The sequence below is a fragment of the Diadema setosum genome, chromosome 18 (assembly GCF_964275005.1).
Source record: "Diadema setosum chromosome 18, eeDiaSeto1, whole genome shotgun sequence".
Classification (NCBI taxonomy): domain Eukaryota; kingdom Metazoa; phylum Echinodermata; class Echinoidea; order Diadematoida; family Diadematidae; genus Diadema; species Diadema setosum.
This window is the reverse complement of record NC_092702.1, coordinates 3,637,462-3,781,640: the sequence shown is the minus strand read 5'-3', so window position 1 is coordinate 3,781,640 and position 144,179 is coordinate 3,637,462. Positions and strand designations below refer to the sequence as shown.

The 144,179-nt window shown below is 38.7% G+C and overlaps 5 protein-coding genes across 8 annotated transcripts; 3 read left to right on the top strand and 2 right to left on the bottom strand.

The window, feature by feature from the left end:
- The first annotated feature begins 30,171 nt into the window (after positions 1–30,171).
- LOC140242030 (uncharacterized) lies at positions 30,172–47,015 on the top strand. Of its 4 annotated transcripts, none has more exons than XM_072321779.1 (9): positions 30,172–30,257; positions 32,806–32,947; positions 34,387–34,558; positions 36,802–36,971; positions 40,943–41,112; positions 42,137–42,202; positions 44,662–44,774; positions 45,239–45,462; positions 46,813–47,015. In XM_072321779.1, the coding sequence occupies exons 2-9, from the start codon at positions 32,836–32,838 to the stop codon at positions 46,941–46,943; spliced, it is 1,158 nt and encodes a 385-aa protein (XP_072177880.1). In that variant the 5' UTR covers positions 30,172–30,257; positions 32,806–32,835; the 3' UTR covers positions 46,944–47,015. The 4 variants fall into 4 exon arrangements, with proteins under 4 accessions (XP_072177880.1, XP_072177876.1, XP_072177877.1 ...); XM_072321775.1 differs by having other exon boundaries at positions 40,940–41,112; XM_072321776.1 differs by lacking the exon at positions 30,172–30,257 and adding an exon at positions 30,540–30,556 and having other exon boundaries at positions 32,782–32,947; positions 40,940–41,112.
- A 563-nt stretch (positions 47,016–47,578) lies between these two features.
- On the bottom strand, positions 47,579–63,718 carry LOC140241567 (cilia- and flagella-associated protein 58-like). The gene is made up of 17 exons (XM_072321303.1): positions 63,539–63,718; positions 61,947–62,249; positions 61,129–61,277; positions 60,441–60,597; positions 59,550–59,744; positions 58,588–58,725; positions 57,808–57,967; positions 57,224–57,318; positions 56,342–56,521; positions 55,307–55,468; positions 54,531–54,649; positions 53,384–53,552; positions 52,579–52,802; positions 51,793–52,009; positions 51,011–51,130; positions 50,108–50,241; positions 47,579–49,399 (listed from the first exon to the last, which is right to left on the bottom strand). Exons 1-17 carry the CDS (start codon positions 63,545–63,547, stop codon positions 49,276–49,278), a joined length of 2,655 nt encoding a protein of 884 aa, XP_072177404.1. The 5' UTR covers positions 63,548–63,718; the 3' UTR covers positions 47,579–49,275.
- A 424-nt stretch (positions 63,719–64,142) lies between these two features.
- On the top strand, positions 64,143–72,120 carry LOC140241578 (grpE protein homolog 1, mitochondrial-like). Its single transcript, XM_072321312.1, has 4 exons — positions 64,143–64,243; positions 67,603–67,741; positions 68,964–69,203; positions 69,864–72,120. Exons 1-4 carry the CDS (start codon positions 64,143–64,145, stop codon positions 70,059–70,061), a joined length of 678 nt encoding a protein of 225 aa, XP_072177413.1. The 3' UTR covers positions 70,062–72,120.
- Positions 72,121–73,157: 1,037 nt separating this feature from the next.
- Positions 73,158–97,318, bottom strand: LOC140242114 (eukaryotic translation initiation factor 3 subunit A-like). The gene is made up of 20 exons (XM_072321876.1): positions 97,153–97,318; positions 95,464–95,654; positions 94,853–94,989; positions 93,738–93,901; positions 93,469–93,527; positions 91,756–91,896; positions 90,658–90,866; positions 89,734–89,905; positions 89,175–89,372; positions 88,292–88,408; positions 86,259–86,447; positions 85,501–85,638; positions 84,734–84,943; positions 83,792–83,896; positions 82,724–82,837; positions 81,563–81,685; positions 80,916–81,069; positions 80,289–80,376; positions 78,751–78,834; positions 73,158–75,956 (listed from the first exon to the last, which is right to left on the bottom strand). The coding sequence occupies exons 1-20, from the start codon at positions 97,199–97,201 to the stop codon at positions 74,681–74,683; spliced, it is 3,918 nt and encodes a 1,305-aa protein (XP_072177977.1). The 5' UTR covers positions 97,202–97,318; the 3' UTR covers positions 73,158–74,680.
- Positions 97,319–108,859: 11,541 nt separating this feature from the next.
- LOC140242127 (cholecystokinin receptor type A-like) lies at positions 108,860–143,855 on the top strand. The gene is made up of 2 exons (XM_072321894.1): positions 108,860–109,040; positions 142,546–143,855. Exons 1-2 carry the CDS (start codon positions 108,908–108,910, stop codon positions 143,853–143,855), a joined length of 1,443 nt encoding a protein of 480 aa, XP_072177995.1. The 5' UTR covers positions 108,860–108,907.
- Positions 143,856–144,179: the final 324 nt, after the last annotated feature.

Genomic DNA, 144,179 nt, shown 5'->3' with positions numbered 1-144,179 from the left:
AATCAATAAGTTAATCTTGTAAAATTTGACCATTTCATGTGTTATATCTGTGGCAGTCAATGTTTTTTTTTTTCTTTATGTCAATCGATATGCCTTTGTTTTATAGGCAATAGCTTGATCAATCTTCTCTAAGCTGTTGATATGTTGTAGCTGGGGCTGTAGCTGATGTGCGCTTTAGACTTTGTGTAATGTACGTATCTTGCCAAACGTGATATAGCGCTGGCACTGTTGTTCTTTTGCTTAACAATTTTTTCTGATAAATCAAAATTGCATGACAATTCTGTTCTTTCACGAACTTTCCAACAATTATTTGGTCATTTGCTGCCAATCACACATTGAACGGATCACCTATTTTGTCTAAACAAGGTCCAGTTATACCCATTATAGAAGTAGTTCAAGTAGCAGTAGTAGTTGTGCTGGAATAAAGTAGAAACAGAAAAGCAGTAGAAGACGTAGAGAACTTGTAGGAATGTAGTAGTATTTTTATGATTCTCAATTCGCACGAAATGGAAGGCGGGGGGAATTTCAGACGATTTTCATAATTTCACATCATGAAGCACATAAATCAACAACTCCGAGTATAGATCTTGAGAATAATTGTGGTCCTTGAGCAGAGAAACTAAAACTCTGAAAAACCTTATTAAACAAATTTTACTGAACAATTATGATGACATAGGAGGCTCGAATATAATTTTATCAGAAATATTACGTAATTCCATTAAAATACCACTTGGTCAAGGTCACCTGTGTAGAATTTATGCTTTCTTATGCTCTCTTCTTTTTCTTCTTCTTCTTCTTTTTTTTTTGTTGTTGTTATGATTCCTTGAGGCCCAACTCATATGGTGAGGCTGTAATGTCATCATCCTTGTTCATTGCAGTTTGTTATAAATTTTGAAAACATTCTCATTCCCCATCCAAATCACTATAAATGCTGAAATTCTGTACTCGATATAACTAAGTATAGTTGTTCAGATGTAAAAGTCTGAAAATCATCCGGATGTCTCCAATAATTACAATAATGATGGCTGGACAAGGCTAACAGTATCAGCTGTGCGATCATGACACGGATGAGAGTACTCTAATGCGTGCGCGGATGTACTTATGATATACCTACAATATAATTTATGATTACATGAATTCATACAAAATTACTTTTTAGATAGAAATCTCAACAGAAACCCTATAGTAACCTGCTCGCCGAAGATGGGGCTGGGAGGGGTTGTTGAGATTCATTCGCACCCAGCCTGCTACCCCCAATTAGCTACGGGCCTGGGCAAGGGTTAGAACGCTCTACAGTACAGGTTGACTTACTGGCAGGGGTAAACTGAGTGCCGTCGACGCATTCGAAGACGTTATCGGTGACCTCGTCGTTGCAGCCTATCCAGGCAGACCAGACTTGAATATCAGTACTGTTGGGTCGTGGGAATGGTTCATGATTGTTAATGAACTCCTTGACAGCTTGAAATTCCTCGTCGGACGAGGGAACGAAGAGCTGCGAGCCGCCACAGAGGGCGGCAGCATCGTCTCGAGTGCGGGAGAACCCAGAAGCAAACCGATAGCACCGTTTTTTATGTTTCCACCAGCCAACGGGACAGATGTAATCTTCATATTTGACAAAACAGACAAAGAAAGAAATGCCAAATACAAACGAGTACGAATACTAATCATACAGACACACATGTCAAAAGCACTGTATGTAAGGTATGTGACAATTTACACATTTTTTTTATGATGATGGTGATCATCCTTTCTACGACAGTTTAAGAAACGAACGTTTCTAGCTCTTCAGGAGCACTCTTGTTTTATAGCCACAATTATTTGATATTGAAGGAAGGGAGAGCAAGCAAACTTAGGTTGATGTCATCATACCGAAGACGTGGGGATAATTTGTACTGTACTTTACGGCTGCTTCCTTCACCTTCGAATTACATGCGGCAAAACAAAGAAAACTTCTTTCTTTGACGACATTTTTCTCTGTCTCCAAAAAATTTCCCAGACAAAACAGGAAAGCCGACACACATACACGCAATCTCTACTTTGACTAATAACGTCGAAAGTGCAGAGATATTTTCGTACTTCGAGACCCTTCGAAAGGCAAACTGCATTAGAATGCTCCTGAAAGCATTTGTACCCTAAATCGGTGTAATTTTACGGCGGATCTTGAAACATCCTCAATACAATTTGCATTCCATTAAAAAAAATGCTAATCTCAGTCATTCGGAAAAAGAATCAAGCATATTAATTTTTTTTTTTCATAAAAAAGGCAACTTGAACTCTGGTAATACAAATAGAAATCGCAACACGACCTTTGAGACGACACCGCACTGATGATGTGTTAATGATGTTCTCGACTTACCATTTCCAAACGTCGGTATGATGAATCCAGTCAAAATATTGAAAAAGAATATTATCCACCACATTTTCTCCACCTCTCTCAGACTTGCTGCCTCAGGTAACGATTCGTGAGCAGTACTGCACCTCACGGGGACGACGGCATTTTCAGATTATGGGAGAAGTCCTCGTGGTTTCGAAGATGCCCGTACAGAGAGAGCATTCCCGAGAATCGGATTTCCGCTGTTGTGCGTCCGCTGATCAGGATGACAAGGTGAAGGTGATTTGCGGACTCGTGGGCTGGACCGCGGGATATTTCACTTCGCTCAGTCCTCTTACCTTGACGCCGTTGCACCGTAAGATAAATAATTGATTTATCAATTTGGATGGCATTAGTTTGCTTGGATGAGCTGAATATCTTTGTCAACTGAAGGACATTCATCATAATAGTGTCTTCAGATTAAATGGTTAATTAATTGTAAATACATTTAGTATATGAACCTCTTCGAGTGCCTTTTTTTTAAAGAAGGCAAATAAGAATCGACTGTAAATTTAATGGTATGTTCAATTGTAATACATTCAATAACCTTACCCCAAGACCTTGATCACCGAAAGGTTTCTTTGGTAAGCTCTTTGAATATTGATGTAATACCACGTCCAATGCTAGTTGCCATTGGGGCGCTTTTTAATTATTCAAAGCCGTCTGACAGTTCGCGCAGTGAGGATCATCTTTCTCTCTTGCAATTCATTAAAGTCTGCTCCATCACTGTAAAAAACATCGATGTTGTGATGGTGTTGAAAAGTGTTCATCTGGCACTTCATGGTGTTAATTTGACACTGTAGCTGGTGTATTTTTGACACTGCACTGGTGTTGATTTGATATTGCTGGTGTTAATATCAATGGTATAACACCCGTCCAGCTTCAATAGGAGACCACACCGACTGGTGTTACTGTGGTGTAAATGTGTTCACACCTTTTTTGTCTTCAAAAATCAAGTACTTTATCGGAAAATTTTAGATCGTCATTTTCAAGTTCAAAATCAACAAGAAGAAGAGTAACTAAGAAAGTATTAATATATATATATTGAAATGACACCCGGAGGTTTTAATCTAACACCATAAATGAGCACCGGAAATTTAACACCATCTCGGTGTTTCATATTTGCAGTGATATTTCTGCTTCTTCTGGCATCATAGTATACCATGCACTTAGAGATCTGCCAGCTTACCATCTTCTCTCGTAATGTTGCCATTCCGTTAAAAATATTTCATTAAAATATTTCTCATGCACTTTTATGTATCAAGCATCTCCAAGTTTCCTACGATTTAAGGTCATCTTTTTCTGAGGCAAATTTTACATTTTTACAATGATTTAAATTACATAGTTCGTGTGTCTGACTAATTAGTTATCATTTTTGGGTTCGACGAGCCAATTTTGCCTCGAGACACCAATATTGTCAGTCTATTGTGGAAAATCTGAGTTAGAAAATCTTCTTGATAACTCAAAAGTACCGAAATAATTTTGTACTATATTTTGATGCGTGAGCACAATGCGAGTAGACAAGGGCAACACGCTTTATCTAATGAGCGCGATGAGAATGGGACAGATAAACAGCCAACCTCCTCCTAGCAAACAAACTACTAAAGAAAAAAAAACACATGAAGGGAAGCTGAAATTACATTTACATTCTAAATGCTAACATATAAGAGAAGAAAAACAACCGGAAAGAGCAACAACTAGGACACAGGGATATAATTTTGTATTATTGACAACTCAAATCGACAATTTATTATGACATATCGCTACTTTCAAATCCGTATCTCCAATGAGTGTAACTTTTCAAACAAACCGTTGTTCAAACCATGAGTCAATCTAGCAGAATCTTCCTAAAAAGAAATAAAAACGGATGACTTTATATTTGACGACAGATAATAATAATTATCAATCCACTGGCGAAAGCATTTCGCTGATGAAATATAAACTTGGGCGGAGTTTTACGCAAAGTTTTACGCAAAGATGGTATTCAGTTGTGCTGTGGCAACCCGATTTCAACCGATGCATTTTGTAAGGTATGGTTTGCCTCATTAAAATTACATAACGCACAAGGACCGGGTGTTGTTCACTCTACTGAACGAAATGACGCAGCGCGTCACAAAGGGACGCAAAATCAACCTTTTGTTATACTGCATGCGCGTCCCCGATTTCTGGAAAAGGTAAGGGGGGGATCACAAAAAAATCGTTGAAATATGGGGGTTTTTCAGTATCTTTCCAGAATTATTTTTCTTTGGAAGCAATTTTCAAATCTTTCCCAAACAATCCTGATATAGGGCCCCAAATAGAGCTTGTTTCAACCCCCTGAAAAACTTCTGAAATAGAGCTAGTAGGGCTAGATGGTGTTTGCCCCAATTTTCCCGAATGTGCTTACAATTGCTAAACATACTACTAGTATGTGGGGGGGGGGGGGGGTACGCCCCCACTTTTTTGCATAATACATAGGAATACATTGGGCAGTCAGCCGATTAACCCCAGAAGTTGCACAAAAAATACATTATCCTAAATCTCTCCCCCCCCCCCCGCAAAAAAAAAGGAAAATGAATCGAAAATGTAGCCATGTATGGGTAGACAGAAATACAAATATAAAGTGACAAAAAAACACATCGAACACTTACAACAGAACTAAAACCTTACAAAGCCCTTCACAAGGTCGCCTCCTTGCAGCAAAGAATGGGGTTGGGAAGGAATCATGAGTTGACTTTGAAACAGATCATTTTGGACTACAGGATAAGAAATGGCAGATGAGTTTCGGCCAATATCTAGCAAGCAAACTTTGTATTTGAAAGAATCAGCTAGGAACAGCCGAATGAAGAGATGAACTGAATATAGACGCTATAAGATAATTATTTCGACCATTTTCGACACACCATACACTTTTTGTTTGTTTTGTGACGTTTAGAACATGGCACATGTGTAAGCTTGGGTCAAGAGCCATCTTTACATAAAATTTGGCCAACTCGGTTTCAGCACATCACAGCGAAGCTTGCAATAATTAGTAACATGCTCGCCTGCAAAGCATCATACCGCCATAGTGCTTCCCACTGGAGTAGGGTTGGTAATGGCCAGTCCCTATATATAGTGGGCATCAAATAGTAATAATAATAATAATAATAAAATAATAATAATAATAATAATAATAATAATGATGATAATAATAATAATAATAATGATAATAATAATAATAATAATAATAATAATAATATTAATAATAATAATAATAATAATAATAATAATAATAATAATAATAATAATAATAATAATAACAATAACAATGATAATAACAACAATCCAACTTTGGAGGACCATTTCATACTTGTCAGCTATGGACAGCAGAATTTTGGATGTTAGGAAAGAAGAAACCCTTCTTCTTTCCATTAATACTATATTAAATGTTCTATTATGTAAGTGTTAAATGTTAAAGGTGGAGACATGGGGACAGTTATCTACTTCCTCCTCAAACGAAATTGCTAAACAACATGTGATATGAATCTGTTAAAGACAAACCGGAACGCAAAAGTTTATTTCAGAATATTCATTGTATGCAAAAAATATAAAGGGAAACGGATCCGGGATTCAAGAGGGCGCTGTTACATGGCCCCACTCAGAGTTTTTTTTTTACACATACAGACTCAAGGGTTATTACCAACCCTACTCCAGTGGGAAGCACTATGGCGGCATGATGCTTTGTCACTACCATCAGGCGAGCATGTTACAAAGTAATGCAAGTTACGCTGTGACCAGCTGAAACCGTGTTGGTCAAATTCTATGTAAAGATGACTCTTGACCCACGCGTACGCATGTGCCATGTTCCAAACGTCACAAAGCAAACATCAAACAAACAAACAAACAAACAAACTAAATGTATAGTGTGTCGAAAATAGTCGAAATGTGGCGTCTATATTCAATTCACATCTTCATTTGGCTGTTCCTGGCTGATTCTGGCTGGATCTTTCAAAGACACAATTTACTTTGCTACACAGCCGAAACTTGCTTAAAATACGTGATGGACTTTGATTGACAATTTACATCGCCCATATTCGTAATAAAGATGGCGTTGATCATTATAAAAGAGCGCTCTCTTGAGTCACTGGTCTGTGTACCTTTAATTCAACAACCTTTCAACAGCACAAACCGTATAACGTAAGGCGCGTCAAAAAAAAAAAAAAAAAAAAAAAAAAAAAAGAATGACCCCTCTTCTCGACAAATCGGGAACGAGCTTTCATACAGATGACCGCCTGAGTTGGTGGGGAGGGGAGGTGGAGGCGGGAACAGTAGGCGTCATGCATGTGAATTCCTCTGCAAAGTAATGACCATCAATGAGCCCGCGTGGAGTTGGTAATTTCTTATCAAGGCAGGGGCTCTTCGATCAAGTTTATTCTAATCATTCGCCCAAAATAGTACGCCGATTTATCTGGATTCACCTAGACAAGGATTAAATCTGGCCGTAAATGCACTTTCAGGCGAACTCTGTCTTTTGGGGGTATATTCATTAGCAAATTAATGACATATTGGCCTTGAAATATTAATTTTGAACCCTGATCTGATTCATGTCTGTTTGTTCGGCACAGATAGTAGTCTTGAATTGATTAAGGTCACTGAGTTGAAATAGGCTAATTAAAGTGTTAATAACGCAAACATGTTTTGTCGATATCCTTTCGTGTGCTACCATGCTTTCTCATCGTGTGCCAACAAAGGTTGATTTTGCGTCCCTTTATGACGCTCTGCGTCATTTCGTTCAGTAGAGTGAACAAAACCCGGTCCTTGTGCGTTATGTGATCTGAGCTTTTAATCAGTATTCTATAATGAGGCAAACCATATATCTCACAAAATACGTGGGTTGAAATCGGGCTGTGCAAAACTGATTATCATCTCTGCGTAAAATTTTTGGTCCCAATTTACTGTGGTCTCCGCCGAAGTTTATGTTTCATCCGTGAAGTGCATTTCGCCAATGGAGTGATAATTGTTATATCTGTCATGAAATAAGTCATCCGATTTTGTTACTTTTAAGGAAAATTCCTCTGGATTGACCCATGGATTGAACGATGGTTTGTTTCAAAAGTTGCCGGCATTGGAAATATAGATTTGAAATGGCGATATATATCATGTAAAATTGTCAATTCGAGTCGTCAATTCAAGGTTATCTCAATGTCTCTGTTTTTGCTCTGCCGGTATTTTTTTTTTTTTTTTTTTGCTCTTGTCTTTTTTTTTTCTTTTGCTCTTGTCTCATTGTTATGTTTATACTTTAAAGATTGTGATTATGATACTATGAATGTAATATTTTGTTTTGCTATTCTGCTGTCAGACACACGTGTTGTTGATTATGATTTCCTTGAAAAAATGCAAAAATAAAATCGAACTGAACTAAACTGAACTGAAACATCTAGAATTGAAATATCGACTCACTTTCCCTTCATTTCGTCGTACATACCCTTTGTACTTTCGTTATCCTTCATTTTTATAAGTTCTGGAAGGTTTTGTTGCTGGGAGAAGATAAGGAGGGGGGGATATTCCTTTACGCCATCCTTATCGTACCCATTAGATAAACTGAATACTTCATTCGGCGCTTTTGATTTATCAAGAAGATACTATCTGATAGTTTCTACTTTTCTAATCTTATAAAATGTCCAACCAACATCGTGTTTGCATTTGTTTATTCTGTTGTGGCAAAGTAAGTTTATCGTACCTAGATTAGTCAGAAAAGTAAAACATGTCATTTGAAACAGAAAAATAACAACAAAAATAATCTCGCTAATTTGAAGGGGCTTGGAGTTGCTCTAAACGTTTAAAAGAAAGAAATAATTTGTTGAAATACAATATACAGAGACAGGAATAGTAAGCTGACACACCTCCTTGTGGTACGTACTTGAATAAAACAAAAAACAGGAAAAAAAAAGAGGAGAAGGGGTAATAAATCCATGAATCACAAAAGAGAAGGACGATCCTCATTGTGCGAGCCGTTAAACGACGTAGATTGATTAACAAAGCGTCCCATTGCCAATTAGCGTTTGACATGGCTTACCAATGAGACAGTTGAGTGATATATATATATATGCATAATTAATATACATATATATCTATATATATATATATATATATATATATATATATATATATATATATATTATATACATATATATATATATATATTATATGTATATCAAATCAGCCAAAAAATAATGGCATCGAAAATGACTGTCACAATAGTATACTGAGGTATTCCGATATGTCTCAAATGGAAATTTTAACACGCACTGGATAAAAAATGATATTGACATCATACTGAAACGTACAAACACAAAGATACAACTGAGCCTTTCTTTATGCATTGTTATGAAATAAAGCTTGTGGTCGCCAACGATATGGCTCCACAGATGTGAAGTTAATCCTTTTCGGCTACCAATAGAGAAAAAAATCAAATTATGGCATGCTTTTCATTAGAAAAGGTTGCATGGTGATCCATGACCACTATAGTAGATATCAATAAGGGTAATTTCAAAAGCACTCTGCGTGATTATGATATTCGTAAGTACTGAACTATCAACTATTACCTTACATGTTGTCGTTTGTTTGTTTTTTATTCAGTTTTTATTTTTTTACGGCGAGTTACCTGTGATTTTTTTCATCCCCTGTGTGTTTGTAATATATATATATATATATATATATATATATATATATATATATATATATATATATAGTGTATATATATATATATATATATAGACTACGAGAAGGGGTCTCAACCATTTACAGCACCAGTGTAGCTCCTTCATTATTTACATTCAGTGCGAGAAGAAGAGCAATCGTGGACGTAGCTAGTTACAGCCGTGATGAAGGTCCTAACGAGACCGAAAGGTCGGCAATAAACACGCACGTTGATCACTAGCTACGTCCACGATTGCTCTTCTTCTCGCACTGTATATATATATATATATATATATATATATATATATATATATATATATATATGTATATATATATATATATATATATATATATATATATATATATATATATTGTAAGGCTTTATTTAACCACTGAGACACTGAATCCAGGACGGATTCAGGAATTCCGCAAAGAGGGGCGCCTACAAAATCAAAGGAGGGCGCACGCATCCCTCCCCCATTTTTTTCCTTTTATTTATTTTGTTTTAACAAAAAATAAAGGGAGAGCCCGGTGCGCTCCCCCCCCCCCCCATCCGCCACTGCACTGAATCCAATAAGAATGTAACATACTTAGTTATGTATATAGTCGTCCCTTATTTGTCTTCATTCGGAAAAAAGAAAAACGTATTAGAAGGGGTTCATATCCTAAATGCATTTACAATTAATTAACCATTCAGTGTGAAGGCATTTAATAAACGTCATTCATATGACAAAGATATTCAGCTCATTCGGGCAAACTAATGCCATCCAAATTGATGAATCAATTTATCTTACGGTGCAACGGCGTCAAGGTACGAGGACTGCGCGATGTGAAATATCCCGCGGTCCAGCCCACGAGTCCGTTAATTTGATTTTATCTTCAGCGCGTCACCGATCGGCGAACGCACAACGGCGGAAATCCGATTTGCGGCAAGGCTCGCTCGACAGGCTGTGGACACTTTGAAGCAGGGGGACTTTTGCCGTCTGAAAATGCCGCCGTACCTGTGAGAAGCAGTACTACCAAAGAGGTACTTGGCGATCGAGCTCTTGGTACTACACATATCACGAATTGTTACTGTAGGCAGCACGTCTGAGAGAGACGGAGAAAATGTGGTGGATATTCTTTTTCAATCTTTTGACTGGATTCATCATACCGACGTTTGGAAATGGTGAGTCGAGAACATCGCAACGCATCATCAGTTGGATTTCTTCCGGGAGGCTGTGTTGCGATTTTGGTAGATTATCAGAATTTATGTTATCCTTATATGATTCGTTCTTGATTGATCGAAACTTTTTAAGCGGTTATCAGTTTGTGTCAAGGATAGGTCAAAATCGGCCGTGAAATAACATCATTCTTGGATACAAATCCTTTCAATGACATTTCAATTCGTTGTTGTCTTTCGGATGGGAAATTGGTTTATTCGTCGCACTTTCGACATTGTCAGTAGAGAAAGAGTGTTGTATTTTTGTGTTGTGGATTGGTTTTGAATGGTTTTGATCTGCTGTTTCCCTGTTAAATTTGTTGCAGACAGAGAAAAATAACAACACACAACAATAGAAGAAATAACGATACAAAATCGGTATATATTCTATATTCTAATTTCGGCATGTGTATGTATATAATTATATATAAATATATATGTATATATTATATATATATATACATATATATATATATATATATATATATATATATATATGTATGTATATTCAGTCTAGGTTCAAACATGTTGAGAATTCAGGAATTGGCTCCACGAATAAATGCAGAAATAAACTGGTAATGCATTTTTTGCCACTAAAGAATAAGTTTATTCAACTCAAATTTTCAGCGGCCTCCGCCTTCTTCACGAGTCTTCACGAGGCCGCTGAAAATTTGCGTCGAATAAACTCATTCTTTAGTGGCCAAAAAAAAAAAATATGCATTACCAGTTTATTTTTTCATATATATATATATATATATATATATATATATATATATATAATATGTGATTTGAAGATGACGGAAGTAGCCACGAAGTACAGCACCACTTTTTCAAGTCTTCTATGAACATCAGGTAAGCTAAGATTGGTTGCTCATTCCTGGTTATGTCAAATACTTGTGGCGATGAAACAAGAGTTTTGCAAGGAACGTTCGTTTTGTCACATACCGTATACTGTGCTTTTGGTTAGTGTGCGTACATGATTTGTATTCTTACTTGTTTGTATTTCGTATTTCTTTCTTTGTCTGTCTCGTCAAAGATGAAGACTACATCTGTCCCGTTGGCTGGTGGAAACGAGAAAACCGTTGCTATCGGTTTGCTTCCGCATACGCTTTCACTCGAGATGCTGCTGCCGCCCAGTGTGGCGGCTCGCAGCTCTTCGTTCCCTCGTCCAACGAGGAATTTCAAGCTGTCAAGGAGTTCATGAGAAATCATGAACCATTCCCACGACCAAACAGTACTGATATTCCAGTCTGGTCTGCCTGGATAGGTTGCAACGACGAGGTCACCGATAACGTCTTCGAATGCGACGACGGCACTCAGTTAATTCCTTCCAGTAAGTCAACCTGTATTGGGACGTTGTAACACAGACCCGTGTCCAAGCCCGTATCATATAAGGTGGCCACAGGGTGCGAATGAATCCCAACCCCCCTCCCCCGCCCCTTTGCTGGCGAACAGGTACCTACAGGATTTCTATTTAAATAGAAAATGTTTCCAAAATATTCCAGCCAAATGACCACGATCTATTAATGTTGGTCGGTAAAAAAAAAATAAATAAATAAAAATCCCTTGTCCGATTATGATTTCATAATAATAGATATTGTTTTATTTCATCAAGACATTTCATCATCTGTTAACTCTCCATGTGCCATGGTGGAAACCCCCTGTGTGCCATAATATTCTGAGACAAGAACGTGGTCATACTTTGTGGAAACATTCTGTTGTTTTTTTTCAAATCTATGTATCCTTTATAGATTTCTGTTAAGCTAGGCATGCAATGAGCAAAGTTCAGATAAAATGCCGAGTTTTGCTTTGATGTAAATTGTATGTCAAATATGAAATTGTTTTACTTCCAAATGAGTAGTAGCTACATTACTGCAAAGGCATTACTTTTACACACAAAACAGTGACAAATCCAGGAGGGAACACCTCTTGCTAGTCAATTTCCACATAAAATGCAAGCTGAACATGAGAGGAACGGAATCGCTAGAAACGCTTTCATTCTGCTGTGGCATTCGGCGATTTATCGATTGTTTATGGCGGGTTTGTGCTTTTGAGCAGAATATGCGAAGTTGGCACGCCATCGACCGAGTCAAAAATGCGAACGTGGCACATAAAGAGTTTTTAATGATCGGTATGTGCGTGAAAGAAGTGTGTCTTTTAGTGGGAATAGTGAATAAACGTTTTGTCCGTATACAAGATGAGTGAAAAGGTAAAAACTCCGATCTGGTGCTCTCCTCTGGACCTAAGAAACCTTATGTGAAGACCAGGGCCCCGTTTCATGAAAAATGTTATGATGTCAACTCTTGTTGGAATGACAACTTCCCATAGCAACAGCCAATCAGGGAGCTGCATTCTTGTCGTTACCATGACAATTGTCATTCCAGCAAGAGTTGCTATCATATCAACTTTTTATGAAATGGGACCCAGGTCTAGTTGTTACTTGGGTAAGTTGTCACGTGATTATTTTCTCAAAATCTAAACAATAGACGGCGTCAAAGCTATATCATATTAAGACATCATTTCCTTAAACGATCTCTACATGAGAAAGTAATCATACCTGAACACCCTATATATGGAGAAGTTAGGTGAAAAAAAAGCTTTTCCCATCTCCGAGTATAACTTCAGAATAATCGATATCATTTTATTTCATCAAAACCTGTCATCTTCTGTTGATAATGGGTATGTGGGTGAAAGAAATGTGTCTTTCAGTGGTAGTAGCACCGTCAGATATTTGAGTGTTTATCGAGCACACTAGATTTGTTTATCCGGTTATTGAAACACGCACAGGGTCAAGTTGCTACATTTTAACTCGTCCAATCTGCAGAACATTATTCAGGTGTTACAACTTATCCCAAACAATATTAAGTTTGATTGTGTTTTGTTACTTACAGAAAGTCTGATTTGAAATGCAATGTGGTTTTTGTACCTTATGCTTGAGATATAAGATATGCTAGATACAATTAATCAAATCAATGACTTGTATTTGAGCATTTACGAGGAAATACAGTGCGTATCAAAAAAAGTAATCCAATTTTGGAGGGCTGCCATTGGTCAGCTGAGTACAATATGTTAGTTGTGAGGAAAGAAGAACTCTTCCTCTTTCCATTGATACTTAATTATGTTGACAAATGTCATGCATCACTGAGCACATAAACTTTTAAGACAACAATGACAAATTGCACTTTTTTTTCAAAGTTTCTGTCACATGAAGGAACAATGAATGTCTCACTGAATGAATGGGATCTGTCAATGAAAGTGGTCAAATTAACAGGCCAGCCTTAGTTAAGAGCATATTCTGAAAGAACAGACTTTAAGCTTTAAAATGATGAATAAATCAAATCAAATGGACTCTCCTAACCTATTTAAAATTGGAAAGAAATCACACACTCCTGAAAAGTGTGAACTGAGAAAAGAGGCTCTGAAGCACAGGGTGTACGCCGTGCTTACCTGTGCAATGAGTGGGACCAAAAAAAAAAACAGGATGAAAACCACCGGTTAACCACAATGAAGGGATTACCAGATTAAGCTGAAATTGAGCATGTTCTATTAACACATTATGTCTATGATAAATGCCAACTTTCACAGCAGTAGCATCATCCTTTCTAAAGTTATTTGAGTTGAAAGTGAAGAGTGTGTACAGAGTTGTTTTTTTAAGAAATGAAAGGGGGACTCCAAAGACGCACCTAATCACACTATTCTTTAAAAAAAGTCTTCGAGATAAATTGCTAAAAATCACACTTTCCTGTTCATTATATGATACCAAATTTTAGCATAATGTAGAAGAAGACTTGCTCTTTCAGAAAATATAGAAAGTCAAGATTAACCAAATTGACCCTTTTTACCTATTTTCAGACCTCACACAAAATCAGTGCGTGCGACTTTTTGTTCGTTTTAGACTGCAGGTCTCAGTGTTCAGGGTTTTTTTCTAAAACCTTCTATATGGTCCATAACCTTCAACATGGCCGCTGTTGTTGATAACTTGGTCACTCCCAAGAGACTAAACCATTATCCATTTTCTCTCTTCATATGTAAGACATGGTTTGTCGCTGCGAGCTACGTGTCGAATACGAACAGAGAAAATGGACTGTGTGAACTGGTTTTATAGTGGGAGTGACCGCATTATCAGACAGGCGGCCATGTTAAACGTTATGGACCATAAAGTGGACAAGAAGAAACTCTAAACACAAACCCTAAACACAAACCTGCGTTCGTACAGGCTGGCCTGTTTATTTGACCACTTTCATTGACAGATCCCATCCATTCAGTGAGACATTCATTGTTCCTTCATGTGACACTCAAATTTGGAAAAAGTGCAGTTTGTCATTGTTGTCTTTAAAGTTCATGTGCTAAGTCATACATGGTATTTGTCAACATAATTAGGTATCAATGGAAAGAGGAAGAGTTCTTCTTTCCTCACAACCAACATTGTGCTTTACATAGCTGAGAATTATGAAATAGTGAGCCCTCCAAAGTTGGATTACCTTTTTTTTTTGATACGCACTGTATAACAGGCATAAGCGCGCACGCACATTCACAGGCAGGCGGGTAGACGGACAGACAAACACACACACACACACACACACACACACACACACACACACACACACACACATGTACATACGCATACGCATACGCATGTACGAACCTGCACACACAGACAGGTACAGAATATCCATTAACTATTATGTGCTGTGGTGTAAACCCCCTGTCTGCCGCATTCAGAGACAGCAACGTAGTCATGAGAAAACATTTTGTTTTTTAATCAACGTACCTATTTTATAGGTTCTTGTTACCCTGAACATGTAATAAGCAAAGTTGTAGAAAAACTGCCAGGCTTTCCTTTGATGGAAATTGTATGACAAACCTCTGATTATTTTTCTTTCAAATGTCTAGTAGCTACCCTATATTATTGTAGAGGCATGAGTTTCACACATGAAACAATGACAGAACCTTAGAATCTACTCACAGATCCAGCAGGAACTTCGCTTACACCAGCAGCGGGGAAAGTTTTTTTTTTTTCCATTTTTTATGTTAATTACTTCCGTAATTTGTTATTCAAATTTACTTAACTGTCAAACGTTTTTACTGTTTTAAATCAATAGAGGGTCTAAGGTATTCTTACAGAGAAAATGGAATGAATTTCTGGGTTTTTTTTTTTTTTACTCAATAGACCACAAAAGGTAAAATTGGTAACAACTGCACTAGAACTCCTACTGCAGGTATATCATACGCGCATGCGCGCACACATTATAGGACACTCTTGCCAGTAGTGCCATGGTCATACAGTGATGCACAGGATAGAGTGCGTTAGTTGCACCATTGTCAATACTCGAGAGTGCGCCGCACCTTCACTAACGCAACGAAATAATCCTGTGCATCGTTTGTTTTATAAAATGGGTCGAAAACTAACAGCATTTTTCACGTACCTTTGTGGGTCAATACCAGTCAGCTACATGTAGCACTCGCTCAAAAGTCAAAATGTCCGAAGATGTTCGTCCCAAACATTTACGCACGTCGCACTCGGAAATCCCGCACATAAGTACTGTATGTATAAGAGTATACGTACGCCACATGTAGGTTATGCACAAGAAAGGCCGGCTGGCAGCCCGAACTAGAAGTTGTTTACAGGATTGACAGCGCGTTTAGTAGCGCGTGACGCGCACTTGTAACAACTGATTGAGTGCGCACTGCTAGTGTAAACATTGTGACGTCAGGCCGTGCATGATCGTAAGAAATAATGCACTCGCACGCGACTCATTTCAGCGCTTCCAATTGGCTACATTCTTGAACCCATTTTATAATGAACATTATTATATTCTTCGTGATATAATGCACTCTTTGAATTCTATGGGTATCAGCAGGGCTGCACACTGGCGCCGGTCCGACGGTCAAAGACCGGTAAAAGTCACTGTCGGACCGGTAACTTTTCAGGAAATCCACAAGTTACCGGTCCGACATGACCAGTAAAAAAAAACAAACAAACATTGGTGGGGTCAGTAGAAAGAAAAAGAGCAGCCCCGATCAGGGAGAAACAGAATGCAAGATATCGCACTGTTCAACAAGTTTTACACAAGTTTTCTTTTATGTCTACCGGTGCAATTTGTACAGTAAACGGGATTAGTTTTGATCACTAGCAGTCGACCAGTTATCGGAGTCGCGCTAGCTTGTGCATTTGGCGCTGCTCACGCACTGCATGCAATGCAATACATGCAAAGCATGTACACCATGTATACAGTGTTTACACTGCTTTTCGATTGCTTGCGATCGGCGGTCATGCCAGACAAGAAGCATTGATAGAAGCGCACGCATTTCTGGGTCATTTTACTCATGATTTTTAACGCAAGATCGATCCGATCCCGGCTTCGCTGCAGCGTGGCAGTTATGTTAGAACTAATATACTAGTGTCGATTTTTAGAAAAAGTAAAAACACATTCGATATTCAGCGATACAGTATATGGATCTGATTGAGTTTATTTTCATTTTACACAGTCATTTCACAAATGAATATTTTCATTCGCTCAGAATGGTCTCATAATGAAGATAGGCGCAAAAAAGGATCACGAAATCGGCCCTTCCGTGAACTTTTTAAGAACGCATGCACAAAATGTGAAGAGATAATACTAGGGAGAAAAAAAAAATCATGAAATCATGGCAGTCCCGCTTACATATTTGAGGTAGAAATCGTCCCAAAAAGGATCATGAATTCGACCGGCCGCGTCGTATCTTTCAAAAGCTTGTGATGTACGAAATGCGAAAAGATTATAGAGGAGAAAAAAAAAATAAAGGAAACAGTTTGGTGAGTGCATCATAAAAGATTACAGCCGAATAACAATTCATGAAATCAACGCAATCCCGTTGAAATTTGAGGAAATAATAGGCGCAAAAAGGATCTTGAATTCAGTCCTGCATGCCGTGTTGTTCATCAAACACGCATGCACAAATGCGACGAGATTGTCGGGAGAAAAATAAAAAACACATTTTTACCCTTCTGGTGCGTGCATTACAAAAGATTACATCCGAAGTAATTCATGAAATCGCCACAATCCCGTTGATATTTGCAGGTAGAAATAGGCGCAAAAAGGATCGTGAATTCGGCCGTGTCGTATACCTTTTAAGAACGCATGTACGAAATGGGAAAAGATTAGCGGGAGAAAAATAAAGGACACATTTTCACCCCTTTTGGCGATTGCATCATATAGATTACAGCCGAATGGTAATTCATGAAAATTTGGCAATCCCGTTGGAATTTGAGTAAACAATAATAGGCGCAAAAAGAATATCGAATTCGGCCCTGCATGCAATGTATAATTTTGAAAACGCATGCACAAATGCGAAGAAATTATCGGGAGAAAAATAAAGAACGTGTTTTCAACCCTTCTGGTGAATGTATCACAAAAGATAACAGCCGAAATAATTAATGACATATCGCAATCCCGCTGATATTTGATGTAGAAATAGGCGCTAAAAGGATCGTGAATTCGGCCGTGACGTATAGGCATGTAGCAATGCGAAGTGATTATTGGGTGAAAAATACAGGACACATTTTCAACCCCTTTTGGCCCGTGCATCATAAAGATTAGAACCGAATAATAATTCATAAAATCATCGCGATCCCGTTGAAGTTTGAGGAAACGATACGCGCAAAAGAATCATGATTTTTGGCCGTGTCGTGTATCTTTTAAGAACGCATTTACGAAATGCGAAGGGTTTATCGGGGAAAAATAAAGGACACATTTTCAACCCATTTTGGCGCGTGTATCATAAAAGATTGCATCCGAAGTTATACATGTAATCATCGCAATCCCGCTGATATTTGAGGTAGAAATAGGCGCAAAAAGGATCGTGAATTCGGCCGTGTCGTATACCTTTCAAGAGCGCATGTACGGAATGCGAAGAGATTATGGGGAGAAAAATAAAGAACGCATTTTCAACCATTCTATCCCAGTTGGTGCGCGCATCACAAAAGATTACATCTGAAGTAATTCATGAAATTGCCACAATTCGGTTGATATTCAATGTAGAAATAGGCGATAAAAGGATCGTGAATTCGGCCGTGTCGTATACGCAAGTACGAAATGCGAAGAGATTATAGGGAGAAAAAAAAAGGACACATTTTCAACCCCTTTTGGCCCGTGCATCATAAAGATTACAGCCGAATAATAATTCATGAAATCATCGCAATCCCGTTGAAGTTTGAGGAAACAATAGGCGCAAAAAGAATCATGATTTTTGGCCGTGTCGTATAATCTTTTAAGAACGCATTTACGAAATGCGAAGAGTTTATCCGGGAAAAATAAAGGACACATTTTCAACCCATTTTGGCGCGTTATCATACAAGATTACAGCCGAAGTTATTCATAAAATCATCGCAATCCCGCTGATATTTGAGGTAGAAATAGGCGCAAAAAGGATCGTGAATTCCGCCGTGTCGTATACCTTTCAAGAACGCATGTACGGAATGCGAAGAGATTATGGGGAGAAAAATAAAGATCGCATTTTCAACCATTCTAGCCGGTGCGTGCATCACAAAAAGTAACATCCGAAGTAATTCATGAAATCGCCACAATTCCGCTGATATTTGAGGTAGAAATAGGCGCAAAAGTATCATGAATTCGGCTGTGTGGAACATCTTTAAGAACGCACTTACGAAATTCGAAGAGTCTACCGGGAAAAAGTAAAGGACACATTTTCAACCCATTTTGGCGCGTGCATCATAAAAGATTACAGCCGAAGTAATTTATGAAATCGTCACAATCCCGCTGATTATTTGAGGTAGAAATAGGCGCAAAAAGTATCATGAATTCGGCCATGTGGTGCATCAAAGAACGGACTTACGAAATTCGAAGAGTTTATCGGGAAAAAATAAAGGACACATTTTCAACCTCTTTTGGCACTTGCATCAGAAAATATTACAGCCGAAGTTATTAATGAAATCGTCACAATCCCGCTAATATGAGGTGGAAATAGGCGCAAAAAGTATCATGAATTCGGCCATGCGGTGCATCTTTTTAAGAACGCACTTACGAAATTCGAAGAGTTTATCGGGAAAAAATAAAGGACACATCTTCAACCAATTTTGGCCCGTTATCATAAAAGATTACAGCCGAAGTTATTTATGAAATCGTCACAATCCCGCTGATTATATGAGGTAGAAATAGGCGCAAAAAGTATCATGAATTCGGCCATGTGGTGCATCTTTTTAAGAACGCACTTACGAAATTCGAAGAGTTTATCGGGAAAATATAAAGGACACATTTTCAACCTCTTTTGGCGCTTGCATCAGAAAATATTACAGCCGAAGTAATTTATGAAATCGTCGCAATCCCGCTGATTATTTGAGGTAGAAATAGGCGCAAAAAGTATCATGAATTCGGCCATGTGGTGCATCTTTTTAAGAACGCACTTACGAAATTCGAAGAGTTTATCGGGAAAAAATAAAGGACACATTTTCAACCTCTTTTGGCGCTTGCATCAGAAAATATTACAGCCGAAGTAATTTATGAAATCGTCGCAATCCCGCTGATTATTTGAGGTAGAAATAGGCGCAAAAAGTATCATGAATTCGGCTATGTGGTGCATCTTTTTAAGAACGCACTTACGAAATTCGAAGAGTTTATCGGGAAAAAATAAAGGACACATTTGCAACCTCTTTTGGCGCTTGCATCAGAAAATATTACAGCCGAAGTAATTTATGAAATCGTCACAATCCCGCTAATATTTGAGGTGGAAATAGGCGCAAAAAGTATCATGAATTCGGCCATGTGGTGCATCTTTTTAAGAACGCACTTACGAAATTCGAAGAGTTTATCGGGAAAAAATAAAGGACACATTTTCAACCTCTTTTGGCGCTTGCATCAGAAAATATTACAGCCGAAGTAATTTATGAAATCGTCACAATCCCGCTAATATTTGAGGTGGAAATAGGCGCAAAAAGTATCATGAATTCGGCCATGTGGTGAATCTTTTTAAGAACGCACTTACGAAATTCGAAGAGTTTATCGGGAAAAAAATAAAGGACACATCTTCAACCTCTTTTGGCGCTTGCATCAGAAAATATTACAGCCGAAGTAATTTATGAAATCGTCACAATCCCGCTAATATTTGATGTGGAAATAGGCGCAAAAAGTATCATGAATTCGGCCATGTGGTGAATCTTTTTAAGAACGCACTTACGAAATTCGAAGAGTTTATCGGGAAAAAAATAAAGGACACATCTTCAACCCATTTTGGCCCGTTATCATAATAGATTACAGCCGAAGTAATTTATGAAATTGTCACAATCCCGCTAATATTTGAGGTGGAAATGGGCGCAAAAAGGATTGCAAATTCGGCCCTGCATGTCGTGTGCCTTTCAAGAACGCATGCACAAATGCGAATAGATTATCGGGAGAAAAATAAAGAACTCCTTGGAGCGCGTACATCAGAAAATTTCACAGCTAAAATAATTCATTAAATCGTCGCAATCCAACTGACCACCAAGAGCAGGTTACGCAGCAAGTTCGTGCGCCGATGTTTAGAAAAAAGTCACAAACGCATTTGATACAATCTAATTTTGTTCATTATCATTTTACACTGTAATTCACAAACATATATTCTAGTTTTTCCTATCTTTTTTTTTTATCTCTTGTGCAATAGATAATGCAAGTTAAAAAAAAAATTAATCTGTAAAATGTACATGGGTATGGGGGGGGGGGAGTTACGTCCATAAAAAACAAGAAAATAAGTTTATTTTTTAGGTTGTCGTTGACCGGTAAATTTTCTGTTCAGACCGGTAAAAAATTTTAAAACGGGGCATTTACCGGTCCGACAGAGACAGGTTGGACCGGCAGAAAAAATGGGTTAGTGTGCAGCCCTGGTATCAGTATTATTTTTACTTTATCTACGCGCTTATAAGTGCAAGTGACGCACGTGAGGACGTGCGCGCTGGCAAAATTTTAAAATTTTCAAATGGTCTGAAAAGTAGGCCTATATATGCAAAATCGTTTACAGATCATTGAAGACATTCAAGATTTTGATGCACTAGCAGGGCATTTTTTTTTTATTCAACCATAAATCATGACATGAATACAAGTTTCATTACAAAACAATATTTAGTCATGAAATTATTAAGGCAATGTGATCTTGGGAAATAATGCCACGCTGACGTCATGGTTGACTGATCATGTTGACAAACAAGATTTTCCATCCTTGAGACATAGTCATCGATGTCTGCCAGGTCTTTGTCATTGTACTTTAGAGAAAACGTTTACACAAGATTTGACAGAAAGTAAGAAAGAAAGGGGGAAAAGGAATCCGTACCAAAAAAACAAACAAACAAACAAACAAATAAATAATGATAGATGAACCGTGATCGCACACGGATCACCTAACTACTTGAATCCTCGAATAAAATTTTGTTTTTCCTAATGTCAGGCACGACGTCATGGTGGGATTTTGGCGAGCCTGATAACTATGACTTACCTGGTTCGGGTCCCGTGAACTGTGTCCGATACAGCGTAACATCAAAAAAACTTTACGATCAAGGTTGTGATAGCATGTTTCAACCTCTATGCGAAGGTAAGCAAGCCTACAACAGTTCTCACATCCACTCGTTATGTTCGACGCTCTATACACTGCGATGTTAAATTGGTGTGATGTTTGTTATTGCGAAGGTATTTCTCCCCGAACGTCTCATTGGGTTGACATTTCGATCGAAAGACCCGATTCTTCTCTACTGGAGACTATACAAAGAGGAAGGATGGAGGAAAAACTGCTTTTCTTTTATTTACAGAAAAATCAGTTTGACAGTGTGATTTTCTGCAGTTTTCCATGCTTTTTTTAATAATATGGATATATTCTTAGTATTTACGTAATCTTATTTATAAAGTGTTCTTTCTAGCAAAATGCTAATGAATTTTGACATCAATAACAGTCAAATATCACATAGGGCCCATTATATAACCAGAAGAAAAGCGCATCTAAATACCACTGATTCAGTGGAAATTTAGATGAAGGATTTTTTAAAATCATAAAATAAACGTAATTGATAAGCCGTTAGATCCACACTTTGATCATTGTTCTTGTTTTGTGAAAATCTCTTCCTTTTTTCTTCTTACAGCCCCTGCCGTAAATCGTAAGCGGTCGAAGGTGTACACCTTAACCCGGTCTCCCGGCGGTAGGTTTGTCACGGGCTGGTGTCTCGCCAATCACACCCATCGCACCATATCAAGTGATAGCAAAATCCACTGCGCGTCAGCCTGTATGACCGATGAGGCCTGCAGCTCTTTCAACCACCATGATTTAGTCTGCGAGTTGAACAACAGCACCCGTGGAGCGGTGGATGAGCGGTACTTTCAGAGGAGGGAGGGGTGTAATTATTACGAGTGACAATTCCCTCCTTTCCGTCACGGCTTTAAAGGGATGATATGGTTTTGGTTTTAAATAGATGGGGATTCAGCTTTCAATCTTTTTTTTTTTTTTGAGATACATTGTAATTAGAAATCATTTATGAAATATTAAAGAGCATACAATAGGAATTCAAAGATTATTTGACAAAAATCGGTTTCGAAATGGGTGAGATATCCAAATACAGAGTAAAATAAAGATGAAATAATGAAAATGGGTCCCACCTTTTATCAGTATAGCACTGTTTTGGGAGTCTCAACCATTTCAAAGCCAATTTTCATCAAAACTTTGAATTCCTCTAAGAATTGCATACTCTTTCATATTTCATAACAGGTTTCTCATCTATCTGGCAAAAAAAAGTTTTAAACTTGAAGCCCCCATCTTAACAAAAACTATAATAATAAATCATCCCTTTGTCTACAGACATGAATCTTGGTTTTAAGAGTGGCTGGTCGCTCGTTTCCGTCCCTTCCTCGTTTCCATTGCAGCTTGATTTGAATGAAGTAAGACTAAAACAATGATGAAACATAGAGAATATCCGGAGTTTTTGTCTACTCACTAAGATTAATTGTGCCCACCTGGCCACCTCGCAGTCACCAAATGAACAATAAGTGTACATTACCGTAGTTACGCAGAGGATTATCGCTTCAGATTAGCAACGTCTTGCCCGTCCAAGCAGCACCGTTTTGTAGAACAACGTCTACACAAGGCAAAAAAATAGTATGAATAAAAAAAGTCACAGTTCATCACGACTCAACTGAACCAGACACATCCACGAAACGGTGGAAACCCCGCAATTGCATACGTCTCCCTTCTCCCCCTACCCCACACGACCACGATGCCTTATTCCTATCCTCTGATACCTATATCATGATGTCGTTTTGCCAATCACGTTGATCCTTGCACTGATGATTAGAAACAAGAATTGATTTGAACAGAGACATTGTAGAACTCCATCGAATATCAGACCTTAGAGATAAGCTCGCGTCGATTTTCGTTATTCATGGACAATGCTGCTCTACTATAAAGAATGCCAAGGGACTTTGTAAGGCTTGCCCGACATGACAATTATGAATAACAATCCTAATCAATCAATAATCACAGCATAATTAATGAATAGTATAGACACACTCGTCGCAGTGCATACCAGTGACTCAATTAAGAAATGAACGGTAAATATTATTATTATAGGCCTACTCTACTTATAACAACTGAACACTCATCGATACGGAGAGGTTATACTACAAAAATAGATCGTTCTTCATATCTGCCGTATGTACGTAATATGTTTGTTATAATCAGTATGCGAATTTGCTGCTACCGTCATGTGTTTTGCATTATATACACATGATCTACTTTTATATATCTATATATATCTATATGAGATATATATATGTATATATATATATATATATATATATATATATATATTGATCAAAATATGAAAGTTAGACTCCTAAGTTAGTTTGACTCTTGAGTTTTTAGTCTTGATATAATATATATATATATATATATATATATATATATATATATATATATATATATGCTTCACAAAAAAAAAAAAAATTGTATTGCAACCTAAATGTGCATGGATGTGAATGACTTAGTACGGTCTTTTGAACAATGTCCCCTATCATGAAGGAATGCATCACCACACACGGTCTGTTTTCTTCTTTTGAGAAATCTTACATTACTTGTAATGACGTTATCACTCAATATCGCAATATAGCAATATTTGAATCAAGGCCTCCTCTCTCGTATAGTAGTTATTATCATACGTTTGACATTTCACACTATACTTACAACATCTGGAATTTCGGTGTACACCATAGAAGCGGAGAGTTGATAATTATGATTCATGTCATCAGTTTTGTGGTATAGTGGTGTTAAACCGCTGGACTGCATATAGGATGGTTCTGAATTCGAACCCTGTCTGGTGGCTACAATATTCTCTGGAATTCTCTCTGCGAACGATGAAAAATGTTACATGGGCTTAGATCATTATGATTATCTTTATTATTATTTTAATGATAATTTTATCTCTTGAGTTCATTTGTCACATATTTTAAAGACTTTAGGGACAATCTTCAATGTGAGTTGTTCATGTATCTGGAAAAAAAAAGCAAAAAAAAAAAAAGAAGAGAGAAGCATTCCTCTATGATGGCAAAGCGCATGAGGCTGCTGTGTAAAAGGAAGGTTTTTATATGCACTATAATATATGTATACTTCTTCAAGGATAAGGAAAAATGATGAATCTTGTTGCACTGACATGTGTTGTCTACTATCTATGATAATGTAATCGGTTTTATTTTGCTGCAGCATTCATAGAATGCCTTAACGCTGACGAATTCAATCTTATTAGTGATTATGTCCAATCGCGATTTTTTTTTCCTATCATAACATAGCGACTTCATATCCGAAAGTGTCATATGTCTGTATTATCATTGTCTCCGGCAAGTACTTAGTACGCTGGAATCGGATTTATTCGTTTCCAAATGAGTCGGCTCTAAATCATTGTGTATACGACATTACAATAATAATTGTGTAAAAATATATTTGAATATATACTTGTGTAAGTAGGTTGGGAGCTGATGTATGTTTAGGATTGAATTCAATACCTCTAGTGTGTGTCTACCATAAGAAAAGTTGCTTGTACTCTTAACAGAATATTCCACATCCGTATTTCAATTTAGTTTTCCCCTCCGTTGATACCGCAAATATACACGTAAACTTATATTTAATCAGTGTCAATACAGTCCTTTTACACCATGAAATGTATATTCATTTTAGACTGTGCGTGATTTACGGCCAATAGTTAACGCTTGCGTCTGTTAGCACATGGATGTACAGAAATTACTGTCATAATTTTATTCGCTCTCACACTCGCAAGTGCGTCCCGGTGTACTAATGGCTGCGGGTTTCCATGGAAACGTTTAATCTGAGATTCATCGTTGACATGACGCAGCGCACAGAGATTATCGAGCTCAATGACATGGACCTGCAGAATCTACAAAATAATCCCTGTCATAAATGACTGTATAAGTTCGTCGATATACCAGTAAGTAACTACAGTATGTGATTTGTACGAGTGGAATGGGCAAACGTGTACAAAATGTGTACCTAATAACGATATCGATATCTTATAATTCAATGAACTGAACATGATGAAGCACTGGACAGGGTGCATTACAACATCAATCTTGTGGAAGCGAGTTAAGACTTACACACAGATATCAGATATCTCTTATATCAAATTTATGGATACAATATATTGCATCCACCTATTGTATAGATGTTGAAGGAGTACAAAAATCTTCACATCTTAATGTTGTATTTTGTGGAAAAATCGACCGATCTCGTCGAATGTTGTACAAAGTTCCCACTTGAAAAAAAAAAGTAGGAATGTATCACAATCTTTGCTTGCAAAGAGGGTCTTCAGCAATATCTTAATGGATATCTCCCTACACTTGTGTTCTATATATATATATATATATATATTTATATATAATATTGCCGCATGTCTAACTGAAATATAATAAACCAACAACTTGTAATTCATACAAGTGATTTAGGTCCAATGTACGACGATGATTTTACTATATTCTTGTAGGTTTTCCACATAAACTAATTACTCCTTTATCTGGTACGGCATTACTTGATTTTTTTTTCTATTTCAGCTCGTGATGTCTCAGTGTGTACTTGTTCTTTTAAAATACACTTGACTGGATACCGTATCACGAATACAACACTCTTTCCCGTTACGCTGTCGTACCAATAGGGAAAAAATGAATAGATTCTTTTTACAGCTATAATTTACAAAAAGGTTGTTTATATACAGCTTATGGTTATAGCATTCATCCTAAATACTCAGACACACCAACGTTATTTACTGATACACACAATATTGCCATGAATATAATTATCACAATTATGCATAATTGTATAAATATATAAATAAACATATAAATTAATTCATTTATACAAATATACAATAGGCATACACATACATACACACACACACACACACACACACACACACATATATATATATGTGTATGTATATATATATATATATATATAGAGAGAGAGAGAGAGAGAGAGAGAGAGAGAGAGAGAGATGATATTTGATATACATGTATATCACAATACAAACATATATATATATATATATATATATATATATATATATATATATATATATATATATATGTATACCGTCCTTCTATCCATTCACTGTTTGTATGATTTGCACAAGTGATGTCCCATGATACTAGTAATGCACTTGTATATTGTAATATCGAGGTTAATTAATTCTTTCTTTGTCTAGTTGTCTTTTGCTGATATGAACATTTACGCTGCAAATGTGATTATCTCGTACCAGTACAAAGGCAGGTTTACGGCACTGGGTAGATTAATGGGCACTTTTCAGCATTATTTACTGGAGGCGATGCTTGGTAATGAAATACGCTGGGCGGATCACCGGAATGTAATCTTCGCAGGTAGAGTGGATAAACCCGTCATTCACATTATGCGCGATTACACCCGAGTTGGAGAATTACCGTCGCATGTAACTGGCTCTCAGGATCTGTGGTACAATTCTGAACGTCCCTGACCACTCCATACACACACACACACACACACACACAAGCAAACAAACAAACAAACAAACATGAATATAGATATGTGAATACCAATATCCTGTGTGAAAACAAGACTAACATAGAATGAATGAAAAAAAAAATCAAATGATTATTGTGTATAATTAACATGTACAAAGAGAGATAGAAAAAAAAAAAGAATCTCAAACCAAATATAAAAAGAATGAGCGAATACATCTCCTTAGAAAGTGATTTTAAAGTCCATCTTATTGATAGATTCAAAGAACAAACTGTAAGAGCTTATTGAAAATCTACCCTATAACGGAAGAGGCGTAACTTAACTTTACAATTTGCAATTTATATTCAAGTAGTGGCCCAGTGTTAGTAGCAATCATGATGCAAAATAAATCATGTGACAATGTCGTGGCCTCGAAGGTATCCAATTAACCTATGAGCAAATCTTTATCTACATTTCCCTTTTTAACCTGAAATTAAAAAACGTCAAAGTTTTGTTGTGTGCAAATAACTTGCAATAGACGTTGCTCTAGGAAAGGAATTGCAAGTGTTATATAGTCGAGAAAAACAGAAATCATGATACGAATAATATATTTGTGCATAAACCTTGATAGAACTGTGAATTTATGACGTCATTAGCTAATCTGCATATATGTGGTTGCAACCACTACTATAAAGTCAATGAAGACACATTGCTGCTACTAAAATTAGTCATGTAAACTGAGAAGTTAGTGGCGGATCCAGCGAGGGGAGCGCTGGGCGCGCTCCTCCCCCTCTATTTTTTTTTAAATAAAAGAAAGGAAAGAAAAAATGAGATGTTGATGTTTTTTTTAAAGAAAAGTATGTATGACTGATGACCAATATAAATATAAAGAAATCTCCCTACCGTGGGAGGGATAACTCCCTTGGCAGCTGACAGATCGTGTCATGTGTTGTTGAAGTGTTTGTTGTTGTCGTTGTTGTTATTATTTTGGGGTTTTTTTGTTGTTGTTGTTTTGTTTTGTTTTTGTTTGTTGTTTTTTTTTTGCTTCTTAGCCATTTAACCCCGGAAGTGGTTTATTTGTTTGTTTGTTTGTTTGTATGTTTGTTTGTTTTTTGCTTGTCAGCTGATTTAACCCGGAATTGGCACCAGAAATATAAACTGCTTTGCGCCTCCCCCCCCCCCCCCCTTTACAAAATTCCTGGATTCGCCCCTGGGAAAGGGTTTTGTGAGAATATCAATTCAGAGAGAGAGAGAGAGAGTGAGAGGGAGGGAGGGAGAGAGAGAGAGAGAGAGAGATGCAGGTCACGTGATAAAAGCCATGCTAGATGTACACTAATTCACTGTCCATCGATACTAATAATAATGCCATGCACTCGGGTCTTGTAATGGTAACGAGACATATGGAACACAATAGCTCAGTTTGATACGTTTTGAAATCTTGCATATTTCTGAGTTTTTCCCTCAATAGATAATCGGCGACAATCCAATATGACGTGGCTATAGAGGTCTGCTTGTCCTTGGAACAATAAACGAGTTTGATTAAAAAATATTCAAAATAATTATGCATACTTTTATTTCATATCGACGGTTATTCCTGACGGCGCGCCAGACGGCTTTCATCAGGTTTGACTGCATAACAATGGGAAAAAAAAGGCATGCAAGCTTTATGCCGAGTATATGGAAATAGATATTCAATAACAGGCATTAAGAGTCAAGTAAACAGGTTTACTAATATACACGCACAAAAAAAAAAAAAAAATGCGTGGATTTACCCCTCCCCTTGCAAGGAACGCCCTTTGTTATGAAGATATGGTATAAGATTTGAACATTTTAAGTGAGTAAACAGTCTATTGAACACCTTGGTGTAAGGTGCCAAGGAAACCATTATCAGTGGACGTGTATTCACTAGTAACTTGGATTATTAAATGGACCACAAAGCTATAAGCACCTGGTATATTGGAAGGAAACATCCATGAATTTATGTGATTACGTCATAAAACCGGCGTATCATTGTTTGATGTTAGAGGCACACGTTTGGACGGTAGTGAAAGCAGACAATATTAGGTGTTAAAGATTTTACTTAACAATGGATGTTCAAGAGCTGGAGAACCGCCTAGTTATTATTATTCAAACAGCTGTCAGTTTCTAGATATGCACCAAAAAAAAAATCCACAGCTGTATTTGTGGCATAGATTACCGGGATTTGATGATGCCGCCATCTTTCTGAGGAATATGGGAATTCATTTTGAACTCTGAAGTAATGCAGGGTGTATTAGGGTTGTCTATTCATTAAATGAAGTTCAATTTCTCTGAAATGATAAAACATATAAAACAAAAGTCATTTCCTTACAGAAATACGTGCAAAAGTATTAGTCAGAGCTGTAATCCTGGATAGTGCACAAACATGCGACCTTGTATAATTTCCATATGTATATCTAAGACCATTTTCACTGTTTCTAAGGAAAAACGAAGTGCTTCCCGGTATGGGAAATAAGACTGAACGTTTTACGATTCGCCGATAGCTTTCCGTCAACTTATAATTCATTACCATAATGCTTATTTCGTCGTCTCAAAGCTTATGTATCATGGTGCAAAAACAGAAACAAAATTCGATTTTAAAGAATAATTAAAGTGATATTAATGAATTATATGTTTCTCTCTCCCTTACCAGTAATTTTGATATCAAGAGAGGATAAATATAAATGCAAGGAGAGCTCGAAATCAAGAATAACATTGGTACATTTTTCGACAGTTTCTTCTGTGTTTCTTCTTTCTGATCGAACAACATACTTGACAGGACAAAGCACGTAATTTATCTTTTAATTTAGTCAGACTGTCTTTTTTCACTACTCGAGGAAATACTTAACATTCTGCTATTACGTAATTGCTTGTTATTTTCACCCCTATGTACTCCCCTCTTTCCATACACTCCGCTGCCACGTCTGTGTGCATGTGTAGTGTGTAAATAGACACCTGAAATAGATACCTGAAGACGCAGGAAAGACCCGGGAGGTTCGTTTGTACAGTGTTGAATCCCCGAGTTGACCCGTACGTATACTGTCCAAGCTGTACTTTCTTACTGGTAAAACGGTGTTTCTATTATAATGTTGCTTTAGAGCTTTTCTTCGTGTCAGTTGTGAACTTACTAATTCAGAATGCAAAGCGCCTGATGAAACAAAGTTTAACGACGAAAAGCGGCTGGCAAGATCATTACGTATCACCTTTTGCTAACGAAAAAAGGAATTTTTGCCTGTGGTAGCTCACATTTTGTGACCCCAGTCTACCACTGCCACTGGCACTGGCCTTCGTCCGTCTCCTTCAGCAGATATCCTTCAGCAGACATTTTTGTAAGTAAAGTTATCAAACTTTAATTCTAATCCCATTATCTTCTTCGGTGCGATCATAATTTGAATCATGAAGGATATCAAATTAATCCAAAAGGTGTTTATTTAATTTTATGTAATCCTACAATGGTTTGGCATGAAGTCGCAGAATTCTACAATCCGCGGCTTTGGTACGTGTTTGGCACGGAATGACTATTCTATACAGAAAACTCTAGACCTACACTAGATACGTCTTTCTTTAGGTACATGCGAGGAGAAATTGGTTAGAACCCTACTAGTAAGATAGTTGATAGACTGCTGTAATAAATTTACCCCCCGATTTAATTATGTGATTATGAAGCAAAAAGTTAGTACTTTTTCTCTTTTTCTTCGTAGATGAACAAGCAATAACTTGTTTCCCTGTGAAGGGCGAACGTTAACCTTTTAGAACGACGTGAAAGTCACAGTTCCATGGTTCAAATGATAATCATCATAGTCTGGATTGTTTGTGACACAGGGACTTCGAACAGATGTCGCCATGTTCAGATGTTGTCAAATAATGTCGTCTTGTGATTACAGAGTTAAATTTTATACTCAAAAGATGTTAAGACGGCCTATAAAACCACTCTTGTGTCTAATACAAACAGGAATGTTCTCCCTCCGAAAAAAAAAGAGTGATTTATGTGTGTTTTTTATTTGTCACACAAACATTTTAAGAGAGGGAAAGAAAAGAAAATGATTTGGACGCTTGAGAGGATAGAAGTTGGGGCTTCCGACGCTCGGCGAATTTCTTGGAACAGAATAGCGAAAGGTTGTTTGTTTGTTTGTTTGTTTGTTTGTTTGCTTGTTTGTTTGTGAATGAAATTTCCCACGTATTAATTATGACAACAAACTTCCTGGAAAGTTTTAACTTGATAATCAAATATTTTAACAAACAATAATTGTCGTACCGTGGACTATTCTTGCATTGATGTAGGATTTTTGAAAGTGAGACCTTTTACTCGTTCATTGTACTAGGTGTTTCAAAAAACATTTCCCACTTTTGATTCTTAATAATTCAAAAACTATGTATCAGATAACACTGTCATTGATATGAGTGATAGCTGAATAGTGTACAATTTTGTTGAAGGTAGTTTGAATATGAAAGCATAAATCAGTTTCATGAAATCCATGATTAATTTCACAGTTAGGTTCCAGATTTTGCTCTATTTTCAACCCTCTGTACGAAACTTTCACTTTGCACAGGGGTCAATGGGTGTGTATGGGAGTGTGTGGTTAACACCCTGACAATGGTCCTGAACAATGGCCAGGGTTTGAATGCTTCATTATTTATTCATGAGAAATTCCACTATCACAACTAGTCTTTATTCAGCCTCTGGTAGTATCTGAGTAAAGACAAACGCCTGCCGATACTGTCGTTGAGTCGCGACAGTGCTCTCCCTATACTTCTGAAAAACGAAATTACGATAAATACCTTCTGTTCTGTCGAAAACATGGTGACAGGAAGCAAAGAAAATTAATTAGAGTATACACTTGTGTATAAATGGAGCCTTAAATAAATCTACTGTGAAACAAATCGCCCCAATGAAAAAATGCTGCTGAACTCTTTACCAAAAATGATCTCTTTTTATCGAAAAAGCAACAAATTTGTCAGACTATTAGTAGACAGTTGTATTAAAATGACGAACTTTAGATTATCTATGCTTATTTATATCCCAAATTTAGTGATATGTGAAGCAAAATTTGAAACTGATTGCCAGCTGGAATGAAATGTGGTGTTTGCAAGCACATGGAAACATGTGCTTACTTTTTCCATGTGCATGCATTTTACCCTTTACCGTGCATGAATTCAGACTAGCAGTGCCCAGTGCAATCCACATGAATTATTGATTAAGCATTCATTATTGTGCCTGGGAGCGCGAGACTGACGCCTAGTCAACAGGTGGTTCAGGCATGTCCATTGTTCAGGGCCATTGTCAGCACACACTCACATACACATCATTGGTTCCTGTGCAAAGTTCAATTTTTGTACAGAGGCTTAAAATTTGACCAAAATCTGAAACCTTACTTCAAAATCAATCTTAGATTTAATGAAACTGATTTATGCTTTCACATTGAAATTACCTCCAACAAAATTGTACACTATTCAGCTATAACTCATATCAATGACAGTTTGATCGGATGAATAGTTTTTGAACTATTAATGATCAAAAGTGGGAATGTTTTTTTTTGAAACACCTAGTACGTAGCTATGAATTTACACTCGAGGCTAGTCTTGCCGCTAAGTCGCCTTTAATGTCACGATGTCCGAGCACCGGAAGTTGTTGGATGCTGCTCGGTCAGCTGTAGACCTCCTCAACACAGTGTTGGGTCAAGCGGCGGATGACCTGGACGTCACCAGCTCATCTTCTGCAGGTAAATTTGATTTTACTGTCCGGCTGGGTTAATTTGTCCCCTTTTGTTTATCATTTTCGTTTGTTTGACAACTGCACTGATTTTACCTTTAATATGAAACTGTTCTAACGACTTATGTAAGCCTATACCTGTTCCCCTAATATAGTGTTACATTAATTTGTTTGATGACGTATTATATCTCAAAAACTTTCAAAATCCGTGTACTTAACCCTATACATCGTGTAATGCGTGGACGAATAGACGTGCATACTTTCGACAGGTCCAACAAGTAAATACCCAGTGAATGTTTATTGCAACTGACTTACAAATCGCCCTTCATGGACGTATACAAGTACCGATTTTTTTACTATTTTTTTTATATACAGTAGCCATGCATGATTTTAAAAAGAAAAGGAAAATCACGGGCAACATACTTGACGCAAAAATTCATTACTTCGAACAGCAAGTGTTTGCTTGTTTATTTGTTTGTAACGATGCAATACATAATTATAAAGATGTCAGACGTCAATATGCTTTATGGAAAATAAAGAGCCATGAATATCAAACGAGCTGTAATACCGACCACCAATAACTTTCTGTACTTTTCTGATACAAATTCCTGTCATTACCAACTGACATTTTCAAATTTTCACATCATTTCACAAGTCTAACCCAGATTTTAACAGTGGAAATTCAAATCAATAAAATTATGATATTAGATGCGCGTTTTCTTAATGATATCCACATTTTTCCTTCATTCCTCCCACAATTTTACATTCTGATGTTTTGCTGCCGTCGTTTTAGATATCAATACTTGCATGTGGACAAGTGAATGCATATACGCACGTATAATGATTATGCAATTGGCAAACACACATTCACACATAAGAAGGAAGCGGAACGTTTTTAGTTTTTTTTTTTGTTTTGTTTTGTTGTTGTTGTTGTTGTTCGTTTTTTGTTTTTTTTTTGTTTTTTGTTTTTTGTTTTGTTTTGTTTTTTGGGGGGAGGGTAGTGTGTGTGTGTGTGTGGGGGGGGGGGGGGCGGGGCGGGCTGCGGGCCGATGGTGTTGTCAAGGGTCAATGGTACCTCTCCCCTCCCCATCCCCCCCCCCCCGCCTCCTTCGTCGGGAAGAATCCTCGAGGGTCATGGGTTTTGTTGCCATGTTTTATCATTCTTTTATATTCTTTTTATTTTTTCTAAGAAACAAAACATTACAGATAGGCCGAGCTGATAGAATTAGATAGCAGGAAGCCACATGCGTATTCGCACATAAACAATAGCCAAAATGTCAATTGATGAATACTCATGTTGTTGTTCTGGGTTGTTTTTTTTTCAGAAATCAGTTGTTTTGGGGGGTTTTGTCAACATCTTTAATGTATTAAACCTGCTGGAGGCTCTGCATGTTTTCATTTACAATAGTCATTGCTTTTTCTCATTCGTCATGTGCTATGTTTACTTAGTATCTCAGAGTGATCTGATCTCATCGGCAACCGCGGAATTCACCCCAGCAAGAAGTGCCCAGTTGTCGTCTGCTAGGCGGGAACCTGCCGCCACGGAATCAGTGCTCCGTTGTCATGGTAACCATCCCATCCATCAGCAGACAGAGGAAGGGTCAGCTATATCAACGAAGAGGTATACTTTTAACCAGATAGACGTTCGTCTCATAGCACGCCACCATCAATTTTAAAGCTCGAGTGTACAATCAGTGGCGGATCCAGAGGGGGGCGCACTGGGCGCGCGCCCCCTCTTTATTTTTTTTTTTTCTGTTAAAACAAAAGAAAGAAAAAGAAAAATGGAGGCGCGTGCGCCCCCTCCTTTAATTTTGTTTTGTAAAGGCGCCTTCCTTTTGCGGAATTCTTGGATCCGCCCCTACCTATGGTTAGGAGGAATAAATAATGTTGTCTGTGATGTTCTTGACAAGCGCCAAACACTCACGTTATACCCAGTTGTAAACGTGTTGTAAGCAAAATAAAAACTACTAGTTGCCACTTCAAGTTATTGTCAATTCGTTGACGGCCGCTAGGAGAACGCCTAAATCGAAACAAAGCTATTTTTTTTTTTGTATATTGATACAACTTCCTTTTTTTCTAGAACGCGGAAACTCGTTCATAAGCGTAATGTAAGATGTTCATATCAATATGGCTGTGGTCGTATTTCCTTCGCAATTATTGCAACCCTTAAAATCTATTGTTATATCCGTCGGCGAAACATTGCGTCCTTTTAACCATTCTGTCGAAGCGGCGCGGTGTTCACAATTAGGCATGGAAATGTCGGAGGGTGATCGTGACATCCTTGGATTCGATCCTCTAAATTGGCGGATTCATTGAGCAATATAGTTATGTCTTCAATATCTCGGTAATCCATGAACGTGAGATCGGTGGTCTGTCAGATGTCGCTATATACAAGATTAACTTAGGTGTGTTTGGCGTGCATGAATAGAGTGCTGTTGCTTGGTGTTGATTAGGCTTTGCATCGCGCTGGAAGGACGATACACATGATGGTCCCTGAATGCACTGCTTTTAACTGAACTAAATTAACTTAGTTCTAGGGGGATGCGCAACGTACTGTGATTGGTCCTAGAGAAACTGTACGGCGAGAGCTAGCTACAGAGGACTGGTTGACGGAAACCGGCAATTTGACTCGTGTAGGACGAAAAGATATAATTTCATGTTTCATTTCGTCACGTTTCTTTTGATCAAGGACATTCAAGAGTCACTCGATCGATTTCTCAGAGAAAGTTAAAATTTGATGTTAGAATTGGTGGCAGTTCGCCTCTCGTATAGTTTGTTGATTAATTTTGATGGATTTCTCCTACTTAAGGGCTTAAACATGTTAAATGCTAGTACGAATTAGATGTCGCTTTTATGATATGTCAGTGACCAGGTGACCTTGGCAGAATTGACTGTACGTAGGCCCTACGTCATGATTTTGTTTCATAACTATCTCGATGACCTTAGTATTCAAAAATCCTCATAGCTGGTGAGAACAACGCATTTAGATTTGAATAAAGCAGCACTAAAACCTTCAATTTCACCCGACGTGTAGCGGCTACTACATTCAAACACACTCACAAACACGTACAAACATGCATGTACAACACGTTATTCGTGTGCGTTTGAATGATACACTCACAGATATAACGCCACTAAAGACAAAATGTAGGCTATCGCGGATGTATCATCGCTCAATCATTTTCTTGTTTCCGCCAGCCTTAGATTATCTGTGTCTTCCGCGTGAAAGCGCGAGTCATCTAGAATCTGACTCGACCTCGTATAAGCAGGAGGTATTATCAATCAAAACTGCTCTAGATGGACATTAGTGGCAACGATCTTGTGAATCACAGCTTCCAAGCTTCCTCAATTGGATGTCATTTTTACCGCATTATACATTCGTTGCACAGGAGTCAAAGATATCGTACAGTTAAGAAATGTAGATGACAAGCTTGATTTTAAGGCCATTTCACACCTTTCCGGGCAAGTCTTGCGTGTGACTTGCGGGGAAATTTTTTTTTGCTACCCGGAGGTCCCCGCAGATGGAACGCACATTACAATATACATAGCATCTATCTCGCCTGTATATAGATACGAAATAAATATCCCCAAGACCACAAGCTATTTTAGTATGTTTAAAGAAATACCGTTGAAATGTTTTTTGATCACGATATCTATGAAATCGTCAAAGAAAGAGACACACATGAAGCAAATTCTGCCATGGGTTATGAATTTTTTTGGTGAATGCATATGGGTACATCTCTTTTTCACGTTTGGCGAGTTAGAAGAATGTTTAGTTTCATGTGAGTGAAAAACATAAAATGAACCAAAAGACTTGATTTGTAATCCAGACTCTTTCGTATGACATATCTCACTTCATGGCAGAGTTAATTCATGCAGGAAAGGAGAACGTAATTTTCCATCACTTCAAACCCGACTCGGTGAAAGTGTCAATAATGAATGCTCACAAGAGCTGAATCTTCGTGTACGGCAGCTGACCACCGCGGCTGACCGACGTTCTGGAGAGGTGCTGTCTTCGAGAGCTCCGTCACAAGGTATGTTGACGCTTTATGGTTAAAGGTGACGAGCCTAGGAAAAAATGCGGGGAGAGATGGGAGGGGTTCAAAGCCACACCCTTACCCATTTTAAGGGGACATTCCTACACCCATGAGTCATGCGGCCTATGAGTTCGACACTAGGCAAACCAGGCCCACGAGACCGATATTACACTATGGGCTTATTGTGTCGGTCTCTTGGGCCTTTTTTTTTTGCTTAGCGTCGTTAACTCGTGGGCCCTGTTTGCCTAGGGTTGGACTCATTGGCCTTATTTGCCTAGGGTCGAGCTAATAGACTGTATGACTCGTGGGCTGTATGACTCGTGTGGGTGTCGAATTCGTGACGTACACCCATTTTGATAACGTCTTGAAAAAATGTACTGTGCGTAACCATGCATCGTCCTCAAATAATGTCAATGTGTACAGGAGGTCTGCTACTCATGGACCACCCTTTTTTTTTCAAACAAACCACTTTCACGCATAGATTTTCTTGCATACAAAAAAGTACACAAGCCGACAACAAGAGAAATGAGGAGGACACAGTTAAGAAGTTAGCAGAATTTAAGAAAATCTTCATTAATTCATACACGTCGATATTAATACCATTTTGACATTCTTTTCACTAGTAGACGTGCTTCATTAATAGAAGGCAGGCAGTCGGTTTAAATAAAGAGCTCGCTCAGCCGTAAAATGTAAAACGTCACTCGCGATTGTCTCCGGGATTTCTGTTCGTAAAATACAAGTCAACAAACTGGCTCCGCTGAGATGGGAATCTGCCGCACTTTCTGCCCAAATGAGAAGAAATTAAAGGGACATTCCAGACGATTTTAAATAAATTCACATTATGTAGTGGGCCTATACATAAATCGATGGTGCCATGTATAAAATTAGAGAATTTATTGTGGTCGTTAAAGAGTTGATAAGCCAATACTCTGAAAAAAAAAACACCCTAAACACCTGAACAAGGATGATGACATTGAGGTTCACACTTTGTTTTCCAATTATGTAGGCATGTAAATCCATTACATTACCACTTGCTTAATAGCTTTACATGAGTGTAGATACTTTCTTCTTTTGTTCTACTTCCTCGAGCGCCCAATTATGCCTTCTTATGTGAAACTACTATGTCATCATCCCCGTCCACTGCGACTTGTAATGAATGTTGAAAACAGTCGTATTCCTCATTCCAATCTCTATAAACTCTTAAACTCTGTACTCCGTACGACCAATAGATGTTCAAATGCTAAAGTTTAAAAACCGTCCGAAAGTCTCCTTTAAAGGAAAGCTTATGAATATTTTCTGAGATGCGATGTAATTAATCAAAAGGCGGTCGACGAGTAGCCATAGGTACCAACTACACTGTCGAACAAAACGAAAAATATGAATATACGCGTATACAGCCTGTCCCACAAAAAACAAAAAAAAAAACCCGCTAATGGCACTCCAGAGTATTATATTAAAATTACAACACTATATTGTCTATATCTTTACACTGTTAAACTAAAATTCCTTTTCTACAACTGGATGAAATTTATGAGATATGGTCGAATAATCACAAAGATATGAGCATTTTTTCATTACACATCAGAAAGCCTCTCCTTCCAAGTTTTGTCGTCAGTACGTATGTGTAGTCAGATTCAGCTAATAAGATTTCTTATCTATTCAAGTGGTGCAATGTCTATTCATGTCCAGTCACGGGCAAGGATTACTTTGTTCAGGACTTGAGGATGACCTATTCATTCATCCCTCTCTCATGAATAGAAATTCTTGCATATTTACGCACGAGCGTTCAGCGAAACATGACGAAATCTGATCGAAGTCTGAACAGGGTACAAGAAAAATTCGAGGCAGAATTCAATCAATGAGCACCATGCAAGGCAACAATACTCAGAAATGTGCTCAAATACAGGGAAATGGGTACAAGCAAAAACCTTAGCAAGGGCAGATCGGGGACAAGAGTAACAGTCAAAACACAAGAAAACATTGACATGGACCACATGATGCAAAGCCTCATTCAAGAACCCCGAGAAAGTAGCAGGAGAAACAACGTCCCACACGTAAATGGACTACGTACTACTTGGATTGAGTGATTTCTGATGAGTGCTGAAAGAAGGCACATACCTCTGTGTTCAATGGACCATATGGCATAAGATTTAAGCCAGTTGTACAAAATGACTGCTATTTTATGATTATAAAATTACATACAATATGATTTGGTAATTTTCAAATTATACTCATTTAAAGTGCCATTAGCATTTTTTTTTTTTTTTGCGGGACACGCTGTACAAACACATGAAAACACACAGGCAGTTGCAATTACAATAGACACAAAGCTCTGTATAGCAAGATGATAGATCCACCATAATGTCGTAGTGTGGTTTCTTATGGTAACTTGAATATCCAGTGCAAACCTCACTTCTATGTCTATTAGGAGGAAAAATATCGTTTTGTCGACGTAAACTTTGTGTTTGCCCGCAGTTCTGTGTTAGCATATGGCGCAATGGCTCTTAGTAACCTTTTACAGTTATGATATAAAATTTGTAAGTGCAATGTATCATCATTATGCACGATACTTTATCTTATTCCCCTGTTTGTATGTTCGTTAGTGTGCGTCCGTGTGTGTTATGAAGGCTGTGGGGTTATTAATACATTGTAATTTGAGCGGGATTTTCGTGTAGTTTTGTTCATTCTTTTGTAAATCATTAGTATCGCAAATTAAGGACCGAGGCCGCCGTTCGTGCTATTGTAAAGTGGAGGCATCCTACGGAATTTATTTGATTAATAGATGAGTTTACACATAGATATATTGAATTAATCCTGCTCCCCACTAAGTAGATTGAGAAATAATAGATTATTCCTCACTCTTCTTTGGTCGACAGCCATCTCATATAAATGACATTAATTTTCATCGATGTGGTTGGGTTGGATGGGATTAAAATAATTTAAATCTTGTCACATATAATTGACAACCAGTTGAAATACAAAACGTCATATAGAGTTATATGATTAGGCCTTGAAGAGAGTGAGAGAGTGAGGTTTGCTGTTGTTGTTGGTGGTGGTGGTGGTGTTGGTGGTGGCGTTGGTCCTGTGACAACGCTATCCAGTGAACCTCAAAAAGTCTGATGACGAGACTACGCGATGTTTCTCAAATAAGTTTCTCTTCAAAATGGTTCTTATAAAAACACCGTTTCCATCGCATGAAGACACTGTTTAATTCACGTTGTGGTGGCATATCTTTATGAATACTGAATTAACTTAATGTCTATGGTGTCATATTCAAATATATGAGAAAAAAAAAGAAATGTTCATTATTCCTAAAGTTCGATATTCCGAAACACACAAACTTCCAAAACCTAGATTTTCGTTAATACAAAAATTAATAGGATTCATTAGTGCGGAGGATCGTTGATCCAAAAATGAAATAGGGTTCATTAGTCCTCTCACCTCCCTGGATCAACGATCCTTCGGAAAAAGGAACCTCGTTTCATTTTTTAGATTCACGAACCTTCTCAATAACGAATCTAATTTCATTTTCTGATCAAAAAAACTTCGGAATAACGAACTAAAAACAAAACAAAACAAAAATCATCCAGCACAAAAAATGTTTTGAGAATTATGCTGTCACTTTCAAGATATTTATGAACAAGAGCTTTGTGTACAAATATCATCATGTTGATAAACCATTGACTAAATGGTTCATTGTAACACCATTAGGATATAATTGTGTGTGGTAAATCCGGTCTCTCATGAAAGTTTACTTTTTGAAGCAGTTTTCTGTAAATTCTTTGTAGGTATGATAGCTTCATATTTACTCTCTTTCTGAGACTATCATAGAATCATCTATAAACGTATAGTTCAGGTTTTTGTTTTTCCTTTTCAGATTGGAAACATATCTAAACAGTGCCCTTTTGATATACCTGCTAAAGACCACTTTTTTATCATTTATATGTCCTATTGATTTCCTCCAGTAGCGAAAGTTTCGCCACAGCGCTCCATTGCCGCGGAGTATAGCAATGATGACGTCATGGATCGTATCGTTGCTCAGTCAGGTCGAAGAGAGGAATGTGAACATGCGCTGTACGGCAACATTGCGATGGAGCAAGCGCTGGCAAGTAGCGTCCTCGTCCTAGAAAATGCCAAGGTCAGATTTTATTTTATTAATTTCATCTTTAGTGTCATGTCCAAAAGAAAGAGAAAAAAAAATCTCTAAAGATTTGGCGTCATTACGTAAATTTGCAGCTTCATACAAAATATGCGATGAGAAGAATGCCGTCAAGCCAATTATATCATTGAAAAGTAGATGATACAAACTGTCCAATACGGCAAGCAGATTAATGAATTCGCTGTCCGAAGGGACTAAACGAACGTCACACTGTGAACAACATGTAGCACCATTTGGTCGATGGCTAAGCTCAGGATATTAATGGCTCTAGGTTTTATAATTCGGATTCAGGAGACAAAGTGTATACAAGGCTATCTGCACCTACTCTTTTATATGCAGTTTTTTTAATGAAGTAACAGCGGCAAGAGTTACATCAACAAATGTCACTGTTTATGACGCGAAATTGCAAAATGGGGGATACGCCTAAATGTCGGGTCCTGAACAAGTGGGAGAGGATCACAGAGATAAATAAACATAATTGGACACTTCCAAATATTCATCGGGCAGATGAAGCTTGAAAATCAGATGGTACGTGATGTCAATATATCATTCTCGCAAAAATCATCAATTATTCATTGTGTGCGCATGGACATAAAACGATAGCGAGCATGTCCTTTATCCATCCAGGATTTTAGAATACCGAAATATATAAGATTAGAATAGTTCATATAGACCTTCGCTACTGGTGTTTTGAATGTTTGTATATTAGTCAATTAATTCTTTTTCAGGTTCTCTGATGTAAATCTGGGATGCAAGTCGTCCAAGGCATTGGTTAACAGTGACATATAGTTGTTATGCATAATGACTTTTCAGAACTATGTTGTGATTAAGTTATATTGAAGATCTCATTTGTCATCGACTTGGACTCTATCTAAAAATGTAATCTAGCTACAGAGTGAGCATTAGATTTGAGACTGCAGGCCTATACGATACGCACGGTTTATGCCATACTTCGATACACGGCCTGTCTTCTTCTTTTCTTTATTTTTTTTTTACGTAACAGCTGAGAGACGAGCTTTCTGATGCAAGAGCTGAGATCGCCACGCTTCACGTTGAGGTGGCACTGTTGGTAAGACATTTTGATATCAGACCATTAATTTTTTGATATCATGTTCTTTCCCTATTCTTCCATATTTTGCAACCATTTCGCCTATGGCATATGGATCGTTTCATGACATAATAACTTTCTAATCAGACGCTTTCTAAAGTAGGGTCAAGGATCAAACAAATTTCGTCCTATATCTTCTTAAATACATTGCATATTGCCCCCATAAGTAGGCCTAAATCTCTTCCTCTGTATGCCCCCTAAGGAAAAAAATGATAGGAAAAAATGATAGGACGTTCAAATGTTAAAAAATAATAATAATAATTTTGCATTATTGTTAGTATAATATGCCCTATCAAATCTTAGGTACGATTCTCTTTTCTTTGATGAGAATCTAAAAAATGACATGGCCATTCGCCTCAAATCACAGATGTGTAACAGATAGCGTCACGCAAATCGAGTTCGGAGTTAAAACATTTATTTCCGGACACATCGGATCACCTAATTTGTCAAAATTGACAAATTTCCAAATCTAGTTTTTTAATATCATGTTCTTTCCCTATTCTTTCCCCTCATATCGAAGACCGTGATGAGGGACCTAAACAAACGTAATGCAATCTCAAATCGTCACGACCAGGGAGATGCACATTCACCTCCCTGGTTATTATTTGATATGGCAGAATTAATCCAGGCTTTTTTTATTTCGTCTGTTATTGTTATTTCCACATCACACCGATTGTGTGAAAAACCTAATTATTATCTCTGTGAATTCAGTTCGCCCTTGTCCGTACGCCTAGCTGAGGAACGGTGCATTTTGATTGGTCAGAGGAAATTGTCTTTGCATAGACAATGATAGTCACGTGGACAGGGAAATAACACACAAACAGTAATGAAATAGGACACACAGTTCAGTTGTATTGCGCGGATTATATTGAAGCTCCGATGACACGACGGGAAACTTGGTCAAGGCCTTCGATCAGTAATATCAGGGAGGTGGGAAGAGACCACCTCCCTGGTAATATTTCCTCTCCCACCCCATAATAATGGTTCATTTAACATATCGAATGTGATGATTAATTCACATGTTCCCGAGTTTGTTTACGGCTGCATGGGCAGCATGCATTTATCATAGATGTCATATATAGGATTTCCCTGCACTATGATTTCGGCATATAGCCGACGGGTCTTCATGATATGAAAACAAAATGATTGAGAACTATCACACTTGGTTTCTATGGAGTTTTTGCTCAGTCGTTTTCACGACTTTCCCACATTCCAACTTCTCTTCGACTTATATACCTCCCCTTTAACGATTCTTTTTCAAGACCACTTTACGGCCACTTTACCACTTTACAAAAGTTGTTTACAAGGATTAATTTCTCAGTTCTTTTCTTCCTTTCATGACTATTTTTTCACTTTATACACTCCTTGCTCCACGGGAATGGACTATTATTCATTATCATTGTTTCTCCCCCATAGCTCTTTCCCACGGGCCAAACCCCCTTATTTTCAATACTTTTCGTAGTTATTAATTCCGCGTTCTATATACAATGTATAGTCCGTGTTTTCAATCGCTTACCGACTACGTTTTTTCTCCTCCCTTCGTTTTGTAATACATCTAGGATTGCACATCTTCATCACTTCACTCTCTTATCTTCATGGTTATCTCAACATCTCCTTCCCCTTTGCTTGTGATCCCTCCTTTCTGATTCATCTTTCTCTTCCCACCGACTTCCGAACCTAATTCTCACTCTCATCCGTCCTAGCTTACAAACGTACCTGTGTCTCCTATTCTTCTGTCTCCATTAGTGCAACCTCAACTTCCAGCTCAGCGCTACCCTTATTAATGTTACCGTTTACCTCCCTTACACTCTCCCTCACTCGCTTCCCTCCCTCGCTCTCCTCTCTCCAAGGTCTTCTTTCGCCAAACAGCAGTTCTCTCAGGGACTACAATAGGGTGTCTTAGATTTTGACGCGCGGACGTTCAGAGGGGAAAAAATGTTCTGAGCATGCGCAGAAGCGCGCGTCAAGTCGATCTATTTTTTTTAGCTTGCGTCGCCTGAGTTTTTCATTACGCGTACTGGGCTATTTTTACGTCCGCACAGTTTGCAACGTAAAGAACTACTTCATGCACCGATGATAAGGGGGCGCCATTTTATTTTTTATACGTTGCGTCCCAACGTAATCTAAATCTACTTTTCAACGCGACGCAGGGGAGAGGAGAACGTCCAGCGCACTCGTCGTCTCAAACGTCCGCGCGTCAAAATTTAAAGCTCCCTAATAATGTTACCGCAAACCTCTTTTCCTCATTTGCATCACGTAGGGCACAAACAGCACACAATATGAAAATTATTAATGTATACGTGTACAGTCTTCGCTTGAGTGAGAGGGAATGTATGGTTTATTCTCGTATTTCCACCTGTTTTGATTTTTCCCCCTTTACATTCGACATAAATTTATCTGTTTGTTACGCTTGTAAACAGAAAAAGCTTCGAGTACCAACGCGGGAAGCCGCAGCGCAGACGTGCGCCCGACGGTTGGGAGATTACATCTATCAGCACGAGATATCATCCGGGGACGATTCAACAGACTACCTGTAAGCAAAGATGACACTCATGCACATCACGTCCTCAATTTTCTGCCTTGATGACGATCATTTTTTTTAAAGTACAATGATTACAACAACAACACTGCTACCAACAACAACAAAATCCTATTATGTATATGTCTCTGTCATGTTAGTAATCACGGATCTTTCCTGGCCCTTGTGATGAGATTATTGATTTCATCCGATTCCTGTCGATAATGTCTCTTCAAATATTATTCGTACGTGTGACTTAGTTTTCACTTAGCTACATCGGGCAAACAACTAATGAAACACTACTGAAAACTCTGACCCCTTTCATTGCCTTTGGTACATGAAGATTGCGAGCCCATGGCAAATAGGACTTACATTGTACAATGAATTTGAGCCAAATTATTCGCACCTACAGAGAAACAAACAAACAAACAAACAAAAAACGAATCGGTTAATCAATCGAGAAATTTCATATTTTCTAGAACCACGTACAGCAACTCCTCCCCCGAGAGACGGCCCTTCGTTCCCCGGCGGCAACGCACTGAAGAGCATTCTACGGACGCACATCACCGCAAGAGCGATATCTACTTCTACACCCCTGCCTCAACCATCTCCACCCCAGGCACGCTCGGCCGAAACTCAACCGTATCGTCCTCGGGCGGACCCGCAAGGAGGAAACTGGAGCTGCCGAAATCTCTCAAGAACGGTACGATTTCACTTTGCGGGGCTGAAATTACAACATTGATCGGTGTATAGCTTTTGCCTAACTCCCAGTGGCTTTTAACAAATAGTTTTCATTCACTGGAAGTGCATCATTATCATTCCGATGAACCCCTTTCTCTGGATTTATAGTAAAATGCATTCAATGTAGAAATATTAGTAGAACGTATAAGTGCAGTCTGAGGAAAAAGTGGACGATCCACTGTAATAGTTAAAATCCTGTGTCGTCATTGCTAGAAAAAAAGGCTACAACACTTTGCGTCAGAATAGAAAAATGGTATAAAATACAAAAAGAATTCCATGCATTTTCATTTTCGAGCATAACATATTCTGCTGATATTGTTTAGCCTGGCTTCTGAAAGAAATAAGTCAAGTGCTCTTTCTTTATGCTAGAAAATGTATTATATATATATATATATATATATATATATATATATATATATATATATATATATATATATATATATGTGTGTGTGTGTGTGTGTGTGTGTGTGTGTGTGTGTGTATATTTATATATCTTTATATATTTTTTTTTCATTAGCAAGTCAAAAGGAATATGTACTTTTCATAAGAAAGTGACATTTTATGGAATTCTCGTAATGATTTTCTTTATAGATGAATCCACTACTATGACATTAAGAATTTTAAAGTACAGTCTATCTCTCCTAAGTTGACCTAAGTTGAACCAAGTCGAAAAATTGGCTCAGTAGAAGAAAAAAAAAAATATTCATCCTGGATAGATATAACATGTTAGATCTATTGTGTAAGTCGAAATTCGCGTAAAATGAAGGATTCTCAGCAGTCCCTTCCGATACGACCAGGGCGAGGTTGACTGTATGTATGTATTCGACACAGAATGAAATGACATTGTGTTCTCAGTCATCTATCCCCCATCCACCCTCTCTTTCTCTCCCTCTCTCTCTTTCTCAATGGATATATCTCCCTGTCCCTCCCTATATCCCCCCCCTCTCTCACTGTATATCTTATTATCTCCTGTATCTCTCGCTGTATAATTTATCTCTTTCTCTATCTCACTGTAGATATCTCCCTATCTCTCCCTATATCTCAATGTACACACACTATATCTTCCTCTGCCACCCTATCTCTCCTCCTCTCTCACTGTATTATATCTCCTATATCTCACTGTATATATCTCCCGATGTCTCCCCATTATCTCACTGTAAATATCTCCTGATGTCTCCCTATCTCTCTACATATATATATCTCAATGTATATATCTTCCTCTCTCCCCCTCTATCTATTTCAATGTGAATATCTTTCCTCCTCTTTCTCCCTCTCTATCTTTCTCTTTCAATTTCTTGGTAATCCACTGTAGGAGCTGCATACCTCAGCATCACCACCTACGAGGATTCTGACGAAGTGTCCACTTCTTCTCCCTCATGTGGATGCTGTCCCTTCGCCTGCCCCAAATTCAAGCTGCGTTCCCTAAAGGCCTCTCGTCCCTGAGGAACAAGAGTTTCTACAATTCGTATTTCTTTTTTTTTCTTTCATTGTTATCATACAGTGCACTCCAGTTATAACAAACACGGTTATAACGAAATTCCACTTACAACAAAGTAAAAATTCAGGCTGCAACAAAGTAAAAATTCAGGCTGCAACATATATCCGCTCTATGTTATCAATTATTTGTTCGGTTATAATGAAATTTTGATATAACAAAAGAAAACTACCGGTCCGGAGGACTTCATTATAACGAGAGTTCACTGTATTCAGTTTAAGCGAGGCACAGTACAGTGTACTGATGCAGATGACATATGAGCATTCTCAATGGCCATGGTGATATTGAGAGAAGAAAAAATATTGTTCGTCATTTTTCCATTTGCTTTTGATGGATAACTGGAGAATATTGTTACATGTATCACACAATTGATCAGTTATCTAAATTATTGTTTGCTCTTTTTTTTAACAAATAGATTAATACTGTAGATTACATGATTGGACGCCACTAGGTACCACTCTACTGTAAAACTTGTCCTACAGAATTGACTGGATGATTTTGCAAAGCAGTTTTAGTATACAATTGATTGTACATCTAAAATGGTATTGTAGGCATTATGGCCATTTACCTTCCACTATTTTTAACTTGAAGTGCCCTTGTCATGTGATTATACATAAGGAAGAGTAGTTACTTGTTGCTGCACTGGTCGTAGGAGTGTGTATCTCATTTTCTTTTTTGTTTTGTTTTTTTATCTTGTAAGCCCACACTTACCGAAGTCCACGAGACGGAAAATAAAAATTGTTTACTTTGGATTCTTTGTGGATTGAAAAGCAATGACTTTCTACAGGAAGATAGAATAGCTTATTACTAGATCCCTGGAAGGAAAATATCCATAGATTGGAAAGTAGTAGTAACCAAGCCTATTGTTGCAAGATATGTTGCAAACATATCAATCTTCTTTGAATAGGGATGTACCCGTAAGTTGTGCTTGATAACTATAAGGAATATTATAAGCCGCCATAATTCTGCATATCTATGGATATTTTCACCCAAGGACCAGTTGTAACAATTCAATGTGTCTAGACCAGTGACGCACACTTTAATCTGTGCCTGTCTCGGTTGTCTGCTGCTTTTTTTGGCAAGCCTCAAATCAGTTTTGTGGCTGTCACGAACACCTTAGAAGTAATCTTTGTTGTAGACTGATATTCTACAAAAACAGTTAAGTGTTGAATATAAGTGAATACCTGAATACAATAAAGACCCAAATCCATCAGAAAAAATGTAGAGAAAAAAAAATAACATCCAAATATGTGTAGTTGTGATTTTTCAGTTCTGGGAATGTTATGTAATTGAAATGTAAAACAATAATTTGAATGACTACCGGTACCTATTTGCATTACTTTGCAAGGGGTTTTCAAAGATGGTAGCCAAATTTGGACTTGCGCCGTTCTTGCATTCAATTGCAAACCAGACTATTCCAGCTGTTTGATGGAAATGGTGTATTCGGGGATTGTAGCAAATGATCTTGAATTAGCAAAATAATGGTTACGATAGCGAACAGTGCTTCCAATAAATAAGTGCACAACTAAACAGTATCAAAGTTTGATGACAGAAAATATTTTATTTGAATTCTGATGTCAAAATTTTGAATACAAAGACAAGGTGAGACATACTAGTATTTGTAAATGGACGGCACATAGGTGTATACTGCAAAGTTTGTGGTATTAGTATACTATAGGTAAAGGATAGCAAACAGAATACATGGGTTGCAGTAGTTTTAGACAATAAACTGTGTTTCACCACTGCTTCTGTGCCTGGTAATGAATAAATGGGAAGCTGACATGAACAAATACAAAGTAAAAATGGAGTCCAACAGCATCATGTTGTCTTGTAATCATTTTGGCCATACAATATCCACTGGTGTACATATCCTCTTCATTAGGTGTATTCTTTGAATGAATGCCCGAAAAACTTGTGTATTTGAGATGTGTATAAAACATGCATTTATTTGAGATAGATATATCTGATTTTGCATGAACATATCAACTTGATGACTACCCTTCCCCCCCCCCCCCCAACATCTCACTCGGCTGTTTTAATCTACTCCAATATTAAAATGTAACCCCACCACAAACCTGCTGAATGTAAGCAAAACCACAAAGTCTGCTGAATGTCTGATCCTTTCATTATGTTCCCACAAATATACAGTGAAATCCATTTATGTAATCACTATGTAAAATCCACTGAAAAATATCATTTTTGAGAAGACGGGCACAAAGGAGTTTAACATAAATGGTTGATGGCATGGTCAACTTTGGTAGAATGTATCATCTGGGGTTTTCAGCTGGCACCCACTTTCCCGGTCTGCTTCAGGTTGAACCCCCCGCCCGTAAAACGAGGCCCGTCGGTCCGTTGTGGTTGGATAGGGGGCGCTCCAGCTTGTGCCAGGGCTCTCTCTCTTTCTCTGCAAATAAATAAATTGGTGTAAATTTATGTTAACAAAAAAAAAGAAAAAAAGAATGATTTGCAGATCAGAACAAAGGGAAATTGTAATCTATTCTCTCATTATCTATCATTTAAGCCCACTAATTCTGAAAATATTACACCTAGGCCCCATTTCCTAAAGTTGCTATGATAGCAACTCTTGTTGGGATGGTAACAATCATGGGAATGACAAGAATCCAGCTTCTTGATTCGCTTTTGTCACGGGAAGTTGCGATTTCAGCAAGAGTTGCTATCCTAATATCTTTAGTGAAATGGGGCCCAGATGCTGATTTGAAGAGTCAGAGAATGGCAAATACAACGTACGTTTGCAGATGCAAAAAAAAAAAAAAAAAAAGGTATTTATAAATATCTATGTAATCAATCTACTGGGAAAATTTTTTTGTTCTTTTTTTTTTTGGGGGGGGGGAGGGGGTTGTCTGTTTGTTTTTTGCACAGCTTAGTTGTATAGATCAACAATGATGCATGCACCACAACAACACACAGAATATGGAATGAGTTTTGTACAATCACCTAACTACTCCAGATATGATGCATGGTTACAGATGAATTAGCAAGCTAGACTATAAACCTCACAAAGGATTACAGATTACATATGCAACTCTTCTCCTCTTAACATCATGTGAGCATCAAGACCAAGTTTTTACTACTCAAGTCTACTGTGTCTCACCTTGCTTGCTGCTCCTTGCGTTTCTGTGCATAGTATTTCTTCTTAGCATCCTGCAGCTCCTTTGCCAGTCTTTCGATTTCGTACTTGTACTCCTGCACTTGAGATTCGTACATGTTCAGCTCTGAGGCCATACCCTGCACAAAAGAAAACAAAAATACATTATATACTCATAGTCATCAGGTTAACAGACATGAAAACATGGCTATGTAAGATCACAAATTGAATTCTTGTATCATGATATCATCATCTGACATACCAGCATTTTTTTGATTATGCATGTTAAGGCACTTTGTAATTGCTACTGAAGAGCCACTAATCAAATGGATGTGTTCACACACTGGATGATACATATTGCTCTCAAGTGAAGGGATATATGCAAATCTGTATACCAAGGCTCATATATGTTCAAACATGTACTCAAACTATGCAGTGAGACACTATGAAAACCATGACCTACATCAACTTCTTCCAGCAATATAGTCTCCATCAACTATAAGGCGAAAACTTCATTTGACTTTTTGATATTTCTAGGATAGTTATATAATGAGGGGGAAATGTAGGATGTCTTCCAATAGTACAATGAGAGAGAATTTGAGAGCGCTCTAGGAAGAAATTCACTCGGTGACTTTTTAAAAATAAAAAACGAAGAAAATTTTTCTCGTTCAGGATGAATTTTGGGATTTTTTAATCATGCGGAATCAAGACAGACATGTAAAAGTTGCACATACAACACTCAAAAATATTTGTGTGCTTTGATTTTCTTACTAGTTTCTGGTCTTGCAAAATGCGGGAAAATTTCCACTTTTATAGTACTTGAGAACTGGTACCAGAATACAGAAAAGTAGATATGAGACAGGGGAGAGGGAAGAAGAAGGAAAGGGGGTTATTCTATGGATCCCCTACCTTGAGCTGTTTGGTCTTGTCCTTCAGGGTCTGCTGGTAGATCTGGAGCTGTTCTGCCACCTCGGGCCCCGGCTGTCTGGCCAGGATGTGCTTCAGCTCCACATAGAGCTTCTCCTTCTCCTGTAAGACACAGAAATACACATGAGAAGGTAATAAAATCTATAAAGTGCAAAACTAATTACACACAAATTCCATCTATGAATAAAGAATTTTGGGATGAACACATAAAGAAATCAGAGCTTTGCATCATGTCCATGGTTGGAACAGAATAAACATGTATCATATTAGTAAGAACATCAGTAGCATTTGTAAATGCATCTAACCATCCTAATATATGATAGGCACTGTACGAGCTGAAATTTTCGCGGTGGTTTTATTTTCGCGAATCGCCTTTGAATCACAAAAATAACAACACGCAAAAATAACAACGTGCAAATAAGTAAGTTCAGTTAGACCCTCGCAACCGCGAAAACATCCTCGAAGGACCAATTCGCGAAAATATCTGTACGCGAAAATTTCAGCTCGTACAGTAACACGCAAAATATAATAAGACCAATCTCCTAGGACCAGGGTCCTGTTGCATGAAATTTTTTACCTAAGAAAAACTCTGGTAAGAAATGAAAAGCTCAGGATAACACAATTTTGCCTTAGATTTTAACACAGGAAAAAGAGCTCTCTGTAAAAAGTAGCCGGAGTTCTTTCCGATTAATAGTTTCATGCAACAGGCCCCGGCTGTATAAAAGTTACAGATGGTTAATTCTTTCATATTCTGAGATGCTGACCTGAATGAGGAGCTCCTTCTCCACCACTTCCTCCGTCTTCTGGATGAGCCTCTTCTGCAGCGTCTGGATCTTCTGGATCATCTCGTAGGTGCTGGGGTCGGAGCCCTCCAGCTTGCGCCAGCGGTGGATGTTCATGGGGTTCTCCAGCTCCTCCTCCAGGGCCTTGCAACGGGTGCGCTCTCGCAGCAGCTCACGCTGGAGATGGTAGACCTCACGCCTGAAAGGAAGAGGAAGGACGATCAAAAATATAATTTGAAGTGGGGAGTTAGCAGAGAAACCTGAGGAATTTGTTGTGTCAATTCAGTTTGATATCAAATGTTGGCTGAAGGAACTTAAACTGCCGAAAATATAAATTGTACAAATTAACAGTTGTTCGTATTTAATTTCTAATCTACAAATGAGCTATTCATTCATTTACTCATTGACCTTTTCATCTAGTCTGGCATAAACACAAAATTAATCTGTACATATATAAAAAGTCAAAAGAAGAGAAATATTTAAAATAATGTATATATTGCCAAAAACTAAGTATGAAACAAAAATTAGACAAAAGGTCTGATTTCACATACACCATAATTTGATGCTAGTCATGAAAGGACATACGCATTACCATCTTTACTGGACACAAAAGGCTCTGTTTTATAAACTTCGAGTACTTCACAACCCTTCAAACTCACAATAAATGCAGGTACTGAGGCAGCATCATGGAAGCTTTACTTTGATTATCTTGCGAATACATAACTTTTCGAAAAAGGCATTATGAGTCATTGGTTATAATGGTCTTACCTGAGGTCATCGACATTGGCGACATTCTTGTTGAGGATGTTCTTCTCCCGGCGCAGTTTCTTGATCTCCAGCTTGAGGAGGCGGATGTCCTCCAAGCGTTGGCGGTACTGCAGCTCTCCCTTGCCCAGGGTGGAGTGCTGGATCTTGATCTTCTCGTAGAGCAGCGCCAGCTCATCATTTCGTCGCACCAGCTGCGTGCCCAGGATGTCGCGCTCGCTGATCACCTGTTTGCGCAAAGGAGCAAAATTTTCAAAAGTTTGAGGAGGCCTGTATGGGTGATGTCCATGCATGCTCACATTGTGGGTGGGTGTGGTTCATATGCATGCCACACCCAACCCTTGCTGGTATCTCAAAATTGACCCTGGTGTGGTGACAGTAGTGATGCCCACATGGCGTTTTTGGGGTGTTAGAAGTTTGTGAGGCTAATGAAAATATCCCCAACAGCAAACCTAGAATGCATTTATTTGATTGAAAAATACTTTCCTGATGTATCCTAAACATAGGATGTTGAAATAAAGAAAAGATGTACCTTTCTATCATGCATTCATGCGCAAAATACAGTATGATAAGGGAAATTTTGACTTCAGACCTGTAGAGTGGCAAATTAATCCCATTTTACAGTCATCTTGCAAATCATATAGAGTTGACAGCTTTGCATTTGGACTACATTCCAGATTCACGCAACAAGATGACAAGTTTTGTTCATAATTGTAGTTGTTTTTATCTATCTATCTATCTATTGATTTATCTATTTGTTTATTCATTGGCTTATTAATTTTGGGGACAATTTTAACAAATTCCGTACCTGATCCAGTTCCTTCTTCTGTCGGAGTCGCTCAGCGTCAGCCTCAGAGATGATCTTGAGGAGCTTCCTCTCCTCAGCCTCCTGGGCCTCAATGTAGGCCTTGCTCTCTGCTGCCTGCTGCTTCATGCGCTGTAACTCAGCCTTGAGGGCCTCCTTCTCCTTCTCAACTCTGACATTGGGAGAGGAAGGCAGGTTAAAGACTAGTGATGATGGGATGCATTTTGAGTGTTTCATTTTTGAAGCTAGCACAACACACAACAGAAAAGACAATTTCCCATTCATGAAAAGGTACAGAGTCATAGCTAGAATTGTACTGTAAAAGAAGATATTTTTGCAGCATGAAATTTTCATGAATTGGAGCCGACAGCCTTTTTTGCAGCATGAAATTTTCGCGAGTTGCCTCTAACACTCAATGCGTATAGTGTAAACAAGAACTTTCACATGCATTTTAATTTCGCAAATCTTGGCTCTCGCGAAATTCGCAAAATTAAAATGCACACAAACATTCCTCGTTTTACAGTATTTACCATGGTGACAACTATCAAATGCTCATAGCGGATAAATAGCTGCCTACTGCCGCCACTGCAGCAACTGCTGTCATTGGAAGTTGTATGCAAGTGTTGTGCTATCTGATAATATGCTACGCTAGAACAATGAAATGTCAATTTTCTTGATAAAATTTATATCACGGGGAAAAAATAACACAAAAATTGTTTTGTTCGGCAAAGTTCCAGATAACAAACTAATCAAAGTCTGCCCAAAAATGCTTTGTGTCAGATAGTATATAGTGTAAGCAGAATGACGTCATCCTTATATTAGGCAAAGGACAATTTTCAGAATTACTCAGATTTGCATTTAACTCAGTTTTGAAGTTACATGTAAACTTTCATTTCATTTCATTTCATTGCTTTCCATTTCCACCAACAGATTATACACAGTCATAAACACTACGTAATTGTCTGAATGCAAAGTACTTTCTTTGAAAATTGAAGAGGAAGCTCAGTCAAGGAAAAGGTGTAAAGTTATCTGACTGTATTTATCTTAATCATCACACAAGATATATCTTAGAAGAATGCATCACATCTGTGATCAAGTGCCACAAATGACCCTGGGAGTACATGCTCACAAGATGTCCACTGGTCATTACCTCTGGTGGTCAAGATGTTCCTTGACCAGTGCAGCCTCCTTGGCCGTAATCTCCTCCTTCAGCTGGTCAATCTGATGGTTCATGATCTTCAGCTTGCGCTTCATCTCTGTGATCTCATCCTAGAGAAGACCACACAAAACTTCATCTTTAGCAAGTGTGTTGTTACCAATGGCGGGACAGGGCTTCTGACCCATCACTTCAATATTTCTACTGGGGGTGGGGGAGGGGTAGTGTTACAACTTTGAAGTCAAAGACATCATTATACTGTTTTAGAGTCAGTAGATAACACATAGCATTCACTGAAACACCTATTGTGAAATCTAGAGCAAAGCACTCTCATATTGGGTCATTTAAGTGTAAAAGCATAGAAATTATTCAACAGGTGAAACCTCCAAAGTTAAACAAGTCTACAATTTCAATATTCAATACACTAACTCCATATCCACATTGCTGTCTCCATATTACATGTGTTCAGGTTTGTTTGCTCGTTTATCGATGAAAGAAATAGATGGAGCACTTACAGTTACGTGCACAGGGAATGTTGATTTCAAGATTTTTGTGTCAATCCACTGATCAAAACTGTCATAAAGATGAAGTGATTGTGGATCACTATATCGTCTGACTACATGAAAACAAGAAATGGGAACATTCTTGTTCCTTCTCTTGGACACACTGTGATTGTGATTCTATTCACACTCAGGAAAAGTATTTCAATGACGTAAAATAGTTTATACAGCTAAAAAAGCAAGCAGCAGAACTTCAACATGAAAACCTACCTGAGACTCAATGAGGTTCTTGCTGTACAAGTTGCGGTCACTGCGGACAGCCTCGTACAGGTTCTGCTGCTGCTTCAGCTTGGTCTCGGCCTCAGCGATCTTCTTCTTGTAGTCAAAGATCTGCATCTCACGCACCTTCACATCCTCCATGTGTTGCAGAACCTGCCAGGGTCAAAGGTCAGACAACCCACCAAATATAAAATATCATAGTCTATTGACAATCTTTTACAAGCAGCAGTTGTTATGTGGATGTTGACACTTATTCATTCTTTCTGAGTCGCTCCGATCATGTTCTCATTCCTGCTTCTTAGCCATCGGCATTTGTGTGCTTTCAAGATCATGATACATTCTTTCTGTAAGGAATATTTTTTTGTTTTCAACAAATCCTATGTCTGTCACAGATGATAGGTAATGCAGGGTACATTACTGTGATTGTGCTATGCAAGTGCCATACAGGTCTTTACACATTAACACAGAAGATGCCATATCACATCAAACAATATCATGATAGCCGAAGATCTTCATTTCTATCGAATGCAGTTTACATATTTTTAAACTAACGTCCACAAGTCAAACATTTTATATGACACAGCAATCTTCACAAATCTAGCTGATATTTCTATTTTCAGTGACCTTAATCTCTCATGATCTAACTTGATATAATTTAAAAAATGACATGAAACATACACTTTACTGGTTCAAGCAACTTCTCGTATCAACAGAAATGTACATCAGTTCAAATTCCGACTCCCTTTCTGTCCTTATAGATCATCCCAGGTATGAAGTCACATGGTAACTAGATCTGGGGTTTCCCATCTTACACAAGACTTCTTATTTCTTTTTGAATTCCTTTCCACTTGAATGATTTCTTTTGGATATTAGTACTAGATATATTGAATGAAGATGACCCTCGCTGTCAAGCCTTAACATGCCCACCACCAAAGTCAAGGAATGCTCAACTGAGAAAGCTCAAACACTTCTCATATTTTGTCAGTAGGAGCAGTCTGATACTGGTGTAATCAAACCGAGATGTACCTTCTGGGTTAGGTCACTGGCCTCGTTGATGTAGCGGTCGCGCTCCTTCTCCAGCTGGTAGATGATCTTGCGCTGCTTCTGGGCCTCCTCCTTGTAGTTGGCAATCTCCTGCTCCAGGTTCTTCTTGGACTGCTCATGGAGCTTGACCAGGTTCAGCTGCTTCTGGGTGGCACTTGCAGCCTGTACGTTGGGAAGAGGTTGGCAACTTCAGCATCATCATCACATATTGCTCATGTACTCTAGTCAGGGCAGGGGCTCAAATATTTGTAGTGTGCAGAAACAGTAGACAACTTCAGCATATCATCACGAATTGCATTATATGTACTCACACAGACAGGGGCTGCAATATTTGTCTTAAGCAGAGACCCTGATACTAAGGTTGGCGAGTAAATATCACACATGAAAAGATTTAGACATGGAATTGAGTAAAATAAGTATCACACCACATTATGGCAAATCATCCCAAACTAACAAACATCAGTAGATCAAACTGATTATCTGTGCATTTTCAGAAGAAAATGAAGTATTCCCCAATTTGTGGATGCATTAGGTCACTAATTTGAAGGTTGTACTGCAGTATTATGGAAGTGGAAGTATGTTGACAGATTTTGACAACCTCTGGACAGAATACACAACCCAAGGTGTAACAAGCACCTTGGCGACAAGACATGCCCGACACAGAGGACTTATGTTTGTTTTGTTTTTTGTTTGTTTGTTTGTTTTTTATTTATCCAGATGCACCAAGTACTGGCAATATATGAAACCAATGTTCCTTGTATCTGCATATTCAAATACATAATGTTTCTAAAGAGAATATGGCTTATCCTGTTCTTCATGGTGATCAGTTTGGGACAGACATTTTCTTTGATATAACTACCGTACCTTGAGCAAGTTCTTGTTGAGGATGTCTCTCTCTCGCACCAAGTCATCAATGGCCTTGCGATCCATTTCAGTCTGCCTCTTGTTGGCCTCAATTTCTGTGTTTCAGTTGAATGTGGGAAGAAAATGCATTTGAGATTAAATCACTTGGTTATTTCCATTTCTGTAATAAATGCTTTGCCCAATAGCAAGTGTTCAATACAAAACAAATCAAATCAAAACAAAGCAATTAGGAAAGAGAATAAGTATTGTAGTTGTCGTGAGGAATGATATCTGAAGTGATAATGAGCCTCACATATTGCTTCAGAACATAAGCAAAGAGCATATGAGACAAGATCAACTGAGTCTACTCTGCTAGATAAGAAATTTCTGGAGGGCGACACTGCAACAGAGACCCGACACTTCTTCTCATCAATATGATATGACAAAAATTAATTTGGCTTAAAGTAGGCTTGTTTGTCAATGTGCCTGTCTCAATTTCAAAGGATGTTCCATATACTATGCTCGGAAAACATCAGCAGTTTGTATGTTGCCGAAAGCAAGCCATGTAGGAACTAACAGAGTCAAACAAATGCTGGGACACTCACCTCTCTCCAGGGCGACAATCTGGGACTTGAGTGTCTCCTTGGCCTGCTCAGTCTCTCCCTTCTGCTCTTCAACGGTGCGCAGCTTGCGCTGGATGGTCTCCCGCATCTTACTCAGCCGCACGGTATCATTCTTCAGGGATCCAATCTCCTCCTCCTTTGCCTAATTGCCATAGTAACCAGCAGGGGAAAAGATGTTACGCAGGCAACGTTCCACGAAATAATGTACTCACTTGCAGCTATACACATAAACATACTTTTGATATACATTGTATTTCAATATATACTTTTTTGATGGAGCCATTTGTTGGTTTGAGTGAACAAATCAGGAATCAAGTGTGAAGCAATCAGACACACACAAGAACAATCTTACACATTATTCAAAGTCATGGATTTTTGCTGAAGAATTTAGCTTTGAATTTTAGCAAAGTATTTTTTCCCACAGAAACTCTCTTTTCCTTCAACACCAAGACAGTCAGTACACTTTCTACCTAGAAATTCCACATATGGATACACAAAATCTAGCACACTAATTGCAGAGTATAGATACAGTAGATTCAATACAACATACAGCTAAAATTGCCACATGTCTATTCAGCTGCCAAGTTCAATTATGCCAAATATACACACGAGTTGTAGCCAGAGATACAACACATGTCTTTCCATGCTATGAGAAACCTGCTACTGTGGATCCTAGTTAGACACCTTCACCGAAAAGTAATATGATTCAAATGTCAGGATACCCAGGAATGTAGGGAGGTAGAGATGGTAGCTTTATTTTACCTTCAGTTCATTGACCCTGTGTTGGTTTTCTTGAGCCAGGCCATCGCAGTTAAGCAGCTGGGTCTCGTAGTCCTGCTGGAGTTTGGTGAACCTGGCATTCAGGATGTCAGTATCCTTTTGGGTGCGCTCAAAGAGAATCTACGGTGACAAAAAACATTGTCTAAAATGGGACATTCTTACCCACAAGCATCTGAGAGTACAGTGAGAACATGGAACATTTCAAATGATCATTTCATGCAGCCAATATTTTGCATGTGCATTTGTGTCACAGTTTCAAAGGTTTCTGGTAGGGTATTTTCAAGGAGGAGGGGTTGTGTCTGAAGTTCAGCATTGATACCAACCATCTTTACAGACTAATACTCAGAAATGGATATAAGCATTTACATTCTACTCATTCTGGATGCCTTTCAAATTGTAAATGCAGTAAAATTAAAACAACTGTTAATCTGCAGAATCTTACAATTTCTACAATTTTTATTTAAAAGCCTTTATACAAATAGCATTAGAGGTCTTCTCCATTTCTGCTCTGACGAACAACAATCATGGAATTGCCTCCAAACGTTTTAAAGACAAGAAGCTGCATCAGAATTATGTTTGAAAGAAAGAGATTATCAATGAGGGGTGAATATGTGCTGTCACAAATTTTTTACTAATTCTCACCCTGCGTACAAATGCGTTTGTCAACTGTTGATCTATATCTTTACCAAACATGTCAGAAAAGGGAACCAGTACAATTAAAACCAGTCATCTACTGTATGTTTGTAGAGAAATGAGCTGAATTCTGGAGAACACTACTACTATTTGACATTAATTCTGTCCAGTTTTCTATTCTCTTAAAACATTTAAAGCATGTGTTATTCATTACACAGCATAATGTTCTCACGCATCCCCAAAAAGTAATACAAGTCAGTATGAGAATGCATATCTTAATGTCAGTAAGACTAAAGCTGACAGGCACCAACCTTCTGCTCCTTCAGCTGTGTCTCCAGGCGACTGATGTCATCACGGTAACGCTGGCCCTGCTGCTGCATGCCCTTGATCTCATTGGTCTTCTGCTCCAGTTCCACCTTGGACTGCTTCAGCTCACGGTCCAGCTTCTCTTTCCGCCGCTGCTCTCGCTGGGCCTCATTGCTGCGAACCTGGATGTCTTGGTTGAGCTGAAGGAAATATAAAAACATGCATTGATAATAATAGGAATGAAAGAAGAGACCAAAGGAGTGATCACTCATAGAGCATGGAGAAATTTTACGAATACAATAATCTTAAGAGCAAAGGCACTACATCTGTTACAGTTTCTAACTCAAGTAAAGCCAAAATCTGTGTCTTGAATACACACTACATCAGAATCTGTGTCATGGATATACACTAGACAGCTAAGGAAGCTATAGAGTTTGAGGAGTATAAGGAAAAGAATGTTCTTGCGTTGATAACTGTGACTCCTAATCTTGATGTTTTTGTCACTGAAATGGGAAAAGAAACATAAAAGATGTGAGTTGATATACTGTAAAAGCCATTAGTTTCACAAACAGATATTTTCATGAATGAGGTCACAGACATTTAAAAGGGATGTTATTTTCGTCATTTGACACCAAGGCCATCGCAAAGACCTTAAATACGCAGGTAGTGAGAAAAATCTCTTTGGGCTACTGTAAGTGCATTTATGCCTGTCTATTTACTCCGTCACTTTATGGGATCAAAATCAAGTGGCAACATTTTCAAGTGTTGTGAAATTCTCCGCCCAACAATGATTCACAAAATTTGTGAAAATTAAACCCTTGCGAAAATAAGAGTTGTTACAAATTAACAAAACACAAAGACTACAGACAAGGGTGGCTCAGGCATTTACACTGTACCTCAGCAATTTTATTCTCTGCCTCAGTCCGGTCCGTCTCTGCCTTCTGCTGCTTCTTGCTAGCCTCTGCCAGCGAGTCTCGCAGCTTGACGATTTCCCCCAGCTGCTCGTCACGCTCCTTGGTGAGATCTTCCTTCACCTTCAGCAGTTCATTCACACTGCAAAGAGCAATCATCACAACTTTCTTGATAATTACATCAAATAATACTGCTATGCATGATTCAAGCACAAAGGTCTACAAAGAGGAAAGAATGAATGTGTGCCCTTTGAAAGTAAACCGTTTTTTTGTTGTTTTTTGTTTTGTTTTGTTTTTTTTTTTTTGCATTTTTATCATAATTGACTGTACATTTTTCTGTTTGAAATCTTTGTGTCCCAAATCATACTTCAGGTTTCAACAGTGCAAGTCCTGTTAAGAATCAGAAAACAAAGTATACACTGTATGTCCACATCTCTGCTTGCATGAAGGTTGAACCTGAACCTTACAACAAAGAAAGCCTGCTTCAAGACGACAAAAAACCTTTGTTTCTAAAGTGAGTGAGATTGTTGCTAAAAACTCATCAAATGCCATTCAATTCAAAATCTGAGCAATGTTTACTTGACAACCCCCTCCACCCCTCCACCCCTCCCCCCCCCCCCCCCCAAACACACACACAAATACACTCTGGGTCTGCCACTGCACCAGACCTCACCTGTGTTCCTGGCCCATGGTCAGTCCAGCCCCTTGCTCCACCAGCCGGCTGAGGTTAGTGATCTCCAGCTTGAGGGACTGAATGGTCTCCCTCGCTCTCTGCTCCTTCTCCTGGGAGGCATCCACCATCTTCCAGGCTTTCTCGATTTCCTGGCAATAACGAATTATTGGAAAACGATTAATGCATGAAGCCAAAAGTGAGTGATTCTTATTTTACGGGCATACACAGATCTTCTACCATTACTTAAACTGTCAAAAACACAATCACTAATTAAGTTTGGCAGTTTAATATAACAACCACAAGAACAATAACCAGAACATATACTGTAAAATGAGGAATATTCGTGTGCACTCTATTTTCGCAAGAGCCAAGATTCACAAAACTAGAATGCTGGCAAAAGTTCTTGTCTACACTATTTCTATGCATTGAATGTTAGAGGTAACTCACAACAATTTTATGCCACGAAAAATGGTGTCGGTTCCAATTCACAAAAATTTCATGCCGCAAAAATATCATGTTTTACAGTATATTGTAATGATACCAATGTACATGTATCTTTTACTCAATTGTGAGGAGATGAATAGACAACTCTGTATGTCAAAACTTCATTGGTTCTACATTGGTTTCTTTTCCTCACCTACTGGATTATATAAATGTTGAGATTACATTTTAAGTACCTGTAGTATATTTTCCACATTTTCTGTTCAGTACATGTATGCATACTAAAATTTACAGTGTACTCATTGATATTTAAAAACAACAAAAAAAACATTAATGCCCAAGTATCCCATTATTAAATGTCACAATATTGTGCCTACTTTTTTCAGTTGGGCAATGGTTGTCTGGTCTTCTTGGGACAGCTTCAGAGCAGTGGCCACCTTGGCCGAGTTGGCCACAATCTCCGCGTTTAGCTCCCGACATTTCTGCATCAGCCGCTTCTCGCTCTCGTGAGATTTCTTCAGGGCGCGGTGGAGCTTCTCATACTCTGAGCGAAACTTCTCCAGGCTCCGGTCGCCCATCAACTCATTGAGAACCTCCTGGAAGTCCTTCTCCAGTGCCTCAAAGGCACTGTCCTCAATCGCCGGTTTGTCCTTCCCCGCACTGTCATCTCGCTTCTTCTCCTGACAAATCAAGATAAAGATGCAGTTATGTTTAAGAAGGAAGGAAACAAAAATACAAAAAAAAAAGTCAACAAATTTGTCCATTATGTAAATCCGTAAATGGTAAGTGCGTGTCATTCTCATCAATGTAAAATTCTTCTGGAACGAAACAAAAAATAATTTCTTTACAATCCATCAATAGATTTCTAACGTTATACAGTTGTAGGGTTGGGGGTACCACGTATCGTCACCCTAAGGATCTGTAGCTTGTTTATTCTAAAAATATAACACAAATCCGCCTAATTCTTACCTCAAATATGCCATAAATACTACAGTTTTGAATGTCGTGACCGTCTCGTTGATTATGAATCTCCGTTTTAAAATAGCGCAATTTTAGTGCGTGCGGTCCGTTTTCTTCGCGCAGCTAAAAAGAGAACCTTGCGATCGGCACCCCCTCCCCTCCATAGGTATACACGTGAATTTCACAGCATAGGTAATACACGTGAATTTCACAGGCCATAGGTAATACACGTGAATTTCACAGCCATGCGTCGTACATGTACTGAGCGGATGTGCAATTTTTAGCTTGGTTTGTTTGAGTTTGATTTTCGTTTCTTCGTTTTTATTGTCTTTGACTTTATAGCTAATGACACTTAATCCCGCGCGTACCTTTTCGTTCTATACGCAAACATGATACGCAGGGTGCCGATGGGAAGGTGCCCTGCCAACGTGGTGCCCCAACCATACCGGTACGTTAACCTACCAATTGTATTGTTAGTTTCTTAAATTCTATTTCATCTCGATTCCTTCTTCCTGAAGAAGTAGAAATAGAAAAATCATGAATTGGAAGCAGCCTAACGTCAGTTAGACGTTTTTCTATTACAATTTATGTTGCACAGAAATGTCAACACTACTCTGCTCACGTTGCATATTTTCAAAAGTGACTTCATTCAATTAGGCTTAACGTTAACTGTTGCAAGTTAGAAACTATAAGTTAGTATAACGTTAAGCGTTAGGCCCTATAACGTTAGTAATTTTTTTTAATTCTTTATATTTTTCAAAAGTGACTCCATTCAATTTTCATCAGAATGAGCAATAATGACAAATTAAAGGTTAGTTTGTGTCTAACACTACTCGGTGTAACTAATTTAGATAGTTGTTCAAATGAAAAATTTTGAAAATCATCCGGAGGTCCCCTTTTTTCATTTAACTGGGTGAATTAGCATGTTATTGTTGTATTACTTGTATAAGTTGTAACAATAAAGCTTCTTTTCCGCTGGTAAATATTGTCTGTCTTAGTAACCCCTTACCTCTGTCATAACTGCTTCACAAGCTGGAGCTTATTGGATTAGAATTCGGCGTATTGCTCGCAAAATGCTGTCTTAATGTCTCGATTCCTGTGCTAGATCATGTAGATTCTAAACAGACGTGCCTTGAATGTGTTGATACACGATATTGTTTGGGTAGTGTAGGTCTACGTCTGTGTACAGGCTTCACTAGCACTGTATACGCACGCGACGCTGTAGGATCTGTAGGACACACACACAGGGTTGCCGTGCAAGCTCGGTGAATGTTGATACGTTTCCATGCCGCTTCACATATTTTGGATTGACAATAACACAACGCGAATTGAATATAGTTTAGAATATGTGGATCCTTTCTTCCATCATGTAAACAGAAAAACCTCAATAACTTCGTATCATAGTTGATAAAAATCTGTTTATGCATAGATAGATGTCGTATCAATCACTTTTAGAATAACTTTAAGCAGAATTTTGTGCGTGTGTGACTGTTCACTGGAACATTATCATTGTTATCATTCCGCACGAACGGATGTCGATCGAGTTCACACTGTGATCGATTGGGATGTACGGGGCATTATGGGAAGGATCATGACGCAATCATTATTACAAAATGGCAGCCACCATGGTCTCACGAGCGCAGAGGATACGTCTGTGCGGTGTTCAATTTTCTAATCTAAATACTACGTTGGGAAGAAGACTAAGTTGTTCTAGGTAATTATGTCAACGTATTGTTACACTAGATATTCATTTTATTTTGTAAATTTACTAATCTTGCAAAATAAGAGTGGTTAGTTTATGCAGTTGAGGTAATCGGTGATGAGGAGTGCTGTAAACTGTATTAAGTGTATCGCACAGTTCCACCTCGCCTGCGCATCCCGGCCGGCCGTGCATGGTGAGGCAAGATCGTACGTGGTCTCTCCCGCTGCGCTGCTGCTGCGACGACACACACTGCACGTGCACACACTATCGCACGCATGATCGGTCAATGATGATGCAACATATTGGTTACTGTTGTATTCATATCAGATTCCATTTATTTGAGACTGAATGTCCATGTGGCCGAAGAAGTACATTGGTCATTGTACATGCTAAGTTGGGGAAAAATTAGATCGTAGATAGCCACCACCACCCGAAAATCAGATGTACATCAAGCCATGAAATGAGATCAATTATCCGTAGATTAATACGTGATATAGACATAAACAGTGTTTAAATCAGTCTATTTTTTCGTTTTCTTGAAAAAATCTCACATTTTACTAACTTTTCGCGTACCCGATTTTCCCATTGTAGTGGCGGCTTTGATTCGCCCATCATCGTAACAACAAGAGCTCGCTAGCGATGAGCCAGCGCGCAGCCTGCGCGGCATCTGCGGGTAGTCGTAAATCACACAACACCCACTGCGACACCCGCGGCAGCAACCGCGAAGCTCTACACCGGGCTCCGATCGGGCAGCCAATTTCACTGAAACAGGCATTGCAAGATCCATTTCGTGTACCGTTCTTGCCACATGCGCTAACTTGCGCTCGATAAATTTTCCTTTCAAAAAATCAGAAAACATTTCAATTTTGAAAAAAGTGAAGTTTCGATACTGCCATATTTTGCGCAATGTGGATTAAGTACAAAATACACCAAAGGTCACGACAAATAAGTGCGAAATTTCGACTTAGCATGCCAAACAGATCGTCCTCCTCGGGCTACTAGCGATAGGTAGCAGCCGCAAACCCACGTACAGGATGGCAAAAGTAGTTCAGGTTTGTGATTCGAACATGTTGTTTGCAGTACGGCCGTATTACTTTTGAAAAGAATGATATCAATGCACCCTGTCATAACTGCTACAGCTAGCGATCGTCGCGAATGGGCTCAGAAATTGAGCACACTGCGTGTGTAGAAAACGATGTACATGCGCGACAGCGCCATCTAGTGCTGAATGACGAGCGCTATCGTAGAATTTATTTCTTCATGTTCAGCTGCAGATGTTGACTTCATCATAATATTGAAGTTCATGCATGATATTGATAACATTACAACTGACAACCCGCATGGCCGCATCGGCGCATGCGCAATTGCAACACAGAGCAAGCTCAGTCAGCGCGAATTTTACGATTGTGTTGAGTTTTGATAAGGAGTTGAAAATCACTTTTTGTCACCTCAAACTCATTGAATGTATTAAATCTTCATTAGACTAATGACACTACATCAGTAGACAGTACATAGGCCTACATTGTAACTATGTTATCGACATATAGATGTATGATGTACATACACTGATACAAGTACGCATTTCACAACTTACCGAAAATGAGGTCCCAAAGATTATATGGAGCATGTAATTAAATGTGCAAATGGTAAATCTGATAATCGGGAGTTCGCACGCGATCTGAATGCACTTCTAAAGGTCACGCTGTTGACCGTGCAGCTAGATTGTACTAAAGAGCACACGCCCGCAATTGCGAATACTAGTAGTAGTAGATCGCTGCACTTCCAGCCACGCATGCGCGTGCATAATTTGCAGAGTGGTCAACGTGCCATTTTGAATTCTGCAACGATGAACCTCGACAGTCGGGGATTGCGCTAGAAAGTGTCATTTGTTTTTTTTTTCTATGGACTTATCGCGAAGGCTGTCCATGGACGCACATGGACTTATCACAAATGTACCTTCTGTAATATTATGTACTGTATAAGCATGCTCTTTACCTTCCGTCTGACTTGCACGGCATCTGGTCGGGCTAATGCAATGAAAATGTTGGTCTGTTGAATTAGAGTAAAAACACCAGTTTTCAGACACTACACAAGCTACACGTACAATGTACATTGTATGTTATCAAACTACTTTTTCTCAATGTTGATTTTTTTAAATACATCATAAATTTCACAAAATTCCAAAATAAATTATCGCTGTGATAATCCCATACCAAAATTTGACCACTTGCAAAAGCATACTGCATAGCCTGTTTCATTTTCTATTAATTTTGGACAGCGTTATGGTTGAAATATGGGCATTATGCTTTTACCTTTGATTAGTGCAGAGTGACTATTTGGATGCTTAATACCTCTGAAAACATAAACATACCTAGGGTTGATGAATTTCAAGTTGACAGATTACAAGCAATGCTTTCCAAAACCTCTCGCTGCTGCTTTGGGGAACACATGCGATATTTAAGAAGATTATACAAACAATCAACCATGTTTAATGTCACAAATTTTGGGTGTTTTCCATGTTTGTTTTTACTATTCCTTTCTGAAATGGAGGGGTCTGGTCGTTTTCTTCTTTTCTCTTTTCCTTTAAGAGATCAAGATTGTGAACAACAAAACCTGAAGTATGTATTTTATTGCCGAGGTCTTAGCTTAAAAGTTGGTGCAAATTCTTTCTGTTTGCTTACATACAAAATTGTACATTGCATGTGCATACATGTAATCTTAACAAGAACAAAATTTGACTGGACTACAGTACAACCATTATGTACTTTAAAGGGGAAATCCAGTCCAAAATAAGTTAGTCGATCTGATAAAAAAAGAGTAAAATCTTACAAGTTCAAATCAGTAGTAAAGATTTGACTGAAATCAGATGAAAAATTAGGAAGTTATGACATTTTGAAGTTATGCTAATTTTTGCAAAACAGTTCTTGTACAGTGGATATGAATATGCAAATGAGTGAGCTAACCATGTCATAACCTCACAATTTTCCAATGATCATGTAAGAAAAAAATTATGAAAATTCAATATTTCGGTCATAGATCACTCGATTTCAATCAAAATTTTACTGTTGAACTTGTAACATTTCACTCTTTCTTATCAGACTAATTTATATTTGGACTGGATTTCCCCTTTAACTACAGGGTACATATTCCTGAGATTAGGAAAAGATTAGGAATGTCACTGACACACTACCCACAGTATTTGCTGATATAACTGGAATTTCTTGAAGTATGCACTGTTTCATCAAAATCCTGCGTGCAAGTACTGTGTATGGGGTACCTGTATGTGACATCACCTAAGATGCTTAGTTTAATGCCGTACAGTTGTACATGTACAATGCAATAACCTGTTAACATGAACATTGTGATTGCAGCAAGCTACTTGTTGAAACCAAAGAAGCCAGTAGTGCGGATCCTAAGGACAGAGCTGCAGAAGAGCCCAAGTTATCGGAGGCGGAGCAGAAGCTGATTGAGGAAAAAGAAAAGCTTGTGGCTCAAGTTGCAGACTATACAGTAAGTTCTGAGGCACTGTGGTGTTCAGAAATAACCTGTTTGTAGCTGATATGCCATAAGATGCAGCTCTATTTATGTAGCCTGGCTAGAATACTGTTATGTCATAATCAGAAACACATCTATGATAAATTCTTGGCCATCAAGGAGAGAATGACTGAGAAAGAATCATGTCCAATATACAGGAATGTTGTATTTGAATAGAGGATTTGTGATTTTTGTCCTTTGTTATTAGGTAAAAAAAAACAACAACAAAGCAAATGAAAAATAAAAAGAGAAAAAGATAGGAGCCAATGGTCTTATTGCATTATATTATACAGCTCTGTTCACTTTTTGGCTTGGTTTGACATCATAGATGATCAGTAGAGCAAACAGTATTTTTTTTTTTGTCTTTGTTTGTTTGTTTGTCTGTTTTATGGAACGGAGGTCAGTTTCCATAGATAGTAATACACTAAACAGGTGATTGATTTTCGGGAAAGCAGTGTGGTATGTATAAAGGATAAGCTTGTGAAATTTGAAATGGGAGATGCAAAGTTTTCTTGTGGGTTCATACTTCATGTGTATCAGTTGACAAAATGCCCATGTCCCTATTGACCAAGGAATGAAGATGCCTTCCTGGCAATGCTTAGTACATGAACTGTATATTGAAAGTGGCAGGTTCTGTAAAAGAGCTTGTGCTTACTCTGAGTTAGTCATTAATGAGACCATAACATGTTCATGAACAGCAGCATTATGTACTTGTAACCAATCAAGCTTGTTTGTGCTAATTACTGCATCTCTAGAAGTTATCTTTCCCTATAGTTCAAGAAATATATCATCGCTGGGGTGACAAGACCTTGTATCTGCAATTTTGGTGAAAATGACTTTTTTTATTACATTGTAATGGTCAAATAATTGATTAAGTGATGTCCTGTCCAAATCCCAACTGTCTTACTAAAAAAATGAAGCTACCACGGCATGTCAAAAGAAAGGCTATCCCATTCGCCACAGTGCTTTGGCCGCCATGTTTTTTGGCTCTCCTGAACATTGGACATTTTGTAGATACGAGGTCTTGTCGCCCCAACGACGATATATTTTTTTTTATTTACTTATTGATCCCTCTAATATTTGTTCTTTTGTGAATCCATGCACACAAATGGAAATTCAACACAACTACAAGCAACCACTAACAATGTTGGTCTGAAATCCATGATAATCCCTCTTCAAATGTACATGTATCCTCCAGGACAAATACAAGCGCGCTCTTGCAGAGACTGAAAATGTGCGGATGCGATTCACAAAGCAACTTGGCGACGCCAAACTGTATGCAATCTCAGGATTCTGCAAAGACCTGCTAGAAGTTGCCGACATCCTGGGAAAGGCTACCTCTAGTGTACCTCAGGAAGCAATAGACGGCCCAGACGCTAACGTCCACCTCAAAGGTCTCTTTGAAGGTCTGCAGATGACAGAGACACAACTTCAGAAGGTGAGGTCCTTTCTCTGCTTTTGGTACATGTCATATTTGTTTGTCATCATTACTATTCTTCCAAACTTGGGTTGGAAGGAAGATGTACCTGTATAATGCATCATATCTTTTTGGAAATAAAGGGAAAATGCATTCCATTTGCCTTATTTCAGTGAAGTTCAGAACTTCAAAAAGCTCACAATTTTCTTGGAAACTGCCTGAGAATGTCAAATGCTAAAAGGAATTTTCCAAATGGTAGTATGTTCATGTGTTGAAAGATAAATTATAGTGTGAGGTATGGTTTCTTATCTACAGGTATATTTCGGTTCGTTAAGTCAGTGAACATAGATTGATATAATGCCAAGTACAAAAGGACAATAAGGAATATATCATGTTGCAAAATAATTCAATTTATCTGATAATTCAAAACATTGAATGTAGTTTACTGCTTGTTGCGAGACAAGTAGCAGTTTGATTTTATGAGGGTATTCTGTTGGGATCATTTTCAAACGTAATTGATGTGTAAGCATGTCTTTGACACTGAAAATGTATCTGGAATGTGGATATTGAGTAAGCATCCACCTCAGCATCCCATTGTGCTTGAATGTATTGGAATTAGTGTCTGCATATTGCTATCACAAATTCTTGTCACACATTCTGCCTCTCATGTGGCTGTGACAGGTCTTCAGCAAGCACAATCTAACTCAAATAAATCCCGTCAACAACGAGCCCTTCGATCCCAACCTCCACGAGGCGCTCTTCGAGCTGCCAGTGCCAGACAAGGAACCAGGGAGCGTCGCCGTGGTCTCCAAGGTGGGTTACAAGCTGCACGAGAGGACTCTAAGACCTGCCCTCGTTGGTGTTGCCAAGGCCCCCTAGCAACTGGGACAGCATCCAGGATGTGCCATGTCTCCTGAAGATGATTGACGGACTGTCCAAGAACCTCACAAAAAAAGAGTATTCGGTAGATGGTCGTGCCGATGGACTGGAGATTTGTATTGCTGGGAAGCATCGTCTCCATGTTTCTGTCTCACCAAATTTCATCAGACTCCATAAAGAGAGTGAGGCACTCGAGTTGATGCTGATGTAATCTACATTCAGGCATCGGCAGGTGGTTGGTGAAGTGACCACAACAAAGAATTTGCACCTGCATTTGTTGCAGTGAACAGTAAATACTCGTAGTACCTATGAGCATGCATACAGTAATTGATTAACGTTTCTCAAGATCATGGTATGTAAGTGGAGGGGTTCTGAAATGAAGGTAGTAAGTACAATCTACCTGGTAATCAATTTACCTGGTAATAATACAGTAGATACCTTTTTGTATGGAAATTTCTCAAGATAATGATATATTTACCCAGGGAATTATGGTGTCATACAAAGTCAGTAACGTGGTCTTTATTAGTTTTGATTAGTCTGGTTTAAAGTAGATCCCCTCCCCTATCTTTCAGAAAATTGCACTTGAAGCAGAATTCTTTGAGTACTGAACACAGAAAAGATGGTACAGGTGAGATTTGTAATACAGTTAGTACCAGTTCTGTAGCAGTCATTGATTTTTTTTTTCTAATGAAAGATCTCATTCCCCCAATTCTCATGATGTTCTATCATAGATGGCACATATTAGTCCCCCCCCCCCCCACGCCCCCTGCCAAGCAATACGTTGTACATGTACACTGTACATGCACACTTTACTTTTGTGAGGACCAGTCAACTTGCAAAATTAACTGTGTATACAGTGTTGATACTACACCATAAAGTTTGAATTATAAAAGTTGTGATACATGTATTGAAAGAAAAAATGGCTATTTGTGACCAATGATTATGAGCTATGATGTTTACATGCAGACCTTTTTATTCCGTTGTACACACACATGCAGTAGAGTAAGCAAAAGGGACATCCTGATTTTTTTTTTTTTTTTTAAAGCAAATGCTCAAGTGTATTTGTGACACATGTTTCATGATTGTAAGGTGAGGGTATGTTCAGTTCTAAGAATAGCAGGGATCATGGATTACATGTGTGCTACAGTTCACAAGAAAATAACGAGATATATTTTCTTGTGCAAATGAGATATACACACTGTTCCGAGGTTTTAGTTCATATTAGACAAATTGAGTCACTTGAGAATGTAGCATTCTGTGAAAGATATGAGTAATCTCATCATAAAAGATTACCGGGGATTTACCATGTGCATGCATTGCCATCTCTTGGTCTCATTCCATACACAATGTACACATTTTTTGCGGATCCTTGTGTGGAGATTTGACACCATAGCATACCCCCCCCCCCCCCAAAAAAAAAAAAAAAAAAAAAAAAAAAAATCCTTTGCTTATCAGCATCGTCATCAACAATACCATCAACCTCATAACTATCAATATCACTGTCATCATAATGAGCATCATCTTTATTTTGGGGATGGAAGGGAAGGCCGTAAACAAGGGTCTGTTGGCAAGTATTAGGTTCAATTGTATGTACGGTTTGTGTATGTTATCAAGTCAGAGTTAAAGGGGATGGCTAGTAATTGATCAGTGGGAATGCTGGGGGATGATTGTTCCAATCCTTGTGGGATTCATTTAAGAGTACATTATATATCAGTTGTTGTTTGAAAATTATTTGCTTCAGAATGGTCTCATGTTCAAGTAATGTGCGGTTCAATTGCCCCGTCACTGTACAGGCATGCCAGCCTGGAACCATTAAACTGCACATTACTTGAATGTGAGACCATTCTGAAGCAAATAATTTTCACACAATAGATATATAATGTACTCGTAAATGAATTCCACAAGAATTGGAACAATCATCCCCAGCATTCCCACTGATTCCTACTGATCAGTTACTAGCCATCCCCTTTAACATTGCACAAGTGTATGTGCAATGGTAACTTTCACAATGTTCTGTGCATTGCAAATGTAATTGGATGGATGATTAAATACATATGTCTATCAGATTATATCATGTGGTGAAAGAGAATTTTATTTGGCATTTGCAACACACTCTTTCATGTTACATTGTAATATCAGCAAAAATCTTGTGGATATTGAAGAGAAAGGGTTAGTTGAGAGCACATGTATTGTGAAATCAAACTGTACATGTACTGCAAATACAATGGCAAAAGTTCTAATTTGACTTTTCACATGTACAGTGCACTCCTGTTGTACAGTTACAAGCAAAATTTCTTTTACAACGAAGTAAAATTGCAGGTCCCAAAATTATCAAAAGTATATCTCTCTATACCTCATTTGTTCAGTTATAAAGAAATTGCAGGTCCCAAAATTATCAAAAGTACATCTTTCTATACCTCATTTGTTCAGTTATAAAGAAATTTTGATGTAACAGACCTGCCAGCCCTAAGGATATGTACAGCTGTAACGAGGAGAATCCTGTACTGTTGACAAGCACTATGCAACTTAGATGTTGATGTCATAGGCTAAACCCAAGCTTTAAATGTGTGTGTGTGTGTGTGTGTGTGTGTGTGTGTGTGTGTGTGCGCTATTCCAACCTCACAAGGTTCCACAAGTCTGCCATTAATATCACAATACATGTACATGTACCAGGTACAACAAACAAACGCACATTTACATTATTTACACATTATGCATACACCGGGACACAACACTTACTTCTTTTTCTCTCTCTGGTGGCCTCTAAAATCTTTGAATTTGAAATTCTGGTGGCCCAACAAAGAAATGGAGCGGATTGAAAAAGAAAAAGGAAATATGAATTTTAGATGCCCAATCAGGCCACCGAAAGACAGCCTTTATGGACATTTGGTGGCCCAACATAAATTTTTAGAAGTCCTGGGCCATTGGGCTTCCACTACGTCGAGCCCTGCATACACTTAGTACATGCCAGCCTTCAAATGGGCATGCACATACACATACACACAATAAAGTGGTGACAACCTGCATGTTGATAGCATCCTCAGCCGGGTCTGAAAAGACATCACAGAAGATCACAAAAGCAAAACTTACAGGAAGTAAGGTCATATGGTCATTTATTCTTAATTTTTCAATTTCCAAATTCCATTCTCATAACACCATTATCTTCTCTTTGTAAATCAAATGAAACTTTTTTTTTTTTTTTTTTACTGTTCATGATAAATGAAAATGTCTACTTTTTATTCAGAGTCATCACCTACTATGACATCTTCATAGAAATAAAATCCATTCTGTCAGTAATATTAGTAAATATGTATAATCAACGCATGAGCTTTCATTCCTTGAACTTGAAAGTTAGATTTGGTAATGATCTGCCGCTGGTGGCGAGAAAGAGATATACATGCATACGAGTATTCCATCTTACACAATTACAATGTATGTCAGATGAGCAAGAGTTTATTCAGCATACAAGTGGTGATTAGCACTACAGTACATTACATGGGAACCACTGTACTCAAAGGAGGTGTTTCACAAAGAAATTAGATTTATGTCGATCTTAAGAGTTAATTACATAAACTTCAGGGATGTTGTGTGCGTGTTCAATGAAATCCCAACTTCCAAATGAAAATGAACATTTTCAAGACTTTTACATGCAGCCACTGATATCGATATACAAAATAGAATGATGACAAAGAATTTTCTGCAAATTTTGACAATTTGAAAAGGATTCCAAAAACATAAAATAAAGCTGAACAGGGAACCAGTGGCATACATAATACGAATTAATCGCAACTTCAAGGTTGACTTCTTTGTGAAACACCCCTGATGTTTTAACCCGTTGAGGACGAGTCCCAAGTATACTCGGGCAAGCGTCTATGGGAAATGCGTGCTGCAGCAAAATTAAACCGTCCTCAACGGGTTAAACAACACAACATGTCTCGTAACATATTTGTTCTGCCCGTAACTACTCTACTGGATGTCGTACGATGGAAAAATTATTCACTCATAACTAGCTGTCAGGGGAATTTGAGAATAGTGAGCACACTGATTATAAATGAAGAGTATTAAAACTGTTATTTACGCTTTCACAGGTGGAGAATTGGCATAGTACCCTGTGTTACACAGTATTATAGTGATACACAATCATGCCTAAGTGAAATTGAATTATTTTTATGACAAAAGAATACTGTGGATTTAGATTGGAAAACATGCTAGTGGAGACAAATTGGTTTGAATGATATCACTCATTTTCCCAAATCAATCATATTTGTATGATTGCAACAAATTATATGTAACAATTCAAAAATAAGGTGGCATTTTCCTAATTAATTATCATCAAATATCATACATGTTTCTTGTAATATTTGTCAATATTCTTTATAACTGAACAAAAATAATATAAATTTATTGTTAATTAATCCAAACCACATAAGAGCAAAAGTATATGAATGCAGTAGCATAGAGCTGAATAAACACACTTAAAGATATATGAAGTAGTAGTAACACTATTACATCTAACTAGCATACAGATTTCTAAGTGAAGGATCTATGTGAGAGAAAACAAGAGATAGAAAAACACAGATGTATCCTTGAAAAGTGAAGAGGTCTCGCTCGCTCTGACCCTAGCGACGCACGGTGGTCCATCCCTCATCTTCCTGCTCGGCAGGTCTCCTACTCTGCTTGGGCGCTGCTCTCCACTGCTCCCCTCCCTGATCTCCGCCCCTCTCGCCTCGATCGCCACCTCGATCGCCGCCACGACGCCATGAGCTCTGATCATCCATGTTTCTTGGCGGGCCATCTCTCCTCCTGTCATCCCGCGGGCCACGATCATCTCTTGGAGGACCACGCCCCTCCCGAAGGGGAGGGCCTCGGAAATCACGACCACCACGATCATCACCCCCGCGACGCCATGCTCCGCCATCCCGATCGCCACCTCGATCTCCGCCTCGACTTCTCCAATCTCCTTCTTCACGAGGAGGTCGATCTCCATCTCTCATGGGACGATCTCCATCCCTCATTGGACGATCACGTGGACGATCCATGCGCTTGAAGTCATCTCTAGGACCAGTGGATCGCCAACTCCTGCCGTCATCAGCATCCCGACCACCATCTCTGCCCCAGCCTCCGCGGTCATCACGGCGTCCCATGTCGCGGGGACCGTCATCTCTCCTTCGACCAAAGCCTCCACGAGGACCATCATCTCTTGGACCTTCATCGCGGCGCCCGTAATCACGAGGGCCACCATATGACCTAGGACCATCTTCACGCCGACCAAAGTCACGTCGATCATAACCTCTGGGACCATCATCTCTTCTCCATCCAGACCTGTCATCCCTTGGACCTCGGTCGTCCCTTGGGCCGCGGTCGTCTCTCGGGCCTCGGTCGTCTCTCGGGCCTCGGTCATCTCTCGGGCCTCGGTCGTCTCTCGGGCCTCGGTCGTCTCGGGGACCCATGTCATCTCTGCCACCACGGAATGGACGGCGATCAGCATCATCACGGAAACCATCAGGTTCATCGAGGCGTATATCTCTGCTGGCAGGGCGGCGGATCTCTCCTTCATCAAAGCGAGTTTCCTTAGGAGGAGGAGCGCGGCGTTCCTCCTGTTCCACTTCCCTCGGACGCTCCCTCTCAGGAGGAGCCTGGTAGAATTCTCCACCCTCCTCAAAGCGGATGTCGCGACTTGCGAAGCGACTCCTCTCCACTCTCCTCTCCTCCCTCTCTGGAGGAGGTGCCTCTTCCGGTGGAGGGCCCGCATCCTGCTGGTCTTGAGCTGGTCCTCGCAAGTCTTCACCGTCAGGTTCTGGGTGTGGTTCTGGGCGACGGAACTCCTCTCTGCCCCTTTCACGCCATCCTCCTTCTTGAGCATCCCGTAAGCCTGGGCGGTGTATTTCCCGCAATCTATTTTGATAAGAAATTGCATAAAATGTTTTGTAAAAAAAAAAAAAATCATTCCTGGAAAAGTAACAATTTGAAATGGAATATAACATGTTTATATAAATGTATGAATTAGATATTTTAATTTTCTCATCAATGAAATGCACAAAGAAATCTCTGATGTGATGTAGCTGTGCAACTCTCTGTTTTTGTTACAAATTTTGAATAGAGACACAAATGTTTGCTCTCCTTCTTGTCAAGAATTACTCTTGACTCAGAGGTACTCTCTCTGAATTACAAGTATACATTCAAACGAAAACCTTTTGATGTTGAACATCTGTATCGCGTCAGGATTATTCAAAGCATAGACCAGACTTAAGAACAACTGCAAGAGCACACACGGGGAAAACTACTCCATGCATTCTCTGGCCACGTGTGACAGACCACAATAGTAACCCCGCTTTCTCATGCAAAGACAGGACACTGAATATCCACAAGATACTTCCCTAACACATCTGTTTGTGGACTTATGGAACTACATCACCCCTAACATTTCCTGTACCATGAGAGACTACTCTTGAGCAGCTTGATATTTGCATTACAGCCAGATTCTTTTCTTATTTTTAATTCTAAATTTATATCTTTGATACTCAAATCCACTCATTTACAGTTAAACTCGCCTAAGTCGACGTCGCATATGTCGAATAATCGCGTAAGTCGATGATTTTAAAAAGTCCCGATTTTCCCCCATTGACGTACGTGTATTAATTCACTCACAAGTCGAATTTTGTAAGTCGAATACTCGCCTAAGTCGATGAAATTCCAAGAACACTTTCACGGAAAAACCATTGAATTCACTGTGCCTAAGTCGAATAAGATTTTACTGTGTAATAAATCACTGTCATTTATTATTCATTATTTATTACTCATCATTATTTTGTTTGTCACACGAGTTTGAGGTGACAAAAAAAAAAATGATCTAAAATCAAAATTCAAAGCGATCGCATGGGATCGTTTAACTCTCTTCGTATTTGGAGGTCCGCTGGTACAGCCCTGTCAGCTGTCGCGCTACGTACGTACAGCGTTCGTACAGTACACATGCGTTCATTTACATGTACAGTATTGAGCTTGCAGTGTACATGTAGCTAGCTTGGCATTTGCAGCGCTGTGCAGTGGAGTGGTATAATGGATGAAGCTGCTGAGTTTTCAAAGCGGAAAGTAGGGGGAAAGTTACGGGCACGGGTAAATCAGAATTGCACCTCTACACGCATTTCAAGCCACGGTATGGTAAACTGGAATCAATCACTGCTCAAATATCGTTCATATTCACTTCCCCAAGGTTTAACAAGGGTGTAAAGTAATCGGACCTGTGCCAATACTAATGCACTGTCCATGCAAAGTTAGCCGCGGCCCTGCTGGGCGACTCGTGCTGCGGCACACCGTTCCAGCTCTCGGCTCCAGAGTAGACAACATATATGTACATTAAACATACATGTATGTACCTGTGGTGAAACTGTAAGTCAATTTTTTTTCGACTTACGCACAAGTCGGAAATCGCCTAAGTCGACGTGTTTTGCTCAGTCCCGAGAAGATCGACTTATGCGAGTTTAACTGTATTTATTTATCATTATTATTTTTTTTGGGGGGGGGGGGAGGGGGATAATTCATCCACTACTTAGATACAGTGCACTTCCCTGACAACAAACATGATTTCAATGAAATTCTTGCTAAAATGAAATCAAAACTCGGGTCCCTAAATTATCATCTGTAAATGCTAATACACTTATAATGTTTGATCATAATGAAACTTCTATATAATGAGAGAAAACCGCAGGTCCCTAGGACTTTGCTATAATGGGAGTACACTGGATTAATCTTTTCTTCTTTTTTTTGCCAAGTAAAGTTTATGTGTATAAGGGAGAGGGCGGTTTAAGGGATCATATACTTTTGGTTGAGACCTAACTTACGGTTTCTCACATTTTTGGTGAGATAATGAGAAACTTCTTGTGAAATATGAAAGAGCATGTGATTTCAAGAGGAATTCAACGTTTATTCGATGAAAATTGGTTTTGAAATGGCTGATATATCCAAAACAGAGAGATCCCAATAAAAGGTGGGACCCACCTTTTATTTTGATTGCTTTGCTTTACTTTGTTCTTGGATGTCTCAGCTATTCCAAAACCAATATTCATCATATAAATGTTGAATTCCTCTCAGAATGATTCTGAGAGGAATTCAACATTTATATGATGAATATGGTATGCTCTATGCTCTGTACCATTTCAGAAGTGGTTTCTTGGTATCTCGCAGAAAGATAAAACCTCAATCCTCATCTACACCAATACTACAGTATGTCCCAAAAAAATTACAATCAGATTTTCACATTGATAACATCCAATATGATTAAACTGTCCAAATGCTACTTCAGGATCTTAACATATAACATCTTAGCTCTATTTTGCAGAAAACCCTATTCAATTTGGTTTAGCGGTCACAGAAAAACATGGATTTTTTGTAAAACGTGTCATGAGCCTGATTCTCCCAAGTTTACCACTTGGGTGCTCTTGGAACTGCAACACAATAGACAGAACTTGGAGGGAAGAGATTCCCAACATGCTCTACAAAAGTCCTCATTTCTCTTTGACCACTGAGCAAATATGATGGGGTTTTCTGCAAGATGTGGGTAATAAGTTATAGTTTCATACCCTGAAATTGAATTTTGACTGATTCACTATTTTTAAAGTTATCAATGCGGAAGGTCCCGTTGTAATTTTTTTTTGGGGGGGACATACAGTATACCATCCCCTTTACGGCATACCTTGGTTTCTCATTCCTCCAAGAAGGCTCCTCTGGTTGCAATGAATCCTCCTTCATTCTCTGCTTCTCCTCAATCTCCCTCATCCTGTTTTGAAATCACAACAAAGAACATCACATTTCCTTGTTATATCGGGGATAGAACAAAAGAATATAAAAGGAATGGGCCCTTTGATGTTACCTTGTTACCTCTGCGAAGGGTGGAGGGTATGTTTTCATTACCGTTGGTTGTTTGGTTTGTTTGTTTGTTTGTTTGTTTGTCCGTGTGCAAAATAACTCAAAAAGTAGTTAACAGATACGGATGAAACTTACAGGAAAGGTTGAGGATGACACAAGAAACAGATGATTAAATTTTGGTAGTGATCCAAGAATTCTGGGGGAATTTATGCAGGATTTTTTATATTTTGGCAGGTAGGGTCAATGAACTTGGGAGTTCAGGCTGCGTGTATTTGAGGTTTGCATGCGCGCACTAAAGTGTGCGCTCTAGTTTCTACCAAGGTGAGGCGCGCCGCGCAGCTGGAAGTTTATGACGTAACAAAAGGCTTTCTATATTGGGAAATCGGGTGATTTTCAGTACACAATGCAGTACGTATGGGTGGAAATCACTGATCTCTGTGGAAGAACAAGATCAGTGCGGATGGAAATGAGCTGCATGCTTGGCGGAGGTCTGCACTCTCAAGAGTGCTTCTCTAGTTATATCATGTATCCCATTATATTCAACCTCGTAAAAAGGTTCCACTCTACCAGTGCTAGCATTACAGTATGTCTGAAAATTCTGCATAAATTGGATGTACAAACTATATAACGACTAACACGTAAAAGTTACTGAGGACACAAGAATTTCCACTAAAAGGATTTCATCTTGCATCCAAACTTGTTATGAGGAGGTTCCACTGTACCACCACTATTTATATTTTCACTTAATTACCTCCATCAAGGAAGAAGGTTATGTTTTCTTTGGCGTTGGTTTGTTTGTCTGTATGTAAAATAACTCATAAAGTTGTGAGAGGGTTTGGATGAAACTTGCTGGAAAAGTTGATGACACAAGGAACAGATGACTAAGTTTTGGTAGTGATCCGGGAATGTTTATGAATTTTTGAAGGACTTTCTATTTGCAGACACACTGATAAGAGGCCAAAGCTTCTGAATTCGAACATCGGACTGCGTACTGCTTACGCTTTGGATTTTACGTAATCTCGATTTTTTTCTGGACATATCCGTGCGCCAAATAATACCAAAAAGATATTTGGAACACAGTATGGATGTACTACCCATATTAAAGTCACATACCAAAGTTTCATTTTTCGGCAGTGAAGGAAAATGTGAAAAAATAACACTTGTTTTGAGACCAAATTTTCTGTTTTGGAAGCTAAGTTTTGACGTTATTTTCAGAGGTTTATCCTCAATAAAACCCAAAATAACAAACATTGCGCGTTACAGAATAGTTTCTTCTTCAATTTGCTGTACATAGATTTAATCATTTGATGGCTTCTGAGGTGAGATATACTAGTAACTGTTAATATAACTAGATACAATTCTTACTTTGCCATGCGCTTGGCCTCTTGCTCTTCCAGTTTCTTCAAGTGCTCCTGGTACTCCGCCTCAGCCTGCTGCTGTTCCAAGTCTCTCGCTGTCAAAATGGAAAATGAAAATGTCACTTGAATGTGGTTACCCACAAAGCAGAACCCAAGGCAAGACGTTTCACCAGAGACAAGACTGTTAAAAAGATACCACACTTTGAAGCACATGTCAAAATTAACTCTTGCTCTTTGCGAACCACCCCTTCAATATGTTCTCATGACAACTGGGGTCTCATTGTAAATCTTCAAAGAGAGAGGGAGAAAAAAAAATATCCATCACAAAATACAAGAAGCAAGGTACACTTTTGTTATCAGGCCGCTTTAGTAAGTTCAAAGATATTTTAAATTTCGAAGGTATTTTGAAGTTGAAAATTATTTTCCCAATGAGGATTTAGCACTAGGTGATTTAATGCACCTAATATAGACATAATCCAATTGAACATGTAGGATTCAGCATGCTGTGTGAGGCAGGTGTTGGGGAAAACTTTATGGTAAAAAGTCTGTTATAAAGGCATGCATAGAATGTAAATACACATGTCAATCATGATAAACTGGCCGATTTTAAATCTGTGACTTCAAATAAGCACACCTCGTTTAGCCTCCTCATCCTTGCGCCTCTGCTCCTCCTCCTCCTTCTCCTTGTACCACTTGGCGCGACGATCCTCCTTACGCCGCGCCTTGCGCTCCATCAGCCGCTTGGCACGCTCCTCCTTCAGCGTCTCCTCGTACTTGGCCAGCTTCTCCTGTTACCATGGAAACAAAATGCCACATAGATTGTCAGTCATCACTCAACAGTGAACTGGGAGAGTTTGGCCAAGATTATCTATCTGCATGGAAGCTGAAATATGACCATGGCACCACTTTCCAACGCTCTTTTCTGCAATCTCAACATGATTACAATTACGATCGCAACTAAACAATAAGTGATCAGCTGCGACAGTGAGGCTGGATGTCATTGCTAAACTGGTTCGTGTAGCATCCAATAATTGCAAACCTCTTTCTACTACAGTATATATCCCACTTTTGATCAAAGTTCTTGCAAGTATGTCAACAACCTGAAAAGATTCTTTACATTATGGTCTTTTCCTCAAAAGATTAACTTACAATTCAGACAGACTGGAAGTAACTGGGTATAAAAGTATTCAGAAAATATACAATCTCTAGCTGGCCCATGTTTTTAAGTAGTTACAACACAGAGAAATGATGGATAATTAGCTAGACCATGCAGTGACCTACCTGATAGAGGTTATGACGTGTCTGTCGAAGCATGTTGAGGAAGTCTTCACGGTCATCGTTGATGCGCATCAGTCGCTGCTTGGTGACCAGGGCAACCTCCCTGTCTTTTTTCAGTTGATGGACCTGCCGAGGAAAAATACAACCAAATATGGAAGACAAAACAAACAGATAATGTGTTACTGACCATAAAAGCCTAAAGAATGTGCACCACATCCGGTCAAGCTAGCAGTCGTGAAGGCCAAGTGATTATGTCTTTGCAACTAGCCAACTGACATATCACATGGATGCATCAAAAGGAGAGAATTCACCACCATAGCTTGGCATAAACTGCATCTTAACATTCCGTCAAGTTCTGAAGAGGCCACTGTTTTTTGTGTCATACTGTGAAACCAGAATTGCTGCACCGGTTTTGCACTCGTGCAATTCACTTGTCATGTATGATTTAGCTATTTAAGCTAGGACATCAAATCTCTTCTCCCACCAAATATATGTGTATTACTTTAAAGCATTATTTACCATTTGCAGATGAAACAAATACCTAGCTTCGTGCTTCAAAATAGTTGTAAAAGGTGAGTTAGGGATAGAAACAACTAATGTTCAAAATTGTAATGCAAAAATTTGAAGCAAGAAATCAGTATTGTGAAATATACAAAATGTGAACAAAAGCTATAATAAAAATGTTTCTAGACTAAAACCATCCACATTTATGGTTTAGTGGGAAAAATAGTGCAATCTCCTTACATTTCAGGCTTTATTATGAAATCATACCTGCCAACATTTCAAGATGAAATATCTTACTCGTGGATTGCAAAAATCTTATTTTATATGCAAACTGAAGTTAAAAATCTTACTTTCGGTCAAATCTTTAGAAAATACATATGAAAGGTATATCTAAATATTTTTCAAAAATCTGATTTCTCTGACAGAAAATCTGATTTTGCTATTTTTAACGTAAAATAAAAAAAAAAATCTTACTGAATCTGATAAAATCTTACTAGTTGGCAAGTGTGTGAAATATGTATATGGTAGGATTTTTTTTGTGATACACCTGACCTACACATATGCATCAAATGTGATATCTCAAACGTTTTTTTAAATCACTGCTCCCAATGGTAAACTGTACCTTTAATTGTAATTGAAAAAACAAAAATATCTCCATACCCTTTCTTCCTCCAGCAGCTCCCAGAGTTCCTGGTCCTTGATGGCCATCCGCTGCGCCTCCTCTTCCAACATTGGGATCTCCTCAAGACGACGGGCTCTGGCAAAGTAATCCACCTGTTGTCATGACAACCACAACAGGATGATAGCAAGATGAGGTGTGGTATCACTGAATGCACTAAATTCATCAGCATGATAGAGTTCCTGCACATGCATAAACTGGCTTATGGTGAAAGGAAACACACTAAATGAAGAGTTTGATTGTAGAACGAGTTAACTCCATTCTTGTTAATTTGTGGTATTTGCGATAAAAAAGGTGCAAAAAACAAAGAAGGTCATACAAATTTGGGATATTCTCAATCATTACCTCATGAATATTCCTTGTTATGTAACAAGCGAGGTATTACTAGAGAGATTTCATTTTGCTCAATCTGATGACGGACCTATTTAAAAATGCTTTAGAATGGCACTTATTCTACTTTGCAATCAAACTCTTTGAAATCTTGATTATCATTATTATTCATGGTTTATTGCAATCATGACTCTCAGCAATCTCATGCTCACAATTGCACGTAAAAAACATGATGCATACATATAAATAAATATAACAAAAACTGTCCAATACCTGTACTGCAAATATAATCATAAAATTATGATTCTTTATACATACAGAGTAAAATGCATAAAAATATAATGAAATTCCAATACTTTGCTTAGAGTAAAATGCCTCTTGGTGCATTTCGAACATCTGCTGAGGTGCGTGAGGGATGTGTCTTTAAGCATGTGTGTGTATAATGTGTATGCGGTTATGTGTGTGTGTGCATTTAGCGTGTGTGTATTCAAGCGTATTATGGTTTTGTGTGTTTGTTCTTTACTGAACTGCTCCCATTTGTATTCAAGGAACATGCATACACAAAACATCACAAAACCATCTATTACTTTACTACAAATACAATCACAAAAACACTTCCTTGCATAAATAAAGCAAAATTATTTAGATATAAAATTCCAATTCTTATGAATATAGATAAAATATTTTGGCAGCCAGAACGAGGAAGACTTTGTACTGACCTTCTTCTCCTGTGACTTCAGCTTGACCTGCAGCTCCTTCTTCTCCGCTTCCAGCTGCTCCACGTGGCGAGCCATGATCTGATCAGCGTCGAGCTTCTCCAGTTCCTGATTGGGGGGCAAGTCAGAGAGGAAAATATCAACTCTAGAGATGTGGAGAAGCTTATAAACTCATTTCCTGTCCTTTGCCTTTATGATGAGATGCAGCATGTGCTGGAGATACTTCTTCACTTTGGAGTTGGTGCTTACATTTTGACCTCAAAACAAATTGCTTGTAGTAGCAACTATTACTAGTCGAATCGATATATGTATGTATATGAAGTTGCACACAGTTCAAAGCTGGGTGATTTCAAACGCACGAGAAACAAGTAGTACTACCTGAATTGTGTATGGAAAAGTTTCATACATCTGAAAAACAAAAAAAAAATCAAGCAAAGATGTGAGCTGTCCCAAACTGAATGCAACAGACTGCTCTTGGAGATACTGCTTTCTTAAGTTTTGTTACGATACTACCTGTTTGAATAAATCGACTGACCCCCCAAACATCAACCTTACTTGCATTTGCAAGTTTTGTGTTCAGGAAATCCCCCAATTAGACAATGACTTTCAACACTCTGTTGGCCGAATTCATGAAGGTGGTACAATTGAAACCATGGTTTAAACCATGGACAATTTGTAGGGAGCACCAAGTGTCGCATGGCCTATTTTGTTACGAAATAGTCTTTAATCGATGAAATGACAACATTTCGTTGACGAAATGATAATTTCATTAACGAAATAAACATTGACCATTTCGTCAACAAAATGACTGATTTCGTAAGAAATAGGTCATGCGACACTTGGCGCTCCATACAAATTGTCAATGGTTTAAACCATGGTTTCAACTGTACCACCTTCGTGAATTCGGGCCAAAGAGATCAGGCCATGACGGGTCTTTGTGCTCACCTCTTCCTCATACATGGAAAAGACTCTGGCGGCGATGCTGGAGCTCTTGATGGCGTTGATGCGCTCCTTGGCGTGCTTCTTGCGGATCTCCTCCATGTCTTCCTGCTGCTTGCGTCGGTGCCTCTCCTGGGCCTCGCGCTCCAGCCGCTGCTGCTCAGCCTCCCGCTGGGCACGCTGCTGCTCCTCCAACATGTCCTGCTCTGCACGCTCCTGCCGACGAAATACGAAGAACATCAATCATAGATTTTTATGGGGTATTTGGAATACAGTGGACTCCCGTTATAACGAAGTTCTCAGGGCCAGAAATTTTGTTATAACCAAACAAATAAACAATACAAGACATAGTACGGATGATGCTGTGGCCTGAATTATTACTTCGTTGTAACCGGAATTTCATTATGACCATGTTCGTTATAACGGAAGTGCACTGTATACACTTAAATCTTGTCAGTAGCGGTCAGCCATGGGAGCCAAAGAGAGTGGTCACTATAGACAGGTGGCCACTGCAGACAGGTTCTCTAAATATGTGTTTGTCACTCACATACATGTACATGTATTAGGAGTATTAGCATTGGAGACAGCAATGTGTATATGTATGGATTTTCATGTGCAATGTGTATAGTATGCACATGTTTCATGTATTGAGCAATGCCGCTATTGATCATGTATACTGCAGGAAAATTCTGTCATCATCCTAGTCCAAGAATTTCCACTTTTAATATACAGTACCTAGAATTACTCTGAGAATTTAGTTCGTGTCATCTCACCCTCTGCACAGTGAGGTTCTCCAGCCGCTCCTTGCGGTCCTCAATGATCTGTCGTCGGACCTGGATGGCACTGTGGTCCTTGTGGGCGGTGCGGCGGTAGTTTGTGATCACCTTCTCCTTTTGAGTCTTTCTTTCCTCCTTTAAAAACAAATAATTACATAAACAATTTTTTAAAAATGACATTTTCTTTTTGTTTTATTCATATCCTAGAAATGTCTATCAGAGCAATTTGCAAGAAAATCATTTCTGGCAACTGTTGGAGATTCTTTTTTTCCTTTTTTTTTTTCTCAACATGACTCAAAATCACTTCTGTAGTCTGGTAGATGAGCAGTGTGCTGTGAGCCGTGTGCAAATGCATAACATGTGTCATCAACTAAAGTGCAGCATAACATACCTAAAAAACATACCACAAAGGCCAAAACAACACATTTGGAAAGATAACTTTCATTGATGTGGTTACGAACTTCAAATAAAATTACAGCAAGGAGGCAAAATTGCAAATGAAACACAACTATTTCCATCAACTTGAGTCCTTTGTTTAACACCTGAAACAGGGAGAAAAGATTTTTAGTTGTTTATTTTTTACATATGTGATCTTTTTATCTGATCAGGAATTGTATATAAAACCATTAAACAAATAATATATTTTGTGTATTCTAATTGCAATTAATTTTCTTTGTGCAGAAACATAGTACTATGCTTAACATTGTATGAACATACTCATACAGCTGCAAGGATTTTACAAACTTTTTTCATACCTCGATGGTCTGCGGGTCAATCAGTCGCATGGCCTTGTGGAGGGCACTGGACATCTGGGTAAGCTGGTGGCGAATCTGTTGGGACGGCATGTCCTGGATGTGGGGGCCCTCCGGTGCCTGCAGCTCGTACTGGGAGGACGAGAGGTCGGAACCAAAGACCAGGCACTGGCGGGCGTGGTCCATGCGCACCTGTTGGTGGAAGAGAGTTGGGGACACCCAAAAGGGGGTTAAAAAGTTGGACCTCATCTGGTGAGATGTTCAAAGTCAGACTTTGTTGGCCTCTATTGAGCTTGAAGTCATATCACCGGAGATACAGTTAGTCTATAGCATGTCTGCACGATACTAACACAGGTGATTCCCATTATAATGCAGTCTTTGGGACTGGCAGTTTTCTTTTGTTATATCAAAATTTCTTTATAGCTGCACAAGTATCTATGTAAAGATACATTAAAAAAAAATAATTTGGGACCTTAGTTTTTACTTTGTTGTCATGATAATTTCATTATAACTATGTTCATTATAACTGGAGTGCACTGTAACAACATTTATGCACAGGAGTGCATGATACTACCCCTTATTTTCATATGCCTGCATTGTGTTTATCTTTGTGGATGTTAAATCCAAGTGGAACTAGGTCTGGGGCCACTTTGATCATCCCCCTAACACAACACCAATTTTCTCCAGACTTAAAATTTGTAATTGGTCAACCTTTTCCTTTTATTAAACAAACGAACAAACAAACAAATAGACATGAAGAAGGCTATGTGACAAAACATATGAACTTGCTGCATTACAAAACAGACTCATTAAAATGCAAAATTCAACTGGTAATAAAACATAAGTCCATGTTAGTCATCAAGTCATCTTGCTTTGAATGAACAGCTCACTCAAGTCACCCTCTTGAAAGAGGAGTCTACCCACAAATTCCAAAGACATATGTTGCTTTTCAATCCTTACTTAAAAAATAATAACAGGTTTTATTTCATTTTATTCGGAACTAAAGCTTATTTTACCATTTCAATGTTCAAATTTACCAGTAAAATTTATGCTAATGAGGTACAAGTCCCATATGTTGTGACGTCAAGGATGCACAAGCTTTGTGTGCTCGCTTCCGCGTCCGTTCGCGTATTATCTTCCTATAGAGTTTCACACATATCGTCCGTCTATCTGTCCACCATCACAACATCAGTGCATTCTTTTCTGAGGCCAAATGCCAATTTTTTTTCCTACTTATTCTTCTTGAATATTATTGTGTTGTTATGAATCTGAGATGCTGCTGGGCGAGACGATCGTTTTGGAGCAAAATCATACGCAATAGGTCCATTTCGACGACGATTCCTATCAGTATCGTCAGTCACTTTCAGAAGAATTACATTTCGAAGATAGAAGTAGGAGTCAAAACAAGTTCACAAAGAAATTTAGCGAAATATATCGGTATTATTGTAGAACGTGAAGTTCGGGGAAAACAACGTTGCTAGCTACCTTTCAAACTACATGCTAGTGTTATAGTACAGTTCTGTTGCGCTGCTACATATACACTTCAAGCGGGCGCGCGTTGCCTATATACAGCTTTAACACAGTCGTCAATGCGCAGATAAAAATAGTGCCAATTTACATACAAATAACCGAACTGTGGCAGTATAAAAATACATAAAGTTATTCTTTTCATCATTTTCGGTAAAACATAAATTTCACACACTTTATTTTAATTAATTGATTGATGAAACATTTGATTTGAAAAGACTATCAGAATACACACTTATATTTTACTTTATTTATTGGCAACAGTCAACTTTCCCTAAAAATTTTAGTTGTGCGTCCGCGACGTCACAGCTCAAGCCAAAACTTAATTTCAAATATCAATTAAATAAATATTCTGGACTTGCTGGTGATTTTATTGTTGCAGATACGTTTAATAACAAGTACTCTATGTGGTGAAAAAGTAAAATTTGTGGGTAGACTCTTCTTTTCATTCATAACATAGCACAGTGAGGTGAAAAATCCATGTTTCAACACTTCACATCATCACTTACCTGGACCACTCCGTTTCTGGCAGCATCCACCACCATCCTCTCCAGGTGGAAATGAGAAGAAAACTTGACAAGAGAGTAGAGGCGAGACATCTTGATGGTCTCATACACCTCAGACACCTGCAAAAGAAGAATTTCAGGATGTTTTTGTTTCAAAGAACAAAGACTGGCAAGCAATAGTATGTCCAGTAACATGCTTCACTGCATAATGGAGTAATTAGCATTCTTACAAATGTCACCACACCAAAAGAGCAAAATGGATGAAAATCAGTTACAGACTTTCAGAATTTGTACAGGGATGCCAACCTGATAAACAGCACTGCAGCATTCTGGGGGCTGAAAAGGCATAATCTCGGTGTGAAATGGTATTTTTTTTTACCTTTTTCACAATAGATTTGTAGTAATACAATTTCCGCAAAAGTATTTTCCATAAAAGCTGCAGTACTTCTGGCAGAAACAGTACAAGAAACTGACAAAAACAACAGTCGGCATCTCTGCTAGTAAAGCTTTAAGAACGCCTACTGGTAAAGAGAGATTCACACCAACATACAGGAAATACAAGAAACAACTGCAGTTGTTATTAATCATACAGTTGTCAACCTCCAGGCAAATAATCCGGAAGTTTTCACTGCTATATATGGGTATGCACCATGCACCGATAGCACAAAAGATACGGAGTTCAACTTTCTCCAAAATCAAATTTCTTAATACCATGTCTGGTGCCTTCAAAACACAATAACCAAGATCTCTCCACTGTACTACATGTTTTGTCCCATCGTGGCCATTACAAGTAGGCATAGAAAAGTCAGAAATGTCACAGACACAAGAAACTGAAGCATCATCACCATGGCAACCACCATGTGACAACTGAAGCGGAAGGACTGACCTGCTTCAGGAGGCGCATGATGGCATTGTCCTGGAGGGCTGGTACGTACTGGGCCATCTCCACCTCCTTGCTCTCCCGCAGGTAGTCCAGGATGCCGGAAACCCGGTCCGAGAGGTGCAGCGGGTGGAACTCTTCCTCCAGCCAGCGGAAGAGGTCTCGCAGCTGGGGCAGCACGAAAGGGACCACGTTGTACTTCACCTACATGGGAAAGACGCAAGATTGGCATAGTGCTGTGTGAAGTCTGTATGTGCTGCAAATTTTTCAAAAGCGAAGTATCTTGCAAATAGGGACTCATAAAATTGGCACAGCAGAAGAGAGCAAAGAGTGTATTGAACTATCACTGTGGCAGGGTGGAGATAATGGGCATCTGGGCAAGTGTCCCATATTTTTTAACCTTACCCTATTAATCCAACTTGCCCAACAAAGTTTGGGCTGCCCCAAGTGCGCTGGCAAGTGGGATCAAACTGAAAAACCATGCGACAGAGTAACAAAATCTTACACACCAACTTCAGTGACTTCAGTGTCTCTGTAGCATTCAACCTACTACAGGGTGTCTCACCAATTCTTTCACGAGCTGCTGCCTGGAGGGGGAAGTCTGCAGGCCCAGGAGGTTGGCCAGTTTCCGCTGGTTCTCGGCCGCCGTGTTGCCCATGTCCAGCATGTCACCGATGTCGTTGCGAGGAGGAGAGATGGGTACAGCCAAAGTCGCCAGGAGAACTCGGGATGCCATCCTAGAACAAACAGTCATTAGGTCTGCACTTAGAAAACAGTAATCTTCACTATTTTTACCAATCTCTTCACCAAAAAGCCCATTTTTAAAGCTCATTTTGATGTAACTGTTCTCTTATTCTTTTGGGGTATAATTTTATATACAGTGGACTCCCGTTATAACGAAGTCCTCGGGACCGGCAGTTTTCTTTCGTTATAACGAAATTTCGTTATAACCGAATGAATAAACAATAAAAATACATAGAGTTGATAATGTTGGGGCCCTAGACTTTATTTCGTTGTAACCGGAATTTCGTTATAACCATGTTCGTTATAACGGGAGTGCACTGTATAGCCTAGAAATACTTAGCATCTACAGTCTTCTTTGGCATACATCATACCAATAAATCTTTGAAACATCTACATGTATGCAAGATTTTTTTTTTTTTTTTTTTTTTTTGGGGGGGGGGGAGAATTACGAAAGGCTGGATCACACAGGTACTTTGTGACTGATTCAGACAATGAGGAAATGTAAAACTGCCCAGCTGAACACTTAAATCCATTTTGATCCAATGACTAATGCACTTGGAAGAAATTCATGACACATCTCTTTTATCAACATTAAATCTACATGCCATGTTCAGATAAATACAGCTGAAACGAACATCACTCCCCCTGTAAACTCCATGCTCATGGAAGATAATTTTCAGTTCATCACATGCTCATCTCGATGAGGGTGTATTTGTTCCCCTCAGTGAAACCACTGGTGACTCACTTCTGAATCTCTTCGGAGGTGAGATTCTTGCGGTGCTCGCGGGACAGCTGCAGGAGGCGGTGAAGGGCGCAGGCGTGGAAGAGGCCGTTGCCGGACTTCCAGAAGACCAGGCCCAGCTTGTGGTAGTAGTTGGCCATCATCTGGGGCTTGGGGGACTTCTTGGACCGCCCCATCAGGTTGTGGATGTCTTCCACTGCCTTGTATGCCTCCTGTAGGGGGTGAAAGGGGATTGCTCGGTAGCATGAGGAAACATAGGTGGTCGGACGGAATCAATTTTAATTCATTACCTATTGAGGCGCATACTCGAAAACCACAAAAAAAGCAATGTGTCAGCCAACATGTGCATCAAAGTATATATGCAAGCGGTAACAGTTGACACTAGTCGAGTCTCTTCTGCTGTGTGTGCACTAACATAGAGATTAGTGATAAAGCTGTACACAATCTGTATCAAGGATTCTTTAAGACAAGCCAGACCAGCCTTCTCCTCCATGGTATCCCCACACTACCGGGTCTTTCAAGGCATTGGTGTGCGCATGTGCCTATTCATATATCCCGGTATACAAATGGATTGCTAAGATAGAGCTTTGCTGACTTGTGATACACACACTGGGCATCAGTTTTGCATCAACACAAAAAGAGCTATGCAAAGCCTTGCTAGCAGAAATTTCAAACTCTGTCCAGAATCTGCCATGTAGAATCAAAACAAGTGTGTAAAAATGTGATAAGAGCTTTGTCTTTAACATCACACTGTTATATTTTTCTCTTCCAAAACATCAGGTACACTGTATTAGCGACAGTACAGTAACAGTCGCATCTAATTCTCAAAATGAGCTTTTCTGACAAAAAAAAAAAAAAAATAAGAGTACAGAGGAACCTCGTTTAAACAAGCGACCTGATATGAAATAATTATGCAGGTTCCATCCCTTTTACACTCTTTTGTTTTCATCCCTGATATACTGAGGAAATTTCAGTAATGCCACGCAGCTATTCATAACAAGGTCTCCTTTGTACAGTGCATGACGAAGAGACCCGTATCTCTTGGTAGCTTCTCCTTCCCAGGGGGAGAGCGTTGCAATGAGATAAAGATGACCTCCTCACCTGCCACAGCTCCATGGCGATAGCCGTGTCCAGCTGGAAGAGACGGGTGTCCAGGTGCAGCTGCTGGCTCTCCAGGTTGTTCAGGTTGATGGACGTCGACTGGTTCTGGTGCTTCTCGATCAGGTTCAGGTGATTGCGCAACTGCATTGTCAGAACAGAGAAGAATTCGGTGAAAGGGTTAATGACAGGATTTCACGTACAGATGAACAAAAATACGTAAGCAAACAACATGATAAGAACATAGAACCTTTAAGTATATCTGCAGGTTACAAAATTAGTCTACTATAAGCATGTATCGGTAGGGCACTACTGTTACATCTCTGCAAAGAGCGTGTACAAAGCTTTCCATGTGAAGATATCACAGTGAATGAAGTCCAGTACTAACTAGAAATGTCGCTACGGCGACTGGTGTATGCCTCCGCCATAATACATGGTTCTCCTAATAGGTCTATAGTACAATGTCTTGACAATGTGTGATGACAGTTTCACACAATTGGCAAAATATTAAAATGACAGGTTTGCCACAAATGTGCTGAATGTTCACTTTCCTAGAACTAGGTTCAATTGGATGAATGATTAAAACGTCAGAGTGCAGGTATTTGGGGGAACTGATGATTTTCACTTGACTTTTGACCCTTTTACAAGTTTATGCATTGAGTAATTTTCAAGGTATTGAGAAAAAGTATAATTTCAGTATCAAATGGCAAAATAGTATCATCGAAACCTGGCCTTTGACCTTTGACCCCACAGTTCCAAAGAGAATTACTGTTAGGTAGAACATGCATAAATATGTAAGTTTCATGACAATACCTTGAGTTATTTTTGAGATATGGAAGAAAAAGTGCAATTTAGCACTTTCACTTGACCTTTGACCTTTGACCTTTTGGCAAGAAACTTCCCACAGAATATATATTGGGTTATACATGCATACATCAAGTTTAAAAAAATCCTTCAGGCACTGCATGAATATAAGGAAAGTAGTTATATTTTGAGGAGTTGACCTTGACCTTTGACACATGACCTTTGACCCATGACCCCCAACTTCCCTAGATAATCACTGCCCATCGGTACAAGCATATATACTAAGTTCCATGAAGATACCTTGAACCATTTGCGAGATATGGAGAAAAACATGAAATTTCAATTTTTTTTTCACAAAATAACCTGTGACCTTTGACCTTTGACCCTGTGACCCTAAAATCCACATAAAGTATCATCTCCCAAGGATATACCCTCATACCAAGTTTGATGCAAAACTACCGCACGGTTCTTGAGATATCAACAAAAACAAAACGGGACGGACGGACATACGGACGTACAGACGTACGGACGTACGGACGTACGGACGGACGGACGACCCGAAAACATAATGCCTCCGGCCACTTCGTTGGCGGAGGCATAAAAATCAATAAAATACATCCACATCTTGAAATAGGATTGCTCAGCAAAATTAACTGAGAGCCATACATTGATATCAAGTACATCAACATTCTCTTATTGCATAAGCTGTTGTCTTCTGTAGGCTATGCACTCTCAATGTGTGTACTTTCTGATATGAGACTCAGCAAATAAAAAGGATTTGATAACTACAATGGACCGATACAAGTCTCTGGTGACCTAAAGTACTGTTTTAAAACTTTCCCAAGGCAGTCTCTGATACAGATTATCAATGATGCAATTACACAAATGCCCTCAAGTGGCTGATTTACTCACATTGTCGCATAATTTGCGGAACTCAGTCTTCCTTTGGTACTTCTGACAGAACCTAAATGCTGTGGGAAAAAAAGACAAAAAGAATTTGTGATTACCACACGTGTCTGACCTCAATCTATGCTTTTAAGCACTTAAGAATAAACATGTGAGATATATGTGACAAATGAACTCTTGGAATAGCTTTTGTGCAATCACAAAACCTCTGTTTTTACAAATTACAACAATGCAGCAGAAAAGATAGCAGGAGCTACAGAGAAGTAGGACCGTACCATTCTGGGCCACATCTTGGTAGAGCTTCTCCAAGCGGTTGTTGTTCCGCAGCAGGTCCAGGCACTGCCGATAGGACTCCCAGAGGAACTTGACCCAAGGGATCAGCACAACGCGGTCAGTCCTGGCCTGAGTGTCCTCCCCACTGACTGCACTTAGGAGGAGGCTGTGTTTGCCAAAAACAAAGACTGATTAGAACATGGCTGTTACAGATTATTTTTGCAATGATTACTTTGAGCAAGGAGGTTGAAGAGATGGAGTAACAACAGAGTTATTCCCTTTGATCTATGTTCGAAGCCGCCACTCAAAAATATTTGAAGCATGTGCCTAACAGGATCTGCCGCACCGATACGAAGACAATTGACTCGTGTCTCATTGCATTATCATCAGCAACTTTCAAAGGAAGATATGTCTTTGTGATGGTGATTACTTTTCGCTATCCCTTCTTATAAAAGCTAGGTGGTACAGACACGAGGATGTGCGAACAGAAATTGAGGAAAAAATGCTGAAATGAAAATGAAAATTACTCGACTGGGCATATGCGGGCACTAATCTGATATATCTATCAATAAAGAATTATACTTGAAGATTATTACATGTTAATTTCATTTGGGCAAATTAAGTCGAAAAGTGATAAAACCAGCTTTCCAGGATGGTACAGTTTTAAACATTTTCACATAATACAGCTCCGATTTACACTTTTGCGCAAATTTCTGAACGGAATTGACTTTTGTTTTACATGCTTTATTATTAAGTGAAATTTCATTTCATTTAATAAATAGATAAGCAAAATCTGGCCAACATTATGATAACGTTCAAAATGACTCTTCAGATTGCCCAGCAAGACGGCGGCTTGGAACATCGATCATCAAAGGCACAAGTGCACCTGTGGAATTCCTTTGTACATCAATAGAAATCTGACAACTGTTTGAATAAATTACAGCCAGTCGGAACTCTATGTATAAAACCTCCTTGCTTGAGGCACGCATACCAACAAATATCAAGAACCTCTATCACAATATATTTTGACAAAAGAAGACATCCATTTTTGCACATAATAATAATAATGAAACATCCCTTTGAAACCAATCTCAACAAATGAGCATGTCGCACGAACCTTTCAGGAGATGTTACGTTGTCAAGATCATCAACGTCGACGACCACCATCTCTGATTCCTTCCTGGCATCCTCTGTCTTGTCCTCGGCCAGTTTGAGGTACTTCCTCACCACATCCTCAAGAGATTTCACATTGACCTGGAAAGGAACGGCATCAGAAGTCAGCATACTTTGCCTCAAAGATCTTTAGGAGGTTTGGTAAAGCCAAGTACTTCCTTAGACAGTCTGTTGCCTTATTTCAGACTCTCACAAAACTTTTCCAATTCAACCTACAGATGCTACAAGGACATCAGCTAGGACTACTCACTTTTTGTGAACACAATACTTCACCCACAGAAAGTTTCAGAACCTTCTAAAACAAAGAGTTAGCAAAGAATGGAGAGTGCACTCTATGAGCACAAAAATATGCTACCTCCTGTTTATGGCTAGTGCCACTCTATCATAATAAATACCAATAATTTTTTACCAATAGGCAGTGATTCTGAACAAGAGTCTATGTGGAGACTGATGAAGTAATAATAGCATCATATCCATTATCTAATCCACTGATGGTAAGCACAAAGGAAAATGTTTACTGCTCTTGAATTGTATCGCCGTGACGACCCCACCCACCTGTTGGCAGATGATCTTGTACTGGTAGAGGCCTTCCTTGGCGATGTGGCTCTTGCGTAGATCCACACACAGTTCCAGGTACTTCTCCATGATCGGCTCATGGATCTTCTGCCAGGTCCGATGCCTCTTGCTCTTGATGACATCATACAGGGCATCCAGAGCTGGCTGCTTCTTGCCCACATCGATGAACTCTGTGTGTCAGAACAGCACGGAATGGTCAGTTGCAATGTGATTCAAATCATAATGTACATCACTTGTCTTTTTTTTTTTTTTTTTTTTGCTTAGTTGCAACCCAAGATATTACAGACTTGGAAAGTTCAGCTTACAAATTTAATTTGTTTTTCTTCTCTTATAACCTAGGTTACAGCAATTAGCAAGTTTGCGTTTCAGAGTGGAAAAACCCTTATGGGGCCGCGAACTGGGACTTTATGTTTTACTCTACCGAACTTATTTCCATATGGCCCCTTTAATACGCCAACAAACTTCACTTCTTTTTATTTATTTATTTATTTTTTTTTTTTTTTTGCCTAATGTTCTGGAGAACAGCAATCAGAGTTAAGCTCAATGCAGTACAAAAAAGATGCCATCAAAACAATCATTTCTGATAAATTGCAGAGACTCCAACCCCAAGCACCTTTTGATCAGGAGATTCTCCCGCCTGAAACCCCTAGCAAACGGGAGACTCCAATTTGATGTGCGCAAAGGGCACATCACGAGCGCAAAGCGCGAAGTTCCTTGCGGACGGGATCCTGGAAGCTCTAGGGTTCTAGATGCTCTCTCGTGCTATGTAAGGCTTATTTTTCAACATACAATGATATTAAGTAAGAAATCATTTCAAGCGGGAGACACAGAGCCAGGCAGCCCAGGGCAGGAGAATCTCCAGCGGGAGAACAGGAGATTTTGCAAAAATGGGCTTTCGGCGGGAGATCTCCCGTCAAAAACGGGAGAGTTGGAGTCTCTGAAATTGCAAATGGGTGTACATGTATAAATTCACAACTCAACAAATGCGTAATTACTGCACCAACAGTTAGACAGAGTAGCTTTTCAGTTGGATATACTTGGCACTCAACGATCAATTACACAACCAGAAGCTTGACTTCTTCCGTACTTGATGCGACTTTACCATGGTATCAGTTGAACGTAAATGACCTGAATGACGTTCAGGTAGAGATCTAAATGTATACTAGAGAGACAGATCTCGTAAATTACTCCCACAATTTGTGTTATCACTTTGGTTCTGTTTTTAATGTTACACCCTACCAAAAAAAAAAAACAAATGACAAAATGACAAAATGCACTTCTGGAAGTGGATGAAAAACCCTCATTTTGTAGCTTACTCAACTTTAAATCATGGAAAATTCATTAAGAGAGATTACTTAGCATCGTGCAAAGTGAATCTTATCTTAATTCATTCCACATACGCAAAGTCAAGATCTTTTATTGGCTGCCATATGTGATGTGCTACCATCCAACACTGCATTTACACACATCAGTCAGTCACTCACTAGACTCTACCCCACGGCCACGCACGAGTACGAGTGTCGGTCACCCATATGCTGGGCCTTTCACATGCATCTTTTCCAGCCCACACGCACAGTGAAGGTTGCGTAGCTCATTCATTGGAATGAATGACAAGAATCGAGTTCGACGACGCGCGAAATCAAGTATTTTCATGCAAGTTTAACTCACCATTTGCTCTTTTCAGAGCATTTTCAGGTCTCTGAAAATATGTAGGCATCTTGATGCCTACTAATGGACGTTCCTTTCAACGCGTTCTTCTCACTATAAAGAGAAAAGAGCGATTTTCCGCTGCGAACGTCGCAGAATCTGTCTTGATCCCAGTTCTGCAATATGGCGGGTGTGCAACCCATGTGGGCACAGTGACGTCACGATATGATTGTACAGGGTGTCAAACAAAAACCTGAGTTTTTGTGTTCACCGACCGCATGATAAACTAAGGCCTACTCTCAGCTCCAGTGAATGCAATCTACATGCTGTATGCTAAGTATGTTGTAGTGCCCATATGAAAAACTTGGGCAACTTAACCTAAATCACGTTTTTGTAGAAGAAAATAAATTGTTTGGATGCCAAAGTCTGATTTTGGGCCTAACCTTCCTTTACCGTCCACCCGATGGGTTTTGATGGTTTAACCTATTTCGAAGGTGCTACAGTAAATGCCTAAATCCGAATCTGGATGATGCAACTCTTGCATCTGTGATGGTTTTGAGATATTCAAGATGGCCACTAATATGGCCGCCACAATCTGAGATTTCCCTATAAATGGTAAAGTAATTATTTAAGAGAAATTATATACCTGTTTCGAGGGTGCTTAATCCGAATCTGGATAATGCAACTCTTCCATCCTTTAAGATTTTAAGATATCAGGATGACCGTCAAAAATGGAAAGTCCCATTTATTTCCTTATAAATGTTGAAAAATTGAAAAGGTTTGATGATTTTGCCCTATTTCGAGGGTGCTGAATCTGAATCTGGGTACCATAACACCCCGAGGGTTAATAATTGGGCCTATACCCAAAATGGCCGCAAAAAAATGAGATTTTGATTGTCAAGTTTCCCTACCGAAAATAGACTGATGATCTTATTACATTTCGAGAGTGCTGAATTCGAATCTGGTTGAAACAATTCTTGCATCTCTGAGGGCCAGTTTTGCAGAGATATGCAGTTACGATGGCCACCAAATTTGAGTTCAATAGGGCCTATTATTATAAAAGGGCCTATAGGCCTACAGGTAAGTATTTCTTGATAAATAGTGAATAGATCTAAAATAGATTGATCAATGGTTTTGCCCGATTTGTGTGTGTGTGTGTGTGTGTGTGTGTGTGTGTGTGTGATCGTTTTTCCCTACTTTCATCTTGAAATTTGGTTTTGATGAGGTTACTGTCACAGGTATCAAGGCCAATCTACTTTGTTGAAGGAGATTTCGTCGCTATAGGTATAGATAACACACAGAACTATAACGTTACTTCGCACCTCCACTCATTTCGTGGGCGGAGGGATGAGGTGGGATGGGAATGCAGGCCCCATTACTTGTTGCAAAAAAAAATGACATATCTTCTACACAAAATGAAAGAAAATAAATCTAATATAATTAACCTGCTATAATGAAAAAAAAAAGACTTTATACAAACCCATTACATATTTCAAGCCATCGTGCGGTGTAATCAAGAGTGATCTCATCAAGTTGTTGACCATCAGGGGCGGATCCAGGAATTCCGTAAAGGGGGCCGGGGAGGCGCAAAAAAAAAAAAAAAAAACGGTGCTACTTCCGGGTTTAATTAGCTGACAAGCACCACTGACCATCCCGCAAAAGGTATTGGGCCCTGATGAACTGAGTGATGATAGGACTGACCCTACAAAATAATGCGTCATTTTTGTGTGTGCATGCTTTTAAAAGGGAAAATATGCATAGGTCTACACTGCTGCCCGTGGTGGTGTTTGGTCACCCCAAATCCTTTCCAACTGCATGGGTAATGGAGCTCCTTAAAGGGGACGTCCAGTCCAAAAATAACTAAAGTTAGTCTGATAAAAATGAGTAAAATCTTACAAGTTCAACACTAAAAAATTTGACTGAAATCGGATGAAAAATAAGGAAGTTATGAAATTTTGAAGTTTTGCTTATTTCTGCAAAATAATTCTTGTACAGTGGATATGAATATGCAAATGAGTGAGCTGACCATGTCATAACCTCACAATATTTTCCATTGATCGTGTACAAAAAATGGCGAAATTTCAATATTTCTGTTATTTGTTGTGAGGGGATGACATGCTCACTTTGCCATTTGCATATTCATATTGACCGTTCAAGAAGACCAGTGTTTCCTCAAAAATTAGTGAAACTTCAAAATGTCATAACTTCCTTATTTTTCACCCGATTTCAATCAAAATTTTACCGTTGAACTTGTAATATTCTTACTCTTTCTTATCAGACTAACTTATATTTGGACTGGATTTCCCCTTTAAACCCTTTCTGTGCCAGAAACCCTTTCTTTGCCAGGGACTTTGGACAGTTATGATTATTGACAAAGCTTATGAGGTTTTCTGTGTCAATCGGCACTAAGTGCACATAAAATGTTATCAGCAAACTTTATGACCTTTTGATGATCATCATCTTTGGGCGGGGAGGGCGTTGTCATGCCAATTTACTATACCTGTATGAACAACAAACAAAAAAAAAAAAAAAAAAAAAAACGTAGCTCCTTGCTTACTCTTCCAAACCCCTCCTTACCAAAGTTTTTAAAATTGTCGCCTGGTCTCTCTCTGTAAGATTATCTGCTCCTTCATTCCGATCCTAGATATAGCCATAAAATTTGTACTTCATACCAAACAAAGAGTTCCTAAACTCGAGTTGCTCCATTATTATCCACTGAAGTTGGAGACAACGTAAATGGAGCACAGTAAAAATGTTAACCAACCATTTCCTATATATTCGTGGCCAAACATGCAGTAAGTGTTGAATCGCACAACGACAGTCGAGAAAAGACGAGTCCTTTCACATTCACGGCTGACTCATCTTAACCATCAGGAAGAACTCTTCCGTATTTGATTTTTAGGGAAATAAATTACAGCGAATTAAGAAAAAGAAACAAAAAGAATGTGTCCAATGTGTCTAATGTGCCTTGTGGGAATTATTTTCAGCGAATAAGTTCAGCCTGAAAAAAGCCTCCAATTAACCAAATTTACAGCAGTAGCGTCGCACGCAGGTTGTATGCTGCATGATAATTACATCCGTTTTGGAATCTAGATTGGATTTGGACACGGTATCGTGCCCTTGACTCTCCCCTGCGAGCTGTTCTCCGCCACACATCAATAGACAGCGTTTAATTTCACGTTTTTCTGCTTGACCTAATCTCTGGGCGTCTGATCATTTGATCACAATCTAGATGCAGAGGTTATTGTCGTTAAAGTGACATGCTACATGTTTTAAAGGTTGAGACCTTACAACTTCGGACATTGACAAGTTACAATTTTATACTGCATGCCTATTAGTTACTGTACCATGTTTAATGTTGCCTATTCAACAACAACAACAAAGTTTGTAAAGTTAAGTTTATCATAAGGGAGTTGTGTCATAATTATGTCAATCAACAGCAGGGGCGGATCCAGGATTCCGTAAAGGGGAGGCGCCTTTACAAAATATTAAAGGAGGCCTAGCGCCCCCTCCCGTTTTATTTTTTATTTCTTTAGTTTAAAAAAAAAAAAATAATAATAAAGAGGTGGCGCGCGCCCGGTGCGCCCCCTCTGGATCCGCCACTGAACAGGTGAATTTTATTAATTCATTCACCACAGTACAGCTGTATATCCCATTGGTGGACTCGACTGCACAACGCGTAGCGGGAAACGAAATTTTAATAGCAGCGCGCGGTACATGTCAAGCAAATCGCTATATTCCCTCAAAGAACAAGAACACGCCGTTGGTCCATTTTGCACTCATTACACTCCTGGACGTAGGCGTTTTGTCTTACTAATCGAATTAGCCTCAATTTCTATAGTCAGAAGTACTCATGTTGAGGGATTTTCCCCTGGCTTCCGCCTTCCTTTGGTGTGTAAAGGAGCAGAGAAAGGGGAGAATAAATTGACTTTTCCCCACATTCATATTATTATTTCCGGAGACATGAAAATATGCCATATTCAGTCCGAAAATTTTCTTATGCATTCTGCATCATCATATAATATTAGGGAGAAATTGGACTTGGAAGCCAAACTTCGGTTTATTTCGAATTATACTTCGGTATGTGAAATGCACATGAAATATAAAAAAAAAATGAAATATGATTACACACATCCATTGACATCATGGTAACATTGTATGCTTTACGTTTATATACCTATGTGCCTATGTGTCATAAATAATAAAACATAAATATATATATATATATATATATATATATATATATATATATATATATATATAGATAGATAGATATATGTGTGTGTGTGTGTGTGTGTGTGTGTATGTGTGTGTGTGTGTTATACATAATTGTGTACTTAATAAGAGCATTTGTATCTCTGACATCGCATGATTCCGTATATCGCAGCAAAGAAACTGTTCTGAAATAGTCTCCATTAATGTTTATCAAACAAATCATTATTAGGTACTTATAATAGCGAACACCCATATAGGTAACACTTGGCACAGATGATAGATTCAAAGATAGAGAAACAGTATGGGTAGAACAATCCTTTATCATCCATTATCAGAGGACACCAGAGAGACACCGGCTTTCAGATGTAGAGGATATAAATACTTTTAATTGTGTATGTATAACATTATACATTAAATATCAATCACAAGCAAAGATGCGTGACAAGAAAAGTTATTTCCAATGTTTCCTGCTAAAGTTTGTTTTCAGATTTCTAAACAAAAACGCCCATGTCCGAAATTTGAAAAATAACATCTTCTCAAAAGTTTTTATTTTCTCATCTCTCGGGATTTGGGTGAAGGATATTCCAATCGACGCAGATCACTTTTCACCTATGTTTCTGACAGCCATGTGTCCATATATATTCATAATATATATTTTATACATGTATCATTATACATATATATATATATATGTATATATATATATATATATATATATATATATATATATATATATATATATATATATATATATATATATATATATATATATATATATATATATATATATACTATAGTTTGATTGTCTACGCTGCTGGTTTCGTTTTGCTTTCTCAACTCTCATATGATCAGGCCTTATTGCATGAATTAGATTCACAACCAGGTCCTGATATCTCATTGTGCAATTAAAGGGGACTGAGAGAATTTTAAATAGAAGCTGTATGTTGTCTGGTTTCCTGTTATTAGGAATATTCCAGTTACTCCCCACGGGGCTTAAAATAAACATCATGTAGAGTAAGGATAATGAAAATACATGTACACTATACATTTTATATACCACATTCTCTAGTTTATGAATAGAGCTGCCTACCTTTCCGTGAATAATTGGTATGCATATAAGGACTAAATGTGTATCAAAATACTTTACTCAAAGTTTATTTTTATACCACAGAGATTTTTCCTACAAAGCTGCTGGAGGGTGCTGTTCGTTATTCCGAAGGTTCGTTATTCCGAAGGTTCGTTAATCCGAAACACACAAATTCCCTATACTGTACCTAGAGGTTCGTTAATCCGAAAATGAAAAAGGGTTCGTTAATCCGAACATTTGTGGCGCTATTCTGAAGGTTCGTTATTCCGAAGATTTGTTCATCCGAAAATGAAATTCGAAAAAACGAACCTTCGGAATAAAGAATCTTCGGACTGAAGAGCCTTCGGAATAACGAGCTGTAACCGCTGCTGGCTTATTTCTCCCCGTATTTCTATTTGCTTTTCTCATGGGAATCAACGGCATTCTGTTTTCACAGCCAGGCTCAGGGACCTGACTGATCAATACACCTTTTTTTGTACCCAGATTTTTTTTTTCCTGACTTGGTCGTCTGTTATGCCTGTAATTACATCTAATTACAAGGTGCTTTAAACATCAGTGTGTACATGCATGTGTATACAAGGTAATGATTTTCAACAGGTGCAATGCCCTTGTATAGGCCTATATATTTCCAGCTGTTATCCAAGAAATCTGCGAAAGGCTATCTAGTATGTCTACTATACGTATAACAGGCTCGAATGATTTCCTTGCTTTGCAATATATATTCATTTTTATACTATAGGTCTATAGCAAGCACTTGTGACTTATTGGAGTCAATTCATTATGAGGACAACTGAAAAGGATTTTTTTTAACAATCATGTTTACGCCATGCCTGCTTCTATGGTCAAAGTGACCGACAAACCTTTATGATAATGCTATCAAAGATTCCAAGGTAATTCAAATCCATAAGAAAGGGGAAAGAGTGTTTGTAATATCATATACCACTGTCCCTGCTAATCTTTATTTCGAAACCATTATAGAAAGCTATTTACTAAATACTATAGAAGTTTTTAAATGTTCATAAAATTATTTCTGATTTTCAATTAATTCGGTTTTTGGCAAAATCACAGTGCATCTCATGGAATCTTTATGCCTTCCTAGATAATGTATCAAAAGCAAGTGATACAGTTCATCGTAGGGCCTGTATGCTATATCTGCAATCCACGCTATCTGCAGTGTAATAAAAGTCTGTAAAGATTGTCAAAAGATATACTTAACAAATGTGAAATGCGCTATATAAAAACTAGCTTTAATTATTTTCTACTGTTATTATTTTTTGGCCCTAGATTTTGGAATTCTCAAGATAACAGCATGCAGTATAAAAGTAGCTTTAAGTTTTACTTTTCATTTTAAAACTTTAATTTTTTTAGAAGTTCCTTTATGAGCAGAATGAGTTATATTCCAGCTGTAAGCCCTAATTTCAAGTCTTTTTTAATCACAGCAGTTTATTGTCTTTTAATGTAATCTCCACTTTATACCTCGGTGAACTCATGTATCTCATGCCTCTCGTTGGTTGGTTTTGACCCTTCAACTTCTCTTCATTCGCCTCTTTCCCTGCCTGTCCACTTCAATCTCTTCATTTTATTCCTTTTACGCTAATTTCTTTCTTTTTCCTCACAAGAGAGATGTGTGTGTGTGTGTGTGTGTGTGTGTGTGTGTGTGTGTGTGTGTGTGTGTGTGTGTGTTATGTGCATGTAGTGTGTGCCTTTTTAAGGCAGTTTGTCCTAGCTTTGTAAGTTCAGAGAATTAGTTATACGTTATCACTAGTTACTAGTTTATTGTTTATTTGGAGACAAACAAAAAACAAAAAAAAAAAAAAACAATTATACCGGCTCTGCTTTTTAGCAGTCCCTTCAATTTTCAATCAATATTGATTCGGTATATTCATCATAAAAGTAACATCCATTATATTAAAGTTCACAATATTTCCCTTGATTACTTGTTGGCACAATTTTGTTTCGATTTGTGAAATTATGTCTATTCAAATGTTTGTTTGCAATTCCATATTCTTGGAAATGAAATAAATGAATGAAGCATTATTCAACAAGGTACCATTCATTTTGTAGAATTGTGTGTGTGCGTGTGTGCGTGTGTGCGTGTGTATGTGTGGTGTGTGTATGCAGTGTGGGTGTGTGTATATGAAGTATAGGTGTGTAAGTGTGTGTGTGTGTGTGTGTGTGTGTGTGTGTGTGTGTGTGTACACATATGGGTACGTGTGTTTATTTGCGAACATATTTTGTGTGTATGCATGTGTTTATGACTGTGCACTATAGTTTTGATATAATAACACAGTCATAAGGAAGCAAGTCGTATGAGTCCGAGAGCTGCATGCAAAAAGTTTTCAACGAGAAGAATGTAAATGTGAGACGACTGCTCTGGTGGCCTAAACAAAATCATCAATATCTTTAAAAGCAAAAGTTCATGGCATTTGGTCACTGAGTAAGAATTTTGTGAAACTTGTGGCAAGTGGGGCATGATCTTTCTCCCTCCCTCTCTCTCTCCCTCTCTCTTCCTTCCTCGCTGTCCCTTTCCCAAGCTCTATAGATCTCCCTTTCTTCAATTCCTCTCTACAAGCTACGTTGATACATGAGCGCTAAACAAACTATCTCGCAAAACATGTTTGTCAAGGGAAGTACTTAGGTTGCTGCCTGGAGTTAAACAGCTTTAATCGAGGCCAACACGGGAGATGCACGTTCAGCAATGCGTCAAAACGGACAAGGTGAACTCCTTTAAAAAGGGTAGGATGACAGTTCATCTTTCTCCCCACGTTTTGTTTTGTTTTGTTCTGAGTTTTTTCCTGGCGTCACGGCACTACAGCCTTTGTATCAGCGATGTGTCGTCTGCACCGGAGAAATCCAAACGCGGCAACGATCACTAGAATATTAACCCTCCTGGGGCTAGCATCTCAAAACGTCATTGCACGTTTGTATTGGTAGTGACAGTGAGAACATTGATTAAAAATACTCTTACCGATAGTGTGGATTTGGTGACTAGAAAGTGTACGGGACACTTCCGTTGTATCTCATATCAAAGCAAGAGGCACACAAAAAACGTTAATAACTTATCACCACTGATCACTATGTAACACATTCTCTCTATCTGTCTCACTCGCTCTATAGATTACACGTGTTTGCAAGCGTTTTAACATTAATCGGCCTGTAATATCGCCTTTACAATTCGAAAAAAAAAACCAGTAATCACAGAATATGTAAATACACTGTGCTTTTGTTAACTGATAAATTAAAATCTACGGACGTTGTACTTCTGAGGACCATGTAACAAGCTCTGCCATGAGTGCCATCCAGCTCCACATTCTCAATGCGATTTGATATCTTGAATTCATGATGTATGCCTTTCTTAAAGTCGTTACTATGTCGGGTATAAAACCTAAGACACGTTTTTGGTTGTCAAGAATAACTTTAATTTCTCCAAAGGGTTACAATTCGTTTATTCAGAAGATTCGTTATTTCGAAGGTTCGTTAATCAGAAAATAAAATAAGGTCAGTTAGTTATTCTGAAGGTTCGTTAATCCAAAAAGTGAATAACGGTTTTAAAATTGAAAAAAAAAAAGTCACAGGATAGCATTACGCAATGGAAAATGGAATTTAAGAGCACAAATATACACACACACCCACACACACACAAACATGTATATAAATTAAAACTAACACACACGATATATACGCACGATATATATATATATATATATATATATATATATATATATATGTAATAAATACATACTTATTGACAAACTGGAATACAATCGTGATTTTTGATGTTACTGATGAAGAAAAAAGTATTTTTTTTTCGCCTCCGTATGCTACCCTTCTCCCTCTTCTACATCATCATCAGGATGAACCATTCTTCGCCAAGGATTATTCATTTTTCAGAATAACGATTTTTTTTTTCATTTTCGGATCACGAATCTTGTCAGGGCTTGCACTTTCGGATTAACAAACCTTCGGAATAACGAAACTTGCGAAAAACGGCCCTTCAATTACCGGATCTATAATGAACATTCGGAATAACAAACCCTATTTCATTTTCAGATTGACGAACCTTCGGAATAACGAACCTCATTTCATTTTCGGATAAACGAACCTTCGGAAGAACGAACATCATCCCTCCCAAAGATATGCATATAATTTGAATGTAAATGTAGTCGTGTGGAATGATGTTACATGAATTGTAAGATAAGCAACAATACCAGGTTTTGATCTATTGAAAAAAAAAAAAACACCAATTAAGATAACAGTTCTTAGTCAAATAAACTTGAGGACGTGATAATTGAAAATCGACAGGTATGTATCACAAATCTTCCTAATAAATGCCACCGGAATAAAAATGTGTTTCTGCTTAGGAAAGGCAACCCGATACATCGAGCAATACAGATTGCAGAATCAGTAGCAAAACAATAACAAACAAACAAACAAACAAAAACACCGGAAAAAATCAAAATGAAAATATTACATTGTGACTTTATCCCTATCGTCAACCTTTAAAACCGACTTTAGAAAATTAAAATAAATACAAACGAAAATCTTTTGAATGCCCGTCTTTACAGGCAATTTTACAGGCAAAAAGCGAAAATTATCAGTGGTTTTCGGCATACCATGCTCACTTCTATCCAACTCCGAGTCTTCGAAATCAACATTCTGATAACTCTGGACGACAGCGTTTCTTTTGATTTTTCAAAACGTCTCAAAATCTGGCTTCCCCGAGGTAATTCAGATGAAAGGGTCACAAGGATCTTATTTTATAAGCTGATGAAAAGCTTTGAAATAACATAAACCTTCATCATAGCATTAATTGAAGCATGTTTTCCAAAAAGGAGATTCTTTTGGCCGTCAAAGTCTCATTAAAAATCTCAAAAGGAATGATTTTATTGACAGATTTATTTTTTAACAGAAAGTTTATCAATTATTTTACCTGTCTGATGAGAATTTGTATTCTAGATTGATGTGAAATAAAAAGTAACAATTACAAAACACAGGCAGACCGGACTCTTGAATATGACACCGAACTAAATCCTGAATGGGACTTGAAAACCCTGGTAAAATAAAAGTACGCGTGTGTCGCATATGGAGAGCGTTTACTAAAAACGTGCACGCAGCGCATGGTCATCTCAGCTGCATGTGAGGAGAGCGATGGCCAAGAATCAATCATTTACTGGGAACCTAGCAACGGAGACCACACGATGAAGCAACGCCGCTCTTCCCCCTTCTCTCATCACCGTCTAGTCCTCCTAACAGCCAGTGTGTCAAGTACGTTTACTCAGCCAGTCCAGGGATCCTCCTCTTCCTTCCAAACCAACAGAGGAAAAAGGGAAGCTGTTGCAAAACTAATCTGATTTCAGGGGGGTTGAAATTGATGCCGAGTGTGGGAAGTGTAAATAACATTTCTTGTGTTTAACTTCTGAATGCTTGTGCGTGGGGGAGATAACGAACGAGTTCACGTCGTCTTCTGGAGATAAAAGCGCGAAGCCGGAGCGTCCTGCGGGGCATTTTAGCCGACTTTCTATTCAGATCGTGTTGTGATCGTGGCCGGAAAATGTCCATCTCCAACCTCTCCAGTGTAGCGGTTGCATAGACTCTTTTCTATTTATATATCTGGCCAAGAGTTTCTGGAACATCCCTCTCGCGTACAACTCGATATTCGGTCCATCTCAACGGATGGTGACATGATAACACATTTGACTTGTATAGTCTCCCGAGAGTAATTCTTTTCAATTGACTTTGTCCCGCAGTGTGGTCAAAATCATCTCTATGAACACAACGTTTTAAGAAGAGCGCATTTCTTTCAGGAGCTTTAATACTTTATTACACCCATTGCCATCCCCTATTCCCGGATACCTAAGCGTGCTTATTTCTTCTTCTTTTTTTATATAATATCTTTCCAAGCGCCACATTGATTTGTCTAGAGATTCATGAAGCAAAATACTGATGTGACGTGATTTTGAGTGAGGTTCCTTACATAGACCAGTCACATTTGGCTCTTAAACGACTGCGACTTTTTGGCTTTCTTGATTATCCACTTCGTTTTCATAATCTTCAATCTATAATCCAAGCATCAAAATCAATCCTGAATAGGAATGTTCATTTTCATTTGAATTATCGATATACGGTCAGCATGGAACCTGAGACCAATTCATTGTTCTCCTTTGACGCGTTCCCCAAATGACAAAATTTGGAACTTCTAATGTTCCAAAGTGCTATCTACATCCACCGACAAGCCGTCCTACCTGCTTCACTCACTCAAATCCTGCGTCCAAACTTTAACGAGCAAGAATGTCGTATGTGGACAGTTTGTCGAACCTCGCGAGCAACGACACGAACTCGTCGTTGTATCTCTGCGAATCCGTCGCCCTCGACCCGGCATCCCTGACCGTCACCGTCATCGCCTACTCCACCATCTTCTTCCTGGGCGTGACCGGCAACATCCTCGTTGCCTTGGTGATTTGGCGCCACCAGGACATGCGTAGCTCCACCAATTACTTCCTTCTGAATCTGAGCGTGGCGGACATGCTGGTCTTGCTCATCTGTGTCCCGGCCGGTATGGTGGAGGCTTACTTTCCTGTAGATGGCTACCCGCTCGGAAAATTCATGTGTAAGTATAAACGGCATTATTTTCAAAAGATGTTATAAACTCTAAACCAAGTTAACAGTCTGAAAGTACCATAGCAAAAGAGATAAAAGCAGGAAGTCTGAATCGCTGCAAATTTCACGCTTGCATTTTTTGTTTTGAATGATTAGAAAAGTTTCTTTTGTTGCTTGTTTCTTTGTCCGGTTAGTAATGAGCCGCAAAATGTGCAAGCATCTACATTTTAGGTCTTCTCAAAGACTCAAACAGACGACGTCTACGATCCATCGTATTCACCATTGTAACTTTAATGCATTGTGAATATGATACGGTGGTTGATAAAGTATGAACTTTCTCTTGTGGTGATTTATGATGTGTACTCCATGTGTGATGGGGGCAGCAGGTGAATCCACGTGATTGATTATGATACATATGCCTGTTTCTTTTGCTGCTGGATCGCTGTTTATCTTTACATGTTTATCTTTACCGGAATGAACAATGGTAACAACCTTAAACAATTATTCAAACACATATCTAGAATGAAGACTCTGATGCGTGAGATTATTTCAAGATTGCACAACAAGCATCGTTGTGGGATGGGAAAAGTAACGTGAAAATCAAGTTCCCGACTGACTGAAATAACAATACTACTGAAGAAGGAAAAATGATCAGGGCCCCGTTGCTAGAAACTTTGCGTTTAAACGCAACTTGCAACTGATTGTCACTGGCCAATCAAAATCATTGTTGCATGCATGTCTTCTTAATAGGGCAGACCCTGAGCCAATCAGAATGGTTGTTTCAAAATTAGCAATTATTTGCAATTGATTGCAACTTTCTTGCAACGGGGCCCAGGTGACTGAAAATGTGTTTAATGCCACTTTATCATCAAATTGACTTGCATAAGTAGAATGAAATGAAATAGTGTTAGAAATTTCACTGAAGTCAGACATAAGATGACAAAGTTTCGAAATTTTGAAGTTCCATCGGTTTTCATTAGCGAGATGTTTTGAGCAATCACTCAAGTAGTGACGGCAGCACCTCGCAACACTCCCATGGGTTAGGAAGGAAGTTTTATCATAAAAAAAAAACACAATTTGCGCAATAATCCAGCTACTAGTATACGTTATATCACAAACCCCATCATTCAATGATTCAATTCAATCCAACTGAAATTCAATCCAAACTTTATTTCAATTTGTTTTCAACAGAACACAAATGAACATGTAAGACATCTGCGAAACATCTTAAAATTCATTCTTGTGAGGTGATCCAACTACTCCAATATCTTGACGCACATACAGGATTCATGATATCTTTTGAAGGAAAAACAATATGTTCAGTGAATTTAATGCCTGGCTACAGGAGAATATGTGAGGCGAAAACATTATCACCCCATCTGGGCCTGTTTCAGAAAGTGTTAAGATTAATCTTACGCTTACGCTCAATTTATTGAGCATAACTCAGCGAATCGAACGTGATACCAATACTGATCGTAAAGGAATAAAGTTATTATGCTGGGTTGGTTTCCTTATACTCGTTTCCCTCACATCGTAATTAGCAACTCCTGATTATCCTACGTATATAACTTGGTGAGAAGACACCCCATCAAGGGGGTATAAGGGTATATAGGTTGGAAAATGTTCATTATAGTTTTGACCTGGCATAATACCATTAAAATTAAAGACTCTTGTCTTCTCTTGTGTATTCATTTTTACTTCTAGAGGATATTAAAAAATAGGTTAGTATACAGATGAATGTTGGAACCATTTTGTAATTGTGTATAAACCAAAATAATTATTTCCCATCGAGAGGATGATGAAGAACCTTTGGGATTTCTATTCGGCACTGTTCACATGATCAGAATTTTCGAGTTCGCAGGTCCCTCTCTAGCATGTTCGTGTTAACATGTATACTTCAGTAACTGCCTTAAACTCTTAATGATTTTTCTTTGTCAACATAGGTTAGTGATTGAGCTTTAACATCGGGACATACTATGCACTTTTCTCTTTCCGCGTGTCACTAGACACTTGTAGGCCTCTTGGTTATCAGACGTAATTGAGGGTTGTTTTGGAATGTTAATTGATAACCTGTGGCTTCATTATGTCTATAATGGGGAGGGGTGGATTGGTAGGAATCTGACATGTATATACATCATGCCTTCGTTATTGAAGCTATGACGCAAGTTAAGCTCTGACGGGAACGCCAATAGGCCTATTGCCCAGATCCAGTGTAGAAAGGGCCTCGAAACATGGGTGTTGATATTTCATATTCAGTAGTATAGAAGTCTGCCCTGCAAAATCATGAATGGCATCCGTAGGCTATAATACGCCTCTGTCGATATTAACGACAAAACCTTATACGGAGTGTTGTGTGCCCTCGCCCCGTACCATTGTGGCCTATGAAGATGCTCGCGCGAAGAAGAACCACAGAACGGAGTAAGTGTTAAAGCTTCCGGCATTGCGTGAAGTATTGAATTATCTCACTTTTGGCTGGGTGTACTCCCAAAGGAACGCCGAGAACTAGGATAATAATTCCAACTATTTCTCGCAAACAGCGCTTGATGTGGAAAAAAAAAGTGAAACAGGAATTACGACTTTGTGTATACCTATTGGCATGCTCTTTTCTTCCGTAATAACGCTCACCACACAGACACGCACATACGCACACACACACACACACGCACACACACACACACACACACACATGCCCCCGATGCAATTTATATGCGTATATTACATTAATGTGTGTGTGTGTGTGTACGTGAAATGTAGCACCGACCTACTTCGGCCTACGGATACATAATGCTGTCAAATTAAGAGTTATATTGTTAAAGTCCAGACTACGAAACATCACTTGCACACGCACACACAAAGGTACCTTCGTTAAAAGTTTTAAAGCGGATTAGTGGACAAAGATAGATCTTGAAATTTTTCGTTTTGGTAGCTTTTCACACAAATGGTAATGCAAACGGCTATGGGAAATGTTAGGCTTTGCATTCAATACGATGGCAAATGAAATGAGTCTTTGTTTGTTTTGCTTGTCACTTTTGATTATTCTTTGTTTGCCGACTGAATCTATTCATTGTTTGTGGGTTAATCTATCCTCATAAAGTTGCTCATCATACGCAGGAAGACGAACCCATTAAGATTTAATGATTTCCTGGCTCCAGAACGCATTACTTTCCGTTAAGCTTGTTAAGCCTTTGTTATATCTGCTATAATAATGTGTGGTTCTCAAGTTTTCTCGAGTCTTGTGCCTGTGACGACAGAATTGCGTAAAGCGTCATGCTTTATATATATCTCGTGGGATTTTTCGTCTTTTATAGCGGACTTGACTTGGCCGCTGCCAATGCATTTTACGTGGTCTGTGAAAATTCTGCGAAATTTGACTTGCATGCATTTCTGTACACAGTATGCAACTGCGAAGAGGTTTATTGACCTATTATACATGATTGTGATAGAAAAAATATAAAGAGACAGCACTTTTATTTGCTCTTAGCACGTCCTGCTTATTAGACAGAACGGAGTACTGGCATGAGCATTATTTTAAAAAGATGGTTTGGGCAATTATTCTTGAATCTGATTAATATGAAAGTTGTTGACTTTTAATGAGGAACTTAAGTCCCTGCACTATATAAGAGTGTAGACGCAATGGTCTGTCCAAAATCAATTATTAGATGTATGAACTACTATATACTTGGTGCCACAAATTCAAACCGTACTTACAGGCTCTAAAAATGTAAATGTATGTAGTCTTGACTTGTGTTGATTTCTAATACGCATCACTAACAGGTTTGACCATAAACATGCTTGTGTAAACAAATGCCATGTAGAGCCTATGTATATCATATTTTTCTGCTATATACTTTGCCAGATTACTTGGATCAGCCTACAAAGTAAGCTTGCAAACCAAAATTCTGCCAGTGACATCATCTGCCAATCACTGCGCAATCATGACCATTATGATTAACAAAAAAACATCTGAATGCACCTTCTTCTAAACTTAGCATGACTTATATGTTTGCATATTAGGGCCTACTAATGTGACCAACAAAAGTCGTCTGAACGTAACACGTGGAAGCAAGCAAGTTACTAGTATGATTTATGCTCAGTCAATAAGGGGAAGGTGCGTTTCAGTGTTTTTTGTTTGTCATGCAGTAGTAATTCAGTATAGTGATTGGCAGATGATGTTATCGAAAGAATCATGATTAGGAAGCAAAAATAGCAGGTTACCATTTTAAAACATAATTATTATGATACATATTTACACATTCTTTTGATCACATCGATCAGGATTTTATAAATTAACACATGTCAACATGCGTTTGTATTGCATAATGTCCTTAAAAGAAAGAGAGAAGAAGAGCGATGTATTAATATATACATTTGTATAATATATACATTTTGGGGGGAATTTTCGCTGCGGTTTTATTGCCCGAGACGAGGATTTTTTTTTTCCTCCTGACGTAATTGTCCTGACGTTGTCGGGGTAAGGTCTGTTAAAGCAGGGCTTTTTGAGGCAGGCTACGACTCGATTTGTTGTTGTTGTTGTTGTTGTTGTTGTTTCCCAACAGTTCGTTATTTCGAGCGTTCGCTATTCTGATGGATAGCTTGTCTTGTAACGGAAGGATGTCCATTAGATTAAGAAAATAAAAGGATTCGTCAGATCGGGGAATCGGTTACAATCGCTGGGCATGAACATTGTGAAGATGTTGGTATCTAATGACCTGACTTTTAATACTTTGTTTTTCCACTATGTCGTATGCAGACTGGAGAGCTATTTTACTTTTGAAGAGACGCATGTCCAATGACTAAAAGTTACTTTACCTTGCAAAATGCCATGTTGTCTTGAACAGAGAATGTATATAATATGGGAGAGGATATTAGGTTTTTCCTGCTCCAAACAACAAAGTTAAAATGGTGTATAAGTGCTGTAACGGGACCTGCTTTATTCAACTTGTATTTTTGTTAGTTTGTTGTATCTTCATACATAAATAGTGAAAGAAATGGAATAAAAAGACAAATGGGCATGATTATCATGACAGTAATCCTGACTGTGCGGAGATGTCTCTGAGTGTGTTCAGAAATATGTCATAAACTATTATGTATTCTTTAACTCATAATTTCCATCAAAAATCGATGAAATTTTTTATCATCCGAATTTTCCAAGTCATAGAAATTCCTTCGAGACCTGATTATCGCCGAGAGTCAGGCTTTAACCTTTTCGGGATGCGAACAGAGGCGACCATTTTCTGTGCTACATGTGACATAATAATACGCGAAGAGGATTTTCATGTAAATTGGAAACAAGTCAGTTGGGCTGCCGCATGAAATCTATGTGTGGTACCCTGCTGGTCCCATCTTTTATTTCTTGTATATGATTTTGTCTGTATGGCTTTTGTCTGTATGGCATGGCTGAAATTTTCAATGACTTCTACTCTTCAATTGGAAAAAATCTTTCTCAAAATATTCCTTTTTCTAGTAAAGCCTTTAGTGATTTTTTAGATACACCTAACTCCAAAACTTTATTTTCTGACCCAACATATAAAGAAGAAATAACAAAGATCGTTGCCAATTTGAAAGAAGGAAAAAGTCCTGGCCACGACGGAATTGACAACCACTTGATAAAAAAACATACTTCCACAAATAGTGGATAACTTAGTACACATTATCAACTCATCGCTTACAACTGGCCATGTGCCAAATAGTATAAAAATTGCGAAAGTAATTCCTATTTGTAAGAAAGGGGAGAAGGATGATGTCAATAACTATAGACCCATCTCTTTATTATCTTCTTCTTTATCTTCTACGATTCTCGAAAGAATAGTTTACATCAGGACAGTACGTTTTCTTAAAACCTGCGACATATTTTCAAACTTTCAATTTGGATTCAGGGAAAATCACAGCACAACACACGCACTACTCGCCCTCATCGACAAAGTCACACACGCACCAGCGCACTCTACACATTTTCACACACAATAGGTATCTTCCTGGACTTCTCCAAGGCCTTTGACACGATTAACCATGTAATACTTCTCGCCAAATTATCCCATTATATGGCATACGTGGAAAGGCCTTGGAGTGGTTCACGAGTTACCCAGGGCTTCACACTAACTTTTTTGTTTGGTGGCCCAATGGGGCCACCAAAATCCTCAATTTCATATTTTTGGTGGCCCGACAGAAAAATTTGGTGGCCCGGACAAAAAAAAAATAAAAAACATTAAAAGTCCTGTTTTTTTAATGAGTCAAATATTTAAGTTTTATCATAGTAAGAATTGTAAGTTGGACATATCTACACATAAATAAACCTCAACAAACTCGCAACACTCACTCTCAGGCACTCATTCAGTCCTTTTCATCCATCCTTTAAACAAATTTAACTGCTAATTTCCGGCGCAAAAAGTTACGAATTTATTGACATACTTTTCAAAAAATTTTGGTGGTCCAAGGCGGGCCACCAAATTTGCCCTTTTTTGAAATTTGGTGGCCCGACTTTCTTTTTTTTTCTTTTTTTCTTTTTTTTTTGGTGGCCCCGGGCCACCGGGCCACCGCTAGTGTCGAGCCTTGAGTTACCTATCAAAAAGATCACAATTTGTACATGTCAACGGCTTTGACTCTCAAAATAAAACAATTGCATGTGGTGTTCCACAAGGGAGTTTATTAGGCCCACTGTTGTTTATATATCAATGATTTTATGAGTTTATATCAATGATTTTCATAGATCCTCGGAGAAACTATCCCTCATATTATTCGCGAATGACTCTAACCTTTTCTTTTCCCACCCTGACCCAAATATCTTAACAAGAACAGTAAATGAAGAATTGAAAAAGGTCATACAATGGATATACGCGAATAAATTGTCACTAAATATTCAAAAAACAAAATATATGCTCTTTAGTAACTCTTTAGATAGCCTCCCAGGCAATATAACATTTGAAACTACTCCCCTAGAAAAAGTTTCTTCCTTTAAATTTCTTGGTGTTTGTGTTGATAACAAGCTTTCATGGAGGAATCATATTGACAACATATGTAGAATTATTTCACGTAATATTGGCGTAATGAACAGATTAATATATTAACTTCCTTCGTCTGCATTATTAACTCTTTATTCTAGTTTGATACTACCTTATTTAAACTACGGGATCCTTGGTTGGGGTAATACATATCAGATATTACTTGATAAACTTTTTTATTGCAAAAAGAAAGCGCTCAGAATTGTTTTTAATCTACATACCCGAGAACATACAGATGCTTTGTTTTTTTACCATAAAATACTAAAACTAAAATATTTGTATGTGTTTCAACTTGGCCAGTTTATGTTTTATTATAACAGCAACCTTTTACCTAAGATATTTAACGACTCATTTCATCGAAACAGTCATATACATAACTATCCCACGCGACGATCCGACGAATTTCATCTTCCATTAATGAGAACCACACATGACCAAAGTACATTTCTTTATACCGGACCCAGAGTTTGGAATAATCTAGATAATAGTTTAAAAGATTCCCCCAAATTTGATACATTTGAATACAAATTCAGAAAACACCTACTCTCTACTTATAATTCTAGATAATATAAATTGCTTTAATTCATGCTTGACCTTTCACCTGTCCTGATGTCGCAGCACTTGGCGCTCTGTATACAGACCCCTCTTCTTTCTTCTCTCCTCTTCCTTTCCTGTCTTTTGTTCTTCGTAGACTTGTATTGTTACCGTCTTCTCTCCTCTCGGTACTGTCTCGCGTCTTATATGCCTATGGGTAATGTGTGTACGTGTGTGTTGTCCTTGTCATATTTTCCCGGTACACGTGGTTCAGTGAACAGTGTCCGGGCATTAGCACTGATATTCTATTTTATTTTTCATATTTTCCGACCTGCGTATCTCAATATAACTACAGGTATATCTTTACAAATGACTTAATTAATCTATATTAAATACAATACATGTAATTATTAAAAACCCTCGAATAATATATCATTTACTCATTATTTATCTAGCGATCCACGTCCCACAAGCTTTGCTTTTTAGTGGATCACTATTTTCCGTAAACGAATCTATTTTCCGCACGCCCACGAAGTATATATGCATTGTTCCTCCTAAATATTGCATACATATATATGTTGTTATATAATTTCTCTCGGATACTACATGAATCTTTTGCAAATGTTTGAACAATATTATTTCATGACATGTTGCTTTGTACTATGTTTTGATTTTCGTTGATTGGAAATAAACTATGATTGAATTGAAAAATTGAATTGAACGTCAAATATCTTTAAGGTGGACTTCTCCATGCTATAAAGGAGAGGAGGGGGGGGGGGGAGGAGGGACAGGGATGCTCCAAAGCGGCAAAAGAGAAAATGTGATAGAATAGATACGATCCCATTGCAGCTCCAAGATCAGGTGAAAAATCAGGGTTGTAAACTTGGTGCAACATTTCCATTACTACGTAAACATCTTTGCCATTTTTTTTTCATTCGTGCAGGACAGGAAGACATTACATAAATTTGAAGAAAGATAGACATGTGCTAAGAAACAGAAACAACATTAACAGAATGTGGTTCTAATGTCAGTTAAGTGATGATGTCAGTCGTTGATGTGGGCTCACAAGCCTTCGGTTAGTGAAGATGAGTAATAAACAGCAAAAGTACCGACGAACCTAACGGAAATGATCATAAACTGAGTTACTTTTGCATTTATCGATAGTTTTTGTTGCCATCACTCCCTTTATCATCAATGATGGAGGTGATGATGTTGATAGTTACGAAAATTATCTTTTCGGTGGCATCATGTTGATAATTTCATTTATACATGGAATTTGTCAATTTCAGTGATAAATACCAATGTCATTGTCATCGGCATTATAGTTACAGCTCATGTCAAATCATGGCGTTCGTATCTGGTGTGCTGCAATCAGACAATAGTCACAGATGAAGCTGGTTGATGAAGTCACTCGCCAGTGATTGGAAGAATTTTCGTTGCTGAGTGTCTTCCGATCGCATCCGATTTCACATCCCGCTCTCCATCCAGAACACTACCTTTGCTTCCCCCAGTAAACACATCCCCCTCCCCCTCCTTCCCCATCTCCCTTTCCCGCGTTCACGTTGACTTTCATTGCGGACTTTGGCCGCGAAGGGAGTAAACCACGTGTTTAACGACTGACGGACAGACATTTATAGAGCTGATGTTTGGGTGTAGCTAAGAACCTGTCACTTGGCAATCACGTGACAGGGTCCAAAGAACCTCCATCAGCAAAGAACTGAGATGGGTGATGAATTGCCTGAAGAACAAAGAGAAAAAGCTATTTGATTATCATGAGCTTTAAGTAACGATTTTGTTAAAGTTATTGTCATATCCATTCCTAAAATAGTGACTTTGGGTTAACGAATAAAATTTTCCTTTCTTACACACACACACACACACACACAAACAACACACGCTCCCTCCATTTCCTCCTCTCTATTTCTCACACACATTCCTCCTCTCTGCCAAAGTGTTGTGTTATGTTAAACAGGGGATTTTCCAAATTACGTTATATGCGTCCATATAAATGGGAATTTTCAGATCATAAATGTGCATAGTCACGTGCCAATCGCGCTAGAATTCTCATATTCAACATCCTCGATCACACATAATCTTGAAAGCAGCATTCTTGCTAATGAAACTCGTGTTTGAAGTGTGTAAGTATCCTTGGAAACGCCACAATTTGAGGCAAGAAGAAAGCCTCAATCTTGTGACAGAAATCTTGACAACTGATGATTTTAACATTTAGTAGGACGGAATGACAAGCTTCACGCCAAAGAGTATATTACCAAAACTTATTTACAAAAAGAAAGAAAGAAAGAGAATAACTGTCAGCTACAACAATCTTAGGGTGGCCAATAGACAGTGATAACGCAGTGAGAGCTTGATTGATGTGTGTATATGTGTGTGTGATTTCTCCTCGTTGAGTCTTTTACCCCAAAAGACGACCTTAGTGTGGTTTGACATCAATCCAGTCTTCTTCTAAGATTGATCAAAGTTTAATGAGCGTTTTCCATTAAGGTTTCCGAAAACGTCATGTCTTCAAGACACACCCTCGAAGAGGCCTTTCCCCTCCCTTCATAAAGTTCGAAACTTTAGGAGATCGTCACCACAGGCAACACTTGTTATGAAACATTTTCATTGACAGCATGCCCGTAACCATGGAAACAGCTCACAAACTCACCACAACACGCCGAATTAATTGAATATTCATATAGGTCAGGGAAGGACGGCGAGTAATCCTTTAAAAGCATGATCTGCCCTCCCTTCCGATACTTTTGACTGTATTTCTGCATGTACATTAAACAAGTTGAAATCCTATTATACTGTTATACTCTCAATGAATTTTTGACACAAATACTTCCCCTTCCCTTGCACCACGAAATCATGCCTCACGATCTCAAGGAAAAAAAAAGAAAGTCAAATCTACTATCATCTGTTACTTGCGCTTGTTGTGGTAAACACCCACAGGGATACATCTTCTTTTTTTTTTTTTTTTTTGCTTTGTCCTGAATGTCTGACTTTTGTCTCTGATTTGATCACCATGTCAATTTTGTTATAGGACGAGTAAAGCATTTCGCCGCAATGAACACAAAAATACCTACTAACCTTTAACCTTTTAATCTATTAATCTAATAATCTATTTTGCTACTGACGACTGACAATAAGATTATGGTCACGGATCAAGTGGCTATTGACCGATTTCACGACAACATTCTCCCTTATGCCAGTAGATTCCTCCTTACAGATACGTCACTGCCTAGCCTACTAGTACTTTTATATACACCCTCCTTGTAAACAGACCAGGCACTGACATTCTGCTCAAATATCATCCCCTACAGCTGTCTAGAATAAGAATAAATACAGCAGGTGGAAGTCAGATTATATTTACTCATGAAAGACAACTACAGGCATCCATATGTTCATTTTAACAGACTTATCACAAACTAACCACATACTTCACGTAATTCACGGCATGAAAGCACATTCAATTAAGTTTGAGTCTTCCAAACTTTTTAAGGCATGTGCCTCTCATATTGTTAGATGACTATTAGCGGAAGGGATTCAACAGGGGAGTGAAATTTCATCACCAACATAAGAAAGTCCCAGCGCAGGAGCCAGGCCCTGCCTTCGCGCGTGGCAGTTTATGGATACATCAATTTCGAGCACCATTTGTATAGAAGCATCTACATTATGCATCTTCCAGGGTTGCTTTTATCGAATTCTTCCTTCCCGATGCAGGGAAGTCATCGATTTTTGGCTATAAGTTAGGGGCGGGATCTATATGAAAGGTATGACAGCCCTCTGACGTAGTTAGTCATGTCGTCTGGGGTCCCCAAGGGAGAAGGAGTTGACTTGGTGACCTGAATTTCGGCAACCAACTATTTTTGTTACTGAAGTTGACTCCACTCTACGTTCTCAAGTGGCAACGGATGATTCTAAATGTTTGATTACGAAGGTAGTTTTATATATATATATATAAATAATGTTTTTCTGAGCTTTTTCTCTTTTCTCTCAATCTAGTTTGGAAATGGACAACGGATGTTCAAGAATGGGAACTATTGATCTGTATTTCAAGTTATTATCATCTTCTTGCAAAAGTGCATATGGGATGTCGACATGGCAGTATTGAATACCAGAAGGGCTTTGTCAGGCGTAGAAAGAGTGGTGACAAAAGTTGCAAATTGGATTTCGATTTGCAAAGCTAGATATTTTCGACAAAAAAGAAATCATTCGAATCTTTCGAATTTCACAGTTTAATCTGCAGCTTGTAAGAATTCACTGCATTGACACGGAAATGTATTTTCATTTATCTAATTAATATGTATTGTAATTAGTATAATACATGTATATGTAATCATCATTTGTAATTCATAGTGCTCTCTAACGTTGGAGGTTAAACTCTTCAAAGTCCAGAGAGAGTTATGTCTTCAGTCATTTCCTGGCTTCATGTAGAGATGATATTCATATTCTCTCGTCTGTAAGTAGATGATATAAAAGAATATAAGAATGTTTTCGGTTCAGGCACGTTCAATATAAAGAATCGATATTTTGAATGGTTAAAAAAGCAATTTAGCACCTTAACTTTGAAGTAGCACAGACGTCACAGAATGACATTATTCTTGAAAACTTGAAGCATAATGATAATCATTATGCTGATATAAATTTAAGTATAATAATATTTTCTGTGATCTTAATGAAAGTTAAGCCCATACAGTGTAGCACATTTTTTCTTAAATTTAATGGCGCATTATTGTCAAGCATATCAGAAGTTTTGCGGCGCAGAATGATATATGCACATATGTTTGCGCGTTGTAAATTGATTTCATCATCATGATCGTCGTCATCGATAGTATACTTGCCATTGATAATGATTTTGATACACTTGAAAATAATATCAACAATAAATGACAATTAACTGAATTTAATGAGAATAGGAAGATCGACTGTGACAGTTACATTCCTGAAGATGATTGGAAGGGGAGGGGGAGGGGGAGGGGGAAGAAGCACCGCTCAAAAACGGGATTATCCCACGAGACTGACACCTACGTGTCATACGGCCCACGAGTTCGACATTGAGAAAAAAAAAAAAAGGTCCATGATATACTCATACAGTCCACGAGTCATAGAACCTATGGAGTCAACACTATAGGCAAATAAGGTCCATGAGTCCGACACTAGACTAAAAAGGCCCATGAGTTTGACAACAGGCAAAAAGGCCCACGAGACCAATATGATTACATCACTGGACTTGACGTGCACCCATGAAAGGACTGAATCCCATGACGACGCGGCTTATATGCTCACAACAACAACAACAACAAAACGAACACGAATATTCTATCGTGGCAAGAGTATGACGTCCCTTTGCCATACTCTGAAGTATCTGGGGCATAATACTGTGCGGAAAACAGCTCCATCGAAAATGGCGACGAAAACACCCAGAAAAGACCTCTTGTGCACCATAACGTCAGAGCTAGAAGGTAAGTTGTGGAACTCAGCACGAATTAGATGGTGACTCAGGTGTGAGGGTTTTTTTTTTTGTGACAGATTTATGACAGGAAGCAATGGTAGAACTCGACTCACTGTGAATTTGCTGGCACAGTAGTCATTTGTAAAGTGTTAACTTAGCGAAAGCAATATGAATATTGCGAAAGCTCCTAACTGATTTCTTTGCTGCTAATGTCTTTACTTTGTTTAATTTATTTCATAACCGTTATATCATCACTCGTAGATAGTCCACTTCTCGGCAAGACCAAAGTCTCATGTGCCCTGGCATCGACCCTTGAACTCTTCCTCCTTTGCCCTTTCCTCTGTCTTCCTCTGTCTTCCTGTCCCCTTCTGGCCTCTGACCTCCTGTTTATTCTTTCCACGCGTATGTAAGAGAGCAGCTTTGTTTCTGTCTGTGTGTGCATTTTTGTGCGTACTCGTTTTATGTTCTGTTTTCCGAGGATTATGTCAAATTGTCTCGTTGCATTATTACTATAATTTTCACGACTCACGAGGGGTCTGCATTCTACAAGCTTGGCTTTTTAGCAGTCCCCTCCATTTCCGACCTTTTCTTTGTTATGATTCAGTCACATTTTGTCCATGTATTTCTTCAACTAGTATGTTTATTGATTCATGTAAACAAATGACGTATATCTAAATTTCATTTGGAAATGTAAAAGTTACATTGTACTTAATTTGTTTATATGATATTGTCATATCATATGCTTTGGCCGGAAATGAAATAAAAATGAAATGAAATGAAAGTTCATTGACCTATCATTCTGGCACATTGGCTGTTATCGTAGATGTAGATGTTTTGGCGTACTTGCTTTGACATTTGACGAGCACATCACAAGTTTCGTGCAATACACGGACACACACACACACACACACACACACACACACACACACACACACACACTCTCTCCCACACACATACACACACACAGGTATAGATATATATCATAATACATAACATATACACACAATGGCCTTCTTGTTTACCAGGTTCTTGCTATTTCACAGTAATCAAATACTGGAGATGTCTACCGCATGTGAAGCGATATGTTGTCCGGCTTGCACAAGGAGGACAAGTTGAAAGGCCGAGGTATTGGGTGCCTCAATTACTGAGGCGTGGATACTGAATAATTCCACAAAAAAGTAGTGGAAACTGCAATTCATCTGTCATGGAAAGCCTATGGGACATTAACGAGAATCTAGGGTCATTGTCAATCCAGATCAAGGCGGGAGAATGAATCGGGGCACCAATCTATAGCGAAAAGAATTCATGATTATCATTTTTGTTCACAGGAACTGTAAGTATGATCAGAAAATTTGATTGCCGAGCTAGATTGGCTTTGAAATCGATTCTCCGGAATGAGATGATCTTTCGGTAGGAGTGAGAAACCTTCTCCATCTCTGCCTATCCTCTCTTTATCCTTCACCCTCCTCCTCCTCCTCCTCCTCCTCCTCCCTACCTTATTCCTCCTCTTCTTCTCTTCCTCATTTTCTCTTCTTTTCACTCTTTCTTCTCTCTTCCTTTACTTTCTCTCTCCAGTCTACCTCTCTCTTCACCTTCCTCAAAACGCAATTTTTCCACACCTGTTTTGTGTGGAGCTATTTTTTTCTAAGTTCTTATTTCCTTCTAATTAGCAATACACGATTAATATGAAATTTTTTGATGTATTCACACAGTGTCTGCGACCCTAGTGTAACATAATATTCAGTTCAAAATAGGCCCGCCCCAATTACTGATGTATCAATGTACTATACGCACATGCCAGTTCTTGCTGATGGGGGAAAAGGAATTGAATGAAATACGTGATAATACAAATTGAAAACAAAAATCAATTGTGATTTCTAGTAAATCAATTCATTGTGAAACTCGCACTTTCATTTAATTTTGCTGTTTGTAACTATGCTGAAATATAGGCCTCTCTGTATACGTGCACATGTTTGCATTTTATGTTTTGTATTTTGTTTTTGCCTTTACCTTGTTTTTGTTTTTACTTTGTATTGTTTTTGTTTTTACTTTGTTTTGTTTTTGTTTTTGCATTGGTTTGTATTTTTTAAGCGTGCGGATTTACCTGGGTGTGCGATTTTAACCATCAGAAAAAAAAGAAACCTGACTAAAATCTGTATGGAGAGCGGAAAATCAGCAACAAGTGCGGTGAAGCCTCTCCGCTAGTCTCCAATTGACCTTTCATTATTTGCAATGGCTGAGGTATTTCATCAAAGCCGGACTGTTCTTTGGTAATCCGATATTCTTATATCCCTACACACTCATGAGCACAGTGGTTGGGTAGATGTCCTTTCTTTTTTCGTCATCTACTGCGCATGCTCGCTTGCATTTCTTGGCAGAGGGAGATTAGGAAACTAATGAATTGATGTAAAGAGAAAGTAAAGTGGTTGGGATGTGGTTGGATTCTTCCAATGGCAACCCGCGTTCTCACCTTCGTCTATGAGTCCTTAAGGGAAATGGAAGACTATAGCGATAGTATACAGTTGCTTCATTGAGCTGTACAGCTTGTTTTGTTGCGCGTTAGATTATTATGCATTACCAAATCGAGTAAAGCATATAATTATCTCATCATATCTTAGCTAGGTAATAATATCATGTACCACTTAACATTAATGGGTGCACATAAGCGTTCAGGACTGAACAGGTGCCATGTACAAGGGGTAATAGGTCAAGTTGAAGGCTCCGTGTAGGAAATAACAAACCAGCCAACAAACTAACATCATCAATTATGATAGATGAATATATTATGTGTATGTGTATGTGTGTGTTACAAAGACTTACAGAATGATAGAATAGAGATGGCGAATCAGTCACTACACTTTTGAGAAAATACCAAAGGGCGATCTTTTACTCTGCTAAGACAGGACGAAACGCCCTGAGAAGCCAATAAATTGTTTTGTATTGTATGATGTTTTATCTCATCTGAAACAACTTAAAGGGGAAGGCTAGTAACTGATCAGTGGGAATCAGTGGAAATGCTGGGAGATGATTGTTCCAATCCTTATGGGATTCATTCAAGAGTTCATTGTATATCTATTGTTGTGTGAAAATGATTTGCTTCAGAACGGTCTCATATTCAAGTAATGTGCAGATTAATGCTCCGTCACTGACCAGGGACGCTAACCTGGAAGCATTAAACTGCACATTACTTGAATATGAGACCATTCTGAAGCAAATCATTTTCACACAACAATAGATATACAATGAACTCTTGAATGAATCCCATAAGGATTGGAACAATCAACTCCCAGCATTTCCACTGATTCCCACTGATCAGTTACTAGCCTTCCCCTTTAAGTTCTTATGATCAAAATATGAGTGTTCTTTGACTCGGAAGTAGTTTGTTCATGATGATATCTTAGTTTCTGTCAGGAAAAAAAAAACACTTGTGACTTGCACCTGGACAAGATTATGATATGCCCTTTAATACCAGCAAAGTAGTGGAGGTCATCTTCAACACATGTCAGTGGAGTTGTCTTGTTCTCACAAAACATCGCCACCCCGTTAAGTTGGATTATGCTGGTACTCAATCAGCAAGAATAAATGCAATCGCTCTGATTCAGTACATCTGCCTCTGCTGGCCATGTACTCTTCACGAGGATTTCTAAGAGATAGGGCTTAGCATTTTCTTTTCTTCGATAAAGCACATCAGAAGTGGGTCGCCATTTAAGTGGTCATCGCTTGCAGGAAATGGCACGTGATGAATGGCATAGCGTACTCAGCGAACCTAATCCGGGCCCCTGGAGCAGGGGACAAGTCATCCGATACTACCTATATGTACTATACGTCGTGTTCTTTGTCGTATAAACCTATTATTGACAACAAAGGTGATATGATATTTTCAAATAATTTATGTTTTATTTCTTGTATTATCTGCACCTTGTGTATATTACGTACGAATTTAATATTTTGTATTTCACTTCCTGATGTGCCACCTTTTCATCGCAGTCATATTGTATTTCTTATCGGTACGTCCTATTACATTGGAATGACTAAAATCTGTTGTCCTTGCCTTGAAGCGGTATTATAAGACGAAGAGGGGGGGGGGGGGAATGAGTACCTTTCTATGGTTGTTTATAGTTTGCTGTCTGTTGCGGATATAGAGCCTTACGTGCTTTGTGGCTTGTGTCGATATAAGCCAGTTCGCAGTTCCACTTTGCGCATGAGCAGAAGAAAGGTCATTCGTACCAACAGGCATGTTGGTTTTTAAACTCACTGGGATAATCATCTGTAATGTAATGATCATTCATGTAATTCTTATAAGTGCTGCTTGCCAGCACATCCATCTGATAGCAAAAGTAGTATTTGGCAATTATCAGTAGAAAGAGATTGTTAATACATTCAATACAAAATAATGAACTGGATGCTTTCCCATCTGCTACGCAAGTTAATTCTTAATTCTTTTAACGGGATCAATGAATTCCATAAATTCTTATGCAAAGCTTACGCATTGTTGCTCTAAAACGAGTTAAGTGCCCCTAACAAACTGAGAAAAAAAAACACGGTCATTCAGACCAATGTGCCCATGCGCTTACTTCGAACTGGCTTATTGTTCAGGCAAACTATTAGAATGATGCTTGAATGTAGTCAGAGCTAAGTTAGCATGAAGAGGACTCTTTCGTCCGCTCACCATCGAGCGCCCTTCAGACCGATCTGAATTCAAAGGCAGACGATCCCGGCAGACGACTCCCATGCCGGAGACTCTTTAGCGCGCAATCTCTTTCCCCGCGGGAAAGGAAGAAGGGCAGTATCGGGTTGCCACACATCCTGCGATGTTAAGTGGGGACAACGAGGGAAAATTACAACGGGATAGATGTTACCGAACGGAGCTGTTGAATGCAGTGAGAAAATCAGTGGGGTTGAAAAAGCACGCGGGTCCATGCCAGCACGCCACCACTTAGCCGATCTACTGAAGATGTTGAAGTTTCGTCATTTTGTTCGGCATCGTGGATCAAATGACGGAGGTAGTAATTCGCAGAACTTAAAACAAAAAATGCATATTATAGATGGATGAATGAAATCAATACACTGATTGTAAATGAGATGAAGCAGTGGTTTCTTATGTGTTTGGTAAGTCTTTTCTCTAACTTGATATCAGATACAGAATGTCTACCCCCCCCCCCCCCCCCCCCGCAGCAAAACGGGAAGACTGTTGCCTGGTGGATTGGCATAGGATCTTGTTTTTGTTAACGTGCATGGCCACGGAAAAAACACTCGGATGTCCTTGACCAGGGTACCGCGGAATTGAGACGTCTTTATAGTCCAAAGGATTATATACAATGAGGATAAAGTGCCTTGTTTATTAAAGGACACAACCGCGTACTGCCAGGGGATTCGAACCATTGACCTCACTGCTGAGAGCCCGTGTTTCATCAAATAAGCAACAACAGTTCTTCAGTTAATTCCATGAAATCCACATTATCATGGGATTTATGATCCCAATCTGAAGCTCACACTGTCCACTGCATAATTCATCTCTCCCACGTGTTTTCCTACCGATGATATTGACCTCTTTTTTCAACCGGTTCCGTCTGCACTCTTGAGAGTTGAACAGTCATGGTAAGTACCGGCTGGAGAGGATTTGAGTCAGAAGATGGCGGACGCGCGTGTTTGTTTTTTCCCTTCGTGCATGGAGAAGAGATGTAGTTAAGTCAATTTTGTCTGCTCGTACACGGGTATCACCACGACTGACAAACTAACATTTCACTTGACGAGATTTCGTATTCAAACAAATGACAGCATACGCACACGACGTGTGGGACAACGGTCTTAAAAATGCTTTGGTCATCTCCCAGTGCTGTACGAGCTGAAATTTTCGCGTACAGATATTTTCGCGAATTGCTACTAGGAGAACATTTTCACGTGTTGTTAATTTCGCGGTTGCGAGATCTAACTGTGCTTATCTGTTCGCACGTTGTTATTTTCGCGTGTTGTTATTTTCGCGGTTCAAAGGCGATTCGCGAAGTTCGCGAAAATACAACCACCGCGAAAATTTCAGCTCGTACAGGTACTTGGAAACTTTCATAATTCATGATCTTCATAAACATACATTTTAAAAACATTTGTATCACACAATGACAAATATAAGATTTGTGTTTAAACATACAACATAAATTCATTTGTAACTTTGTTTTTGTTGTTGGTCTTGTAAACCTGTAGAAGTGATTAAAGTTATTTTCATTAAAAGCGACGTCTAGTAGGCAAAAGAAGGAGCAGGGGTTTTATGCAAAGCAGGACAATGGGATTTTATATTCATGGTCGTGTCTTCGCTGCGGTTTTCTGCTAGATCAAGAAGACACAGTGAGGTCTATCAGAACGTTGATACCGCGTGCATGTATGAGAATTAGCTTGAATGATACATTCAGCGATAAAACCTCTGGCGTCGCGACTCTGTCAGACGCGTACGTTCGTAGATCACGTGATAAGCCGGAGATGACTTTCGTGCAGTGCGTGGGTGTTAGTTTCCCGCTGTTATGATGATTATAAGGCTCTTATTCTGAGAGCAGGGAAGTAGCGGCAGAAAGAGAGAAAAAGAGAAAAACAAGAGCAAAAGTAGAGATATTCCCTGCCCAAAACACGCCCAGTTGCCATAATAAGGTCTTTACCTCGTAGAAGACACTTCTAGTGAGGGTAAGCAAAATTAGACGGAGAGCATTGACTTTTTAGTATCTCACAGTTTTGTCTGTTCTTATTTTTGTAGACGGTATATTTCTTCTTTATATTTTGTCCATCAATTGACAACGAAATCAATCAATCACCGAATACGCTGTGTCCCCAACACGTCAAATTCCTTCCTTTACCACTATTATGACTTTTGTGGCAATAGGATTTATTGGCAGAATATATTACTTCTCTTCTCGTCCCTATTATACGCTTTAGGTTGACTTGGCTAACAAGACAGTATGTATTGAAGTCTCTCCACGCAGTTGGTAAATGTCTGTATTGTATTCTTGACGTTGACCTCTCACCTTTTGAATGTCAGTTAGTGCTGACTTTTTATCAAGCTTTTCAGTTAGTATATCACGTGCTTCTTTATTCGCGAAACCATTGTTCAGTGCGACAAATTGAGTGTATACCACTTTTCTTATTAGCTTTTCACGCGATGATGATAGAGGGTCTATCACTTCAAATATCTGTAGGATTGTTGACAATCTTGTGAAATAAATAGCAAAGGAATTACGACCAACAGTGAAACTTGAGTTGGTCAACAAATTCCTCCAGATAGGGGAACACGCACAAGAAATCTTTATCATGCCATTAACGCAGAAGAAAATAAAATGGTATGGGGGTAGGGAAGCACCCTCGCCCGGAATCTAACCCCGTCAGGTTATCTCTGTACCCATCGCTGATTCTTCGCAGAGTTCCCGAAAATGACACTCATTAGATTTATGCCCCCTTTTTTACCCACCAATTCTAAACTTTATCACACATTCTCTCGTGTCTTTCCTGCCTGTCTGCCACCAGTAAATGTCATCGAATAGAGTCGTCAAACCTCGATGCTATCGAATTCAGGGAATTTACTGCCGGGCGAGACACGCAAATAGATAAAATTGGAAGTCATATGGAGAACGTGAAAGTATCAACCTTAAAGGGCTGGAACGGGAACAAATCAGTTTAAATACATGATAATCTTCATGCAACAATAACCTTTAGAGTGATGCTTACATTACGTCACTCCGTGTGAACGAAGCACTCTCAGGGGTTTATGACAAAACAAATTGCCATGCATGCGGATATCTTTATCGCGATGTCGCCGGGAATGCAGTGCCTTAAAGTTGTTTCCATGACAACGAAACACAGAAGGGATGATGGTGTAAAGCTGCCAAAGGTGTAAAGGAAGGTTACGGGAAATGTACCTCTGCTTCTCCAACACACGCATTCATTTCTTTGACTTCATTAGGTCTCGTTACCTCTCCATTTTATTCCTTCGTCTCATGCATCATGAATATACCGCTCTTTATGACAGTAATGGTCTGTTTCTATTTGACCATCTGCTATATAGCCTCCCTCAGACACTGTCTCTTTGCGTATTAGTTACATCGCTTTTTGAGGACTTCCTACTGTTACAAATAGAAAATGAAACTGATTGCTTCGATTTCTGTATGCAGGTCATGGTTGTCTTCTCTTAACATTAATAAGCTTTAAAAACAAGGAAAAGCTATTTAGTAATTGTTGAAAAGTACTTCAAGTGCATTCTTTCTGTTATGTCTCATTTCGTTTTTTCATGTCTCCTTTCTTTTTTTTTTTTTTTTTTTTTTTTTTTTTTTTGCTTTGGGGATATCCTTACACAACTCAATTAATTTTAATTCCTCAAGATTAAACGAATGCTCTTGGTGTATTGAGAAAGTGCATAATAATCATGAAAAAGATAAGTGAGAACGAAGGAACAACAATTTCGTCCGTCTTTCACACGGTTCGAGCGCGTGACGATATGAAATCGAAAATGAATACAAATGTCAGCATCATTTCCAGTCTCTTGTTAGACTTGACGGATTTGATCCCTTTAGCCAAGCTTAAAAAAAAAAAGGACGATGATGCCTCACCGGGTTCGCTAGGGCATCGTGAAAATTAACCCGCAAACCACCAACATCTCCATCAGTCATTGCTATAAATGCGAGAACAGGTTGCTATGGTGATGACAGTGTTCATTCTCAAGCATTGTTATCGGGGAACCCTTCATATATTTCTCTTGCACTCATGTAAGTGATCGTATTATAGAATATTCATGACCCCTATGTCTGCAATCGAGTCGGCATTGATGGCCCAAATTTCTAGACGCCTAGACACCCTCTGATTTATGATTACACTATTCCTTTCAAAATGTATCCCTAATATCTGTTCTCAAGCTTCACTAGTATGCTTTGTTTTGTTTCCACACGATAACTATCTCTCACGACCTCCCCTTCCACGTGAGAAATTCAGACCAATGCCACTCTCTCTTCTTTTTGGTCGACATTCACTTGTCTCTCGTCTATAGTCAAGAATATAATATATATATAACATTATCTAAATTCGTGGACATCCAGATACTCAAAACAAGTGCAATACTATGCACTAACAGTGTGTAAAAAAAACAAACAAATTATATAGATTACATACATACTTGCATACACACACATACATACATACATACATACATACATACATACATACATACATACATACATACATAGAAATATATATGATTATATTTGTGTGCATTTGTGTGTGTTTATGATTTTGGTCTGCATCTCAGTTGAAGTTGATGGAGTATAGCCTATTGATAAAATATATATTCTGTGGTGAACGAACTACCGTTCAAATATTCATAACGTGCAAAACCTCTCTCCGCAAATACTTCACGAAGTCGGTATATCTCTTTATAATATCGAAAGAAAGCAGAACCGAAATGAATTTTTGCCATTAAAGGGTAAAAGTCACATCCAGGCAATTTAGAAGAAACGCACGACGTGATTTTATCCAGGTTTGAACTGTGAAGTGATGGTGAAAAAAATTAATATTTCATCGCGGAACTGTTTTTGCAGTCATAGATTAAAAAAAAAAAGAAAAAATAATAATCCGTCAGTGTATTCAATTTCTCTATATTTCTCTCTTTTCTATATGGGCTCCCCATACCCCAACAAAGATGTCCGAAATGGCCGTGGATTAGGACAGAATATTTCATTCATAAAGATATCAATTAAGCATAATGAATTCAAACATACACACAGACACACACATACACACACGCACACACGCACACACACACAAGCACCAAATACAATCAGATACAAAAAGAAAACAAAAAGACGTGGACCCGGGTTTTAGTCATCGACTGTTATTTCTTACGGGCATTTTTTTTTTTTTTTTTATGTTCGACATATCAGGCCTTTTGTGTGTGTATAATTATGTTTTGTGTGTTTGCTTGTTTGTTTGTGCGCATTTCTGTGTGTATGTGTGTGTGTGCTCGTCTGTGTTATATACTGTGTAAGAGACTACTGGATAATATAGAATCAGGTTCCACTTCATACAAAGTTGCTATGACAGCAACTCTTGCTACCATGGCAAGTGTTTGTCGTGGTAATGACAGGAATCCTGCTTCCTGATTGGATGTTGATACAAGAAGTTGCTATACGATCCTAGCATCGCTCATACAAACCAGACTCACCATATGAATGGTGCAGATGCTGGCAAATTATCTCCATCTATGCCGTTGGAGCGAAGTGGTTGAATTTGTGTTATTTCATTCTGCAAATAACTGAAGGAAATTCAACTTAAAATGACTGCTGCTCACATGATATAATATATAATCAGTAGAATGTCTAATCATTCACGTTTCGCCTTTACTGCAATTTCTTGTTTGGTATCAAAAAATACAGAAAGAAAGAGAAAGAGGTGAAGATATAAAGAGAGAGAGAGAGAGCGGGTGAGCAAGAGAGGGAGAGAGGGGAAGATTATTGAAAAGGCAAATCTTGGCCCTGGATTGGATTCCTTCGACCTGAATATTGAAAGACCGTCACACTCTCGTATTCATTCAGTTCTTTTTAACAGCGAAGGTTTCATTTTTGCGAAGGCGATCGTTGAAATGATGGATGTTATCTAAATAATTGACGACGGACTTTCCATACGAGCATCCAGGTCCGAGAGAGACCAAAAAGACAACGTCTGCAGGTGAATTTTTACCAACAAACCTTGGATCCTTCCTAGATGTAGAACCATGGCATGGTAAAAACGTTATTTTTGTAATATAGGTAATGGAATTTAATTACACACGGGAAAACGAGGGTGAATAACGTGTCCTCCATATCTCATGATTCAAACGAAATTACTTTTTGTTCATTTATTCTATGCTCTCTCTTCCTCTTTCTCTATTTACCCTCTACATCACTGATCTTGTGAAATAGGCGAGGTCGGAAGCCATCCCGTGTTAAAGCATCGTCCACTGTTAAACTTATGCCGTAGTGTAACACCTTGGTGTTGTCAACACCAACATGAATAATGTACAGCTTAATTTCCTTTTTTTTTCTTCGGGATTACGAGTAAATTCTCTTTTTACTAACAAATTTATCTTGTTGAATCAGAGGGAAGGAAAGTTTATCTTCCCCTGGTAACTTTATTTTGTTTCATGAAAATGTGATATTAACTCTATCAAATGTTATCGATTCCCATCTCTAGAATATCAAGCCAGATTCCTATATTGTCTTTTTTTTAATCGTACACAAATTGTTCCTTTAGTCGTTTCTTTATCACTTCCGTGTAAAACAAAACAAAAAAGAAATGTTGCTTAGAATTTCAATGCGATTGTTTTGAGAGAATGGCAGTGATGTAATATTGATACCAAATAATACATCAGTCAAACTGATTATAATTTTTATATTTTTCATAGATTGAATGATAATTATCGTCGTAATTGCCTTTATCTGTAGTCATCCAATCACATTAGACCTGATATATCACTTATTACATCGAGACAAGGAGATGACAACTTTTATCAATGCGTTCTGTCTTCTGTTTGGAATGATGTTTGGAAAAGTGATAATGTAATGCAGACCTGTATTCATTGGCACGCCATGAACCTAGCTCATTTCTATTTAAAAAAAAAAAAACCCAGTATATTCCTTGATATTGAATCAAATATTCATCATGTTCATATTTCTTTTAATGAAATTGTTCAATCGTTCACGGCGGTCAGCTTCCGTCAGCATACGTCAGTAATTTGATTGAGATCATATCAAACAGGGCCAGTCAGTGCAGGCGTTTCCTTATTGGTATGCGATATCAGTCGTTTAATTTACCATGACTGTTTTAGCAATATGCCGTGTTAACAGGACTTTGGAGCTCGATACACACTTTGAATAATTGACGATTTTTTTTTTCGCGAACATTTGCCGAAATGTCAACCGATATTCTGCTCCAAGTTATAAGGCGCGTTGAAGCAAAAAATCATTTATTTATCAATAATGAACTCTGAACTAAAAGAAGGAAAACAAAAAAGAGAATTGCAGAGTCTTGAAGGCACAAATTGTGTTTGCTCACGTCAAACGAGACAGATTAATGTGGATATTAGTCGAGACAGCCCGTGAAAAAAAAGTTTTGCTCCTTGCATGTCGAGCTGAAGCCATCGCGGAAATGTTCAGAAAAGTTAATGGTGATTGATTTTTTGCCGTCAAATTCTTTAATTTATGACAGAATGCTCACTGATCTGCATCATTAATTTCTTAATTCTTGATTAATTAATTTCTTGGCATTTATAACATAGAAACGTTTGCTGAAAAAAAGAGTAAAAAAAAAATCAACCAGAAAGAATTTGAAGGGAAGCCCAGTCAGCATAAAAAACCAACAACAACCAAACACACACACACACACACACACACACACACGTTTCTTGTCTTCCATGTAGCTGTTCTCAGCAAAATGTTGCATCTTCACGTTTTATGTATCATACGAAGTTGTTCTAGTGTTTGTGAATATTTTTTCCAATCATTTTCACGATATTTTGATAAAAGCATTATGTGGCTTGGGCGTCATTTTATTGGACTATATACAGCTGTTCCGTTAAAGTTGTTAAATCATGGTTTTTCTGTTCGATTAGGAAAGCTTAGTTGCTGTTTTGTCCGACTTTTACCCTCCTCCTCAACGCCACAAGTATAAAATCAGAGGACAGTGTAAAGTCGTAAAGAATGATGTGAAACAGGTAGTTGCGACAATGAAAGGAATTGTAATGAAATCTCAATTCCGTATTTCTAAATCATCCTTGTCGGCCGTACTGAAGAAGTGGAAAGGACAACATCAATTGATAAAGTGATTAGAACTTTCTAGGAAAACGAGGAAAAAGGTCACCCTTCAATCAATACTTAAACACCAATTTCCTCTTGCAAGAACCACAACAAATGATTATTTAGAATAATGCGGTCAGGCAATAAGTGTATATATCATTTAATTTTAGCCCCTCGTTTACCCCATGTTATGATCGTTGCCTGTAGTCAAATATGTCTGTCGACTTTTTCTTGCATTTTCCTAGAGCTGATCTACTCCTTTAATATCAACATGAAAGTCAATACCATGGAATCGATGTTGAAGACCCCCCACACCTACTCGATCACATACTTCATGTTGCTTTGTTTGTTTGCCCTTTCACTAGACTTTCGTCTCGTGGCGACATTGCATCTCACGTGATACACGGCCCTTGTGTGTATACCATCTGGTGACGGAATTGCGAGATGATGGAATTTATGTACATTACATTCAAAATGCTGACTAATTTATTCCCTTTTTATGGGGGGGGGGAGGGGTGGGGACATGGAGACGAGAGAAGAAAGGGGGCAGTAAAAGAGGATGGAAGAGAGAGGGGGATCGATTGAAGGGGAGAGGGAGGTGGGGGTGAGAGAGGAGGAGACGGAGACAATAGTGAGAGGGATTGGAGAGGTTGGAGGGGAAAGAGAATGGATGGCGGGAAAAAGAAATGTAGCGATTGAAGGGAGGATGGGGAAAGGGGATAGCGGCGAAGGGATACAGGGGAAGGTTAAGCGGAAGGGCATTTTGAAAGAGAGGACAAAAAATGGGGAGGGGTTGAGGGAAAGGTCCCTTTCCGTGCGCTTTTCGATGAGACCAGATGAAGTCATTATTGGCATCAGCGTGCGCAGCATTGTCCTATACATCAGGTCTTTCCGCATATGTTTATTGCCTCGGAGGTGAGTATTAATAGTTCTCCAATTGAAGTACCAACGCCATCATTGTGCGTGCATTAAAGCAGCCTCTCGTGGAAATACATTTGGCAATATCGTCGATAAGGATTCTAGTACAAACAACCAATACGGTAATCTCGTCATTTTTGGCTGAACCATTATCAGTCTGTGAATATCATCTGGTGAGCATCTTTGCCAGATTTCGTACTAGTTAATCTGAAATTGGTCGGTGTATGGCGGTCATCCCACGAGCTCATACACACCCACGAGTCATAGGGACCACGAGTTAGAGATTGAACCTCGTTTGCCTATAGTTGATCTCATGGGCCTTATTTTCTTGGTGTCTAGCTCGGGGAGCGTAAAGCTCGTATATGCCTATTTTAGCTGGTGTTGAGCCCGTGGGCATTGATCACTATTAGTGTCTAGCTCATGGGCTGTATGATTCGTGGGCTGTATGACTCGTGGGTGTCGAGCTCGTGACGTGCACCCTGTGCATGCCATCTTTGGAAAGGGATAAGCAAGGACATGGCAGCTCTGACGTAAAAAGTAATACAATCGAGGCTTGCAAGAAAAAAAAAACACCCAACATTGAACACTTCCAATTTCATTATGCCCACTTGACCATATGGACGCGCAGTCAGCAGTAGAATTTTCGTTAACGATTGACCATCTAGACGTCAGTGACTGAGCCTTTAAACGATAGGTGAATACTGAAGCACTAGACGGTTTGTAGTTTTATGATTTCGACTCTTTGAGTGCGTGGTTTGAACCATCTGCTGGTTTTATCAACTGCCCACGCTATATGCACCCACACGCACGTTGTCCAGAGATAAGTGACCAACGCACTGACCATCGTCAGTTCGCATCATCAGATCATAGTTTAAATAATATCTACGGAAGATGGTGGCTCACTCGAAACTTCAGTAATGATATTTCATTTCATTTCTTTTATTTCATTGCATTTCCAAAAAAATACAAAACACATTTACATACACATAATGACACCATATCATATACGATGTACTGTATAGTAACGAAGAAAAATATTGTGAATTAACAATACTGCACATCAATTCTCATGATATCAAATTCAAATTGCTGGAAATGAAGGAGACATGTTTCTATTTGCTCAGAGTATATCCTCTTCAGTGTAAGTACTGTTCTCCAAGAGGGCTCTAGCTGCTGGCATTATTACCTAGCATTGCCACGTTCACATTCAGGCACAATTGTATAATAATGGAATGGTGGGTTCAAAGCATCTTGGGCCAGTTAGGTGAGGTTTGCAATGAACGTAAGCTGAAAAAGGTCAAAAGCAGAAATTATTATAGTCAATAAACTTTAGAGCAGCAGCCAAGAATGTCAGTAACTATTATCATTGCACATCTTATACAACCACCTTGATTTAAGAAGTCCCTTGTCCTGGCAAGATTCGAACCTAACAGATCTCATGCTGAAGTGTCCAAAGAGCATTATCCTTACACTTTACGAAAATGTTGATAAACCTTTATTCCTTTTTCTTTTTCCGCTGGGGGGGGGGGGGGGGCATATCCTAAGCGAGTTATCCTTTAGTCTTCTGACGCCAATGTTCGCGCCCTTTGACGACCTCTTCCATAACAAATACAAAGCCCACTGCAAGTTGCGAGTGCAGTCGCCATGGTAACAGTTTGGTAACAACCTATCAAAGAGGGTTTTCAAGTTATCTTCATTATGCATAGCTCGAGTAATAGTAGGTCACGGACTTCCTTTAATTAAAGAATTCTACGCAAGTCTACGTCAGTGCTTGCTCTTAGATCTTTCGTGTATGTCTTTTATAGTGCTATACGTTTGGTATATTATCATGGGCGACTATCGCAACACCTAGTTTTATCATGAAAAGGATGGATATTTGACATTAATATCGCGCTTACCTCCTGATTTGGAAAGTCTATACTGTACATCGCATCACGATGAGTAAATATGCGTTCTATCCCATGACACAATATCTGCCATGCCTTGTCAATGTTTATCACACGCCGGATTCACTGACGATGCATTGTGATGTCGAGAAGATCTTGGTTTATACACACTAATGCTCAACAGTCGAGATCTCTGACTTAAAGCCTCTATCGCTCCTAAATATGCTCGCAAACTGTTCAAGAAACTCCTTTCGTCAAAAGAATTTTAATGTACGTTTAAGATGTAAAAACGAACACACACACGCAATCTTTGTAATCTTAGTCGTCATCATATAAAAAAAAAAAATCCTGAGCAATTCCGATGTACGAGATCTTCCAGAGAGAAATCGCCAGAAATTGCAGGTGAAATAAATCTTGGTGTCTGTGTGTGTGTGTGTGTGTGGGGGGGGGGGGGAGGAGGGGAAGGGGGGGGGGGGGGTCATCGAATACTGTACTGCAAGTTGACCGGATATTTGCACTGCAATTGCATTATAGAAATAATTTTGATGTCAGATGAATTCCGCAGAGAATATCAAATTAAAACAAGATGACAAGAATGCGTCAGCCAGCCTCTTCAATACCAAGGAAATGTCACAATCGTGCGACTCGATCACAAGATGAACAAAAAAAAAAATAATAATAATAGATTAGAGAATGTGTTTTGAAACTTACACCCGGACATCGATATCATCCGTACAAACAAGACGATTGTGCAGGGTGATTTTTGACCGGGGGAGCCATGAAATAACTCTCCGAACAGGTTGCGATATTCGAGCACGGCGTTAATACAAAGTGATTCTGGTCGTAGTTTAGACGTAGCTTAGACGTGTATGTGGATGTAATGTTTATAATACACATACATACATACATACATACATACATACATACATACATACATACATACATACATAGTTCCTCTAGATGAAATGCGTGCTTAGCAGTAAAGGACGTACGGCTGGAAGAGATATAAGGAGACACAAAGTTGCCTTTAAAGAGGAAATCCGCCCAAAAAATAAATAAACTTCGAAATAAAGAGAAAAATATTCCCTACAGAGTGATACAAAAATGACAAAAATTGGATGAGAAACAAGGAAGATATGACATTTGAAAATTTCATTTTTTTTTTTCGGAAAACATTTCTTGACCAGTCCTTATGAATAGTCAAATGAGCGAATTGATGATTTGAATTGAATTGAATTGAATTGGATTGAATTGAATTGAATTGAATTGAATTGAATTGAATTGAATTGAATTGAATTGAATTGAATTGAATTGAATTGAATTGAATTGAATTGAAAAGGTGTTTTATTCATCAATATCTATCGCAGCCTGGAGGCTGAATTACAGACATTGTTAACAAAGGGCCATGAATACATTAAAAATACTCACAAAATACAGTGTAGCAATGAAAAAAAAAAATGCATAGAACAACAAAAGGTCAATCTTATTCATCTTAACCATTGCACAATGAGATCAACCTGTAATACGAAACAAAAACAAATATCACAAATACAATGCAAATGCAGATGTTGTTATTAAAGCTCAAATCAACACATTTTACATAGCAAAAATAATCAGTTTGATTCAAAACATATTTTCTCACAATCTTCTCTTCCTAAACATAAACTCCAAAATCAATATGCATTCAATTTACCCACAGCGCATTACATCAAATCAATCAATAAATAAATAGATACTATATTCGAATTATCATATTACATGTATATACGAAAATAGCGTCTGATATATGCACATATCTCTCTCTCTCTCTCCCTCTCTCTCCCTCTCCCTCTCTCTCTCTCTCTCTCTCTCTCTCTTCTAACTCTCATTCCACTAATACATATACTCTCTCATACATCTAACCAGCAAATTATACACTATTGTATCTAACCAACACTCTGTATTATTATTGCACATATCACCCTCACAATTGTTCTTGTGTGTTATACAGGAAATTCTGAAAAATTGTTATATTTAGCTAATACAAGTCAAAGCATGTTCCCATACCAAGTTATATCAGATTGAACATTTTTTTTTTTGTATTTATACAGCCTATTCATCCTTATTTTTTTTTTAATCCGATCCCTGTTGCATAAAAGTTGAGATCAAACATAAGTCGAAAAATCAAACATAAGTCTCTGAATACTCAATCCTGATTGGCCTATGTAATCTGACTTATACTTAATTGCGTCTTTTATGCAACATAGTCCAGAACAATATTACTGCCACGTGGTCGATTGGGCTGTCTGCACTGTTTTCTCAAACAATTGCTATTACGTGCTGTATGATCAACGTATAATTATGGCCGTCCCTTCATTGATTCGTTGATTGGTTCATTGATCTTGGCCGCTAATCATGGGCTGATCTGTGATCCTCTTTGCACAAAGGAAATATTTTCCAATAATCTCAATCCATTGCACCAAACAGCATTATCATTGGACTTACCTTATATGGAATCCATGGCCTGAAAGTGATTTTGGTGTCTTTGAACTCTGACCTTTGAAATTCCATTCCTGTCATTTTGGGCAACTAATTGGTTATTCACTTCTAATTTTCTCATCGGATACTTAGTATAACCACTGGATTCTTAGCTGAAGTTATGAGGGGGAAAAGCATTTTGCCCCATTTTCTCTCTCTCTCTTCGTTCTTCCTTTAAAACAACAACAAACAACATTTTAGCCAAAGTGAAGTGATATTGAAAAAAAAACACACATACATGAACACGCAAAACACACACACATAAAAAAAACCCACACAATTGTAGCTTTAATTTATGTCAAGAATGGTAATGTATAGTAAAGACGGTCCTATTTCTATTTTGCGTTAAACATTTTCACCATTCGATCTTTGGGGTGATTTTCCAGATCAGTGAGGAATAGATGTGGTCATGATCTTTCATATTCCATACATGCCTGTAATAATTACCCTGATTTGCGATCACAGAATATTTTATACTGACAGACAAACGTATAAACCAAAAACTGTACATGTAATATATTCAACAGAACAGATTCAGTTTTCACAAACTCGATTCTTCGATCTACACTTCCCATGTTTCTTCTTCACCTCCTAAATGGATTCACCAATAGAGTAATGCAAGAAATGGAAGCCTGTTTACTTGACAAAATGCAGGCTGACAGAATAAATCAATCTATGAAATATTTTCAAAATTACTTACTGAACACATTAATCTCAGGCTAAGAAGAGAAGAATTATTCTTGCTTGTTTGCCATTAGATAATCCTTGGTCAGCCGGGTAAAGGTTATCAACATTTTGAATAAATAATACGTCAAGGGGTCTCATTCTGGTCATGATACACACCGACTACTAAGTTCAGTCGGTCACGGATAATGATTGCATGAAAAAGGGGAAATAGGAGCTCGGAACATGGCGGAAATTCCACTTCTGATAGAGGTTCATGATTTATATGATTCATCTGACAGACTGTATCTCGAGTTGGACTCGATTCGTCTCGAGGGGTGACAGATAAGAAGCAACCATAGTCCGCAAAATGAATGTCGGGCACCTGGCGTTTACGACAAGAAATGGGAACATCATAATTATAACCCTAGTCCACTCTCAATACCACTAAAAACCAGTGACATTTTACCGGATGATCTTCTTGCTGGTATTGAAGAAATGATCATGAGTTTCATCTCGACTTTAATTGCGCCATAAAATGCCCACTCATCTCTCTGATATTTTGCTGGGGTCACTGAAAGTTAAAGTGAGAGTGCAATTTGCAATATTGTTTCTATCTTGGGATATGAAAATCGATCTCACACCTTGTGGGAAAATGTGTGTTTTCAGTCACAAAATGTTGAGAAAGTCAAGACGGATTCAAGACACTTTGTGCATGATATGACCGGTTTCACTTGAAAAAGTTTTTTTTTTTTTTCTTCAAAATCGAGTACCGTGATTATATTTCTCTTGAAGGTTTTATGCTAACTCTCAAGCTTTACGTCAACGTGTACATACATCCTGTATCTTCGTCAAAACAAGCATAACAAAAACGTTTTAATGACTAAAACATTTCCATTTCGCGAGTGGGCAGATATTGTATAATCGACTCTCATCAACCATAACCATCATAATCAAAATAGCACCTCTCCATTTTCATAATGTAAATATACAACGTAATTTGCATTATTCTATCATCCTGAGCATGATCTTATATTGTGGTGAGGAGAGAGTCTGTATAATGATGGTAATGGTAATGGTACTTGTAAAAGATGATGATGGTAGCAACAGTGATGATGGTGATATAAGTGATGACGATAATGGTTATAAGAGTGATGACGATGGTGGTGATAGTGCTGTTTGTGATAATATGGGTGGTGGTGATGGTAATAATGATGATGTTGGTGGTGTGGTGTGCTTTTTGCCTGTGGTAATGATAGCAGTGGTGACGATTGCTGTGGTAGTGATATTAATAGTGATGATCGTGACTCCGGAATAACAAAACCCTGGAATAACGTCACAAAATGTTCGGATTAACGAACCCTATTTCATTTTCGATTCAACGAACATCTAGGTAGGCCTATGCAGAATTTGTGTGCTTCGAAATGACGAACCTTATTTCATTTCGGAAGAACAACATCCGTTGGTGGTTATGGTAGTGGTTACAGTGGTTGTGGTTGTGGTTATGGTTATGACCAGGATTGTTGTGCTAGTGTTGGTGATGTTGCGATGGTGATGATGGTTTTGGAGATAAGCGCGGTGGTCGTTGAAGTAGGGAACTGGAAGAGGAGATATTCAGTGTTGAAACATCGTTAACTCTTCTCCAAAGTGTCACAATGGTTGTGCCTCTAAGCTGATTATGCAATAATCTAATGTACTTGGTCTTGTTTGTGGCAATCTCATTTCTACTTCGATTATGTTTCTTCCACAGGTTACTTCGTGATTTACAGCGAAAACCTCGCAAGCAGTGCGTCCATCCTCACTCTCCTAGCCATCGCCGTCGAACGCTATTACGTAATCTGCACTCCTTTCAAGGCACATTACATCTGCACACCTCGTCGGACTCTTCTCATCTGCATGGCGGTTTGGCTCGTGGCCGCCCTTGTGAATGTTCCCTTGGTGATAAGTATCGAATACGCCCCGAACTGCGTCCACGATGGCGTCACGAAGAACTATTGCGGTCCAATCATGGACAATCTGTGGGAGAAAATCTACGAGATAATCCTCACGGTACTTCTCTTTATTGTGCCATGCTTCTTTCTGACCACCATTTACTGTGTCATCGGTATCACGCTGAGAATGCACAAGACGATGATGGCGAACATGCGCGAGAACGAATCGGAGAGCGGCAGCGTCAGGACCAAACCTAACGTGGAGCCGACGAACCACAGACTTCGCGACAAATCGAGCGGCAGGCAATTGTCGTCCGCCGGCGGTGCGCGCCGGGTCTGTGGCGTTTTGAATCGACTCGCGCGAGCATGCCGGTCGAGGTTGTTGTGTTGCAAGAGCAGCAAACCCGAGGCTCAGACTGAACACGAGGAATTCGACGACGGGACGCAAGAGCCGCTAACAGACCTCCATGTCATCGCTGAACAGGAGAATTTCTCGTGCGACGATAGCGGCGTCGTAATCAGCGCGCTCCAAAGTCAGGGCAGCAGTAGTAACGTACCACACTCGCCTCCTCTTCAACGCCAGGATACGCCGTCGACATGGAAACTACGCTCAGTGAAGGACAAGCCAGTCATGTCAATTTACGGCTCCAAGATACAGCGCCACCACACGTCGACGTCACTCTCGTCAAAGTCTAGCCGGAGTTCGGATCCGCGGAGTTCCGTCAAGCGTGCCTCCGTGACGCCACCGAACACGACCAGTGCCATATCGCGGCGCAGCCACCAGCGCGTCGTCCTCATGCTGGTGAACGTCGTTGCCATCTTCTTCGTCTGTTGGACGCCCATCCGCATCTTCAACCTCTGGGGCATCCTGGCGAGTACAGAGGAGTATAATCGCCTCACCAAGCGACAGATCCTCGACATCATCGTCGTATTCAGGGTCCTCGTCTATCTGAACTCGGCTATCAACCCTGTCCTTTACAATCTCATCTCGACCAAGTTTCGAGCTGCCTTCAAGTCAGTGTTGTCCTGTGCATCCGGCCACGGCAGGAGGCGCTCACTGTCCAGTCGGTCCTTGTCCAGCACCTCAAGTTTCAGGTTCACAAAGAAATCGGTCGACCACGCCTGCTGATCCATGGATAGAAAGCATTTTTCTTTATCCTTGTTAGCTTCTTGCTCTTGCCAAAATTAATCTAAGTTTTGATAAAAAATCAAAGAAAAATCACGTTTCTTTACTGAGTAGCAGATGATTTGCTTCTGTGGTTTGGAAGCATTTACGTTCTCGTGTAACGCGTAAAGCAGCTAGGAGTATCTTTGACAGTAAGTCGAACTCGGCTAGGAAATACGCTCGATAACTGCCTTGAGATATGATATCGTAACCAATTATTACGTAATAATGCTCTGCCTCTGTAAAGAACCAAAGACTTTTGTCCATGAATCGTCAGTGATGCACATG

Coding starts and splice junctions, on each gene's coding strand:
- LOC140242030 (XM_072321775.1), top strand. CDS start 32,836: ATGTCCGAGCACCGGAAGTTGTTGGATGCTGCTCGGTCAGCTGTAGAC. Junction 32,948..34,386: donor CACCAGCTCATCTTCTGCAG/GTAAATTTGATT, acceptor ATGTTTACTTAG/TATCTCAGAGTGATCTGATC. Junction 36,972..40,939: donor TTCGAGAGCTCCGTCACAAG/GTATGTTGACGC, acceptor GATTTCCTCCAG/TAGCGAAAGTTTCGCCACAG.
- LOC140241567 (XM_072321303.1), bottom strand. Junction 61,278..61,946: donor CCATTGCCCAACTGAAAAAA/GTAGGCACAATA, acceptor CGTTATTGCCAG/GAAATCGAGAAAGCCTGGAA. Junction 52,803..53,383: donor AGAAGAAGGAACTGGATCAG/GTACGGAATTTG, acceptor TTGCGCAAACAG/GTGATCAGCGAGCGCGACAT.
- LOC140241578 (XM_072321312.1), top strand. CDS start 64,143: ATGGCAGCCACCATGGTCTCACGAGCGCAGAGGATACGTCTGTGCGGT. Junction 64,244..67,602: donor AGAAGACTAAGTTGTTCTAG/GTAATTATGTCA, acceptor TTGTGATTGCAG/CAAGCTACTTGTTGAAACCA. Junction 67,742..68,963: donor CTCAAGTTGCAGACTATACA/GTAAGTTCTGAG, acceptor TGTATCCTCCAG/GACAAATACAAGCGCGCTCT.
- LOC140242114 (XM_072321876.1), bottom strand. CDS start 97,201: ATGCCTACATATTTTCAGAGACCTGAAAATGCTCTGAAAAGAGCAAAT. Junction 88,409..89,174: donor TCATGCGCCTCCTGAAGCAG/GTCAGTCCTTCC, acceptor CTTCTTTTGCAG/GTGTCTGAGGTGTATGAGAC. Junction 80,377..80,915: donor GGATGAGGAGGCTAAACGAG/GTGTGCTTATTT, acceptor CCATTTTGACAG/CGAGAGACTTGGAACAGCAG.
- LOC140242127 (XM_072321894.1), top strand. CDS start 108,908: ATGCGTAGCTCCACCAATTACTTCCTTCTGAATCTGAGCGTGGCGGAC. Junction 109,041..142,545: donor CCCGCTCGGAAAATTCATGT/GTAAGTATAAAC, acceptor TTTCTTCCACAG/GTTACTTCGTGATTTACAGC.